Genomic DNA, 136970 nt, shown 5'->3' with positions numbered 1-136970 from the left:
TCCCAGGTGCCTTCTGTTGTTGTCAGTTCTGTTGGTCTTGGAGATGGGGATTCCACCATGCAGTCGCCTGGACTTTTAAGAAGACTCTTCCCGATTGGATCTTTCAAGATGCAGCTTCTCTTGTTTCCTCACTGTACAGGAGAGGGGGAGATTGAGTCAGAGCCCCCCCCAGATCTGTAATATCCACTTCCCTGCGGACCCTGGGGCTGGGGTCCACAGAGGCCCCACCCCTCCCCCTCCCCCCGTCAGCCCTCTTCCCTGCCCTCCCCGTGGCCCCCAAGGCCGCAGAGACCCCTGCAGGCCTCAAGGCCTGTCCACCCCCCCCATCCCCACCCCACCCACCCCAGCGTTAGCGCCAGCGCCCCCCCCACCACCTCCACATGCACACCCTGGCGGCCTGGTTGGTGCTGAACCACCCACTTCCCCCACTCAGAAGGAGGTGGGGGGGCACAGGTGCGTCATGAGATCGAATCCCCCTCTCACCCCCTGCGCCCGAGCAGGGTCGTTCAAGGCTCTGGAGTTCAAAACAAGCAAAAAAAAAAAAAGATACATTAAATTCACTTAAAAAAAGAAAAGCAAACCCAGCGGGGCGGCGACACCACGGACGCCACGAAGCCCGCACGTCCCACACGAGTCCAACGCGCCGCACGCCGGAAGCCGCCCGGAAGCGCGAAGCTCCGCCCGGTCCCGCCCCCTCTCCGCGCCCCAGCCAATCAGCGACCCGATTCGGGTTCCCCCTACCTGCCGCTCACAACCCCTCTGCGCATGCGCACTTCCCGCCCTCCGCGGGCCGCCCTCTGATTGGCTGAGGCCGGCGGTGGGCGGGGCCCGCAGAAGCCGGCCGGCGGTGACCCCGGGCGCCCAGTCTCCTTCGAGTCTCCGGTCGCTTTCGTGAGGTAAAGTCGGGGTTCCATGCGCTGAGGGCCTCCGAGGCGGAGCCGAGGTGGGATAGCCTCGTCGGACGGGGTGTGGGAAGTCACGGGGGGGGGCCCGGCCTCGGGGATTCGGGGGAGGGTGGGGGAGGGGGGATGGGGGGGGGCCCGGGCCTCGGGGTGCGATGCGAAGCAGAAGTGGTGGGTGACTCGACAGGATGGGGTGGTAAGGAGAATCGGGGGGGGGGGAGGCCGACCTCAAGGTGGGGAACCCCGAGTGTGGAGCCCCCACTCCAGAGCAGCGACCTGGAGGAGGAGGAGGAGGAGGAGGAGGAGGAGGAGGAGGAAGGGGGACGGGGGGGGGGGGTGGGGGGGAGAGCGGGGCCAGCTAGGCCTTATTCCATGACAAGGTCAGAGAGAGAGAGAGGAGAGGGAGAGCTGGGGGGAGAAAAAAGAAGGGAGAGAGACTGAGAGCTGGGAAGAGAATGGGAGGGGGGGAGAGAGGAGAGAGCTGAAGGGGGGGAGACAGATCTGGGGGGGTAGAGAGAGAAGGGAGAGAGAGCTGGGGGGCGGGGTGAGACTGTTGAAGGGCTGACCATTGCCTATGGCCACAGAAGTTCTCTGGATCTATCTGTATGACTTTTGTCTTCCTCCCTCCATCCCTCCCTCCCTCCTTCCCTTCATCCCTCCCTTTCTCCCCCATCTGTCTTTTGCCTCACCCTCTTTGCAACACTCAGCCTTTGGGAGAAACCCTAACCACCCCTATTCTGGCTTCTGCTGTCAACCTTTACATTTCTTCCTGACAAGGAGGCACAGACCCCATTACATAGAAAAGATGACAGAAAGCCAGAGTGGAGATTTCTAGAGTGACTGGGGAAAACACTCCAAAGGCTTCAGCATTCTTAAATCACTTTTCTCTTGATGGATTTGGTTGGTTGGTGTCAGTCTTGGCAGGGTGGGGTGGGGCTTGGACTTAGGGCCTAGAGACTGTCTTTTTAGCTTTCTTCACTCAAGGCTGTGTGCTCTACCATTGGAGCAAAGCTCACTTCTACTATTCCTCCTCCTCCTCCTCCTCCTCCTCCTCCTCTTGGTGGTTAACTGGAGATAAAGAGTCTCACAGACTTTCCTACCTAGGCTGGCTTTGAACTGTGACCCTCAAATCTCAGCTTCCTGAGTAGCTAGAATGACAGGTGTGAGGCCACAAGACTGGCCTTCTTCCTCCTGCTCCCCCCCCTTCTTTTTCCCCCCTGCTGGGTATGAGTGCAAATCCCCACCAAAGTAATCTGCTTCCAGAAATTCCAGTATGGCTGGTTTGGATGTGAGGTTTTGACAGGTTGAAATGGAGTGTCTGAGACCCTGAATGACACACACTTGTAATCTGGTCTGGTAGAGGGATTCTCTTGATTCTTTGTGTACTAAGGACCTGTTAACATATATGAAGTCCTGTCCCAGGCCACCTGGGTTAGAATCTCCAGGCTAGAGCTATGGTAGCCACTTTTAGACAAGCTGACAGGCGACTGGGGTTTGCATGCTTTATCCTAGAGTAGTCCTTACAACCAAAATGACGACCTCTGATATCACGCACTGACATCTTAGTCTCTGACATTAACGTGATGATCCGCTGGGCAAAGTCCTTTCCTCATTTCACATCTTGTTTCTCTGGTTTTGAACCACTGGTTATTTCATTATTTTGTCTTGTTTGGTTTTTCTGCAAGACAGCAGGCCTGGAGCTCGTGGTCTTCTTGTCTCAGCCTTCTAATTGCTGAGATTAAAGGCTGATGCCACTATGCCTGGCTCCTCAGTATGTGTTTTATCCATGTAAACATATGGTCTTAAACCAGGAGATTATTGAACTTTGTATTAAATTAAAGGTCAGGGCTGGGAGTGTGGCTTAGTGGTAGACTGCTTGCCTAGCATGCATGAAGCCCTGAGTTCCATTCCTCAGGACCACATAGACAGGAAAAAAAGAACTGGAAGTGATGCATTAGCCTTGAGCAAAAGCAGCTCAGGGACAGCGCCCAGGCCCTGAGTTCAAGCCCCAGGATTGACACCCCCCCCCAAAGAAAAAAAAGAATTAAAGGTCATTTGTGGGCAGGGATGGGAGGAGAAAACAGGAAAAGTGAATAAAGAGGTGATATTAAACCAAAAAGAATTGTACTCATTACCTGACTTATGAAATGGTAACCCTTCTGTATAATACCTTAATAATAACAATAATAATTAACGATCAATAAGCTTTTATTGAGTTAGAAAGTCATGGGAATATTTTAAAACCTTGGCTCTAGCCAGGCACCAGTGGTTTACACCTATAGTCTAAGCGTCTTCAGGAGGCTGGCATCTGAGGATCTCAGTTTGAAGCCATCTGGGCAGAAAAGTCCATGAGAGTCTTATCTCCTATGAACCAATAAAAAGCTAGAAAGAGCAGTGGCTCAAGTAGTAGGGCTGAGTGTGTTGTAACTGGCACTAATCAAGGATTTGCATGTTGTCTATTGTTTGACGCCCTTGTTTTACTTATGAGTAAAGTTTATAGTCATTCAGAATTGTCTGTTCAGGTATACATAGTTACTGTGAAAGAGGTGAACTTGGCTCTTCTATTGCCCTGTAACTTCCTGTATGAGAGGGCTCCTACCCCCATAAAAATATCTTCAGCTGGGGACCAGTGACTCACGCCTATCATCCTAGCTGCTAAGGAGCCTGAGATCTGGAGGATGGCAGTTCAAATCCAGTCTGAGAAGGAAAGTCACAGACCCAGAGTTTCAAGCCCCACGACCAAAAAAAAAGTTTTAATATTTGTTTTCAAGTTGAGGGCTAACATACACCATGACTCGTGGAAATCAGGAATGTTTTATGTTCATCGAGGTATTTAAGAACCTTTGAGATGTGTTTCGCATTATATGACCTCAAAGAAATTCTCTTTCCAGAAGATTCCTCAAGCAACCACAATGTCAACCAACACAGATGTATCTCTCTCTTCCTACGATGAAGGTCAAGGATCTAAGCTTGTCCGGAAAGCTAAAGAGGCACCATTTGTCCCTATTGGTAAGTTTGATTCTGACGTTCTAATAATCAGTCAACTACCAACATGAAATGATAGAAACAAGAGCCTAGCTGGGCGCCGGTGACTCACTCCTGTCATCCTTGCTATTCAGGAAGCTGAGATCTAAGGATTCACAGTGTGAAGCCAGCCTGGGCAGAAAAGTTTCCATGGGACTCTTATCTCCAATTAACCCCTCAAACACTGGAAGTAGCGCTGTGTCTCAAAGTGGGAGAGCATTACTCTTGAGCAAAAAAAAAAAATCTCAGAGACAGCACCCAGGTCCTGAGTTCAAGCCCTGTGACTACCAAAAAACAAAAAAGAGGAGGAGAGTGTTGTGATTTCTCCCCACACACACACACATGCCTGCAAAACTCTTCTGCTATGGTACTGATTTATTATCAAGAAAGGATACAAGTAAAAGTCACTAAGGCAGATAAAACAAAGTCCAAAAACAGGTTTGTTTACAGTTGTTCTCCAATAAAGATACATAGGATACATTAGGTCCCTCAGTCAGTGTGGGGTACACATAAGGACTCAGGCTGACTTCGAACTACAGTCCTCTAGAGCTCAGCTTCCTGAGTAGCTAGAATGACAGGCGTGAGCCACGGGGCCATTTAGAACCCGTATGGTCAATCTATGTTGGTGAACCAGGGTAGACTAGATTCTTATTGTTGGGCTCGAAACCAGGGCCTAGCACCCATCCCTGAGGTGCTTTCACTGTAGTCTAGCACTCTACCACTTGAACTACAGCCCCACTTCCGGTTTTCTGGTGGTTCATTGGAGATAAAAGTGTCCCGGGCTTTCCTGCCCAGGCTTAGCCTTGGAACTGCCATCCTGCAGAACTCAGCCTCCTGAGATTCAAGGTGCAGCTCTTCTGTTCCCCTGAGCCCCAGGGAACTTCTAAAGTACCGCTACTGTTTTGTAGGAATGGCAGGGTTTGCAGCCATTGTGGCGTATGGCCTGTACAAGCTGAAGAATCGAGGAGATAAAAAAATGTCCCTTCACCTCATCCACATGCGTGTGGCAGCCCAAGGCTTCGTCGTGGGAGCCATGACCCTCGGTAGGTACCAGTCCTGAGGCTGGCATAGGCACTAGCCCCTGAGCTGCTTTTTACTCCAGGCTAGCACTGTATCACTTTAGCCACAGCACCACTTTCTGGCTTCTATGTGGTACTAAGGAATCAAACCCAGGGCTTTGTGCATGCTAGACAAGCACTCTACCACTAGGCCACACTCCCAGCCCTAGCCTAGCCAGTATAATTCTTGTTGAACACTGTTACCTCCCTCCCACATTTTTCTCCCACTTTCCCTCCCTCAAGAAAGAACAACAACAACAAAAACTGTTAGTGGAACTGTGTCTCAAAGTGGTAAAGAGCTCGTCTTGAGCACAAGAGCTTAGGGACAGCGCCCAGGCCCTGAGTTTAAGCCCTACAACCAACAGCAACAAGAATAAAGACTTGGAAATGTTCATTGTTAAGCCAGATGTTACTGGCTCAGACTTGTAATCTGAGCTACTCCAGAGGCTGAGATTTGAGGATCTACATTGGAAGTCAACCAGGGCAAACAAATCTTAAAGACACTTTTATCTCCAATTAACCAGCAAAAGGCAAAACGTGGAGGTGTGGCTCAAGTGGTAGAGTGCTAGCCTTGAGTGAAACAACCAAGTAAAAGCACTAGGCCCTAAATTCAAGCCCCAGTGCACATACACACATAAATTATTTAGGAAATCAGAAGTGTAAACCTGCTAGGGTTTTTCCTGTTTGTCCATGTTCTATGCTAGCTAAATGTTGCCTTTAGCTGTTTCATTACCATTGAAGAAACAATTCCAGTGCCTCACAAGTGTTTTCTTTCTTTAGGTATGGGCTATTCCATGTACAAGGAATACTGGGCAAAACCTAAACCTTAGAAGAAGGGGTACTGTATGAGTCCTGTTGGAAGAGCTTGCTGTAATTAGACATCTCATATTGAGGTTTCTTGTTGGTGTTAGAAATAAATGATTTGAGTGTATTCTGGAGGTAACACGGTATTTTCAATAATGAGCTGCTTTTTTTTCAGGCTTGATTTTTCTGGTGATAAATAGTATCACCTAAATGTGTTCAGACATCCTCCTTTTTTTTTTTTTTTTTCCTTTGTGCAGGTACTGGGACTTGAACCCAGAGCCTCTTCCTGTATCCCTTATCTCTTAGCTTTTTTTTTTTTTTTTACATGGTTGGTATCCTCAAGCCACTCTTCTACTTCCAGCTTTTTTTTTTTTTTTTGGTTAATTAATTAGGAGATTAAAATTCTCCTGGATTTGTCTGCCCTGGCTGATTTTGAACGGTGATCCTCAGATCTCAGCTCCTGAGTGGCTGGGATTACAGGCTCGAGCCACTGCAGCATCCTCATTAATCCCCTTATGACAGAAGTGGCTTATAGATGACAGCTTCCGGTCAGAAGTGCTTCATTGTGAGGCAGACTATGCCCCATGTCTACATGTTACGTGTGAATCCAGTTAGCCCAAGTATTTTACTCTAATTCTGCCTGGACCAGTTTGAGAAGTCCAGTTTGTAGGGTTGGTTGACTCCTGACAAACTCTTTTTTCCACTGAGTGCATAAAATACAAACTTACACATCCTCACAATGAAGTTTTCTATTGTTTATGTTTTGTATATTTAAACCAAACCTGAAAAGGGAAATTTCATCTGCTGATTTAGAGGAGTAGTGATTTGGACTCACACGTGTAAATGTGACGAGAACTTTAATTATGGACCCTAGGTTTACTGTTATAGAATTGCACCATTCTATCTTTGCTGATGTTGTATGAGAATAATTTTTAAAGGTCTTTTTATGTGTGTGCCAGAAATGGAGCTTGAGCTCAGGGGTCCGGGCGCTGACCCTTAGCTTTTTTGAATGAGAAAGGCTGGTGTTCTACCACTTGAGCCACCGCTCCCCTTCTGGCTTTTTTTGCTGATTAATTAGAAATGTGAGTCTTCCAGATTGTCTGCCTGGGCTGGCTTTGAACCATGATCCTCAGTCTCTTGAATAGCCAGGATTATAGGTTTCAGCACCAGCACCTGGCTTCAATGTCACTTTGATTATTTTGATTGCTTGCGCTCTCTCTCTCTCCCTCTGTCCTTCCCTCCCCCTGTCCCCCCCTTCCCCTCTCCCCCATCTCTCTCCTCCCCCCCCTCACTTGTTTTCTCTCTCTGGTGCTGGGAATCAGTCTAGAGCCTCACACATACTAGGCAAGCAGTTTAGCACTGAGCTCCATCCTCTGCCCAGAAACAGGTATTTTTAAAGTGACTACAAAGATAAATGAACAGTTTTTCGATGTGGGGCAGTGTTCTTTAAATAGGCTACTGGAACTGGAAGCAGTGAATAGTTTGCCAAGACACTGTACTACAACAAATTTGATATGACACAGAATGTTCTAGAACACTTGTGAAATTCTCTGGTCTAACCTGAACTTAACATTCCATGGTAATAACATGGCAATATGTCTTGTTATTAAAGGAAATGAATGCATCAGATGTTGTGTATTTATTGCCGCTCAGGAAAAGCAGTCATCCTTGAGAGTAGTAGAAAAAGGCGATTCCAAGAAAATGACAGAATAGGTTTTATACCTCCCATCGAACTACAGTGAAATGATCATATATCAAAGAGAAACGACTGCTAACATTGACCAAAGGCCACACACTGCCGTCAGAACTTTGCGTGTGTCTTGTCGACCTCTGAAAAATCCCACATAGGGGTGGGCACCAGTGGCTCACGCTAGCTACAGAAGAGGAGGTGTGCATAGGTTCTAAGCAAATATGCCATGTATGTGGTGTGACCCCAGGAATATAACCTTAACCCAGGAGTGATCTAATCACTGCACTGCGGTGACACCTGGCCATGGGAACTAGAACTGCACCCCTCACATCTCCAGCGTTTCCTTCAGTTAACCCGTTCCTGCAGCCCATCAGAAAACTGGAATAGCAGGGTAGATGTCCTGAGGATAGGAGTCACAAAGGCCAGGACACTTTGCTTTCCAGATGAAAGCCAGGCGGGTTTTGCCCGGACACCCGTTGGCTGTCATGCCTAACCTCCTAGCTACTCAGGAGGCTGAGATCTGAGGACTGGGGTTCAAATCCATCCTTGGCAGGCAAGCCTATGAGACTCTTATCTCCAATGAGCCACCAAAAAAACTGGATGTAGAGCTGTGGCTCAGTGTGGTAGAGCGGTTACCACTGAGCAAAACAGCTTAGGGATAGCTTCCAGTGCCCTGAGTTCAAGCCCCACAACTGACACACACACCCCCAAAAAAAAGAAAACGGGAGAGGGGGGGCATAGGTTGGATGGAAAATGATTAAAAGGCATTGTACTCACAGACTCCCATGGTGAGGGGTCACCCCTTCTGTATAATTTTTTTTTTTTGAGGTGCTGGGGCTTGAAGTCGGGGCCTGGGCGCTGTCCCTGAGCTCTTTTGCTCAAGGTCAGTGCTCAGCCACTTGGAGACCCAGGTCTGAGCCACCAGTGCCCCGCCTGCACAACTCGTAAAGGTAATTAAAAAGAAAAATACAGTCAATGCATATAAAATATATAAGAATAAATATAAATAAAATGAAATTTAAAAAAAAATGACTCTGGATGGCTAACATTCAATGTCAGGGTGAAACAATCCACTTTTCCTACTCCTTTGGCGTCTACCGTAGAATGTGCATTTTTAAGTCTCCCAGAGCGTCCGTAATTTAAATTTAAAAAAAGAAATGTGTCAGGCCTCAAGGTCACGGTGTCCTTGTGGTCCCGCCGAGGTCTGGACTTTCTGGTCTTCGGCGGCGCATCCGCATTCCCCGCGCCTTTCTGGGCCTGCTCGGCCGCCGTCGCCGGGGCGCGCGCGCGGCCCGCGCCCCGTGCGTCGGCGCGCTGACGTCACGGTGGGCGTGGCGCGTTGTCCGGGAGACGGTTGCCGTGGCAGCGCGCGGCGGCGTCAGGAAGCCGGGAGGGAGAACGCCGACCTCGGGCCCCGCCCCCCAAGCCGCATCCCGCCAGAAAGAAAAACAACAACAACAATAATCATAATAAAATAGTAAACATAAAAAGCCAGACGTGGAGACACCGCTGTAAGTCCCGGAGAGGGTGGAAGGGGATGGGGTGGGGGAGGGGGACCAGAGAGGGCTGCCCCCTCCCCCCCACACCCTCACCCCGGCTTCCTTTGCCCGCTGCAAGACAGAAGTGAGGCCTGAGGGATGGACACACAGCCTGCCCGAAGTTGCTGTCGGCGGTAGGACTCGAACTCCCGTCCACTCCAGCTGTGACAGTGGAGAGGGGGTGGGCAGAGCCCCCACCCCCACAGGAGGGCTACCCCATGAGGGCCTCTCACCTGATGAGCCACACCCCCACCCATCCCCATCCCCACACGATCCTGTAGACCTTGTACAGCAGGGTAGAAATGAGGTGTGTTGGTATCTTGCTGGGGGGGGGGGCGGTCTGCTGTTATTGGGAATTGTCCCCCACCCAACCCCCTGGCTCACACCTGTCAGCCTAGCTACTCAGGGAGTGGTGCTGTGTGTGGCTCAGAGCGGTAGAGCGCTAGCTCTGAGCCAAAGGATGCTCAGGGACATTGCCCAGGCCCTGAGTTCAAGCCCCATGAACCACAAAAAGAAAAAGGAAAAAAAAAAACATAATTTTTGTGTGTGTGTGTGTGTGCACATGTACTCGCATCAGGTTGGGGGCTTGAACTCAGGACCTGAGCGGTGATGTCTCTGAGATTCTGTGTCCAAGGCTGGTGCTCTACCACTTGAGCCTCCGCTCCACTTCTGACCTTTCTTGATGGTGTATTAGAAATAAGAGTCTCACAGACTTCCCCATTTGCCTGGCTTTTCAGACTAGCTTCTCCACTTAGCAAACGAATATTAAGTTTCTTTGATGATTTTATTCCTTTGGGGGGGGACGTACACCTCCTCTGAGACTTGAACTCAGGGCCTCACAATCTTCCGTGGCTTTTTTTTGGTCAGTCATGGGGCTTGAATTCTGAACCTGGGCACTGTACCTGAGCTCTTCAGCTCAAAGCTGACACTCTACCACTTGAACCACAGCACCACTTCCAGTTTTTCGGGTGATTCCTTGGAGATAAGTCTCATGGAATTTCCTGCCTGGGCTGGCTTTGAACCATGATCCTCAGATTTCAGCTTCCTGAGTAGCTAGGCATGAGCCACTGGCGTCCAGCTCTTCCTTGGCACTCTAGTATGTGAGGCACACCTCCATATCGAGCTCTTTGCTGATAAGTAGAATTCAGGGTCTCTTGGACTTTCTTTCCCAAGCTGGCCTCGAAACTCCATCCTCAGATCTCAGCCTCAAGTAGCTAGCATTTTGGGCATGGTCCACCAGCACCCAGCTGCTTTGGCTTTTAGAGCATTTGAGTTGGGGTGCACCCCCTCCCGACACACACACATACCCCAGCATCTGCAAGAAACCCCAGGCAGATTGGATTTTTGTGCTAAGGCACTTGGTGTGGAGTTTTGCCACAGACTTATCTTTTGACTCTTAAGGGCAAAATGGCCACAGAGGAAAGCTCCCAGGATACTTTGCGACTGCAGTTCAAGGCAATGCAGGAGCTACAGCATCGGAGGTTACAGAAGCAGATGGAGAAAAAGAAGGAAAAGGAACTGAGCCTCCAAAGCCCGGCAGAGGACCCAAAGGAGATCCTGGAGATTCCTGATGGCCTCAGCTTTCTCCACACAGATGAGCAGAATCTCAAGAGCATCTTTGAACAGAGGTAAAACACAAACCTGACCGGGGCTGAGAAGGTGGCATGCGTGAAGCCCCAGGGTTCGAAATCAGCTAATAATCCGTGTTGCTGGGATCATCTTTCTCCTTTGACTGATGGGAAGGAAATATGCTTATTTCTGCTCTTGACTTTGTTCCTTTGGTTTGTTTTTAATTTTTAAATTTTTCATTCTTAGATTTCCACAGGTGTTTTCAACCAACCTTTTCTTGGTTGTTGCGATCTCTCCCTAGTGGCCAGCCTGAGCATCGCAAGCCTAGGCGTGGTGGCCACACACACACACACACACACACACACACACACACACCCTATCCATTGATGCCTGGGGCTTCTCTTTGCCCAGAGTGCTAGAAGATGAGATCCAACAACTTCGGGAAGAGCTCAGGGAAGCGGTGGACGAGAATGGACGGCTGTACAAGCTGCTGAAGGAGAGAGACTTTGAAATCCAGCACCTCAAAAAGAAAATGGAAGAGGACAGGTTGGCCTTCACAGGTAGCTCTGTGTGCCATGATGTTACCACCCTGTCCCCTGGCCCAGGCTGGGGTTTGTGGTTATGGGTTTGACTTTTTGTGAGCAGGAGCCTGGGCTTGATCCCAGTTGTGTTCAGTAATGTGTACAGACATGGAATGTTTCCCAGCGGGCCATAAAGAAAGAAAGGAGTGGGGAAAGATGTCTAAAAGCGTGACCCACCCCATGCCATGGTCTCTCCGTGCCTTGGAGAGTATGCACTTAGTGCAGAAGTCAAAAGGAGTAGGAAGAGCTGGGGGTGTGGCCTAGCGGTAGAGCGCTCACCTAGCATGCACATGGCCCTGGGTTCGATTCCTCCGGACCACATACACAGAAAAGCCGGAAAAAGTGGTCCTGTAGCTCAAGTGGTAGAGTGCTCAAGGAGGCTGAGATCTGGGGATCATGATTTCAAGCCAAGCAGGAAAGCAAGCCTCTTACCATCAATGAGATGGTGAGCCATGGGTAGGCTTGAACAAAGAAAGCTAAGAGACTACCCGAGGCCCTGAGCTCAGCATACACACACACACACACACACACACACACACACACACACTGAATTTCTCAAACTGAGAGGCGCCAGCATTTAGTAGAAACTGAGTTAAATAGTGGCTCAGTGAGCGCATGCGTTTACATTGGGTTCTCTTTTGTCTCACCCCAAAAGAGGGAAAGAAAAAAAACATCTGGAATAAACAAGCATAGCAACTTAGCCTCAAACATCCGGGGCTTAGCCAGGGTGAACCAGTTCCTGTACCAATGCTTCCTGTGACATGCCAGCTGGCCTGGAACCGTTCGGAGGTGGCATGGTGGAAAAACTCGAACCCACTTTCAACCAGCATCAACCAAGGCTAGCTCCTGGGCAAAGCTCAGGCCTAGAAAGTGGCAAGCAGGCCTAGAAAGTTCCAAGGAGGCCACCCTGCCTGTGGAAAGCTCCCTCTGTCTCCCACAGGACTCCCCACTCAGCTCCCTGAGGGTGTCATTTATCCTAGAACACTCCGGAGCTCTGGAGTGGCAGCATTTCCACTCATGCACACTGGTCCACAGTGTGGGGGAAGACTCAGTCCTGAGCCTCTGCACCTTCCAAACCTCGCTCGTGCGCTGGGCTCTGGGGGCTCACAGCCATCATTCTACCTATTTAGGAGGTTGAGATCTGAGGATCACAGTTCAAAGCCAACCCAGGCAGGAAAAGTCCATGAGACGCCAATCTACAGTGAACCAGGAGAAAACCAGAAGTGGAGCTGTGACTCAAAGTGGTAGAGTGCCAGCTTTGGGCACAAAGAGGCTCTGGGACAGAGCCCAGGCCCTAAGTTCAAGCCCCAGGATGAGATAATAATAATAATAATAATAATAATAATAATAATAATAATAATAATAATAATACAATGTAAACCCTTAGGCCTGAAGTTGACGAGCAGGCTGGATTTCCTGTTAACCTCATGGCCCCTCTGATGTTAGGGACTGCCGGTGTGGCTGGAGATATGGTTGCTACCAAAATCGTTGAGCTGTCCAAAAAGAACCGGGTACTGATGGCAGAGTCTGAGAAAGCCAAGACAAGAGTGAAGCAGCTGGCTGGTCGCATCCAGGAGCTGGAGCGGGAGGTGAGGGCCAGCTGGCCCTTTCTGAGAGGACTTGGGAGGAGTTCAAAGCCAACCTTTGCAGGAAAGTCCACGTAACTCTCATCTCCAGTGAACCAGCAAAAGGCCATTTAGTGGAAGTGTGGTTCAAGCAAAACTAGGAGGCCCCGAGTTCATTCCCAGGGACACAAAAAAGAGGCAGGGGGGAGGGGAGGAAAGGGGGAGGGAAAGAAGGAAGGGAGGGAGGAGAAGGGAACATAATTCCTGTATTCTGCACTTCCTGGGCTGAATTCTGGGAAGACGAGGAGACAGAGTATGGCTACGTGCATGCTTCTTTATCAAGCTATTAGTGAATCTCATGGCTTCATCTTACCATGAGACTGGGGAGTTGAGGCAGACAATCAATGAAAGCCCCTCTGCAGCCCCAGTGTGATTTGTAAAAAGGAAATTCTTCCATTAACCATCCCAAAGCAAGCGAAAAAGTCCAAAGCCCCAGACAAGCCAACCCCACACCCAGCCTCTAGACCCCAGCACCTGGGGAGGGGAAAGCCTGGATCCTTGCCAAACACCATTAAATATTAAAGGCCGGGTTTGCTCTTTCAGCTGCACTTGGCCCAAGCCAGGCTGTCAGCCAAGAAGGCCAGCGACGAAGCCAAGCCGCTGAAGGCCCAGACTGGAGACAGAATCTTGGTAAGAGTTCTCTTTTGTTCCAGAGCATCTGAAAGAGAGAGCACCTGGGCTCCCGCCCTCTCCAATCCCTCCATGTGCCAGCTAGAGCCCCTTCGGGGTCTACTGTACCCCTCTGATGAGCCAGAGGCTAAATGTCTGTCACTTTGGAATAGCAGGAAGCCATGCTCTTGCCTGAACGCCGTCCTTTAGCTTTTTCACTTAAGGCTCTACCACTTGAGCCACTTCTGGCTCTTTTTTTTTTTTTGCTGGTTCATTGGAGATCAGAGTCTCAAAGTCCCTCCTGCCTAGGCTGGTTTTGAGCCATGGACCTTCAGATCTCAGCCTCCTGAGTAGCTGGGGTGACAGACGTGAGCCACTGCTCCCAGCCGCATCTGCTTTCTTTGATCATTGGTTTTAAGCTGTCCGGAGCCTGAGAGGTTCCTGGAACTTTGTAGACCCAAGCTATTTGGCTCTGTCTTGCTGTGTGTGTCATGCTGGCAGACACAGATTTTTCCTCATGCCCACTGAAGAAAGAAAGATGTGGGCTGGGTATGTGGCCTAGTGGTAGAGTGCTTACCTAGCATGCATGAAGACCCGGGTTCAATTCCTTGATAGAAAAAGCCAGAAGTGGTGCTGTGGCTCAAGTGGTAGAGCTCTAGCCTTGAGAAAGTCCAACGACAGTGCTCAGGCCCTGAGTTCAAGCCCCAGGACTGGCAAAAAAAAAAAAAAGCTGAGAAGGTCACTCAACTCAGCCAGGTACCAGTGGCTCAAACCTGTCATCCTAGCTCCTCGGGAGGCTGAGACCTGAGGATCACAGTTCAAAGCCAGCCTGGGCACGAAAGTCACTGAAATACTTTCCTGAGCCACTAGGAAAACCAGAACTGGATCTGTAGTTCAAGGAAATGGGTCTGGGATTCAAGTGGTAAAGCGCAAGCCAGGCCTGAATGAAAATAAATCTCAGGGACAGCACGCTCGGGCCTTGAGTTCAAGCCTTGGAACCAGCCTGGATTCATTCGTGCTGGTTAGGGGTGGGGGTGAGGCGGATGGGGTTGGGGACAGGCAGGACACTTTGGTGATCATGACTGTCAGAAACCACGGGTGACCACACTTCCTTCCTGTCCACGCCCCTCCCCCACCCCCAGCTGGAGACGCCAGAAGTGAAGGCCCTGCAGGACAGACTGGCTGCCACCAACCTGAAGATGAGCGACCTGCGGAACCAGATCCAGACCGTGAAGCAGGAGCTGCGAATAGCCCAGAAGGTTCTTTTCCAAGGCAGGGTTTGGGATCTCTTGTCTGGCTACCACCAACCACCCCCCACCCCCACATACACACACTCCCACCCCCGCCTGATTTCCCCCACAACCCACATGAACTCAGCTGGTTTAAAAAAAAAAAAGCCTTCTGAGCCAGGTGACAGTGGCTCACGCCTGTCATCCTAACTACTCAGGAGGCTGAGAGCCTCACAGTTCAAAGCCAGCCTGGGCAGGAAAGGCTCTGAGACCCTTCATCTCCAGTGAACCACCAGAAAACAGGAAATGGCACTGTGGCTCAAGTGGTGGAACGCCAGAGTTCAGGGACAGTGCCAAGGCCATGAGGTCAAGCCCCACGACCTGCGTGTGCGCACACACACACACACACAAAACCAAAAAGAAACAAAGACTTCTTCCAAAGAAAAATGCTCAGACTTGGGGCACAGGCGGGACTCGGCCCAGCTGCGTGGTTGTTTATTTGTGTGGACCCAGAGAATTCTTTGGCATTTGTCTCCTCTGCTGGAACCACTCAGTCGTAACCTAGATTTCCCCAACAATGTTCTTTTATGGAAACAAGGGCCAGAGGCGTGGTATGCCAAACGGGGATTCAAAGCCAGGCTTCCAAGGGGCCAAAAGTCACAAATCCTGTTTTGGTTGGTCGTGGGGCTTGAACTCAGGGCCTTAAATCACAGTACCCACACCGAAAAGAGAGAGAGAAAGGAAAGGAGGGAGGGAGGGAGGGTGCGCCATGTGCATTGGTGACCACACCTGAGAAAGAACTGGGGGTTGATGGTGTGATGTTTTCCTAAGGGAGAGCTGGCCTGGGAGTGTGACAGCCCTGGGAGTGTGTGCTCTGCAACCAGACAGTGATGGGGTGAAGGGGGGCCCTTCCGGGAGCCCCACACCCAGCATAGACTCGTGGACGGGTCCCCTCTCTGCCTCCGTCTCTCCTTTCTGTGTCTGTTGGCCTCTCTTTCCCCTGTATCTTTCCTCTCCATCTGTCTGTCTGTCTCTCCTCTCTACCTGTGTCTCAGCCTCTGTCTCTCTGCCTCTCTGTCTTTTTCTCCTCCCTGTCTGTCTTTCCTCTCTGTCTCTGTCTATCTCTCCTTTCTCTCTGACCATCTTTCCTCTGTCTTTCTCCCTCTCCCTCTCTCCTGTCTCTGTCTGTGACTCTCTGCTTTGTCTTCCCTGTTTGTCGTCTGTGTCTGTCCCTCCGTCTTTCTCTTCTCTGTGTCTGTCTGCCCCTCTGTCCTCTGCCTCTGTCTGCTTTGGTCTTTGTCACTGTCTCCTCTCTGTCTCTATTTGTCTGCCTCCTGTTCATCTGTTGTTCTATCTCTGTCTGTTGCACTTCTCTAGCTCTGTCTCTCTCTCTCTGTTTCTCTTTGTGTCTCTGTCTCTGTCTCTCCATGTCTCTCGCTCTCTCTCCATGTCTGTCTGCTTCTCTCTGTCTGTCTGTCTGTTTCTCGCTCCATCTTACTCTCTCAGCCACACGAAGCCCCCTGCCTCCTCACAGGTTTTGGCCAGCGAAGTTGGAGAGGACATCAACATCCAGCAGTTGCTGTCGTCACCGGGGGCCTGGAGAGGAAGAGCTCAACAGATCCTCGTTCTGCAGAGCAAGGTGCAGGGCTCCCCCCTCCCCCCAAGGCCTTTTATTTGGTGGGGGGGAAGCATGCAGGCCATCCAGCGGGGTGGCAGTTCCACACCTCCTTCCCTCCCCCCTCCCCTCTGCTGTCTTCATTTGTTAACTTAAGGAACACTTACCCAGGCACTGGCAATGAATGTCCCCCACTCCAAGTTTATGTACATTTGTGTGACTCATCATTAGATTTTGCTCCCCAACCCTTCCCTGCCCCCCCCCCAAAGTTGGTCCAGGGCTTGGGCTCTTTTGCAAGTTTTCATGACTCAATAAAACCCATCCTCTCCTCCCCCCCTCCCTAAGGGAGGCTTACATTTGAGTGTGGCCTTTGTCTCTGCCCTACGAGCTTAGTCCCTCTGTGCCTCAGTTTCCTCATCTGTAAAGTGCAATTAGTACTGTCCTCCTTGTAAGCTGATTGTGAATTAAATTTTTCAAAAGAAGGGAGGGGGGAGTTTGGCCTAGTGCTAGAGGGCTTACCTAGCATGCACAAAGACCCAGGTTCGATTCCTCAGTACCACAGACATAGAAAAAGGCAGAAGTGGTGCTGTGGCTCGAGTGGTAGAGCTCTCACCTTGGGAAAGTCCAAGGACAGTGCTCAGACCCTGAGTTCAAGCCCCAGAACCAAGCCAAAAAAAAAAACAGAAAAACTTCTTGTGAAGTGCACCCCACAAGCGTGCCTGCTCATAATTAACACTGCCCCACGCACAGACCCCACACACAAATTAGGTATTATCGTGGTTGTAAAATTGTACATGGAATGATTTAAAGCTTTCAGGTCCTGCGTTCAAGTCCTGTTCTTAAGCCTTAAAAAAAAAAAAGGTAAAGAAGTTGCACTGCACGTGGTTTTTTTTTGTTGTTGTTTTTTTTTGGTGGTTGTGGGGCTTGAACTCAGGGCCTGAACGCTGTCCCAGGCTGAGCCTCTCAGTACTCAAGTCTAGCACTCTTCACTTGATCCACACCCAGCACCATTTCCAGTTTTCTGATGGTTCATTGAAGATCAGAGTGTCACAGACTTTCCTGCCCAGGCTGGCTTTGAACCGTGTTCCTCAGATCTCAGCCTCCTGAGTAGCTAGGATGATAGGCCAGAGACCCCAGACTCACACTACACTTTTTCAGGCTTACGTGGAAGTACCAGGCCTCTCCACACGGGGGCGCTGGTTTGTGGTTGTGCTCTCCTTTCTGCCTTTTCCCTTTTTCCTGAAAACAAACAAACAAACAAACAAACAAACCTTAACCATTGAGCCCCTCGCAATGGCAGCTCACTACTCAGGCTGAGATGTGGGAGATCATGGTTCAAAGCCAGCTCAGGCAGTTCATGAGACTTTTTTTGTGTGTATACCACTCCTAGGATTTGCACTCAGGGCCTAAGCTGCTTCCCCCCCACCCCTGCTCAAGGCTAGCACTCCACTACTTGAGCCATGGCTTTTTCTGTGTATGTGGTACCGAGGAATCGAACCCAGGGCTTCACGCATGCTAGGCGAGCACTCTACCACTAGGCCACACTCCCAGAAGACCAGGGAGTTTTGGCCACCACCCCTTAGGTCCGAGAGCTGGAGAAGCAGCTGGAACAGGCGCGGAACAGGTCTGCAGAAGCAGTGAGCGAAGAGCCATCCGTCTACCTAGACCCCAAAAAGCTGTCGGCACAGGAGAGAAACCTGCTGCGAATCCGCAGCCTGGAAAAGGAGAAGCAGGAGAACTGGGAGGTGAGGCAGGCCTGGGGGAGGGAGGGTGAGGAGAGGGGAACCCCTTAGATTGGGAGAGATCAGGACCCTATACATACACTTACGAGGGCCCAGAGGGCAGCTGAGGATCCCCAAACCCTCAGTGACCCCCCTTTTAGACAGGAGACACCAGCAATCCATCTCTTCTCTGTAGATCACTTATTTCTTGTCACCCCACCTTGAGCTGCAGGAGTGAGGTCTCCCCTGAGCCCCTTCAATTAGCTTTTGGGGGCCCCTGTCCACGCTGTTTTGGAGGTGGGAGATGCTATGCTGTAACCTGAAACACTTTTTAGAAAATGATTTCTTTTTTTTTTTTTTTTTTGCCAGTCCTGGGCTTGAGCTCAGGACCTGAGCACTGTCCTTGGACTTTCTCAAAGCTAGAGCTCTACCACTTGAGCCTCAGCACCATTTCCGGCTTTTTTCTATGTATGTGGTACCAAGGAATCGAACCCGGGTCTTCGTGCATGCTAGGCAAGCACTTTAACCACTAGGCCAAACTCCCGGCCAGAAAATGATTTCTTTTACCAGGCGCCCAGTGGCTCACACCTGTCATCTCAGCTACTGAGGAGGCTGAGATCTGGAGGATCGCAGTTCAAGGCCAGCCCCAGCAGACAAGTCCATGAGACAGACTCTCATCTCCAGGAAACTACTCAGAAAAAAAGCCAGAAGTGGTGCTGTGGCTCATGTGGTAGAGCTCTAGCCTGGAGTACAGAAAGGCTCAGGGACCGTGCCAGGCCCCGAGTTCAAGCCCCAGAAGTTACAAGTCCACCAATCCCATCATGAGTCCCTTTCTTTTTGAACCATGTGCCCCCGTCCCTAGCTCTCTCCCAGTTTTTCCCTCCCTCCCTTACCCACAAGTTGTATTCAGTGTCTGGTGAGGACAGTGGCTTCCTCTGTCCCTCCAATTCTGTGCCCCCTCTTTCACACCCAGTGACAAACAAGACAGAAAAGAAACATAAACAGGAATGAAGGGGACAAAAATCTCATTTCCTGGGGTTTATTTATTTAGATAGATTTGTCGTGTGCTGGTACATTTTAGATCTGGCTTCAGCATCAAAACTCTGTGTGTGTGTGTGTGTGTGTGTGTGTGTGTGTGTGTGTGTGTGTGTGCATGTGCCAGGTCCTGGGGCTTGAACTCAGGCCCCTGTGAGCACAAGGCTGCCACTGTACCACTTGAGCCACAGCTCCACTGCCCATTTTCTGGTGGTTCCTTGGAGATCAGAGTCTCACTGACTTTCCTGCCCAGGCTGGCTTTGAACCTGCGATCCTCTCGATCTCAGCCTCCTGAGTGGCCTTAGGCGTTGAATTCATTCTTTCCCTGTCAACATCACACAGAAGCTTGCTGGGGAACGGGATGCCCTCCAAACCGAGCTTGAAGAACTGAAGAAGAAGCTGGAGGCCATGAAATCTCGTAACAAGGTGCTGTCCAACGAAGTAAAGACCCTCAAGAGCCAGATGGGCACGCTGGTGCAGAAGGGCAGACATGATGACGAGCTCATCGACGCACTCATGGTACAGCAGCCATTCCCGCCAGGCCACCAGCTTGGATTGCAAGCATAACAGCAATGTGTGTGTGCGCGTGCACACGTGTGTATGCGTGTGTCCTACCTGGGACTTGAACTCAGAGCCTGGGCGCTGTCTCTGCGCTTCTTTGGCCCAATACTTACGCTCTACCACTTCAACCACAGCTCTCCACTTCTAGTTTTTTCTGGGTATGTGGTGTGCTGAGGAATCGAACCCAGGGCTTCATGCCTGCTAGGCAAGCACTCTACCATTAAGCCACACCCACAGCCCCCGAATTCTTTTTGTTATTCAGATCCCTGCCCTACCTGCTGATGGGAGGAGGGGAGGTTCTGTAGATAATCCTGTCCCGGAGAGGGAGGTTGAGGGCAGGAGAGGGAGACCTCCCTGCCTCTGCTGTCCTCCTCTGTCCAGCCCGACTTGACCCCTGCCTGCCATTCTTGCTGAGTCTTCCCACCCAGGAGCAGTTGAAGCAGTTACAAGAGGTCCTGGGAAGCCTGAGCCTCCAGGAGGAGAAACTGCGCATGTCCCAGCGTCACCAGGACCAGAAGGCCCACAGCAAGGCCCAGCGCAGCAGCAGTCTGGTGGCCCAGCTCCGAGCCATGGTGGCCGAGCGGGAGGAGAAAGTGCGACAGCTCGAACTAGAGATCGGGCAGCTCAGCAAGCAGGTAAAGAGATCTCAGCACCAGGACGCCAGGCACGAGTCACCCCCGGGCCCCACACAGGGTTTTGAACTCCCTTTGGGAGCTTCCTGGGCCCAGTCTCAAATCCTCACACCTCAGAGCTCTGACACCATTTTGTTTTCTTTTTGCCAGTCCTGGGGTTTGAACTCAGGGCCTGAGCACTGTCCTTGGGCTTTCTCAAAGTTAGAGCTCCATCCCTTGAGCCACAGCACCACTGCCAGCTTTTTCTAGGTATGTGGTACAGAGGACTCGAACCCGGGTCTTCGTGCATGCCAGGGAAGCGCTCTACCACTAGGCCAAACTCGGGCCCCTCTGACACCATTTTTCGGAAGGTCTTCAATCTGACAAATAACTAAAAGAACAGCTTGCTGGGCACCCGTGGCTCACGCCTGGCATCCCAGGAGGCCAAGATCTGAGGATCACGGTTCACAGCCGGCCTGGGCAGGGAAGCCAGTGAGGCTCTCATCTCCAGTGAGCCAACAAATGAGCCGGAAGCGGTGCCGTGGCTCAAGTGGTAGAGCCCCAGCCTTGAGCCAAAGAAGCTCAGGGACAGCGCCCAGCCCTGAGTTCAAGCCCCAGGACTGGCAAAAACAAACAAAAAGACACCAGGAGAAACTGAGGAAAAGCCTCTTAGCTATTGGTGGTTGAGTATAACCCCTCTCCCTGCACCAAACTCAGCCTTTTGAGTCGCCAAAGTCTCGCCATGTCAGACGTTCTTACCCTCATTTTCCCAGAAGGGGGGGTACATGCTCCATGGAGTTATCTCTGCCTTCCTGGGAGTCCCCAGGAAGAGAAGGGGGTGCCATCTTCACCAGATTTGCTGTCTCTTCCTGTCTCTCCCTTCCCCCAACTCCCTTCCTGAAAGTGAGGCATTTATCCAGTGTCACCGGTGCCCAGATGATGCCTCCCGCCCAGGCCAGCCTGATTTTTTTTTTTTTTGTCCTGAAAACAAATCCCCTTTATATCCCCTGAAAGGCGGAAATCCATCCAAGTTCCCCCCACACCCCCTCTTCATCCGGGCCTGAAAAGACCATCTATCTCCCTGTAGTATCTGCAGAATAAAGGAATGGGCGACGGATCCGGTGGGCCCGAGGTGAGCGCTGCCCGCACCAGGGCCTCGGAGGACCGGAGCGTCGCCAAGTCCCCAGCCTCCTCGGGCGATCACGCCAGCGGGCTGGGATCTTCCCGGTAAGAGGATGGAGGGGTGGATGGGATTTGGGGAGGGGGCGTCAATGACAAATGATTCCAAACAAAGGTGATGTGATTTCCTCCGGCCCCTGATAATGTGGTCGTTTCTTCTAATGCAAGGACCTCAGGCTACAAGGAGCTAGTGAGGCAAGCAACTGAGAACAGAAAGGCCTGGCTGCTCCCCTATTTATACCTAACCCAGCAGGCCCCGCCCCTCTGCTCTGATTGGCTGAGCTCTGGTTCGCAGTCTGCTTGCAATTGGCTGGAGTGAATAGGAGCATTTGCATAGGTGATCCCTCCTGCAGCAGGCCCCGCCCCTCTGCTCTGATTGGCTGAGCTCTGGTTCGCAGTCTGCTTGCAATTGGCTGGAGTGAATAGGAGCATTTGCATAGGTGATCCCTCCTGCAGCAGGCCCCGCCCCTCTGCTCCAGTTGGCTGAGCTCAGGTTCACAGTCTGCTGGCAGAATTGGCTGGTTTGAATAGGGGCAACTGTATTTCCATCAGGTGGTCTGGAAATAAGATGAACGGTTCACGTGTCATGCCACCATCAACTATTTCCTGTACAGACTGGTGGCCTGTTGTAATTCCATCTGGGAAACAAACCGGTGTGTGTGACAAAACCTTGCATTTTATAAATCCTTTCTTATCCCAAGCCAGCTCCTCTTTTTCCTTAACGGGAGAGCCAGGCCACCCGGCCAAAGCGGGCACACGGAAGCATTTTCTCACACGGTGCTTGGTGAGCAGTCACTTGTGTGGCAACCTCTCTGGGCTAGCCTCCGACCCTCAGAGAGACCCAGTGTTAGACTGCCCAGAGGTCGCCCTGGCACCCTGGCTCCGTGCCTTTTCAAACAACACAGAGTCAGCTAGCCCAGTGCTGGTGGTAAACTCATGCCTGGGATCCTGGGATCCTAGAAAACTGAGGCCCGAGGATTCGGGGTTCACAGCCAACAGAGGCAGGAAAAGTCAGGCAGAGTCTTTATCTCCAACAACCGCCCTCCCCGTGGCAAAAAAAAAAAAAAAGCCAAAAGTGGAGCTGTGGCTCAAGTAGTAGAGCACCAGCTTTCTTAAGAAAAGAATTGACTAAACACGCCGGGCCACCCAGCACCCCCCACCCCCATTCTGATGGACTCCCTGTCTCGTGACTCTGCCCAGCTCCGTGTCCAGCCTGGGCCACACGCTGGTGGAATCTGCCCTCACCAGGCCTTCCCTGCCCAGCCCTCATGGGACTTCACCCAGGTAGGCACCCCCCCTCCCTGGTCCACTGCCCCCCTTAACCATCCTCTCCACTAAAAAGGGCAAAGACCATCCGCTCCCTGGGGCTCATGCCTGTCCCCTAGCTCCTCAGGGGGCTGAGATCTGAGGATCCTGGTTCAAAGCCAACCCTAGGCAGGAAAGCCAAGTCCTGAGTTCAGATCCCAGGAGCAGCAGGGGGAGGGGTGGGAATGGCAAAGGTAAGGGACCAGGCTGTTACCAGAGAGGCAGCATGCGAACTTCCAGACTCTCCTGGCTTCCAGCACCTTCCCTGACCTAGAGAGGTAATGTTGGGGTGGGGGGGTGCTTTGACCTCATCCAGCTCCCCATTCTCAAACACTGATACCCCCTCAGCTCCCAAGCCCCTTTTGTTAGAGAATGAAGCCTCAGGGCTTCAATGGGTCCTGTGTTCTCAGTGCCAAACCGGTGACAAAGGGTGCCATTGTCCCGCCTGCTTCTGAGCCCCATCTTCTGTCACTGGAAGTCAGCTCCGGTCCAGGCATGCCTCTGAGCATGCCCCGTCCCACTTCCTTACCCCTCTTTTTTAATTTTGTGAGGGTCCCGGGGCTTGAACTCACAGCCTGGGCGCTGTCCCTGAGCCTCTTCTGCTCAAGTCTAGCGCTCTAGCACTTTGAGCCCCAACTCTCACTTGGGCTTTTTGGTGATCGTAAGAAATAAAAGTATTCCCAAGGCTGGCTTTGAACTCTGGTCCTCAGATCTCAGCCTCCCGAGGAGCTAGGACGACAGGTGTGAGCCACCATGGCCCAGCTAAAGGGTTGGGTGGGGGGCAGGGACTGTTTTGATCTTGAGGCTTCAACACCCTCCTCCCTCTGACCCTGCCCTTACACCCAGGTTCTCAGACTCCCCCGAACACAAAGGCTGCCAGGCAGAAGTGGCAGAGATCAAGGCCCTGTGGCAGGCTACCGAAGTGGAGCGTGATCGGCTCCACGAGTTTGTCACTGTCCTGCAGAAACGGTAACCACAAAGGGACACCATGCGAGCTCTCTTCCGGGACCAGAAGGTGGGGCGGGGGGGCGGGGGGGGGGAGAGTGGGGAGGCACCTGGCCTGGGAGCTCAGAATGTCATCACTCTGTCTCCCAAGCCCCCCCCAATCTGTGTTTTGTCACCTGGGCCAGAGGTGACACTTGCAGGAGAGTCCCACGTTGGGAATCACAGTGTGCGATCCACACAGTAGTCATTCAAACCTTGGGACGAGCTCACGTCTGTCATCCTAGCTACTCAGGAGGCTGAGATCTGAGGATCGTGGTTCAAAGCCAGCCCGGTACTAAAGTCCATGAGACTCTTATCTCCAGTGAACCACTAGAAAACCAGAAGTGGAGCTGTGGCTCAAGGGGTAGGGCGGTAGCCTGGAGCTGAAGAGCTCAGGGACAGCGCCCAGGCCCTGAGTTCAAGTCCCCCAACCAAAAAAAAAAAAAAAAAAAACCCCAAAGAACAGAAACCAAAGCAAGAAACCTGCAGGACAGGAAGCAGATCCTCTGTGAGTCACGTGGGAAACGGCCTGCATCTCAAGGCCACAGGATGTTGACAGACATCCACCAAAATAAATCAGTGACCCTCCACCCTGAACAACAGAAAAATGTTCCTGATGGATCCGCAGGGCCTCCACCCAGTGGCACGGGGCCCTAAACGCCAAGGGGAGGGTGCCAGTCATGGGGGAGGGTCACTCGAGGTGGTCACAGAAGGCATCAGACAGCTCAAAGAGTGGAGAGAGCCGGCCAGGAGACCCGGGCTGAAACAGGAGGATTGCAGACCATGCCAGCACAGAGCTGGGTTGTGCCAACACCTCAAGTGGGTTCAGATTCTCTTCCTCTCCCCCCACCCATCACCACCTGGGAACTCAGGCTGGCTCATGTTACCAGGGCCTGTGTGGGGACTCAGGGCCTGAGCACTGTCCTTGGGCTTTCTCAAGGCTGGCGCTCTACCACTTGAGCCACGGCACCACTTTTGATTTTTTCTGTGTATGTGCTACCAAGGAATCGAACCCAGGGCTCCCTGCCTGCTCGTGGCTCTAAATCCCAGCTCCCGGGGAGGCTGAGAGTGGAGGATGATGATTTGAGGCTGGCCATGAAGAAAAAAAAAAAAAAGTGTACCCTAAAAGGGGAAGAGTTATTTTTTTTTCTCTTTTTTTTCACACTTGGGGCTCCAGCGTGACTGACACAAAGGAGAGCCTGCCCTCTCCCGAGGCGGGGCAGGTGGCACTGCCCACCCCGCCTGGCAGCCCCTCTGTACCACAGGGTGGAGGAGAGCAGTGACCGGCTCCTGGAGGCAGAGCAGAGGCTGCAGGAGGAGAGGCAGCGCAGCGCCGTGCTGGAGCAGAGGCTGGAGAGGAGCCGCCTGGAGGCCAGCCAGGCCCCCGCCTCCCACAAAGCCTCCAGGAACAGAGCAGGTAGCCAGCCAGGGCCCTGGGGAGGGGAGTTGGGGGAAGATGCCAGCCTTGGGGCTTGAACTCAGGGCCTGGGCGCTGTCCCTGAGCTGCTTTGTGCTCAGGGCTGGCACTCTACTTCTTGAGCCACAGCTCCACTTCTGGCCTTTTCTGTGTATGTGGTACCGTGGAATCGAACCCGGGTCTTCGTGCATGTTAGGCGAGCACTCTACCACTAGGTCACGCTCTCAGCCATGCGGTTTTCTGCTTTGTTTTTTGCTGGTTAATTGGACTTTGGGCTGGTTTTGAACCAGGAGCCTCAGATCTCACAATTCTGGGCTTTATCCTCTTTGCCCGTTAAGGGTCCCCGTCTCCAGTTACCCTTAGCTTGCTGGCCTGAACGGGGCGAGGGGTGGCGGGGTTGGATTGGAAAGCCAGGTAGGGCTAGAAGTGTAGAACAAGAGTCAGAGGACTCTCAGGAAGACACAGCCAGCCCTGCACCACTGGCCCGGACAAGTAAAATAATAAAGAGCAGGGAAGGAGAAAAAAAATGCAGAGAAAGCCCTGAGGGATAGGCGGGGGGAGGGGGAGAGGACCTTTACCTCACAACACAAAGTGGCTGCCACTGCCCCACAACCCAGCTGGCGGTGAGAGAAGAGACCTGTCCTCTACCGGCGTCACCACTGAGCTATCAGATGTGCCCGCAGATTCCCAGATCGAGGAGCTGACGGCCAGGTACCCCCCTCCCCCGTTTTCCTGAAAGGGCAGAAGGGCTCTGGTGGGCAGGAGGGGCCTCCCTGGGACCAATTTGGAGTCCCCTTTGTGCTGAAGGCTGGCCATCCAGGCGGAGGAGAAGGAGATGCTGAAGGCCGCCCTGGGCAGTGCCCTGCGGGGTAAGGAGGAGGACTTCCGGCGCTACCATGAGACGCTGGCCCAGGTGAAGGGCGTCTTCCTTCAGGCCCTGCGGCAGCAGAAGGCGGAGAGGAGCTAGGCCGGGCCCAGCACCTGCGGAGAGGACTGGCCACCAAGAGGGACAGGACGCAGGGCGTGGGCCCCGGCCAGGACCCTGGGCCGGGACCACAGGACTGGACCCCGGCCCAGCCCTCAGCCGGCTTGTAATAATAATGGTGATTTTCCTAACCACGCGGCCGCCTCCTCCCTGTGGTATTGGGGCAGGGGGTGGCCAGGCCTCGAGGCGAGGGCAAAGCCTGGAAAGGATCCCGAGTCTGAAAATAAAAAAGCTGGAAGCATGGCGCCGTGGCTCAAGTGGTAGAGCGCCAGCCTTGAGCTGAAGAGCACAGGGACAATGCCCAGGCCACGAGTTCAAAGCCCTGTGGACTGACCAAAAGAAAAAAGAAATACAGGGTGGGGGGCTCTGGGGGACCCCAGGTGAAGGTGGAGGCTGTGTGGGCACACAGCTGTGTGCGCCTGCAGCCAGGACTGCACCTCCCAAGTCTGGAGGGCTTCCTGGAGGAGGCATCCTGGCTGACTGGCATCAAGACCGGGAAAGCCCCGCCCCCGACTGCCCCCCCCAGAGCCCTCTTACTCTGAGAGATAGGGGTGCCCCCCTCCCCAGGGTGTGGCCAGCCCTCCCCCCTCCCTGCAGCTCCCTGCAGAGCCAGCAGCTCTGGGCTCTGCTCCATTCTGTCTTCACTCCCGGCTGGAGAAGGACAGGCCTCCCTCCCTCCCTCCCTCCCTCCCTCCTCCCCCACCCCCAGCTTCTCCTGTGTCACCGCTACTCGCTGGATCTCGCCTCTGGGTGTGGGGGGGAACCCCCAGAGACTGGACACCCTGGAGGAGGAGGGGGGACTCCCCCAAACCGTGGCCCCAGGACCACAGCTGGGCCCCACAGCGTGCCCTGAGGTCCACTCAAGGTCAGTGCTGGGCCGTGGGTGGTAGGGAGGCCCTCCTGGATTCCCATCTGTCCCCCTTCCTTACCCCCCCCCCCAAAGTGGCCTTTCCCACGTTGGGGGGTAGGTGAGGCGGGTTCGGGGCCGGGGTCCTTAGACTGGGGTCCAGGCCTGGATGATGGTGGTGGAGGGCTGGGGGGGGAGAAGTTCCGGGCAGGGTGTGTGGGGGTGCAGGGCAGCGTGGGGGGACCGGCCCCCTCCCCCAGGACTCGGGGGGACTCCACGCCAGCCACCGGAGCTAAAATTGGACGGTGGAGTGTGGAGGCAGCTGACGGCGCTGCCCGCTCCCTGCCTGCTCCGGTTTCACCAGCCCGGCGCCATTAACCTGTCCCCGGCACGGCCTCCCTGCTGATAAGGGGGTGTCGGCCCCCCCACCCCTCACCCCCTGCCTGGGGCGGGGGCAGCCAGGGGTCTCTTTGATCTGAGGCTCCCGAGACAGAGCTGTGCCCTGCACACACACACACACACACACACACACACACACACACACACACACACACACACACCTTTTTAGTCCAGTCCTAGGCCTGGGCACCGTCCTTGAACTTTTCTAGGGCTCAGGGCTGGTGCTCTGCCACTTGAGCCACAGCTCCAGTCTGGCTTTTTGGTGGATCATCGGATATAAGAGTCCCACAGGGGACTTTCTGTCCCGACTGGCTTCGAACCTCCATCCTCAGATCTCAGCCCCAAAGAAGTGCCCATCCTGGGCCTTGAACTCGGGGCCTGAGCTCTGACCTTGGGTTTTCTCAAGGCTGGGGCTCTACTATTTGAGCCACGGCACCACTTCTGGCTTTTCCTATGTATGTGGCACCGAGGAATCGAACCTGGGTCTTGGTGCATGCTAGGCAAGCCCTCTACCACTAGGCCTCGCTCCCGGGCTACTTGAGGCATTAACCCAGCCATGGCGGGGAGCGGCCCGGCTCTTAACTGCTCAGCACCGAGGACAGCAGCCAGCGCCCTGGCAGTCCCCTGGGAGCATGGCCCACCTGCCAGCACCAAGCCCTGGGTTCGATTCCTCAGTACCACATACACAGAAAAAAGCCGGAAGTGGTGCTGTGGCTCAAGTGGCAGAGTGCTAGCCTTGAGAAAAGCCAAGGACAGTGCTCAGGCCCTGAGCTCAAGCCCAGGACTGATACACATATGTGCGTGTGCACACACACACACACACACACACACACGGGCACAGGCCGGGGGACACAGGCGCCCCATCACCGCGGTGGGGTGCAGGAGCTGCAGTCCTCACCCTGGCCTCCCCCCCCCACAGCCGCCCCCGGCCATGGGCGTCACCACGCCGCTGCCCGCCGCCGAGCTGGCCATCTACTCCCTCGTGCTGAGCGGGGCTCTGGCCTACGCCAGCCAGGGCCTCCTGGAGGCGTCACGAGGTAACGCCAGACAGGGGCGGGGGGCGACGGGGACACACATACACACACACACACACAGACCAGAATCACACACACACACACACACAGACCAGGACACACACACACAGACCAGGACACACACACACAGACCAGGACACACACAGACCAGGACACACACACAGACCAGGACACACACACACACACACAGACCAGAATCACACACACACAGACCAGGACACACACACACAGACCAGGACACACACACACAGACCAGGACACACACGCACAGACCAGGACACACACACACAGACCAGGACACACACAGACCAGGACACACACACAGACCAGGACACACACACACACACACAGACCAGAATCACACACACAGACCAGGACACACACACACAGACCAGGACACACACGCACAGACCAGGACACACACGCACAGACCAGGACACACACACACGCACAGACCAGGACACACACAGACCAGGACACACACACACAGACCAGAATCACACACACACACAGACCAGGACACACACACACAGACCAGGACACACACAGACCAGGACACACACACAGACCAGGACACACACACAGACCAGGACACACACACACACACACAGACCAGAATCACACACACACAGACCAGGACACACACACAGACCAGGACACACACACACACACAGACCAGAATCACACACACACAGACCAGGACACACACACACACACACAGACCAGAATCACACACACACAGACCAGGACACACACACAGACCAGGACACACACACACACACACAGACCAGAATCACACACACACAGACCAGGACACACACACACACACACAGACCAGAATCACACACACACAGACCAGGACACACACACAGACCAGGACACACACACACACACACAGACCAGAATCACACACACACAGACCAGGACACACACACAGACCAGGACACACACACACAGACCAGGACACACACACAGACCAGGACACACACACACACACACAGACCAGAATCACACACACACAGACCAGGACACACACACACACACACAGACCAGAATCACACACACACACACGCACAGACCAGGACACACACACACAGACCAGGACACACACACACAGACCAGGACACACACACACAGACCAGGATCACACACACACACAGACCAGAATCACACACACACACACACACACACACACAGACCAGGACACACACACACAGACCAGGACACACACACACAGACCAGGATCACACACACACACACAGACCAGGACACACACACACAGACCAGGATCACACACACACACACAGACCAGGATCACACACACACAGACCAGGACACACACACACACACAGACCAGGATCACACACACACACACGCACACAGACCAGGACACACACACGCACCCACACGCACACACACAGACCAGGACACACACGCACAGACCAGGACACACACACACAGACCAGGACACACACACACGCACAGACCAGGACACACACAGACCAGGACACACACACACACACAGACCAGGACACACACACACACACAGACCAGGACACACACACACAGACCAGAATCACACACACACACAGACCAGGACACACACACACACACAGACCAGGACACACACACACAGACCAGAATCACACACACACACAGACCAGGACACACACACACACACAGACCAGGACACACACACACAGACCAGGACACACACACACACACACAGACCAGGATCACACACACACACACGCACACAGACCAGGACACACACACGCACCCACACGCACACACACAGACCAGGACACACACGCACAGACCAGGACACACACACACAGACCAGGACACACACACACACACAGACCAGGATCACACACACACACACGCACACAGACCAGGACACACACACGCACCCACACGCACACACACAGACCAGGACACACACGCACAGACCAGGACACACACACACAGACCAGGACACACACACACGCACAGACCAGGACACACACAGACCAGGACACACACACACACACAGACCAGGACACACACACACACACAGACCAGGACACACACACACAGACCAGAATCACACACACACACAGACCAGGACACACACACACACACAGACCAGGACACACACACACAGACCAGAATCACACACACACACAGACCAGGACACACACACACGCACAGACCAGGACACACACAGACCAGGACACACACACACACACAGACCAGGACACACACACACACACAGACCAGGACACACACACACAGACCAGAATCACACACACACACAGACCAGGACACACACACACACACAGACCAGGACACACACACACAGACCAGAATCACACACACACACAGACCAGGACACACACACACACACAGACCAGGACACACACACACAGACCAGAATCACACACACACACAGACCAGGACACACACACACAGACCAGGACACACACACACAGACCAGGACACACACACACACACAGACCAGGACACACACACACAGACCAGAATCACACACACACACAGACCAGGACACACACACACACACAGACCAGGACACACACACACAGACCAGAATCACACACACACACAGACCAGGACACACACACACGCACAGACCAGGACACACACAGACCAGGACACACACACACAGACCAGAATCACACACACACACAGACCAGGACACACACACACGCACAGACCAGGACACACACAGACCAGGACACACACACACAGACCAGAATCACACACACACACAGACCAGGACACACACACACGCACAGACCAGGACACACACAGACCAGGACACACACACACACACACAGACCAGGACACACACACACAGACCAGAATCACACACACACACAGACCAGGACACACACACACACACAGACCAGAATCACACACACACACAGACCAGGACACACACACACACACACAGACCAGGACACACACACACAGACCAGAATCACACACACACACAGACCAGGACACACACACACAGACCAGAATCACACACACACACAGACCAGGACACACACACACACACAGACCAGGACACACACACACAGACCAGAATCACACACACACACAGACCAGGACACACACACACAGACCAGGACACACACAGACCAGGACACACACAGACCAGGACACACACACAGACCAGGACACACACACACACACACAGACCAGGACACACACAGACCAGGACACACACACACAGACCAGGACACACACAGACCAGGACACACACACAGACCAGGACACACACACACACACACAGACCAGGATCACACACACACACACGCACACAGACCAGGACACACACACGCACCCACACGCACACACACAGACCAGGACACACACGCACCCACACGCACACACACACCCGGGAAGCCCCAGAGGTGGTGCTCAGCGGCCGCCCGGCCTGCCCGCTCCCCTCGCAGATGGGCTTCACAGGAAGACATTCCGGGCGTCGGTGCAGCCGGGCTGGGCCTACCTCGGCCGGAAGATGGTAGGTCTCCCCATCACGCGGCCCCCAGGGGTGGCCGGGGTCCCCGCCTGGGCTCCAGCGGGCTGGGCTTCCCCCCCCCCAGCTCTGCTCGTGCAGGAAATGGAGCCCCTAAAACTGCACATCTCAAACGAGGGCCAGGAGCGTGGCCTCGTGGTAGAGAGCTCGCCTAGCATGCACCAAGCCCCGGGTTCGATTCCTCAGTACCACAGACACAGAAAAGGCTGGAAGTGGCTCAAGTGGTAGAGCTCTAGCCTTGAGAAAACCCAAGGACAGTGCTCAGGCCCTGAGTTCAAGCCCAGGACTGACAAGAAAGAAAGAAAATGAAGAGCGAGGAAGAAGGGAGTGGGGAGGGCGGGAGGGAGGGAGGAACGAGGGGCAGCCAGGCAGTCCTGCCCTCCCCCTGCCCCCCCTCGCCCCCCCCCTCAGGATGTGGCTGATTTTGAGTGGGTCATGTGGTTCACGTCCTTCCGAGACGTCATCGTGTTCGCGCTGTCGGGCCACGTGCTGTTTGCTAAGCTGTGCGCCATGCTGGCACCCCAGGTGAGCCAGGCCTCCCTGGGGCATGGTGGGAAATCCACACCCCCCCACCCCGGGGGTCTCGGGCCCATCAGCTCCCGCTCCACCTGCAGCTGCGCTCCTGGATGTACGCCCTGTACGGTGTCCTGGCCGTGGCCGGTACCATGGGCCCGTGGTACCTGTTGTTACTCTTGGGCCACTGCGTGGCTCTCTACGTGGTCTCCCTTGTGGGCCAACCCTGGCTCTGCCTGAGCTTTGGGCTCGCCAGCTTGGCCTCCTTCAAGATGGATCCGCTCATCTCCTGGCAGGTATGGACTTGGGGAGGGGTGGGTTGATGGTACAAGGATAGGCCAGGCTTGAACTCAGGGCCTGGGCGCTGCCCCTGAGCTCTTTTGTTCAAGGAGCCCCAGTGCCACTTCTTGGTGGATCCTGGTGGATCATTGGAGATCAGAGTCTCACGGGCTTTCCTGCCTTGGGCTGGCTTTGAACCGCGATCCTCCAGATCTCAGCCTCCCGAGGAGCTGGTGTGAGTCACCAGTGCCTGGCCCAAGTTCCGGACTTATTTCCAGCGGTCCTTGTCACCTTTCCTCAAGCCTTTGAGGATGTCCTAGTCCATAACCCAGCCGCTGGTGGCTCACGCTTATCATCCTAACTACTCAGGAGGCTGAGATCTCAAAGATGGTGGTTCGAATCCAACCCAGGCAGATCCCAGAATGGACGATATATATCCTGTCCCCGCTCGCTTCTCTGTGGGGTCCCCTGGTGAGCCGGCGGCCCCCTGGCTCTTCCCACTTCCTGCAGAGCGGGTTTGTCCCGGGCACGTTTGAGCTTCAAGATGTCCTGTTTCACGGGGGCAGCGGCTTTACGGTACTGCGCTGTACCAGCTTCGCGCTGGAGGCCTGCGCCCGCCCAGAACACCGCTACTCCCTATCCGACCTCATCAAGTATAACTTCTACCTGCCCTTCTTCTTCTTCGGGCCCATCATGACCTTTGACCGCTTCCACGCTCAGGTGAGCCAGATCTCTCTTAGCACCCAGGCCTGGTGCTCTCCCACCCGGACCACGCCTGCAGTGTCTCCAGCTTTTGGCTGCTTTCCTTCTGTGAGACTCTTTTATCCTGTGCCCAGGCTGGCTTTGAACCACCATCCTCTGGATCTCAGTCCTCTGAGCATCCAGGCTCTTCCTTCTCAGATGGGCTGTGTGTACCCCCATCCTCAGACAGGCCCCCAGCTCCTGGACTCTTGGCTTCCCTTCCCCCCCACCCCCCACGCCCCCTTCCCAGGTAAACCAGGTGGAGCCTGTGAGGGCCGAAGGTGAGCTGTGGCGGATTCGGGCCCAGGCGGGCCTCAGCGTGGCAGCCGTGGCGGCCGTGGATGTCTTCTTCCACTTCTTCTACATCCTCACCATTCCCAGTGACCTCAAGTTTGCCAACCGCCTCCCCGACAGCGCCCTCGGTGGGTGCCCACGGAGCGGGTGGGGGTGGGCGTAACTGCACCTCCAAACCTCACAGCACCCAAGAGTCAGTGAGGTCCTGCCTTCCCCCCTCCTGCCCTCCTGCCCTCCTTCCTCCCTCCCTTCCTTCCCTCCTTCCTTCTCTCTCAGTATGTGCTGAGGCTTGAACTCAGGGCCTGGGTTGTTGTTCCTTATTGTTATAACGGGTGCTCTGCCACTTGAATCATACCTCTCATTTGCCTGCCCAGGCTGGATTCGGACTGGGATCCTCACATCTCAGCCTCTGGAGTAGCTGGGGCGGGAGGCCAGCATGATGTATTCTGAAATGCACAGGGCTTTGTCCTGGGAGGCCTGGGGCGGGGCCTGGGAGTGGGCGTGTCCGCCGCAGGGAGTTCTCAGTGGCGGTGGGTGGGGCTAGAAGGGAGGGGCGGGGCCTGGGAGTGGGCGTGTCCGCCGCAGGGAGTTCTCAGCGGCGGTGGGTGGGGCTAGAAGGGAGGGGCGGGGCCTGGGAGTGGGCGTGTCCGCCGCAGGGAGTTCTCAGTGGCGGTGGGTGGGGCTAGACGGGAGGGGCGGGGCCTGGGAGTGGGCGTGTCCGACCAGGGCAGTTCTTAATGGAGGTGGGTGGGGCTGGTGAGGGGCGTGGCCTTGGAGTGGGCGTGTCGAATGCAACCTGGCTTTCCACAGAGCATAGAGGGAGGAAAGGAAAGAGAAGGAGGGAGGGAGGGAGGAGTTGTCCACAGGCTGGGCTCAGCACCTCCTCTCGGGCTCCGCCCCGCGGGAAGCCACGCCTGACCCCAGCCCCCCCCCACTCCGCCCCGTCCCCAGCCGGCCTGGCCTACGCGAACCTGGTGTACGACTGGGTGAAGGCGGCGGTGCTGTTCGGCGTGGTGAGCACCGTGGCCCGCCTGGACCACCTGGACCCCCCCCAGCCTCCGAAGTGCATCACGGCGCTCTACGTCTTCGGGGAGACGTGAGTGCACACCCACAGGAGGGGGCAGGGCGGCGCCCTGGGGTCCCCCCACACCCCCAACCCCGTCTCCCCCCTGTCTCCCCCACAGGCACTTCGACCGCGGCATCAACGATTGGCTTTGCAAGTGAGTGGCTCAGGATCACGGCGGGCAGAGGAGCTGCCAGTCACACCGTGAGGGGCTTACCCCCGCCCCACCCCCCTTCCACCTTCTCCCTCCCCCCCAGATACGTGTACGACCACCTCGGGGGCGATCACACCTCGGTGATCCCAGAGCTGGTGGCCTCCGTGGCCACATTCGCTGTCACCACGCTGTGGCTTGGCCCCTGCGACATTGTCTACCTCTGGTCTTTCCTTAACTGCTTTGGCCTCAACTTTGAACTCTGGGTACAGAAGCTGGCAGAGTGCGGGCCTCTGGCCCACGCTGAGGTGAGCCAGGTCTGGGGTTTGAGGGGGGCAGGCTAGGATGAACTGGAAGATATGACATGGGGGTGACACTATTGCTTTCTAGAATTATTATCCAGCTGCCGTGGTCCACAGTTGAGAACTTTCTCCTCCTGTCAAAGTAATCGAAGTCTAGCCAGGCATACCAGCTACTCAGGGGTCTGAGATCTGAGGATCAGGGTTCAAAACCAGCCTGGGCAGGGAAATCCTCATGAGACTCTGATCTCCCATAAACCACTCCAAAACCAAAAGTGGGCCTGTGGCTCAAGTGGTAGAGCTCTGGCCTTGAGCACAAAGAGGCTCAGGGAGAGCGCCCAGGCTTTGAGTTCAAGTCCCACAACTGACAAAAAGCAAGAGGGGGGGAAAATAAAACAACCCAGCCTCTTTCTACTTCCATGGATCAAGCTCAATACATCTAGGCCTGGCTGTGTTGCTCAAGTCTTTCACCTCTCCCTGGGCCTCAGTTTCCCCATGTTTAGCAGTGAGGAAGGACCTTAGTGGTTCTCTAGGCCCCAGGCTATTGGCTCAGCACACTCTCTTTCTCTTTTTCTCCTTTGGGCAATATTTTCCTTGACCAAGTAGGCCCGTCTGTCGGAGCAGATGTCTCGAAGGGTTCGAGGCTTCTGTGGAGCTGTGAACTTTTGGGCAATCATCATGTACAATCTGGTGAGCCTAAACAGTCTGGAGTTCACAGAGCTGGTTGCTCAACGCCTGTTACTTACAGGTAAGAAAAACTGTGCCTGTATATATATATATATATATTTTTTTTTTTTTTGCCAGTCCCAGGGCTTGAACCCAGGACCTGGGCAGTGTCCTTGGACCTTTTTGCTTAAGACCACTTGAGCTACAGAGCCTCTTTTTGGTTTTCTGGTGGTTCCTTGGAGATAAGAGTCTGGTGGACTTTTCCTGCCTGGGCTGGCTTTGAACCTGGATCCTCAGATCTCAGCTCTTAAGTAGCTAGGATGGCAGGCGGGAGCCACCAGTGTCCAGAAGGAAGGGCTTTCATGGCTGGGTGGGTGAAGATCCAGAAGCAGGAAGAAAGAAATCCTCAAGTATAGAGACATCCAGACATCAGCGGCTCCTGTCCCCAACAGGATTTCCTCAGACCACATTGGCCATCTTGTTTGTCACCTACTGTGGCGTCCAGCTGGTGAAGGAGCGAGAGCGAGCCCTGGCCCTGGCTGAGACGCAGAGGCGGGACAGGGAGAAAGCCGAGTAGAGGACTCGGTGATTGATTCCGTTCAGCCGTTTCTGGGCTCTAGGCCCAGACTCAGACACAAGAGGCTTAAGTGACAGAATAAAAAAATTTAAAAAAAGAAAAAAGGGCTTTTCTACCAACCATTGCCCCCCAGCATGGCCTCAAGATTTGGGTCCCCCCAACCCCCCAATAGGAGCCTAGAGGAGATGGCACGCAAAGCCAGACGCTACCCACTTTCTAATTTAATGACACAATTACTGAAGGCCCTAACCACCCAGCCACTTACGAACGGCCACTTCACCCTCTGGACTTCAGATTCTGAGTTCGTTTTGTTGTTGTTGCATTTATTGATTGATTCATTCATTCATTTTTTTTTGTTTGGACCTGGAGTTTGAACTCAAGGCCTGGGCGCTGTCCCCTGAACTTTTACCACTCAAGGCTGGCATTCTACCACTCTGAGCCAAGTTTTCTGGTGGCTCGTGGCAGTGAGACTCAATGGACTTTCCTACCCCAGCTGGCTTTGAACCACAATACTCTGGATTTCAGGCTCTTGAGGAGCTGGGGTGACAGGTGTTGAAGCCCCATGGCCCAGCAAGAGCCTTTTTTGTGGTTGGCAGCCACATTCCTCTACTCGATCGAATCAGGTTCTCAGGCCACAGAAGAAGATCTGTAGTGAGTTCCTGGCTCCCCCCACCCCCGCGGTCCTTCGTGGAGGGCCCCACGGCTATGTGGGAACCTTGCAAGCGACAGTCACATCTTGGTGAGACGGAGGACGTTGAGCCTCACAGGCAGAAAGGTGGCGCCAGCCGCGTAGGCAATTTCCCGCAAGATTCCCTCCCACTTCTTCTCCTCCTCATTGTACCTGGGATGGGGGGGTGTGGGGGGAGACAGAGATATCAGTGAGCTGAGGAGCTGGCTTCACTGGGAAGGTTTAGCCGTGGGGTCTGGGCTTGCCTGGTTTCTAGAAGTTTACCCCATCTCAGATCCCATCTTTGGAATAGAATTACTCTTTCGTGTGTGTGTGTGTGTGTGTGTGTGTGTGTGTGTGTGTGTGTGTGTGCGCTGCTTTTAGGACTCGAACTCAGGACCTGCATGCTGTCTCTGAGCTTCTTCTTCTCCTTATAATTATTATTTTGCCAGTCCTGGGGCTTGAACTCAGGGCCTGGGCACTGTCCTTGGACTTTCTCAAGGCTGGAACTCTACCACTTGAACCACAGCACCACTTTTGTCTTTTTTCTATGTATGTGGTCCTGAGGAATCTCGAACCCAGGTCTTCCTGTCTGCTAGGCAAACACTCCCAGCTCCTCTGAGATTTGTTTTTTTTTTTCCTCCTTCTTCTTGTTCAAGGCTAGCGCTCTACCACTTGAGCCATATCTCCACTTGTGGTTTTTGGGGGTGGTTTCAGTGGAGATAATGGGTCTCACGGACTTTCCTGCCATGAGCAGCCGGTACCCGGATGGATAGATCTACTCTCAGAAAATTCCCATCCTCTCAGAAAGGGGTCCTCTCTCTCCCCAAGAAAGCCCACCTCCCCCCCCCCATTCTGGGAAGAGCTATTCCTTGGAGGAAAGGCCTGGTTAAGGGTTCCCCATTCTTCAAGCTAGCTCACGCCTGTCATTCCAGCTTCTCAGGAGGCTGAGATCTGAGGCTCGTGAGTTCAAAGCCAGTCCCGACAGGAAAGTTTGTGAGATTCCTTCTCTCTAATGAACCATCAGAAAACCAAAAGTGGAGCAGTGGTTCAATCTGGTACTCAGAAGTTGGGGTTCCCACCCACTGATTCTCCACACCAAGTCCTCTCCCCCCACCCCAGAAGGCGAGAGGACACGGAGAAGGCCAGGTCTCACACGTCGGTGGCCCTCGGCTTGCACACTCAGACAGTGAACGAGAAGCCGGGACTAAGTGAGGTGTTTGTGGTCTCTTCCCTTAGCACTCCTGGAAAGCAGGGGCACCTTTACCAGCCTTGCTCAGGAGGCCCCCCCCACCCCACCCCCCCCAGTCACCTCCAGATGTCAGTGAGTTCCGTGGGGACCTGCTCCCCAGACTCGGTCTCCAGGGTGGCGAAGCCACCGATGGCATAGAGGGTCCCTGCCAGGCTGACCAGGCTCAGCGAGCTGCGCTCTTGGGGAAAGGCCTCGAGGAGGGACCACCTGGGAGGAGGAAGAGGAAGCAGGAGCCTCAGAGGCCATCCCTGCCCGCCAGCACCCAGAAACTCAGCTGCACCCCATCTGAAGTCTCAATGCCAGGTCTGCGTTCCTGGTGCCACCTCCTTTTGGCTGATTTTATCATTATGAATTTTCACCAGTCCCGGGGCTTGAACTCAGGGCCTGGGTGCCGTCCCTGAGCTTCTTTGGCTCAAGGCTGGCGCTCCACACCACTCGAGCCACAGCTCCACTTCCACTTTTTGCAAGTCCTGTGACTCTTGCCGCCCGAGGGTAGACAGGAGGAAGGACTGCCGGGGAGGGGGGGGGCAGGGGCGGAGCTACTCACTTGTTGTCTGCGATGCTGTACACCTCGGCCGAGCTGGTCAGCCCCGTGTCGGTGACCCCGGCCGCCACAAAGATGCGGCCGTCGTGGACGGTGGCCCCGAAGAGCGAGCGCGGGGTGCGCATGGGCGCCAGCTCCTTCCACTCGAATTTCTTGGGGTCGTAGACGCACACCTTGTTGAGACACTTCCTGGGACGCAGGACGAGGGGGAGGGGAGGCAGCTGGGGGAGGGGACCCCTGGCCCCCCTCCCCGCCCTGACCGGCCACCTCCACCCCCCCGCTCGCCGTCCGGGCCGGAGCCTCACCTGTCGCCGCCCTTGCCGCCCAGGACGTAGACCAGGTCCAGGTAGGACAGCACCGCGTGGCCGTACACGGGGTAGGGCAGCGGGTCCGACTCGCCCCACTTGAACGACCTGAACGGAGCGAGGGCACTGGCTCAGGGGGGGCCCCACCCAGGCCTCTGACGGCCACCCCTCCACCCAGCTCCCACTCGGGGTGCGCCCAGCCCCTCGCAGCCCCCCACGCCCTGGGTTCTCCCTGGCCTGCTGGCACACAGCGATCCCTGACCCTCGGCAGGCCCCGCCCAGCGGCAGCCCCGCCTCCCAGGAGGCCACGCCCCTACACGCTCTTATAGGCTCCGCCCTCAGGACCGCCCCCATCTCCGACCCGCATTCCAGACTCCGCCCCATATGAACAGACCACGCCCCGTGCCACGCCCCTTGGCATGCCACGCCCCTTGTCAGAGGCCTCACCAGGCCAGGCTCCTCCCCCATGACTGACAACCTCCCCAAGGCTGTCCCGCCCCCACTACATGACCACGCCCCAACCAGGCCCCACCCCAAGCAGTATTCACGCCTTTCCTGGCCTCGATCATGACCTAGTCCATTCTATTCCAGTCCTCGCCCAGCCCAACCAGGCCCCACCCCTAAGCCAGGCCACGCCCCATTCCAAGACACGCCCCCACACCATGCAAGTTTTACCGCCCCATCCGTTTCTCGGGTTCTGACCCCGCCCACAAGCAGGCCACGCCCCTTCAGACCACCTCCAGTCCTGGCCCGGCCCCCCCCGCGGGCCCCGCCCCCTTCCGGCAGGCCCCGCCCCGTGCGGCAGGCCCCACCCCTCCCGGGCCCCGCCCCCGGCCCGGCAGGCCCCGCCCCGTCCGGCAGGCCCCGCCCCGTCCGGCAGGCCCCGCCCCCGTCCGGCAGGCCCCGCCCCGGGCCCGCCCCCTCCCGGGCCCCGCCCCTCCCGGGCCCCGCCCCCGGCCCGGCCCGCACTCACAGCCGGTCGTAGCACAGGACCGAGTCCAGGCAGCCCTCGCCCTCCTGGAGCTCGCGGCCGCCCACCACGAAGATGGAGTTGAGGGCCTCGCCCAGCCCGAAGAGGCAGCGCGGCGACGGCAGCGGCGGCATCCCCAGCCACTCCGAGTCCAGGTGGTCGAACTGCGGCCCGAAGCCCCGTCAGCGGTCTGTGCGCCCCCAGATCCGGCCCCACCCAGCCCCTAGCTGGGAAACTGAGGCACCCTCAGAGATCACCGGGGCCAGTGCCCCCTCCCTGCTGTCCACCCCACCTCAAGGCCCTCCTCCAGCAGGAGGGGAAACTGAGGCACCCTCAGAGATCCCCAGGGCCAGTGCCCCCCCTCACTGCTGTCCACCCCATCCCAAGGCCCTCCTCCAGCACCAGGGGAAACTGAGGCACCCTCAGAGATCCCCAGGACCAGTGCCCCCCCTCACTGCTGTCCACCCCATCCCAAGGCCCTCCTCCAGCACCAGGGGAAGCTAAGGCACCCTCAGAGATCCCCAGGACCAGTGCCCCCCCTCACTGCTGTCCACCCCATCCCAAGGCCCTCCTCCAGCACCAGGGGAAGCTAAGGCACCCTCAGAGATCCCCAGGGCCAGTGCCCCCTCCCTGCTGTCCACCCCACCTCAAGGCCCTCCTCCAGCAGGAGGGGAACCTGAGGCACCCTCAGAGATCCCCAGGACCAGTGCCCCCCCTCACTGCTGTCCACCCCATCCCAAGGCCCTCCTCCAGCACCAGGGGAAACTGAGGCACCCTCAGAGATCCCCAGGACCAGTGCCCCCCCTCACTGCTGTCCACCCCATCCCAAGGCCCTCCTCCAGCACCAGGGGAAACTGAGGCACCCTCAGAGATCCCCAGGACCAGTGCCCCCCCTCACTGCTGTCCACCCCATCCCAAGGCCCTCCTCCAGCACCAGGGGAAACTGAGGCACCCTCAGAGATCCCCAGGACCAGTGCCCCCCCTCACTGCTGTCCACCCCATCCCAAGGCCCTCCTCCAGCACCAGGGGAAACTGAGGCACCCTCAGAGATCCCCAGGACCAGTGCTCCCCCTCACTGCTGTCCACCCCACCCCACCAGCCCAGAAACTTCCCCGATGGCCCTTAAAGTCCACCCTACAGCCGGGCACCGGGGCCTCAGGCCTGGTATCCGGGCTGCTCAGGAGGCTGAGATCTGGAGGCTCGTGGTTCCCAGCCAGCCTGGGGGCCAGGAGAGGCTGGGAGACTCTGAGCCACCCAGAAAACCTGTAGCGGAGCCGTGGCTCAAGTGGTCAAGCGCCAGCCTGGAGCCAAAGAAGCTCAGGGACCATGCCCAGGCCCTGAGATCAAACCCCAGGATTGCCTAATAATAATAATAACAATAATAATAGTAGTAATAGCTCAGGAATAGTGTCCAGGCGCGCGCGTGCGCACACACACACACGTCAACCTGGCCTACACCATTCCACTCTCCTGATCCTTCCAGAGCCTCAGTTTCCTCCTCTGTCTCCTAAAATGAATCCCAGTCCATTCCCTTCCTCCCACACCACCCAGATACCCCATCATTAACTCATTCCTCCCCCCCACCCCTCCCCCACCCCTCCCCCTCCCCCTCCCCAAAAGAACCTGCAGGAAGTAGGCGCTCATGGGATGCTCTTTGTCCTCTTCATTGAGGAACAGGCCCCCGGCCACGAACACCTGATTCTCCTTGGTGACGAGGCTGACGTGATTTTTGGGGACCTGGGTGGAGAGGGTGGCGCAGTAACACTCGTTGGCCGCGGGGTCGTAGGCCACGGTCCCCACTTCGCTGACCATGAAGATGAGATCCTGCAGGAACATGCCAAAGCGCAGGGTGTCGTTGAGGATGCCCGGCAGGAGCCGCTCGTCCTCCTCTCCATCTTCGTCTTCTTCGGCTTCTCCATCTCCTTCATCTCCTTCCCCGGCTTTGCTTTTCCCCAGGCCTTTGGCCTCCACGGCCGCCACCTTCGCCTTCCTGGTCTTCTTCTTCTTGCGCAGGGTGGTGATCCGTCCCTCGTGGGCATCTTTCACCATCTGAATCTTCCTCAGCAGCTCAGGCTGGCCCTTCACCAGTGGGTGACGCTCCACTCGACTCTCCAGAAACTCCCGTGGCAGCAGACGGCAACGTAAGCTCTCAAACACCGTGGGTAAAGCTGCCTGATGCTGGGCTCGAACCTCTGGATCTCCTCCAGCCTCGGCCCAACGCATCACGGCTTCGAAGACCACCTCTTCCTTCTCCACGTTGAGTCCATCGCTGGAGATGATGGTGATGAGTTCATCAGGGGACAGACTCAGAAAGTCCGTGTCACGGGCCACCAAGGTAAAACAGGAACAGATGAAATCCCGGGCGGCCACAGCCAGCCTGGCACAGTCGAGGAGGAGGCCCAGGCGGAAGACAGCGAGACAGTTGGCCAGACACAGGCGTTTGTGCAGGAAGGAGATGCAGATGGTGAAGATGGAGGGGATTTGGAAGCGGTGGGCTGCGGAGAACAGATCTTGCACGCTGGCCTCGTCCAGGGAGATCTCCGACGTGTACAGGTAGTGCAACACCTGAGCCACCACGTCGGGGGACACAGAGTCCAGACACAGCTCGGCTGGCTGCTTCGCACCTTCTGGTTGGGACAGGAAGTGAGCCCGGAAGTAAGGGCTACAGGCAGCCAATACCAACCGGTGGCAAGGAAACTCCCGGGTGTCCACTTTGACCACGCAGTCCACGAATTTGCCGTGGTCCAGCATGTCTTTCAGTCCATCCTGTAGCAGGGTCTGCTGGTACAGGCGCTGCTCTTCTGCCTGCTCCAAAGCCATGATAGACGCCCCTAAAACCGGTCCCCTCTCTGTCTGTCTGTCTGTCTGTCTGTCTGTCTCTCTCTCTGTGTCTCTGGAGGAGGCCGAGCAGCTGCTGGAGGCAGGGTTTTATATAGAGACGCCTTTGGCCAGGCTCCTGTAAGCTGATCTGTCCATCTGGCCTTCTGTGAGTGACACCTCGTGGGGTGCAGGGAGGGGCAGCCCGGCCCCCCCCCCCACAGCCTTGACCCAGTTCTGGGGGTGTCTGGGAGGGGTCTCCCCTCCCTTTTTGTTTTGTTTTGGCCAGGCCTGGTGCTGGAACTCCACCCCTCAAAGCAATCTTGTGCTCCAGGCTGGTGCTCTACCATTTGAACCACGGCACCATGTCTGGTTTTCTGGTGTTTTCCTGGGACAGGAGGAGGCTCAGGGACTTTGTTGCCCCTTCCCCCCCAGGCTGGCCTCGAACCATGATCCTCCAGGCCTCAACCTCCTGGGTGGCTGAGATGATGCTGGGGGGGGGGGGGACAGAGAACGACTGAGCTCTGCTTCCTCTCTGTTTTATTTTTAATCTTTGTTTTCTGGCCCTGGGTCTGGGAGTGTGGCTTAGTGGTAGAGTGCTTGCCTAGCATGCACAAAGCCCTGGGTTCGATTCCTCAGTACACCACATACACAGAGAAAAAAAAAACCGGAAGTGGTGTGGTGGCTCAAGCGCTTGGGTCCTGAGTTCAAGTCCCAGGATTGGTGAAGAAAACCAAACGAGCTTACTATGCCAGGAGCTGAGCCGGTGATGGACAATTAATCCAGGCTGTTCTTGCAGGGCGTCTTTGTGAGGCTCCCGGCTGTGCCAAGGCCCACAGCTGCGGGTTAAATTTAGCCCCTGGGACGCACAGGGGTGGAAGCTATCGTGGGGTTCCTCTGACTCATTTGTCTCAGCTGTTTCTAGCCAGGGGTGGGGCGGGGGGAGGGAGGGGATAGGAGAGAAGGGTCTCAGGCTAGCCCATCCACTGAGTCACCTTTCCTCTTTTGGGGGGATCCCCTCATCAGGTCATACCCTTGTCCTCCTGGGAAGGGCAGCTGGTCACACCCTGTCCACTCCACCCACAGGTTCTAGAAGGTTCTGTGGAAAACACAAGGAGATGTCAGCACGCCCGTCATTCTAGCTACTCAGGAGGGCTGAGATCGGAGGATGGAAGTTCAAAGCCAGCCCCGGGGCAGGTGAGTGTGTGAGACCCTGATCTCCAGTGAACCATCGAAAACCCAGACGTGGCACTGTGGTTCAAGTGGTAGAGCACCAAGCCTTGAGCTGGAGAGCTCAGGGACAGCGCCCAGGCCCTGAGTTCAAGTCCCAGGACACAATCTCGTCATCTGGTTTCCCGAGGCCAGCACGGTCATTTTCTCTTTTATACTGTGACTCCATGAGGTGTTTTTGGAACAACATGATTTCCACAATCAACTCAGCCCCTCAAGTTTCCTGCTAGGTTATGGGTGGCTCGCTCATTCATTCATTCATTCATTCATTCATCAGAACCTACGCAGTGCTGTAATCACATGAATCCCTTTCTTCATGGAATTTCCCTTTGAATTCATTTTTTCCCCTCTTCTCCGTGTCGGTCCTCCAGATCTCAGTCCCCTCCTGACTTCCTGGGAGGACAGGCGTGCGCCACCAATGCTGGATAAGCCCAGACTACGCTTCAAGGCCAGAGGTTCAAGGCCGACCCCAGGCCTGGCTCAAGGCCAGCCCCCCCCCTACACTCACAGCTGGGTTCAGACTCATGTCCTGGTGGGGGGATGAGGAGAGGGACTTACAGAACCTAGTTGAGCTGGGGGGACCTCAGGAATCTTGGGGCTCCCTCACTGTCCCCCTCTGATTGCCAATGAACCCCCAGAAAAAACCAGTTCAAGACCCACCACTGACCGCAGCCTCCCTTTCTCAGAGAAGAAGGGGTCCCCTCTCCTCACCCCACGGACACAGAGGGGGAATGGAAGGGTCCCTCTGCCTTCCAAACCCACGGGACCCCCCCCCAAATGCAATGCCTGGATCACATCACACTCCCCAAATCATTCTAGCCCCCCGTGTCCATTACAGAATAAAGTGCTTCGTTTATTGATGAATAAAACGTCCCCGCGCCGCCCCGGCCAGCTCTCCTTGCAGAGTCAGAATGTCTGGGCGTCCTGGGGGGCGGGTGTGGGGGTTCGGGGAGCCGGAGGGGGTGTAAGGTGCCAACGGAGGAGACACGAAGCTCACGTGGCTTCCTCCCTATGCCAGAGGCGGGGGTGGGGAAAAGAAAGAACAAAACTTTCTATGTGGCCGGCGCTGGCCACTCAGGAGGCTGAGATCTGGAGGATCGCGGTTCGAGGCCAGCCCCAGGCATGAAAGTCCATGTGACTCCCCCCCCCTTTTTAAAAGGAATCATCCAGAAGCCAGCAGGCAGGCGGTGGTGGGGCTGCGGGGGGCTCAGGCCTTGAGTGCCCAGGGTCCTGAGTTCGAATCCCAGGGCCGGCACATATAGAAGAAGAAAATCCACCCATGGCTGCGAGGGCGGACAGGGCCTGGTGCTGGCCTGGGGGGATCGCATGGACAGACGGACAGACGGACAGGTGCGTATGTCCCGGTGGGTGTGTGCAGGGCGGGGTAAAGCTGAGTGTCCCGTGGCCGCAGCCCCTGCCTCGGTGGCCATAGCACCTTGAAACCCGAACGTGGTCGCAGAGTCTCCAGAGACTTCTGGGGATGCCACTGCCAGGAGTTCGTGTATTTCTGGGGGGGCTGGGGCGGGGGTGTCCCGTGTGTGTGTGTGTGTGTGTGTGTGCGCGCGCATGCGCGGCCTGCCCGGCAGGGATGTAACGGAGGAGATTCTTGGGGACCAGCCCCCCTCCCTGTCCCCCCTCCTGCGTGTGTGGGGTGTGCACTGGGGTTCACAGTTTCCCACGACCCCCCCCTTGGGCGGGGGCACGGAATTCCTCCCGGAGCCGGGAGGAGGGGGCGCCGTGGGGAGGGTTTGGGGGAGGGGCACCCCGCCCCCCCCCCACCCGCTCCCTGCTCTCCCCCCAGAGTGTGACCCAGGCCCAGCCTGGACTGTCCAGGGCTCCGGGGCCTGTGACCCCCGCCCCCCCTCTCCTGGAGGAGGGAGCAGGGGGGGAGCAGGGGAGGGGGGACTCCACCCTCTTCCAGAAGATTGAAAAGTAAAAGAAAAAGAACAGGGTTTGGTGAAGGTGGGCCTGGGGGCCTCGTCACGGGCGGGGGGGGGAGGGGAAAGGGGGTGACGGAGGGGGAGGGGGAAGGAGGAGAGGAGGGGAAGGAGACAGCGGGCCTGGGCGGGGGCGGGGCCAGAGCGCTGGGCGGGGCAGGTCAGCAGGGGCGGGGTCATTGTGCCCGGGGGCGGGGCCGGGCCCCAGGCTGGGGCCAGTCAGCTGGGGGGGGGGGTGTTATTGGGTCCAGGGGCGGGGCCAGGCCGGGGGCGGGGCCATTCAGCGGGGGTCGTTGGGCCCGGGGGCGGGGCCAGGCCGGGGGCGGGGTCTGGGCCAGCCAGCGGGGTTCGTTAGGCCTGGGGGCGGGGCCCAGGCCAGGGGCGGGGCCAGTCAGTGGGGGTCGTTGGGCCGGGGGCGGGGCCAGGCCGGGGGCCGGGCCAGGCCAGGGGCGGGGCCCAGGCCAGGGGCGGGGCCAGTCAGTGGGGGGGTCGTTGGGCCCGGGGGCGGGGCCAGGCCGGGGGCGGGGCCAGTCAGCGGGGGTCGTCGGGCCCGGGGGCGGGGCCCAAGCCGGGGGCGGGGCCGGGCGGGAGCCAGTCAGCGGGGGTCTTCGGGCCCGGGCGCGGGGCCCAGGCCGTGGGCGGGGCCAGGCCGGAGGCGGGAGCCAGTCAGCGGGGGTCATGGGGCCCGGGGGCGGGGCCAGGCCGGGGGCGGGGCCAGTCAGCGGGGGTCGTCGGGCCCGGGGGCGGGGCCCAGGCCGTGGGCGGGGCCAGGCCGGAGTCGGGAGCCAGTCAGCGGGGGTCGTCGGGCCCGGGGGCGGGGCCCAGGCCGGGGGCGGGGCCAGGCCGGAGTCGGGACCCAGTCAGCGGGGGTCGTCGGGCCCGGGGACGGGGCCCAGGCCGGGGGCGGGGCCAGGCCGGAGGCGGGGCCGGGCGGGAGCCAGTCAGCGGGGGTCGTCGGGCCCGGGGGCGGGGCCCAGGCCGGGGGCGGGGCCGGGGGCGGGGCCGGGCCCCGCGGGGCGCAGGCACTTCTCGCGGTGGGCCTTGAGCATGTTGGAGAAGCGGAAGCGCTGGCCGCAGGCCTCGCACGGGTACGGCTTCTCCCCGGTGTGCGTGCGCCGGTGCCGCTTCATGTTGGGCCGGCTGGTGAAGCTCTTGCCGCAGATCTCGCAGATGTAGGGCTTCTCCCCTGGGGGGGGGGGGGTGGCGGCGCGGGGGTCAGCGGGGGCGGGGCTCCCTCCCGCGCCCCGCCCCCCCCTGCCCTCGCCCACCGGTGTGCGTCTTCATGTGCTCGTCGAAGTACTGCTTCATGTTGAAGTCCTTGCCGCACCACTGGCACATGAACTGCTTGTGGCCCAGGTGCAGGCTCATGTGCGAGCGCAGCTGGTACTTGTACTGGAAGCGCTCGCTGCAGTTCTGGGGGGAGACGGTGGGGGGGGGAGAGGAGGGGAGGGGCCCTCGCGCCCCGGAGCTCCGCCCCCCGCCCCGCCCACCCCCCAGGGGCCGGGATCCCCCCCCTCACCTCGCAGCGGAACGGCTTCTCCCCCGAGTGCTGCAGCGAGTGCACCTTGAGCGACATGCTGCGCTTGAAGGACTTCCCGCACGTCTCGCAGGTGAACGGCATGTCCTTGGTGTGAGCTGGGGGGGGGGGGACCCGGCCGGCTGCCCTCGCTTGGGGTTCCCCCTCCCCGCCAGCCAGCACCCAGCATGCGCCCGGCCGCGCCCCCGCTCACTCACCGACCATGTGCTTGCGCACGTGGGCCATGGTGTAGAACTTCTTCTCGCAGATCTCGCAGGAGAACTTCTTCTCCGCGTAGCCGTGGACCACCTTGTTGTGCTCGTGCAGCGACCACAGCTTCTTGAAGGCCTTGCCACAGGTCACACACTGGGGGTGGAGGGGGGACCTCAGGCTCTGGTGGAGGGGGGCAGAGCCACTCCCCAGCCCGGCCGCCGCCGCCTCCTCCGGGAAGCCCACCTTGACGTCGCGCTCGCAGTCGGTCTGGCGGTGCAGCAGCAGCTCGCTCTCCAGCAGGAAGCGCTTGCCGCACTGGGCGCAGATGTGCATGCGGCTGTGCGTGACGTTCACGTGCTTCTCCAGGTACCAGCGGGTGTTGAACACGCGTGGGCACTTCTGGCAGGCGTGCGGCGCCGGGGGCTTCTCCTCCAGCTTCGCCCCGGCCACCGTGGCCGCTGCGGGGCCACCATCGGGGGACCCCGTGGGGGGCCCGGGCTGTGTGGTTACCACTGCCCTCCTCCTCCTCCTCCTCCTGCGACAGCGCTGCTCCGCGTCCCCCCGGGGCCCTGGTGTCTCCCGGTGGCCTCGAGATCGCGTGGCCATGCGGCCGGGGGGCTCCGTCTGTGGACCCCCCGGGCCCGGGCTCCCCGGTGTCTCACCGTCCTCTGAGCTCTCCTGTGCGCTGAGGCCTTCCTCCTCCTCCTCCTCCTCCTCTTCCTCCTCCTCCTCTTGGCTGCCACCTTCGTCTTCTTCTTCCTCTTCTTCTCCACCTTCGCCACCTCCAGCCTCCTCCTCTTCTTCCTCCTCCTCCTCCTCCTCCTCTTCCTCCTCCCTGGTCCTCTGCAGCGAGTCCCGGCCCAGCATCACGGCCGTCAGGTTGGTGGCCTCGTCCGCCGTGGCCTCGGGCCCCGTGGACACGTGCAGCGTCTGGTTGTTGAGATTCACCTCCACGATGATCTGTGACTGTTCCTGGCGGCTGTAGGTCGTCCCCTGAACCCCGGCGTCTCCTGGGGGGCCCTCCAGCTTGCACAGGCCACCACCACCACCACCAGCAGCGGGCGGTCCTCCGGCCTCACCCGCCTCCTTCTCCTCCTTGAACGTGGCCGTGGCTTCCGTGGCCGCCGTGGCCACCGTGGCCGGCTCTCCCACACTGCCCGTGCCATCTTCTACACGGACTGAGTAGCGATCGGGCCCCTCTCGGGCGTAGATCTTGGGCAGGCCCGGGGGATCCGACTCCTGTTTGATGTCGCAGTAATAAGGGGGTGAAGACGGGGCACAGGGGGGCGCAGGGGACGCCAGGGAGCGGGCGTCCAGAAGCTCCTGGCACGAGGCGGCGATGTCGGCCATCTGTAGCAGGGAGGCGGCGCTGAGGACCTCGTGGACGTTGGTGGCGTTGACCAGCAGCTTGGAGGTGTAGATGAAGTTGAGAATCTGCTGCAGGCCGCCGGGTGCCAGCGCGGCCAGCGACAGCTCCACGCGCTGCAGCTGCTTGTTCTCGGTGAAGAGCGCGTGGAAGAACTGGCTGTAGGCGGCCAGCACCCCCTTGTGGGCGGGAAAGACGCTGCGCTGGGGCACCAGGACCAGGTCCACGTCGCACAGGTCCGGCTGAAACAGGCGCTGCTCGTTCAGGCGGCCCATCAGACGGGCAAAGTGGAAGGCCACGTCCTCCACCAGCGAGAACTCGGCCGCCGGAGAGTCCGTGGTCTTCTCAACCAGCAACTGTGAAGGGAGGTGGGGGAGATCAGAGACATGCACACACACACACACACACACACGCATGCACACACATCAACCCGTGGCATCCTGGCTAACTTGGCTGAAATCAGGAGGATCGCAGTTCAAACATCATCGCTCGGGATGTGAGTTCGAATCCCGCAAACCACCCTCCCTCCTCCTTACCTGGGGTTCTACAGGGGATACAGCTCAGTGTTTGTGTACCCCCTTTCTAGGCCAAAGACTCCCCCCCCACACACACACACAAAGTAAGTGCATGCAGCACAGTCCAGGGTGATGTGTTAGTATCTGCCTGGTGAGAATCTGACGCCATGTAAGCAAGCAAGCAAGCGGTGGGGTAGACTCCAGAAAGGACTGGTGAGTGCGAGAATCTAGCCGACTGTCACTGTTCTCTTGCTTTATGTGCATTTTGTCCTGCACGAGCCAGCAACCTAGCACAGCACCCCGCTCTGGGCCCTAGCCAGAACTCAGTACTGCTGAACTCAAAGCCTGGCCAAGTCCCAAATCATCCCGGCCCGGCCAAGCTAACGTGGCAGTCAGCTGTGGTGCTGTCCCTCCTCTGATTCCTGATTCATCCTCTGGATCAGATCCCTAGCGCACCAGTGGGGGAAACTGAGGCTCAGAAAGAGGATTCCCCTCACCCCACTGCCAGTGGCTTTAGAATCTCCTAAAGCAGGAGATCCAAGGATTGTAGTTCAAAGCCAACCCAGGCAGGAGAGTCCATGAGACTCACCGGCAAAGAGCCACCAAAAAGCCCAAAGCTGTGGTACGACATGGCTCAGGTGGTAGAGCGCCAAACCTAGAGTGGCAAAAAGCTCAGGACTGGCAAACAATAGCAACAAAAAGCTCAGGGATGGCATCCAGGCCCTGAGTTCAAGGCCCACAACTGGAACATAAACACACACACACACATAGCTCTAAATCCCGTGCCCTTCTCTACTGGACTCCGATTTTCTATTTTCCCTTTGTTGGTGGTGGGGCTTGAACTCTGGCCTGGGCGCTGTCCCTGAGCTCTTTGTGTTCAAGGCTGGTGCTCTACCCCTTGAGCCACAGCTCCACTTCTGGTTTTCTTGGTGGTTCACTGGAGATGAGAGTCTCCCAGACTTTCCTGCCCTGGGCTGGCTTTGAACCGCGATCCTCAGATCTCGGCTTCCTGAGCAGCTGGGGTGACAGGCGTGAGCCAAGGCGCCCTGTTTCACGAGGCTGCCCTTCTGCCCTTCTTGCACTTCTAATGACTTGGAGGCAGGGGGGGGGGCGCTGTCCCCCCTCTTCCTTCAGTCTCTGTGCCTCACAGATTGGGGTACGGGGGTTGTCTGTCCTAGGGGCGTCACTGGGGCCTGGAGATGTGGTTTATAGAAGGACTTGCCAGAGCAGGCATTTCATGGGGGGGGAGGTGGGGGGGATACCCAAGATCTTCTCAGGGTTTGGGGAGTCTCGGTGGCTCAGGCCTGTAAATAGTTGTTCTAGGAGGCTGAGAAGGGAGGATCGGGGATCCGAGCCAGTGCCTGGGGGTGGGGGTGACGAATCCCTAGAGACTGTGACCTCCAATGAACCAGCAAAAAAAAAAAAAAACTACCCCCAAACCCCCCAAAAGGTGGAAATGGAGCCTTGAGGCTCAAGTGGGGTGGGGGGATAAAAGCTAAGGGACAGCACCCCGGCTCTGGGTTCAAGCCCAGGACACTGCAAGACCACAGGGCCCCGGCAGCCCTCCAGCCCCGGGTCCTGTCACCCCACCACGCAGCCCCCCAGCCCCCCAAGGCCAGCTAGATGGCCGGGGCGGCCTCCTCTCCTGCCCGCATGCCCGGGGCGCAGGCCTGGTATTGGGGAGACCCCCGCCCCCCCCCACATCCACACCCACTCCCGGAGTCCGGGATGAGGGGGGCAGGCCGGGGACCTCTAGGCCGCCTGGTCTGGGGGGGCGGGGGCGGCCCAAGGTCACACGGGGGGACCCCGGCCAGGGCGCGCGCCCCCCCCACGACCCTCGCCAGCGCCCACGTGGCCCCGACCCCAGCGCGTCCCCCCTCCACGGCCGAGGGCGGGCCTCCCCCTCCCCAGGAATGCGGCCCTCCCTCCGGGCCCGCCCGCCCGCGGGGAGGGTGGGGGCAGCTGCGCCCGGGGCGCCCCGGGGCGGGGTCCCCGGCGTACCATGGCGCGGGGCGGCGCGGGCCTCACCGGGCCCCGCGGGCGGGCTCCGTCCCCGGCGGCCGGGCCGGGGCGGCTCCGTGCAGCGCGGCGCTGGGGGCCGGGGCGGCGGCGCAGGGCGCGGGGACCATGGCTGCGCGGGCCGGGCCGGGGCCGGGGCGGGCGGCGGGGCCGGGCCGGGCCGCGGTGGAGGCGGCGGCGGCGGGCGGCGGCGGCGGCGGCGGCGGCGGGCGGGGGGCGCGGCCGGCGATTGGAGCCCGCGCGTCAGCTGGGCCGCGCCGCGCCGCGCTTAAAGGGCCAGGCCGCGCGGGAGGGGGGGCCGAGGGCGGGGAGGGGAGGGGGGACGCGGGGGGGGGGGGGCGGAGGGCCGCGGCCGGGCGGCCGGGCTCGGCGGGGAGCCCGGCGGTGTGGAATGCGGCTCTGGCTCGGCCCCGGGTGGAGGGCCGCCCCGCAGACCCCGCCCACCACAGACCCCGCCCCTCCGCGGACCCCAGCCGCCCACCAAACCACGCCCACAACGCTCCCCTGCAGCCCGTCACCCACCAAGCCACGCCCCCGCAGACCTGTCACCCGCCGAGCCACGCCCACACCACCCCGCCTGCTCGCCAAACCACGCCCCCGCAGCCCTGTCACTCACCGAGACACGCCCACACCACCACGCCCCCGCAACCCCAAGCCACGCCCATACCGCTCCCCCGCCCACTCACCAAGCCACACCCCCTAAGACCCCAGTCACCCTCCAAACCACGCCCACAATGGCTCCAAGACCACCCTGGACCCCATCCACCAAACCCCCTGACAGGGCCACGCCCACGCGAGGCCCCGCCCCCTCCCTGGGGATGGCCGGGGCTCTTCAGGCTGGCTGAGGCCATGGCAGCAGTAGGCCCTGAAATAGCCTGATCTTCTGTCCAGGAAGGCGAAATGGGGAGAACCCCCAGATGGGTCAGGGCTGGGGGGGGGGGCCCAGCTCATCCCTGTCCTCCCAGCCGCTCAGGATCGGGGTCAAAGTCCGTCCTGGCTGACATCCCTTTCTCCTCTCCCTTCTGGGGCTTGAACTCTGGGCCCGGGCGCTGCCTCTGAGCCACTCTGGTACTCAGGGTTGGTGCTCTACGGCTTGAGCCACAGCGGCGCTCCTGGTTCTCTGGTGGTTCATGGGAGATGGGAGTCTCATGGACGCTCCTGCCCAGGTTGGCTTTGAGATCTTCAGATCGCAGCCTCCGGAGTCTGGCGTGCCCGGCCAGGCCTCCGTGAGGGACACAGCATGGGGGGGTCTCATCTAATCCAGCAGGCTGCCCCATTGTCCCTACAGCGGAAGCACTATGGGCCCGGGCATTCAAGCTTGCTTGGCAGCCTCTGGGGGTCACCTCCTGCCCCACTGGTTCCAGAGCCCAGCCTGCCAACACGAACCCCACTTTTTCTAGAGACAAGGCCCTGGAAGGTGGTGGGGGGTGCAGCCAGCCCGGAACCATCTTCCTGTAGATCAAAGCAGTCCACAGTTGCAGTGGGAGGAGATTCTCAAGCCATTTTCCAGGGGGAGGGGCTGAAGTGCACTGGTCACGGGTGGGCTTTGAACCCCGCTCCACTGGCCATGGAGATCTTCCTTCACCATGCCAGCCAGGCCTTCAGGCTTTCTGGGTCGGTCACTATTCACTGGTGAATGCTGGGGCCACCGGGAGGCTGCCGGCGGTGGACAGTCCAGAGAGGGGATGGGGGGGATCCCCCAAGTCTCTTGGTGGTACCTGTGTGCAGGCTCCTCAGCATGTCGGCTTCAGAGCTGCTTTGTGCGTGGCTGTTCCACTCCAGCTGGGGGGAAAAACGGAACTTTTCACACAGCAGGGAAGACTCCGTGTTTTTGTTCTGTTGCTGTTTCTCATGTTACAAAGACCTAGTTAAAAACCCAAACAAATAAACAAACCCCAAACAGGAAGAGTGGGCCCACACTTGAGGAAGCATTATCTTTTAATTTCTACAAGGCCTCCGGGCCCTCTCCCCTTTCAGGGCTCGGGGAAGGAGGAGTTGGTACAAAGAGAGAATTTGCCAGTAAGCACAAGAAAAGATTTTCTCCACGTTTGGAACAAAATCATCTTAAGTAAAACAGGATGTTATAAAATAGGTCCCCCCACCCCCCAATTCACTTTGTGTATAAAGAAGCACAGGACAGCATCTTTCTTTTATTTAAAAAAGAAGTTCAGAGTAAGAGAGCCTCTTGAAGAGCAACCATTCCTGTGGCTGGCCTCAGAAAACGCGAAGGGAAAGCTGCAGGACGGGTCCCGAGTGTCCAGAAGCACACAGGCAGTTTCGTGGGCTTCTTCGCTGGTTTAGGGCAAAGCACTGCCTGGGGTGCAGAATTCCACAGCACTGCTGCAGCCCCCCCTCACTCCCCAATCCCCTCCCCATGTGCGGGGGCCTTTTCAGTGGAGACGTGACCACTGGAGCCGATCACGTCATGCAAGCCCTGGGAGGAGGCCGAGATGTGAGGCTTGAGATTGAAGGCCAGCCGGGGCAGAGGAAGTCCTGGAGCCTCTTGTCTTCAATAAAGAGTAGGACATGGACTCGAGTGAAAAATAAAGTGAAGTGGCAAAGTGCCTAGGCCCTGAGTTCAAGCCACAGTTGTAGAATCAAAACCAAAACCCACCCAGAGCAAACCAAAAGGCAGATGGCAGAGTTGAGACCATCCAGGGTCGCTGCATGCCCCTTTGTGGAGGGCACGGGCTGGAGGAGGGGCACTGTTCTGCGAGGTGGGCTGGGTTGGCACTGAGGCGATTAAGTACACTTGGGGAAGAACTCAAAAGACGCAAAGACTTGAGAAAGGAGAAGTGCCACGAGTGTTTCTGACAGGTCGGAGGATGGATGGAGCTGGCGCCACACACCCCGGTCTCAGTCCTGGGCCGACTCATCAGGCAGGGCATCAGTGTGTCACGGCACGGCGGGGACGCAGTGCCCGGTGGTTGTGAGTCATCAGAAGCACGAGTGGAGGAAGTTGTGGAGTCAGTGCAGGTGCACTAAGAGGGGAGGAGAGGGTGGATGGGTGGTGTGGGGATCCCTCTGCTACCCCATCCTCAGGCGCAGAAGAAGGGAAAGGTACGGGTTACACGGCCAGAACCCCAAACAGTGAACAGGCGAGATTTCTTTCCTTCCCAATTGCAAGGACTCTGTGCAACGAGCCACGGTCTTCTCTGCATGGTTACCAAGGAATACTTCAAAGACTCAACTTCCATTGTTGCCTGTTGAAGAATGTGGCATTAAAAAAAAAAAAAGAAAAACAAAAACAAAGTGTTCCGGGACAGCTGTTTGTGTGTTCGGTTCTTCTAGGCCAAGGATAAAGGAACGCGTGACACCCAGCCACCAATCCGCCTTCTGAAACTCTCAAGATTTAAACACAACAACAGACGGCGGTGGCGGCTCTGAAATTTTAAAGTTACCAGATATTTACAATGAAGGGTAAAGGTGTTTTCTGGGTGTGTGTGTGTAAAGCCATTTTCAACTATATCGGCTGCTTTTGCTGGCACTCCGGTGACGTGAGTAGCTGCGGTCGCTTCTGCTGTCAGAACCGTAGGATCGGTGACTCCTGTGCCACAGGAAGGAAAAGCATGAGTGAAAACCTCCCTGCCACCAGCCCTGGAGTTTCAGTGCACTCTTCAAGCCTCATTCATTCATTGCCAGGACTGGGGCTTGAACTCAGGGCCCTGGGTACTGTCCCTGAGCTTTTTTTTTGGCTCTGCTTCTGGTTTTCTGGTGGTCACTGGAGTCTCATGTCTGGAAGCCTGGCGACTCAGGAGGCTGAGATGTGAGGATTCAAAACCAATCTGGGCAGGAAAGTCTGTGAGATTCTTACAGTCAATTAACCAACAGGAAACCAGAAGTGGAGCACTAGCCTTGAGCAAAAAGTGCTTAGGGTCAATGACCAGGCCTTGAGTTCAAGCCTCACAACAGAGAAAGAAAGAAGAAAGAAGAAAGAGAGAGAGAGAGAGAGAGAGAGAGAGAGAGAGAGAGAGAGAGAGAGAGAGAGAGAGAGAGAAAGAAAGAAAGAAAAAAAGAAAGAAAGAGAAAAAGCAGAAAGAAAGAAAGAAAGAAAGAAAGAAAGAAAGAAAGAAAGAAAGAAAGAAAAAAAGAAAGAAAGAGAAAAAGCAAGCCAGCCAGCCTCCTGGGCTTTTCTGCCTGGGCTAGCTTTGAACCTCTAATCTTCAGATCTCTGAGTAGCTAGGATGATAGGATGATGTTGGTTTTAGGGCTTCAGCTCAAGGCCAGCTCTCTACCACTTTGAGCCACAGTGCCACTTCTGGGTTTGGGGTGGTTCACTGGAGAGAACAGCCTCAGACTTTCCTGCCCCAGGCAGCCTTGAACCATGATCCTCAGATCTCAGCCTCCGGAGTGGCTAGGATGACGGGGGTGAGCCACCTCGCCCAGCTGACATTTTTACATGAACAAAACAAAACACCTCCTTCAGCCGGGTGCAGTGGCTCACGCCTGTCATCCTAGCTACTCAGGAGGCTGAGATCTGAGGATCGAGGTTCAAAGCCAGCCCCAACGCTCAAGTCCCTGAGACTCTTACCTCCAATGAACCACTAGGAAACCAGAAACGGGGCTGGGGTGGTAGCCTGGTGCTGACGAGCTCAGGGACAGCGCCCAGGCCCTGACTTCAAGCCCCATGACAGACAAAAACAGAACAAAACAAAACCTCCTTTAGACTCAAACACGGGAGCCACCGCTTTCGGCCGGCGGTGCTACACGCCAGCATTTGAACTTCCCGCGAGGGGGGTTGGCGGGGACCTACCTAGACCTCCAGTGGCGCCTGCCTCTGCGGTAATGGCGGCGGCTATGGCGGCGGCTGGGGCTGCGGCTGCGGCTGCGGCTGTAGTAGCTGTCGTATGAGTAAGACCTGTTCAACGGCAACAGATTCCGAGGCTCAAAGCCCTCCTTCTTCCAGACCCCAAGAGCCACCGAGCAACGCCGGGACCCCACAGCACATTGAAGGGAGAATGATCCATTCCTCACCACTGACTCAGTCTGCTGGCTCTGATTTGGCCATTATAATTTGACATGATCGCTAACGTGGAGCATAATGGGCCGGCAGATTCAACAAAAATGGTCAGCCTTCATTTTTTTTTTGCCAGTCCTGGGTCTTGAACTCAGGGCCTGAGCACTGTCCTTGGACTTTCTCAAGACCAGAGCTCTACCACTTCAGCCACAGCACCACTTCTGGCTTTTTTTTTCTATGTATGTGGTACAGAGGAATCGAACCCGGGTCTTTGTGCATGCTAGACAGCGGTGGCTCTCAGCTGTTATCCTGGAGAGCGCTAACCTAGAGCAAAAAGAGCTCAGGGACAGGGCCCAGGCTCCAAGTTCAAGCCCCAGGACCCTGGCCTCCCCTCCTCCTGAGTGCAAGCCCTAGTAAAGAAAACAACACAAAGCCAACATCACCAACATGTCACACACACAAAAAACCCTAAACGACTTAGGGTGGGGATGGAGCTCAGTAGTTAGAGGTGAGGATCTGGGTTCAATTCTTGGCTCCCAAAAGTAAACCACTACAGGAACCCCCTACATCACAAGACTGACAAGACAATGCTTCCCCCCCCCACCCCTCCGCCCCCCAAGCCCTTGCCTACCTGGAGCGGCTGCGGGCACTGGAAGAGCTGCTCTCAGACAGGCTCCTGCTGGATGTCCTAGTGGGAATGTGTCATTTTGTGGGTCCGGCATCGGCCTATGTGCAGAAGCTGCCCCCCCTTTTTATTTGGCCCATCTAAGTGAACATACAGTGAAATCTTGTAACTCTGCATAGGGAAAGTACCGTGGATTTTGTTTTTAAAGGCCACTGGACTTGAATCAAACATTGTTAAGAAAGACACAGAGTCCATCGGGGAGGGGACCCATAAGTGTATGCAGTGCCCCCGTCTCTCAGCACACGCATACTTCTCTTGACCGCCTCTCTGCAACCCTTTGTCCCCGTCTCTGTCCTGTCGAGGTGGAAGGTTGAGGAGGGGAGCCGCGTGGTCGGGGCCTCTGGGTTCTCTTGCCTCACTGCCAGTGGCTGGCAGGGGTGGGGTGAGAGCCGGGCTGGCTCAGGGCCGCCGTCCCCGGCGGCAGCCACAGTGGAGACACACGGGTGGCGGGCCCGGCTCACCTGTGACTCTTGTAACTGCAGTAGGAGCTGCTCCGGCTGCGGGTTCGACCTCTGCCGTACCGGCCCCGGCTCCGGCTTCTTGAGTAGCTCCTCGACCTACAATTATTATTGTTTTCACTGTGGCCGGGCACTGTCCCTGAGCTCCTCTGCCACTCGAGCCCCAGAGCCACCTGCGGTCACCCGGAGGACAGAAGCGTCTCACAGACTCCCCTGCCCGGGTGGCACTGAGCTGCGATCCTCAGGCCTCAGCCTTCCGAGCCGCGGGGGTGACGGGCGGGCGCCACGGCGATCACGACCGGAAACAACACAGCTGCGGCGCTCGAGGCTCCTGCACCGCCTCGGGAGCGGGGAGGCTGAGGCCTGAGGACGGCGGCCGGAGCCCCGCGAGCCACGGCACCGCCTCGGGCTTTCTCTGCGCGGTGCTGAGCGCCTCCCCTAGGCCACCCGGCCCGGCCCGCGGCCCGTACCGGTAGGAGGACGTGGAGCTCCTGGAGGGGCTCCTGGAGCGGCTGTAGGAGGCGGAGCGCGCCCTGCGCCGGGCCTTCGGGGCGGACTCGCTGCGGGAGCGGCTGGGGCTCGGGGACGGGCGCGCGCCGTCGCGGCCGGGCGTCGGCTCCTCGCTCGAGCTCTCCCGGTTCCGGGGCCGCCGGTTCAGCCGCGCCGTCTTGCGGACCTCGTCGAAGAGCGAGCCGGGCCGGACCTTGTTCTTGCTCTTGATCTCGATGCGCAGGCCCGGCGGCTTGGCGGCCGGCGGCGGGGCCGGGGCGGCGGGCGCCGTCGAGGCTCTCGCGTCCGCGGGCGGGGCGGGTGCGGCGGTGGCGGCGGCCGCCAGGCTCTCCACGCCGCGCAGGGGCTTCCACTTCCTGTCCAGCAGGCGGACCGGGCTCTCCTCGGCCGCTTCCTTCCTCCCAGCGCTCGGCTCGGCGCCGGCGGCCCCGCGCTCCGGCCCGGCTCCCTCTGCGCCGGGGCAGGGGGCGCGGGGCGGTGGCTCCGGGGTCCCCGACTCGGGGGCGCCGGGCTCCGGGACGCCGGGCGCGGGCTCGGCCGGGGAGGCGCCCGTGTCCGGGGTGCAGATCTCCATGCTGTCGTCGGCGGGCGTCGGGGCGCGCGCGGCGGCTTCGGGGGGCGAGCGGGGCGTCGGCTCCGCGGGCCCGGGGGGCAGGGCCCGGGGCTCGGGGGCCGTCTCCTGGGGGGGCGTCCGGGCGTGGCGTCCGGGGTCCCGGGGGCCCTCGGGCTGGGGCGCCCGGGCCGCGTGGCCGCGGAGGCCGCCGTGTCCGGCCGCGTCCGGCTCCCGCGCGGCGGCCGCCGGCTGCTCGCCCGCCTCCTCCTCGTCCTCCTCGCCGAACTCGAGCGGCGGCTGCCAGCGGAAGGCCTGGCCGCGCTCCGGGGTGCCGCGCCTCCTGTCCTTGCGGGGCTTCTTGGGGCGCTCCCGGGCGGCGCCGCGGCCGGGCTCCGAGCGGGCCGGGGAGGCCCTGCGCGCCCCGGCGGCGGCGGCGGCGGCGTCGGACTCCGAGTCGGACGAGGCCTCGCCTTCCTCCTTGTCCGACCGGGACCGGGACGGGGTCGGGGACCGGCGGCGGGGGCCGGCGCGGCGCGGCGTGGCGTCGGGCTCGGGCCCGGCCTGGCCGCCGTCGTCCCAGCGGCTCCGGGAGCGGCTCCTCGTCGCGGGGCGGGCGCGCTCCGCCGGCGCCCCCCAGCCCGGCCGCGGCGTCCGCCCGGCCCCCGGCGGCGGCCCGTCCGAGGAGGCGTCCGAGGAGGAGCGGCTGCGGGCCCGGGGCGGGGCCGGGCGGCCTCCCCCGCCGCCCGCCCTCCTCCGCAGGCTCTTCCCGGGGCCGCCGCCCTGCGCTCGGCCCGCTCTGCGCCGCCGCTTGGCTCGCCACCCGTCGTCCTCGTCGCTGCTGGCCGAGGAGGAGGAGCGGGAGGAGGAGGAGGAGGAGGAGCGGCCGTGCCGGCGGGCCGCGCTGCAGGACCGCGAGCGGGTGGAGGACCGCGAGGACGAGCGGCTGCCGGAGGAGCTGCGGCGGCTGCGGCCGCTGTCCGAGTCCGGGGCGGCGGGGCGCGGCGGGGCGGCGGGGCCGGGCGGCGGGGGCGCGGCCCGGGCCCTCATCTCCTGCACGCGCTCGTACGACGGCTTCCAGGGCTTCTGGCCGGGCTTCCAGCGGGACGGCGGCGGGCTGTCGCTCAGCGGGAGCACGGGGACGCGCTCGGCCGGGGCCGGGGCGGGGGCCGGGGCCGGGGCCGGGGCGGCGACGGGCTGGGCGGGCTCGGGCCGGGCGGGCGGGCACGGCGCCCTCCGCGGGGAGGCGGACGCGGTCCTGCGGGGGCCCGAGCGGGAGCTGGCGCTGGACCGGGAGGCCGCCCTGGGCCGGGCGCTGCCGCCCCGCGAGGCGGACGGCGACCTGGACGAGGCGCGCTCCTCCCTGTCCGACTTGGACCAGGCTCTGGGGGAGGAGGGCGGCGAGGAGGAGGACGAGGTGGAGGACGACGCGGAGGAGGAGGCGGAGGAGGACGAGCGCGGCCCCCGGGCCCGGCGGCGGGGCGGCTGGCCGCCGTGCGCGGAGGAGCGGGCGGACTCGGGGTCGGACGGCGGCGCCCTCCGCCTCCGGGCCGGCCGGTGTCGGCGGCAGCGCTTCTGCTTCTTGGCCTTGCGCCGGCGCCGGCCCTTCTTCTCCTTCCGCCGCCTCCTGCGGGCCGCGCCGGCCGCCGCGCGTCTCCCGGCGCTGAGGTCCGAATGGTAGCCGGGGTGCGACCAGGACCTGGATCGCTGCGACGCGCTCCTGTCGTCCCACCGGCTGGAGCAGGGGTCGCTCAGCCTGCGGACACGCGCGACACGCGGGCGGTGAGCTGGGGCGCGCGCCCGCCGAGCACCCGGCACCCCACGACTCGGCACCCGGCCGGGACAGGGGGGTGGAGGCCCGAGGCCGGCACCGCAGTCTCGTCCCGCACCCACGCAGGACACGAGCCCCAAGCTCAACCACCATCGTGGGCCCGAAAAGACCCCCGCGCCTGGCTCAGCGGCAGTGGGGGGGGGGGAAGCAGGGGTCAGAGTGACCTTGACCTTGACCTAGCCTCGGAGAGGGACCAGACAGGGCGAGGCGGCTCTGCCGTGTGTGGACTTGAACACCTACTCGGGGAGCTGGCGGCTGCCGCCATCTGCCAACACAGCACAGCTCCTGAGCCCCCCTTTTTTTTTTGCATTGCTGGTGGCTGGGTGGAGATACGTCTCAAGACCAGGCCTGCCTGGCCTGGCTTTGAACGGTGCCCCAGATCCTCCCCGGCAGCCTTGAGCCTGGCTGAAATGAACTGGTTTTGCTGTCCACCCACTAATTTGTCAGGGACTGGGACAACTGGGGAAAGGAGGGAAGGTTCTACGAAGTCTCCACACCCGCGGCTTCTCCCCAGGACACTCTCCTTGGTGACAGCTGTCTTCCAGCTGTCCACATTTAACACGGAGCTATGAACTAGGCCAACAGGCCCATAACGCTTGAACTGCAGCGCCCACACACACACACACGTCTTACTTGTCGCCTTTACTCCATTTCTCCCCGCTTGGTGGCCTGTAGGCTCGGAGTCTCTGCATCTCCTCCTTCCAATGGGGCGGCGTCTCACTGCTGCCATTATCCTCCGACTCGGAACACGACCGTGGCCGTGGAGGCGTGTGATAGCGCTTGAGACACAGAGAAGGAAAGGGCTGTTTTAAAAATGCCTCTTGCCAGGGGCGGTGGCTCACGCCTGTCATCCTGGCTATTCAGGAGGCTGAGGTCTGAGGATTGTGGTTCAAAACCAGCCCTGGCATTAGAGTCTGTGAGCCTCTTATCTCCAATGAACCACTAGAAAATTGGAAGGGGCTCTGTGGCTGAAGGGGTAGGGCGGCAGCCTTGAGCTGAAGAGCTCAGGGACAGCGCCCAGGCCCCGAGTTCAAGTCCCACAACTGACCAAAAAAAAACAAAAACAAAGAAAAGCCTCCTCTCAGTCTGTGACGAGCCAGTGAGGCAGATCTGACCTCCCCTCCCTTCCTTCAGAGGCAAGGAGTCTATGGACCCCCAAGGCCGGGATGGAGAGAGATGGGGACATTCCCTTAAACCCTTTAATCTAAGGGCTATTGTGCCCAACAGCCGGCATTCCCCAGGACCCTAAAAAAATTCCAGTACATCTGCTGATTATTTCATATGTAGTTCATTTCCCACCCAAACAAGCCCTCTCCAGCACACAGCTGTGGATTCCGCTCCACAGCCCTCCCTGCCTTCCTAAAAACCACAGGAAACAACCAATTCCCTGCACAGAAAACATCCCAGGATTTTACTGACAGGTTATTTAAAAAAAAAAAAAAAGTTGTTTTTTAAGTAATTTGAAAAGAGAACAGGTCTTTAAACACATACAATTGTGCCTCTTCCTTTAATCTTCCGGCCAGACTTGGATACAGACGGTTTCTGATCCCTCAGGACAGGTGTAGCATCTAGAATCTTCCTAGAAGAAGGAGACATGATGAAAATGAACAACGAGCCTGTGTAAGCTGGGTGTCCAGGGCTCACATCTGGAATCGCAGCTTCTGAGGGGACTGAGGCAGGAGGACTGCATGCGAAGGCAGCGAGGGGCAGGAAATTCCCTGAGATTCTGTCGTCACCACTAAACTACCAAAAACACACACACACACAAAAACTGAAGTGGACTTGTGGCTCAAGTGTGGAGTGATAGCCTTGAGTAAAAGATGCTCACAGATAGAAAAACAGATCCCACCCTCCAGTGGCTCACGCCTGCCATCCTAGCTGCTCAGGAGGCTGAGATCTGAGGACTGCGGTTCAAAGCCAGCTAGGGCATTAAAAGACTGTGAGACTCTTATCTCCAATGAACCACTAGAAAATTGGAAGTGGGGCTGTGGCTCACTTGAGCTGAAGAGCTCAGGGACAGCGCCCAGGCCCAGAGTTCAAGCCCCATGACCGACCAGGGGTGGGAGGGAAGCAAAACGTTTTAATTACTTAGTTGTATTCAGAGTTCAACTCTTCTGCTAACCAAAACCTCCCTTTATTGTGAGGTCAGGGCAATACGGGGGTCATACACTCTTTCCACATCTCCTGAGTACTCTTTCCAGCTGGCTGGTATAACGGAATTCCCTGGAGCTCAGGGAGGAGGATCACAAGTTTGAGGCCAGCCTGGGCAACAGAGCAAATCCCAGTCTCTCCCCTCACCAAACTGCACCCCTCTCCTTTTCCCTGTGCTTGGGTGGAATGTGAGTTCTGACAGGTGAGTCTGGTACCACTCATTAACCTGGCATCTCCAGCTCAGGCTGCGCTCCACGCATGCGCTGAGGGACTGGTTCGGCCGGGAAAGGCGATGGCGGAGGATGAGGGAAGAGGCCGCAAAGCACTTACGGCTCAGGCTCCGCAGCCACCACGGGCATGTCTCTTCTCAATAAAAACCGGTTCTCGGGCACTGGGGGAATCTCTTCCGGGCGGACGACGGGCTTCTCCCTTTTAGCACAGGACTCCACCGACCTTTTCTCGTTGGCATAGCTTCTCTCAGAGTGACTTTGAAACAACAAACCCAGTCGCCTGTTAACCCCCGCCCACCTGCATTCCACCACAATAAATACAAGCACGACAAGCGTGAGGCCGTAGCTTCTATCAACTCTCACACACACACACACACACACACACACACACACACCACTTACCAGAAACCCTACAAATCCTGGATAGAATATGTCTATAATACTCCTAGATTTCCCAGATTTCAGTTCAGTTGAAGTTCACAATTGCCAGCGTTTGTAATACTAAGTAAGAAAACTGAATTTGCTGAGCCATGTGTTTCCTGTGCTGGTACATGTGTACACGCGTGTGCACGCATGTGCACGCGCACTAGTTTAGAGAAGCCTGGGTGCTTCACACCTACCATTTTGGACTCACTGCATGTGTGTTTCTCGGCTCCTCTGAACTACTGGCTTCCTTTCGCCGCTTCTTTGAATGTTTAGCTTTGGGCCTCCTCTTCCGCTTCCTTCTCCTGCTTCTCCCTCGTTCCGTCTCACTGTCTGAGGACTCCGAAGAGGACGAGGAACTGGAAGAAGCTGAGTCTTCAGAATGGGTTGGTTTCTTCCTTTTTTTCTCAAAAGCTTTTAATGAAATTTTTGACCAAATAAATAAATAAATAAAAACTAGTACTAGATGGCAGCACCTTATAATCTCAGCCCCCTGAATAGCTAGGATTACAGGCGTAGTCAGGGTTGGAAGGGTTACAAGAGTCCAGGGGTCAGGGCTGGAGCATGGTCTAGTGGTAGAGTGAGTGCTTGCCTAGCATGCATGAAGCCCTGGGTTCGATTCCTCAGTATACCACGTGGACAAAAAACAAAAGCCAGAAGTGGCGCTGTGGCTCAAGTGGTAGAGCACTAACCTGGAGAAAAAAGCAGCTCAGGGACAGTGTTTAGACTCTGAGTTCAAGCCCCAGTACTGGCAAAAATAAATAAATAAATGAAGATGAACAAGGAGACAGAGGCAAAGCAGAGAGTTATTGAGTTACTGTTAGGATACTGTTCTAGGCCAGGCCTTAGGTGGCTTGGACCTGGCTGGCAGCCTGGGAAAGTAACAGGAGGTTGTATTTGACAAGACATAGAATATACAAGCATCAGTGCTACTGTCCTACCACTCAGGCTTGGTTTGTTTTTTTTTGTCTTACTTCCTGCGATCTAGGAGGTATGCCTAAACGAGAGGCGCCCACAATTGCTTTACACCTGTATCTTAGCTGCCTTTGCCACCCCAAAAGTTCTTACCATCTTTCGCCGATTTGGCGGCGAGCACCCCGCAGTCAATAACTCGCACGTCTGCATATGGTCGGCTTGCCGCGTCCGTTTTAAGATTTTCAATCTGTTCAATAACCTCAAAACCGGAGATCACCAGGCCAAAGACAACGTGAACCCTGTCACAACACAAATTCAAGGGAAGCAACTGTTCTGAGGGCAACAGAGACAACTGCACAGACCTAAAAGGGAAGCCAAGTGTTTGGTTTATGAAGTAGCAAGAACAGGACTGGGATTTTGAATGGAAAGAAGCCACAATCGAAGGAAATCGTAACACTTTGGGTCCCATCTTGGGCCTTGTTTTTTTGACTTTAGGGTAAAGATTCTCATTAACAACAAGTTAGAGCACGCTTGATATGGAGAAACCTTTTTTTTTTTTTTGAACTCGGGGCCTGGGCACTGTCCCTGAGCTCTTTTGCTCAAGGCAAGTGCTCTACCACTTTGAGCCACAGCTCCACTTCTGGTTTTCTGGTGGTTTATGGGAAAGTCTTTCTGGCTACCCAAATCACTGGCCATGACAATAAAGAAGGGGTGCTTACCCATCCAGGTGTGGGGCAGGCTTCGTGGTACTGTGTGACAAACATCAACAGAAGGATGACATCGAAAACGACACGTTCAGATGAAGAGAGCAGAGTGTTTAAACGGCATGGAGAGAACAAAGTAAAGATAAAAAAAAAAAATACAGGGGAGAATGTTAAGCATAATATCCATCTACCCTTGAAGATCCCCAAAACAGCAATAAAAAAAACAAAACAAAAAAGAAAACCAAGATCATAATAAATTAGTCATCTTTGCTAGATCATATGCACAATGGAACACAAAATACATTTCATTGGAGCTATAGCCATAAATGGAGAGCATAAATACGCATTAAAATGGAAATGCCTCTTGAGTCCAAAACAAAGTAACAAATAGCAAATAAAAAACCCTCAAAAACTGTCGGCATCATTAAATAAAGCTCCGCTGCCCTGTAGGCCTGAGTTCACTGAACTGCATCTTCTCTTTGCTAGTTCTCACGCTGAGTGGGTCTGTTATCTGTAACCGCCTCCCCGTCCCCCCAACCCCCCCCCCCCGCCACCCCCCCCCCAGCTGCCCTCAGCCTTCACACCCCTCTCTGCTTCACAGCTTTGAATATTCCAGGTAGAAAAGATCCAATCTGCCTGCTCTGCTGATGTCAGTCAGTAAAGCTGAGAAACATGGTATCTTAAGATTCCCAGGGTAACCTCCCCCCACCCTAACACCCTAACACCCGACCAACCTCCTCCACCAATGGTCTGTGAGTTATTCTTAGGAAGCTGGGGGGGGGGCCAGGTACAGGTAGCTAAGGTGTTGTGAATCCATGCTGGCTTTACTACAGCTTGATTACCCACTTTCCTGCTACATCCATTGGATATAACTAGACTTGAACAGCTACTTGAGAGGTAGGAGAGACTGTTCCTATCAGGCCAGATCGAAGCAGTCAACTATACAAAAAAGACCCCACCTAAATCATTTTGTTCCTGTTTAAGGCAATTCTAAGACACATACAGCAACAGAACACAATTGAAACCTTCACAACAATCCAGACACTTCACCGCAGCAGCAGAAAAGAGGACGCTTATACTTACATTAAGAGTATTCAGCTCTGTAAGAGGACTATAGTATTTAACTTAAAAATCAGATAAAATCAAATGGCAACTTAAAAGTTCCAGAACTTTACAGAAACCTTAAGTTTGAAAAGCCCAAGTCACCTAAATTCCTTAGGAGAAGACTAAGCAAGCCCAGTCAGTGGAATTGTTAAAATAAAAATTAAAAAAAACCCCAAGCAACAAGAAAGAAAATGAAAGAAGAGGAAAAGAAAAGCTAGCCAATTGGTGAGCACCAATGCTTGAGATGGTAATATTAGAAACCAACTTGGCCAGGAACTTTTAAAACTGTTACCAACTTTTTTTTTTTTTTTTTTTTAAACCAAAGCTCTGGGAAAAGAAGAACAAACAGGCAAATAAGCTAGACAGTGATTCCCTTAGCTAAATGATGCGGGGAGGACAAAGTGCAAGGTACTGAGCCTGGTACGACTCTGAGTGCTGACATAGCCTAGCACTGGGCAAACTCTACAGATTGTTCTAGAACCACAAAGCCCAAGTCAACTTGCCATCTTAGCTAATAGCAACCCTGGAAACAGAGAAACAAAACCACTTTCGGACAAACCTCTGGAGAAAATGAGACAAAACATCCTGTCTAGCTAGCTCCCTGATAGAGCGAATGCTAGCTGGGTGTGAGCCCATCATCTTTATGAGTCCGGGTTTTGTTTGTTGTTGTTTTATTTCAGTGCTGGACTCGAATCGAGGTCCTCACTTATGCTAATGAGATACACAAGCTGGTGTGTGTTAATCCAAACAATAACTGAAGAATAAACAAACTCGGTTCTTCGTTGTAATGGACAACTTTCACGCTAGCCACATGGACGAGAATAATTACATTTGCTTGTCTCAGCAGTTCAGGGTGCAGGAATGTAAATGTGTGCTTTAATTGGGTTTGATGACGTATTACGAATATTGAAAGTATTATTTTTTTTTCAAAAGCCTACAATCTAGAGGGAGAAATCCCAGCCTCGGCGGGCTTTTCCCAGCACTGGGCTGAGAGTCTGTCTTCACAGGCAGAGAGCATAAGCTGAGTGCCGTCACTCAGGGGGAAAAAATGAGCAGAGACCTGAACTGCATTCATTGTAAAACCTTCTCAAGATTTACAAATATGTCAATTAGAGATAACTGATCATCTCAGTTTCCTACACCCCTCTTCATTTACACTTATATAAATTTTAGAAATGAAAACCATCTCTGTTATTTGAAAGTAGCACCTTCATTTTGATCAAACATTTGGCCTTCAGCATCCATGACTAGTTACCCACAGAAACGTGAGCCGTGACTGTCAATGGTAATAGAAAATGGTGTGGATAACTTGGATGTAAACAAACTGCTGAAAGAAAAATCTATTTCCCAGAAGCAATATCAAACACACTTTGTCTTACTTGTATTGTTGCTATATAGAACAAGCAGAAAGTTTTAAATTATTTTTTTAACGTTTCAATGCACATAACAACAGGATTACAGAGATAAAAGCAAAGAAAGAAAAGAGAGAGAAAGAGAAAGAAAGAAAGAGAGAGAGAGAGAGAGCCTTAAGAGTAATGAGACATTACCTTTGGAGCGCACGATGTAACAGTTTCTGTAAATTTTACACAAAAATGGCAAGAAATAAATTGTAATACACTTTTAAGACAAGACTGAATCTATGTTTTAATATCAATATAACTTTGAAATTAAATACTTTTAGGATTTGTATGCAAAGCATGAAAGCTGTTTAAAATGGAGGGCTCTGAATTTTCTTTCACATGGGGGTGTTTGTAGAGAGAGGTTCAAGGAAAGAACGGGGACAGGTGGTTGACGCGAATGCTCTAATCTACACGTGTCAATAACAGCTATTAGCAACATAGTTCATTTGTTTTTCCCCTCCCAAATCCCAGAAACTAGCTAAGACCACTGACCATCTTCCTCGAAAAAGAAAAAAAAAGAGTAAAATATCTTGATTATAAGCATAAATGGAAAATGAAAATCAAAGTGCCTGGAGGTTATAGTTGGTTGAAAATGAACATTTTCTTTAGAGAAAAAAATGTAAGCATATATTCAAAACAGAATTTCAAGTCTTTTGTTTGTTGGTTTTAAACTAATTCACTTCATTAGTGAAGGAAGCTTTTACGCCTTACATTTTTAAACTTTCTTAGATTACACACCATGGTAGAGTTCACAGTAGAGTTTTTTTTACAAGAGAGCCAGTGAGTCACTGTACTTGAAGCTGTCAAATCACTCAATGTAATATGAAAATGACAAAATTGCCTAGTGGAATTACTTGGGGTTTCCTCAGATTAAAAGGCAAAAGAGGTGACTAAGAGTTTGTTATCTAATCTTGATCCCAGCATTTTTTCCCACAGCTAATCTCTTCTAATTTTTTTCAAAACATACACACTATGATCAATTTTAAATGAGTAAACTTTAAATATATTATTACTCAGACCTTTCTCCCCTAACACACCAGAGGGGGGGAAAAAAAAAAAAAACCCAATCCCAATACCCAGTGAACAAAATACTTCAGAGGAATTTTGGAAATAATGAAGTCTGAAATATTTAAAAATAGAAACTTTAATTTCTTGCGAAAGTAATGATATATGGACTAGTGCAAAAAACGTTTGAAATAATGTGTGGTTATCAATAAATATAGTAAAAATAAAAATGTAGTTCTAAGTATAAGAGAGCATGGAATAGGAAAACAAAGGTTCTTTGTTTTTGCCCAGTCCCAGGGCTTGAGCTCAGGGCCTGAGCACTGTCCTTGGACTTTCTCAAGGCTAGAGCTCTACCACTTGAGCCTCAGCACCACTTCCAGCCTTTTTTATGTATGTGGTACCGAGGAATCGAATCCCGGGCTTCATGCACGCTAGGCAAGCACTCTACCACTAAGCCACAGGCCTAGCCCACTACAGGCTTTTATGAGCAGTTTATGGGAATCTCATGGGGACTTTTCTGCTCTGCCTGGCCTTGAATCTCGATCTTCAGATCTCAGCCTCCTGCGTAGTCAGGATTTACATTTGTTTTTGCTCCCCACAATTTCAACAGCCTCCTGAACCCTCTAAAACCACCCTTCACATCCCTGTGACCTTTTCTATGAAACAAGGGACCCTCAGGGCATGCCTGACTTTTCCAGGACATAAAAGAATTCTACAAACTTCTACGCAGTCCCCACACGGCTCCCTGCGGTCACGATGGCGAGCGGGACCCAGCTATGACTACTGCAGGGTCACCAATCCCTGGATTCTGTGTGGTGGCACAGCCTGAGCTGCCCGCTGGTGTGCACGTGTACGCTGCTGGGCAAGGAAGGGAAGCCCGTCCGTCTAGTGAGAACCAGACGGCTCCAAGCCATTCAATGTCTGCACATAAAACATGAGCTTGTATGACTCTATTTTCACAGCAAAACGTGCATCTGCTTATCTTTAAGAGCAGGGAGCATTAAAGGTATCAAAACCTAACTCACAGGAGATGAAATACTTAGGAAATAAAACAAATATCAACTGATAGCCAGTGTAATGTTCAAGCCTAGAAGAGTTATTTAATAACAAAAGATAACAAGTTCTACCTCATCATCTTTTTTTGGGGGGGTCCTGGGGCTTGAACTCAGGGCCTGAGCACTATCCCTGAGCTTTTTGGGTTGTTGTTCAAGGCTACTGCTTTTACCAGCTGAGCCACAGAACCACTTCCAGCTCTTCCTGTATATGCGATACCAAGGAATCGAACCCAGAGCTTTGTGCAAGCTAGGCAAGCAGTCTACCACTGGGCTGCGCTCCTGGCCCTCTACCTCATCTTCTGAATCACTACTTTCCTTTCCCCTGCAAGGTCTTCATCTTTTTTTTTTTTTTTTTTGGGGGGGGGAAGGTGTTCTGGGGCTTGAACTCAAGGCCTGATCGCTGTCCCTGAGCTTCTTTTTTTGCTCAAGGCTAGGGCTCTACCACTTGAGCCACAGCACCACTTCCTGCTTTTTCTGTGTATGTGCTGAGGAACTGAACCCAGGGCATCATGTATGCTAGGCAAGCACTCTACCACTAACTCTGAAGACAAAATTACGGGCGGAGGGCTAGAGGCAGAGCTCAGCAATGAAGCATCTGTTCAAGGCCATGAGGTCAAACACACAGCCCTATGCACATACTCACTCTATTACAACCAGAGTTATTAGTAATAGGAGGGAAAAAAGTTCCCAAAATATGACTTAACTGCCTAGCAAAATGTTGATTGCTTCTAACACTCAGCTTAAATAAACGCATAGCATAATGGTTAATAGAATCATAGGTTATATTTATATTATAAATAAAAACACGGCCTAGAGTCTACAGCATTGTTTTCCTAAAGTTTCTACAACCTGGACGTCACAGGATTTCCCCATTCTCATTCACAATTATCTACCCAATGAAAAGTATAGCGTAATGATCACTAAAATTCCTTTCCAGTCGGATACTATTATTCTATTGTCTGTCACTTTAGATCCTACAATTTTATTATTTTATTGCTCTATTTCTGCAAGGCTGGTGAACACACATTCTAGGCAAGCTATCACCAGTGAGCCACACAGCAATGAGAGCTGTTCTTGGGCTATTTTAGGGATGAGGATGGTGATACCATACAATGAGAAACCCCCGACTTAAGGTGGTAACTAACTCTGCTCCCAGGTCTCTGAATTCACTCCAAATTGCTTTCAAGGTGAACCACAGACTTCTTAGTGATTCAGAGATAGTGCCACATGCCACTTTTTTTAACTTTTCTTTTTTGTCAGTCATGGGACTTGAACTCTGGGCCTGGGCGCTGTCCCTGAGCTCTTTAGCTCAAGGCTAGTACTCTACTACTTGAGCCTCTTATATTTTTTTGAGCAGCACAATTCCACGAAGAATCAGTTTTCTTCTATAGAAGCTCAAGAGAAAAAAAAGTCAAAACCATTGTGAATAATACAACAGTTGTTGTAAGGATTACAAACAGCTTTATAGAAGAAAATCCGATTTCCAACCTCCCAGTTAGTTGTTCAGTTAAAGCAAGGAATACATACACAATTGTGTTTCACAGTGCCTGCTTTAGGTAGGGGCTCTGCTAGGTTTGTCAGAAATAAAAATAGTGAAGGTAAACACTACAAGGATCTTTGTGAAGGGCCCTTGGTAAATGCCTATACGCCCAGCACTACATTTACCCATCCTTTCCTTTTTTGGGGGGGGAATGGGGGTGGGTGGAAGGCTGGTCCTGGATCTTGAACTCAGGGCGAGGGTGCTGTCCCTGTGCTGCTTTTTTTGCTAGAGGCTAGCACTCTACCCCTTGAGCTACAGGTCCACTTCCAGGTTGGGTTTTTTGATAGTTTAGTAGAGATAATGGTCTCACAGACTTTCTTGCCTGAGCTGACTTTGAACCACAATCCTCAGATCTCAGCCTCCTGAGTAGCTAGGATGCTAGGTGTAAGTCACTGATGCCTGGCTGCAAATTGTCTCATTGGCAATTGCAGAGATGCTGGCAGAAACTCCAAGTACAATTTTACACAAATGTAGTAGGAGTCCTTATGAAGCTTACAATCAGTGTTTCTGTTGCTGTTTTTGTTTTTGTCAGTCATGGGACTTGAACTCTGAGCTCGTCAGCTCAAGGTTAGCACTTTAGTGCTTTGAGCGCCACTTCTGGTTTTCTGGTGGATCACTGGAAAGAAGAGTTTCAGGGACTTTTATGCCCAGGCTGTCTTTGAACCACAATCCTCCAGATCTCAGCCTCTCGAATAGCTAGGATCACAGGTATGAGCCACTGGCGCCCGGCTCATGGTCTTTCTTGCCTGAGCTGGCTTCAAACCCTGGTCTTGAGTTCTCAGCCTTCTGAGTAGCTAGGATGACAAGCTCACATGAGCCACTAGCACCTGGCCAAAAAAAAACCTTTTTTTCTGATAAACCCGTAAATAAAATCTTTTCCCTATACGACATAGTATGAGACTCACTTCTGCTCAAAAACATTAAACCTCATGCTCAACAATGACCTTTCAGATCTTGTATGAAGAGATTATAATCTATAAAAGTTAGGTTTGGAGGCTGGAAGTTTGGCCTAGTGGTAGAGTGCTTGCCTTGCATGCACGAAGACCCAGGTTCAATTCCTCGGTACCACATACATAAGAAAAAAAGCCAGAAGTAGTACTGAGGCTTAAGTGGTAGAGTTGTAGCCTACCACTAGAACAAGTCCAAGGACAGTGCTCAGGCCCCGAGTTCAAGCCCAAGACTAGCAAAAAATAAAATAAAAGTTTTGGAGTTTAGATAAAAATGTAACTAAAAGTAGCTCAGTGGTAACATGCTTGCTTAGCAAGTACAAGGCTCTGAGTTCAAAGCCCAATACTACCAAAACAAACAAACAGACAAAACAATGAAAGGATATAATCAGAAGTGGGCCTGAGGCCCTATTTAGAATTTTAGCACGAGAAATAAGATTTGGGTCATGCTTGCATGTACAATCAGGTACTTTTATATATGTGCATGAGTGTATGTGTATATGTGCATATATTTTGAAGTATAGGGTTTGAACTCGGGGCCTTGAGCCATTTTTCTAGTCCAGGATGTATATATGTATTTGTGTGTATATGTAGCTAACTTCCGCAATCTCAAGTTTGCAGAATAAAAATCGCATTATACATTTTTGGCAGAAGGTACTCCCTCTTTGGGTTAACTCAATTATGCAGAGACTTTACAAACTTGAGGTTTAATGTTGACCCAGCACAAGATCAATTATTTTGTGTGTGTGTGTGTCTGTCTGTCTGTCCCATCCCCCCCCCCAGCTGTATCTCATCAGAAAAGAATGATACTTCTCTCCAAAGTGGCTCAAAAAGGGGGAAAAAAGCCACTTCATGACAGCTCACTCAAAGCAACTGCTTTTATGCTTAGGCCATATATTACCAACAATTTTTAAATGTTAGTAAGTTTATACACCAATATAGTTTTAATAAACTGAGACTAAGCCATTTTCTTCTCTCATGATGACAGCTTATACTGCAAATAATCTACACCTTCAGGTTATCTTTTTTTTTTTGGGGGGGGGGGGGGGGTGCCAATCCTGGTGTTTGAACTCAGGGCATGGGTGCTATCCCTGAACACTGTACCGCTCTACCACTTGAACCGTATCTCCACTTCTGACTTTTCTGGGTCATTAACTGAAGATAAAAGAGTCTCATCAACTTTTCTGCCCTGGCTGGCTTCGAACCCCCATCTTCAGAACTCAGCCTCCTGAGTGGTTGGGACTGCCTGCTGGCTTCATGTTTCCTTTGTATTTCCTACCCTTCCATGTTAAGACTCTGTGACAATGTGCGTGGATGCTGAGGTAGTAGATGATGACTGGTTACCACATTCATAATGAAACCCAAGCATTTAACGGCCGCGTTAGTTTAACTCCGCCACCTCCCTGATGAGCAGGGCTTCTGGGATTAGGAAAGGGCTCCATTCTGAATCATGCCTACTCACATGAAAAACTGGGAACCATTGGTATGTTTCCCTCGATTTGCCATTGACAAAAGGAACGCTCTGTCATGTTTGAGAATAAAGTTTTCATCTGTTTGAAGAAAACACAAATTCGTGAGCCTCCCAATTACAGCCACTTTCAAAGGAATCATGTTCAAGTCATAAACAGGATGAAATTCCTCTTCTGGTCAGTATAGTTATTTGACATTTAGGGAAAAAAAAAAGTTTTTTGTTGTTTTTTTTTTAAACTAATCAAGTCATAAAAGGCCCAAAGATACTAATTAAAGCCTTGAGAGAAAAAAAAAAAAAAGAACATGTATTTTAAAACTTTATACAAACAGCCTTAGAATAGTCATTTTTAGTAGCAACGGACTGTGGATAAAGAGCTATAAAATGTTAACTTTCAGAGAAACCTAGGAATAAGCTTTTAGGAAAACTCTCTAAAATAAAGCTCATTTCCTTCAAATTCCCAATTATCATGCCAAGTAAACTACACATGGGTGAAGCTTAATAATCCTCTTATAGATCTAATTTTCATAGGTAGGTAAATCTGTTAGTGCATGGAAGCAAAGCTAGTCTATGAGAGAAAAAAGAAAAACATTAGAGGAAGTTTTAGGGACATGTGTAAATAAATAAAATATATGGATAATCCATAGGATCACAAAATTATCTAAGGAAGTTTTGTAAATATAAACGTTTAAATGGCAAAACACAATTTTAAGGTATAAAAGCACCTGCTGTTTGGGACAACTACATTAGAATGGACATTAAGTTGAAATTGCTACATGCTAATAGAAGCAATTTTAGATGAGGGAAAATTTTGCCATCCAAGTCACTGAGAGAAGATTTTCATTCCAGCAGAAACATCCTTAAAATTAACTCCAACTTCCTTTTCTAAAACAATACTAAGACAAACCAATCTTTCTTTAGAACAAATAGAAAAAACAAAACAAAAAAACTTGAAAAGGAATTACCTTGGGAACAGGGCTTCTGAAAAAGAGTAATAATCCATTTTCTCCCAAAGGAAATATAAGAGACTATTATAACACTGCAGATTTTATGGCATTAAACCTAATGGATTTTTTTTTTTTCAAAAATAAATCTCTGCAACTGACTTTTCTAAGGCTTTTTGGGGCAAATTCAATAGTTCAGATTTATGCAAATGCAACTATTGTAGGAATAAAACACAAATCACATAGTAGTTTTTTGTTTTGTTTTTTAGTATATAAAAGAAAACATACAAACCTTTGAGAAAGGAGGAAATATCATTGTATTTAGAGAAATTGCTAGGTTTGGGGGAGGGGGGGAGGGGGATCCACAACCAGAATCTTTTTCCTGATGTAGCAGTAACAACTCATTGGGAAAAGAAAACAAGATACAGAGGCATGTATGAAATAACACAGAGAAGTTTCCACATCTTCAAACAAAATAAGAAATCCTACAACAGCCCTGACCTGGACTGTCCAGCAATGTATTAGGAAGGGTGCGAGGGAACAGAATTGGAGTTTGTGTTACTGAGCTTCGTTCTCTTACCTTTTCATTTTGCAAAAGACCACAATTCTCTATAAACAAAAGAATATGTTGACAGTTTTAGGCAGGAAGATAGGAGTTTTCATGTATATAGTTGCCTAATCTCCATGCTGAGAGTCATGTTTAACCATAAAGTTAGCCTTAATTCATCTCGGCAATTAAGTTATAGATTACCATAAAAAAAAAATCTATCCCCAAATTCATGCAAATACAAGTATTGTCATGCAGCATTAGTTTCATGCAAAAAGTGAACTACAAGTAAGCCTCTCCTCATTAAAGGTATATGACCAAACTTAACTTGCTTTAACATCAGAACTGCAAAGACCACAAGATATGAAGCCTTACCTTTAAAATAGCCTCCGTAAATGGATTCTCCACCTTTTCCATTACCTACAAATAGTGCCACAGTGAGCAAAGTGAAAATGTAAACAACAAAAACATCCACATGCCTCGTACATATAATTAATGCACGTAAAAATTTTTTTTACATGTGCTGGAATTACAGGTGTATGCCACTACGCCCAGCCATAAGTTATCTTTGATGGAAAGATATCTGTTGAAACCTCTTGTAATTCTTGCCACAGCCAGAGTTTTAAGGATCCTCACTTAACTTTACAGTAGTCAGACTTACTAAGTTCTACAATAAATACAACCGGATAGTACCCTGGGATTTGTTTGAAAGGAATTTACCTAAGTGATTACATTTCTGGAATAAATGACATGAGAGTACAATTAAAATGCCAGAGCATTCATTTCATTTCTTTTCAGACATTCTGGAGCTACAAGATTTAAAAATTGTAACTAACCAATAATAGCAAGATATGGAAACCATCGGCAGTGATAACATTAACAATAACAATAAGCTATTTTAAAACCCGATGGATGTAATGGTTGGAAACAGAAGCATCCCGTTACCTTCGCTGAAGTCTCCACCCTGAATCATAAAGTTTTTAACCACACGGTGGAACGTGGAGCCTTTATAACATAATTTCTTTCCTGTGGTTTTCCCACGGCCCTTCTCCCCTGGGAGGAAAAGGAAACAAAGTTGTAGCTACACAAAGCCATCCTTCTCTGAAAAAGAACCCAACAAATCAACTCTGTCAAATCCCTGGGCTATGAAGTGGCTCCAGCAGTAGAGTTGCTTGCCTAGCAAGCAAGAGGCCCGGAATTCAGCCACCCAAACCTTTCCTATGTGCTAGATACCACAAAAGATGTAAGAAACATACAATGGGAAAAAAAAATACAAAATAGCATATGGATGTTAAATCATTTAGAATGAAATGGAAGGTGTTCAAAGTACTGAAATTTGTAAATTTCGACTAAGGCAAATTAATTGTGAAGGTCAAAATTAATTTTTTTTTTTTTGGCCTATTCTGGGGCTTGAACTCAGGGCCTGGGTGCTGTCCCTGAGCCCCTCTGTACTCAAGGCTAGCACTTAGCACTCTGAGCCACAGCACTACTTCCAGTTTTTTGAGTATTTTATTTGGCGATAGAGAGTCTCACAGGGATTTTTTTCTGCCCAGGATGGCTTTGAACCCCAATCCTCAGATCTCAGCCTCCTGAGTAGCTAGGATGACAGGTGTGAGCCACCAGTGTCCCTTTCTATTTCTTTCTCCTGTTTTCATTTGCAGAACTATTATCTTAACTCATAGAGAAAGCAGTGCAAAGTATTTTTAAGCTGTAAAACTCAATCACATGAAAGTTTACATTTTATTTCATGAATCCCTATGTTTTTTTTGTGAAAATAGCTACTATACTAGAAAAAGGTAAGTAATTGGGAAAAAAAAAATCCCCTTACCTGAGCATAGGCAAAGGAAATTTTTGCATGTTTTCGGACATATGTCTGAGAAGAGCTGAAACATAATGCGACCAACTGAAATTAAAAAAAAAAAAAGGTTGGGGGAAAAAGAAAGAACAGCAAGTTGATTAGATACATTTTATAAAACGCAAACATACACAGAAAAAGGTTTTATAGCTAGGTGCTACTGACTCACAACTGTCATCCTTGCTAGTCAGGAGGCTAAGATGTAGGGATCACAGTCTGAGGCCAACCTGGGCAGGAAGTCCACAAGACTCTCCCCTCTTAGAACACGGCATTAAGACTGGGTGCCATCTACGGCATTTGTAAGTAGGGGATTCATTTTGTTTATTTCTTCCCTGTTGGCTCATCACCTGCTAGGAAGATGCTCCACCATTGAGCTACCTCCCCTGACCACAATTAGATGTTTCCCTGTGCAATTTTTGAGAAAACTTTTTGAAAAGCTCTTTCCTCACTTCTAGACAGCTTTGTCAGTAACTCAAGCCTTGCCTCTACTGTCTAATTAAAAACAACTTTTTTAGCTCAAACCTGCTTATTCCAGTTAACTTGTTTTGGGGGGAGGGGCTAAAGAACTGACCATCTGAGTCAGAATTATGTCCCACCAATAATTCAAGGCTAGACTGTAGGGTCTGGAAAGTTCTGCCCTTACTTGACCCAATACATACGCAATAAAAGCAGTTGTTTTGCAAAGATAAAATGAACATGTGTATTGTGTATGTCAGATATTATACAAGCTACTTTACAAGCATAGACTATTCTGCAAGTAAATGGTTTCAGATTTTTAAGAAACAGTGCACTGTCATGAGGAATGAGGATAGAGAAAACAAGGAAATTTCAAATTAAAGATTTTTTTTTTTTTTTTTTGCCAGTCCTGGGCTTGAGCTCAGGGCCTGAGCACTGTCCTTGGACTTTCTCAAGGCTAGAGCTCTACCACTTGAGCCTCAGCACCACTTCCAGCTTTTTTCTATGTATGTGGTACTGAGGAATCGAACCCGGGTCTTTGTGCATGCTAGGCAAGCACGCTACCACTAGGCCAAACTCCTGGCCCGATTTTTGTTTTTTATGTTATAAATGCACACTAAAAATTTCTTACATTCTCTCTCTCTCTCTCTCTCTCTCTCTCTCTCTCTCCATATATATATATATATTTTTTTTTTTTTTTTTTAAATTTTGTGTGTGTTTTGCTTTGTTTGGTCATGGGGCTTGTTGAACTCAGGGTTTGGATGCTGTCCTTGTGCTCTTCAGCTCAAGGCTAGCACTCCACCACGACACAGCACCACTTCCAGTTTTCTGATGATTCACTGGAAATAAGTGTCTCATAGACTTTTGTGCCTTGGCTGGCTTTGAACTGACATCCTCAGATCTCAGCCTTCTGAGTAGCTAGGATTACAGGTGTGAGCCACTGGTACCTGGCTAAAATCAACTATAGCCTTTAAGACTATCAATACTGAAAACAAGCATTTAGCTATAAAATCTAAATGACACTGAGGAAATCTGACAACTAATCATTTAGCACTTTTGGCTCCTCTGTCAAGAAGCATGGTGGCTTTCCAATCATGCTGGGGACAAGAAAGACTCACCAATCATGCTGGGGACAAGAAAGAGTCACAGAACTGGTGATCTAACTGCTTCTCCCTGCTACTCCACCACTTCTGCAGTACTAATTGTAATTAGCAGTCTGCCTAATTAAAATCATGTTCTTTAATTAACCCATCCCATTTAAATTTGTGCTACAAAAACACAATGCAGAGGACAGGTGGGCTGGACTGCTTAGTAACTCCTGTCAACAACCTTTATTAGACAGGCATTAAGTGTCCTGTTGTAACTCACGAGCAATTTTTTTTAATTATTATTTATTTTTTTTTGCCAGTCCTGGGCTTGAACTCAGGGCCTGAGCACTGTCCTTGGACTTTCTAAAGGCCAGAGCTCTACCACTTGAGCCACAGTACCATTTCCAGCTTTTTTTCTATGCATGTGGTACTGAGGAACTGAACTCGGGTCTTCGTGCATGCTTGGCAAGCACTCTACCACAAGCCAAACTCCTGACCTCAGGAGCAATTTTTCTTAAATGGAGGTCACTTAAATTTAATAGTGAAGGCCACTGAAATCACTTTCCACTCACAAGTTTATAGCTCCGGGGAGTTTAAGATGGGAAGTACGCTCGCCCTCTCTTTCAGTGCCAATCCCATCTCCCAAAAGGCATCTGTCTTGAGTTTGAGCTTCAAGTGTGAAGGGAAATTATGAACTATGACTATAACTAGCTTGTTATTTTATATTCTAGAACCATATTAAAGCAAAAAACACAGGACTTCCATTATACAAAAAGGTTAACTTACTTGAACAGGGTCACAAGTACTACTCAAATATTTGCTGAATATTACTTTATCTCAGATAAACTAGGACATGTCACTTTTCAATACTTTAATGAGTGTATTTACTAAGGACACACTTTCAAGTCTTTCTGTATTTCTTAGAAAGAAAGTAAATACAACTGTTTCAACCACAATCTCAATGCTATCTATATGGATAAGCTGCCAAGAACTTACAATATTGTTATCAGATCCATATAAAGGAAAGACATTCCTTTATATGCCTTTAAAGAGATCACCCTGGCGGGGCTGGGAGTTTGGCCTAGTGGTAGAGTGCTTGCCTAGCATGCACGAAGACCCAGGTTCGATTCCTCGGTACCGCATACATAGAAAAAAAGCTGGAAGTGGTGCTGAGGCTCAAGTGGTAGAGCTCTAGCCTTGAGAAAGTCCAAGGACAGTGCTCAGGCCCTGAGCTCAAGCCCAGGACTGGCAAAAAAAAAAAAAAAAGAAAGAAAGAAAGAAAGAAATCACCCTGGCTATCACCTTTTAAAATCAAGTTTAAGCCACTGACAATACAAAACGCTTAATATTATATCTAAAAGGGGAAGAGGGAGTTACATTTTAGGATGTTATCATCAGAAAAGACTGTACTGTAAAAACAAAAGAGAATGGGGGCTGGGAGTTTGGCATAGTGGTAGAGTGCTTGCCTAGCATGCACGAAGACCCGGGTTTGATTCCTCAGTACCACATACATAGAAAAAAAGCTGGAAGTGGTGCTGAGGCTCAAGTGGTAGAGCTGTAGCCTTGAACAGGGCTCAGGCCCTAAGCTCAAGCCCAGGACTGGCCAAAAAAACTAAATAAATAAAAATAAAAAAATAAAAGAGAATGGTACATGTGAGCTAATGCTAGAATGGAATTACATTACAAGTGACTTTCAAGGTTCAAAGTCAGCCTGGTCATAAAAGGACCTGAGACTCTTATCTCCAATTTACTCTAGAAAATGGGAAGCGGGCTTGGCTCCAGGGTAGGGTGGTAGCCTTGAGCTGAAGAGCGCCCAGACCAAGTTCAAGCCCAATGACCCACAAATAAATAAATATATAAAATAACAACTTCAAAGGCCCGAAGTCACACAAAGTATGTCCTCTGATCATAAAGGAACTGGAAATCATTCACACGCGCACGCGTGCGCGCGCGCGCGCACACACGCACACACACACACACACACACACACACGAAACCTAGAAAATATCCCAGAAAAGGTTGAACATAATCTTTCCAAAAAGCCAAAAGGTTCTAATCTAAAACTTCTTGAGTGCCAATAGTTTACCACAAATGGAATATTCCACGATCAGCTAAATGTGACACATGCTAGTCAAAATTCAGGTCCACTAACAGGTTATCTTGTGAACTGGAGGCCTGGCTTTGAATGACAGACAACCTGCCTAAGTGAGAATACAAATTTAATCCTGAGTACCAAACACACACACACAAATCAGTATGTATGATGCAAATATGAAACACATGCACCGTATTTAGATGTGGGAATTATCCTCGAGATATCTTATTATGTATATGTCAATATTCCAAAATCCTAAATCCAAAAACCTTCCCAGTCCTCTGCATTCTGATAAAGGATACTCAATCTCTACACTTAGAAATTAAAACACAGGGCCGGAGTTTAGCCTAGTGGTAGAGTGCTTGCCTAGCACGCACAAAGACCAGGGTTCAATTCCTTGGTACCACATACATAGAAAAGCTCAAGTGGCAAGGCCCTAGCCTTGAAAAAGCCCAAGGAGAGTGCTCAGGTCCTGAGTTCAAGCCCCAGGGACTGACAAAAAAAAAAAGAAAGAAAAAGTAAAGGGGGGAAAAAAAAAAAGAAATTAAAACACTTCTAGCAGGCAGGGTGGTTCATGACTGTCATTCTAGCTACTCAGAAGGCTCAGATCTGAGGATGGAGGTTCAAAGCCAACCCAGGCACTAAAAAAGTCCATGAGGGGTCCAGGAGTTTGGCCTAGTGGTTAAAGTGCTTGCCCAGCATGCATGAAGGCCTGGGTTCGATTCCTCGGTACCACATACATAGAAAAAAGCTGGAAGTGGTGCTGAGGCTCAAGTGGTAGAGCTCTAGCCTTGAGAAAGTCCAAGGACAGTGCTCAGGCCCTGTGCTCAAGCCCAGGACTGGCCAAAAAAAAAAAAAAAAAAGTCCATGAGACTCTTATCTCCAATGAACCACCAGAAAACTGGAAGTGGGGCTGTGGCTCAAGGGCTAGAAGAGTTCAAGGCCTACGACTGGCCAAAATAAATAAATAAAAACACTTCTAGGTTTTTGTATGTTAAAAAGTCTCAGAGAATTATTAGAAGTAGCCTTAAAAAAATGACAAATCAAATTTTGTGGAATACCTATAAATCTCCCTCTGTATTTATGAAATTAAACACTTACGTTAGAAAAGGAATCAAGTCAATGAGCTAAGCTTCCATTATAAGAAACTAAAACAGGAGCAAAGCACTAGAAATGGTAAAAATAGATATTTGAAACAGAAAAAGAGCAGGGGAAAATTCAATGAGACTAAAATCTGTTTCTTTTGTGATAAAAATGACAAATCTCTAAATAGAAAAAAAAAAAGAAGACATCTTACCAGTATCTGGAATGAAAGATAACACATCTCTAGATTATGAGATACAACTTGCAACAATGTCTTAAAAGCCACCAAACTTGGGCCGGGAGTTTGGCCTAGTGGTTAAAGTGCTTGCCTAGCATGCATGAAGACCCGGGTTCGATTCCTCGGTACCACATACATAGAAAAAAGCCGGAAGTGGTGCTGAGGCTCAAGTGGTAGAGCTCTAGCCTTGAGAAAGTCCAAGGACAGTGCTCAGGCCCTGAGCTCAAGCCCAGGACTGGCAAAAAAAAAGAAAAGAGAAAAACAAACAAAAAAAGCCGGTCCTGTGCAGTTCACCATTGTCCACCTAGGAGAGGAGGTGCACTCCCCCTCCCCGCCTTTTCTCTGGCCGCCAAGCTGGGTGGGATGGCCTGTCGGGTGGGTGGGTGGGTGGGTGGGGGACTCAAGAGGCAGACGAGGGACGGAGCAAGGCCAGAATTTCGACTGGCGTGCGCGTGCGCGTGTTCATACGCTCGGAGCACATTTTCTCTTCCCGCCCCCTGGGGCCCCCCCAAAACGCGCAGAGGGCGGGGACCTGCCCTCCCCAGGCCCTCTCCCCACCCCCCACCCCCCCTCCGCAGCTCACCCGGCTCCCGGTTGATCTCGATATCGAAGTGGCACTGGGGTCGGTCCTGCGCCCCCATGACGGCCGAGGGGGCAGCTGGAGCTGGGGGTGGGGGAGGAGGGGGAGGGCGGCGGTCAGGGCCGGGGGTGGGGCGGGGCTGGGCCCGAGCGGGGTCCCGGGGTCGGGGAGGGGCCGGGCGTGGCCCGGGCCACCCCGCGAGGTCACTCCGGGCGCCTCCGGCCCGGCCTCGCCCCCCAACCCCACCCCACCCCACCCCGAGGCCCGGACTGAGGGGAGGGGAGGACCCGGGGCGGGGGTGGGGGGGAGGGAAACAGAGCGTTCCTCTCCAGCCCCGGATTTCGGGGTTCCCCACCAGCTCTTCACCTGGCTGACCACCCCTTCCTCACGGAATGCTTGGCCACCGCCGCCCGGACCCAACGTCGGTAACGGAACGCCAACGCCGCCGCCGCCTCTCCCCCTCCTTCTTCCCCCTCGGCCGACTTCCCAGTGCCACGCCAGATCCCGCGAGAGCAGAGGCAAACCACGCGAGAGCACGACCTCCCCGGGGGGGGGGGTGCGCGCGCGGGCACGAGTACGTGCGTGTGTGTGTGTGTGTGTGCGTGTGCCCGTACAGGTCAGTCAGGAGCGCGTCCGGCTGCCTCGGGGTATAAATAACCTGGTGCCCTAGGCCCCGCCCCCGACCGCTACCATCCAATCAGAGGCCTGGACACGCCCACGGAGCCCGAGGGCTTCTCCTGCTGGTGTCGCTGCCGCCGCCGCCGCCGCCGCCTAGCTTCCCCAAGTATCGCGAGATGTCCTGACGTTCCTAAGCCCCCTTGGCTTAGGTCCCCTTGGCTTTTGGTCCCATTTTAAACCCAGGTCGGCACGACTTAGCATCGAGTGTGCGTCCCGGGCACCTGGCCGTGCCATCATCTCCGGCTACGCTGCACAGTCTTTCTGGTGTCTTGAGGCCTGTAAGGGTCATGCGCAGCGCGGCCAGCTTCACCTTAGGTAAGGAGCAAGTTTGTTTTTGGACAGTGTCACTCCCTCCCCGTCTTGGACCTGATGATTCATTGCTGTGTCTTCTTGGGTTCTGGCCAGTCCTGGGACTTGAACTCAGGGCCTGAGCACTGTCCTTGTCCACTGGCTCTTTCCTCAACGCTGGCGCTCTACCACTGGAGTCACAGCACCACTCCTGGCTTTTCTATGAATACGGCACTGAGGAGTCCAACCCACCAGGTCTTGGCGCGTACTAGGCGAGCACTCTACCACTAGGCCGGACTCCCAGCCCGAAATAATTGTTTTTATTTTTTGTTGGTTGGCAGGACTTGAACTCTGGGCCTGGACACTGTTCCTGAGCTCTTCAGCTCAAGGCTACCGCCTGACAGGTTGAGCCTCGGTGCCACTTCCGATTTTCTGGTGGTCCACTGGAGACAAGAGTCTCTTGGACTTTAGTGCCCAGGCTGGCTTTGAACCATAATCCTCAGATCTCAGCCTCCTGAGTAGCTGGGATGACAGACGTGCACCACTGCACCCAGCTTGCCCTCAATAATATATCTTTTTAGAATTTATTAGCATTGATTTTTACGTATTTCAAATGATGTATTTAACAAACAAGTATTCAAGAAGGGAATCTCTATGCCCTAAATAATTTTTAAGTGTCAAAAACCATGCACTAAATAGCTTACCGTTTGAACCATTTAAAAGGGTAACTGAGTTGGGCACGGTGGCTGACACCTGTAAGGGGGGGCGTAATTAAGGCAGCCAGATCCCACGACAAGAAACAAGCTGGGCATGCCTGTATGCAGAGGGGCTCTGACGCAATAGACTATAGTCTCAGGCCAGCCCAGTCAAACATGAGACATCCTAGTTGAGAAATAACTCAAAAGCAAAAAGGGCCTGGAGGAGTGGCTCAAAGACAAGCACTTGCTCAGCTAGCACAATGAACCAAGTTCAGATCCCAGTACCACCCTCGTTATGAAAGAAAATCCGCACTATGTACTGACTAGAGAAATATAAAATTAGATGGATGTGATGCAAAGTTAAGTATCATCGGATATACCCTTAACCCAAGTAACAGAATCTTCTGTTTGAATGAGCTCCTACACCTAGTGGGTGATAATTGGGACAAAATTAATAGTATGATAGGGACACAAATGGATCAATCTAGAATGGGAGAGATTCTGTGAGAAATAACCAAGCTTTTTTAACCAGTGGCAAAGAATATAGATAGGGACTTAGGTATTTTTGAAGATAACACGTTTGTCTTGCCTGGCTCCCAGTTCAAACAACCTAGCAAAGACATTGTAGATAAATCGACACAAATGTACCTCATTTATTATAAGACGATTTCAGATGATAATGAAGAACCATAGGTTGGGTGCTGGTGGCTAAAGCCTGTAATCCTAGCTACTCAGGAGGTTGAGATGTGAGGATTTCGGTTCAAAGCCAGCCTGGGCATTAAAGTCCATAAGATTCATTATTTTTAATGAACCATCAGAAAAACAGAAGCAGTGCTGTGGCTCAAAGTGGTAGAGCACTAGCCTTGAGCTGAAGAGCTCAGGGACAGCGTCCATGCCCAGAATTCAAGTCCCATGACTGACAAGACAAAAAAAAGGAAAAAAATCATTAATATTACTAAAAACGATAGTGATGGAGTTGTCATATGCCATAAGTCCTTACAATTTATTGAAAGGTTTACTTGTCAAAATAAATAATGGCATGGAGAATATGGTTGTTAGCTTTCTTCACAGCTTAAAAAACAAAAAACCACAGAGGTTTCATATGTGTTTTCAACAGCAGAGTGTGGTGAAGAAGTTGTCTGTCTTTGATAGGAAATGCATTATACTGGAGTTACTCTACCCACCTATTAGCCAGTCAGAGAGGGGATTATTCTGTTGCTTTTGGAGTGCCATTTGGGCTGGCGTCGGCGATGGTAGCTAAGTAAATGAGATTTCTATGTAATACATGCTGGTACCTATGGGAGGGGGGAAAAAAAAGAAAGAGAGAGGTAAAAATTAGGGGCCTTGATTTTGCGGACCACAAATAAGAGCTGGGAGAGAGAATTTAGATTGGGATGGCCCAATCTTTGTTTACATGAGTCGATGTTACTGACTTCCTATTTTAACATATTCCAAGAGAATCTCACTTGATCACACTTTGCACTCGTGTCACCACAGCGACCTTTCCTACAGCCCACCATCATTTCTTGCTCTTAAGACTACAGCCATGATGGTGCCATCTCCTTAATCTACTTTCTGCAAGCGCTACTTTAATTCTTTAGAGTGTCAAAGCTCACTGTACAATTTAAATCAAGATCACTTCATAAGTATTCAAAAGCCTTCAAGTGGGCTGGGAAGGTGGCTTCATGGTAGAGTGTTTGCCTAGCATGCGTCAGCCCTGGGTTTGATTCCTCAGAGCCACATACACAGAAAAAGCTGAAAGTGGCACTGGCGCTCAAATGGTAGAGTGCTAGCCTTGAGCAAAAAGCCCAGGGACAGTGCCCAGGCCTTGAGTTCAAGCCCCAAGACTGACAAACAACAACAAAACAAAACAAAAACTGCATAAAGCAGCCCTTCTACTTATCTATCCATCCTCCCATCTCTATCTAACTATACATAGATAGATATAAACAAAGATATATATGCGTTGATCTGTCTATCTCCATCCATCTATTTGTAGCACTTGGGAACACATCACACAGGCTAGGCAAGTGCTCTACCACTGAGTTACATCCCCACCTCTGTCTTATTTTTATTATTTCCTTCGACACCCAATTATATGTCCTCCCTCCAGTGTCTAGTTAAATGAGTGCTGTTATCTATTTGTGTGTATGTATGTGCTGAAACTGGGGCTTGAACTCAGGGCCAGAGCACTTGACTGCTCTACCGTATCAGGCACACCTCCCATTTCTGGCGCGCTTGTGTGTGCGTGTGTGTGTTTGTGTGTGTGTGTGGTGGCTAATTGGAGATAACAGCCTCACTGACTTTCCTGCCTGGGCTGGATTTGAACTTCCAATTCTTCGATGTCACTTCTTGAGTATCTAGCACTCATCCTTAAGCCGGAAGTCTTTCATTGATCTTCCTATGTGTCATTCAGAAGGTGATGGAGACAAATGGGAGGGAGTTTGGTAATCAAAAGGACCCACTCTCTTACTCCAGGGGGCAAGGAGAAGGAAGAAGAGACCCAGAACAATTAAAAGGTCATGGATCCCATCACCTGAGCCTTAGTTCTGTGTGCTTTTGGCCAAGGCACCTTTGCAATGAGAATAATCAAGTCTTGAAGTGGGAGTCCCATTTATTCAACTCGAGTCGACAATGTACAGGGCCATATAGTGTCCGGTATGTAAATAACATCTTTAAAGCCGACTTTTTTTTCCTTGACTGTAAAACAAGGTTCAACTTGATCCATCACCCAAGCCTCCAACTTTGAGACAGACCCACCCACCCAACCTACTTCTCGTTCTATGTCAGGGGAAAGAGGACAGGGGGGAAGAAGGGTCAGGGGGATGGTGGTTACTTACTGAACGCACTCGTTCGCCCGGCCCTTGTTCTGATACTCCACAATACAACGGACCAGCTGGTCATTCTCCTCCAAGAGCTGCAAAGATCAGAGAAAGGGCTCACTTCAGTGAGACTTTAAGATGGCACCTCTCGATCTCCCCACCCCACCGACCACCACCCCATGCTCAGCTGTGCTGTTCCGGCCTCTTTTTCATTCTATTTTATTTTCTGCCAGTCCTGGGGCTTGAACTCAAGGCCTGGGCACTGTCCTTGGGCTTTCTTAAGGCTAGCGCTCTACGACTTGAGCCACAACGCCTCTTCTGCCTTTTTCTGTGTATGTGATGCTGAGGAGTCGAACCCAGGGCTTGAGGCATGCCAGGCGAGCACTCTACCACTAGTTCCACCTTCCCGGCCCCCTCTTAAATGTTTTTTTATTTGTTTATTTGCTAGTCCTGGGGCTTGAAATCAGCCCCAGCGATCCACACTTCCAGCTCCTGGATGATTAAATTGGAGATACAGAGACTCGAGGACCTTCTCCCGTCCCGGCTGGCTTCGAACCTCGGATCTACAGAGCGCCGGACCCTGGTGCGCGCATGCGCGTGAAGGGGGTGGCGGAGCGCACCGGGACGACGAGCTCGGCCGAGCTGCATCTCCACCCGCTCCCAGGAAGTTTCGAGAGCCTCCCAGGGCCCGTCTGTCCGCCAGCACGGACGCTCACCCTCTGGACCGTCTCTTGGTTGACCTTGGCTTTGCCTCGCAGCCAGTCCGGCGCGAAGATGACCGACATCCCCACGAACCTCCAGTCAGAAGCCCACCGACCTCGGCTGGGCCCGCAGCGGCGGCGGCGGAGGTGCGCCGAGATGCACGTCACGGCGGCGGCGCGTCCAGATGACGTATCCCGGTAGCGCTAAGCTGTAGCGTTGGGTGTGTGTGTATAAGTGTGTCGTAAAAGGGGCGGGGATACCGTCTTAAACGTTGATTGGGCGTTGCTGCCTGTGGGCGGGGCTTCATCTGCGGATTGGATGCGTGAAATCCGTCTGGCCTCCTCGGGTTCCTGCCCCTTTGGCGCGATGTGCGCTTGCGCAATCCTTGGGGGCGGGGCTATGCCAGTGATTGACTTGCCTTAGATGCATAGCATCTACCCAGTCCGAGTCTCTACGAATGGAAGTTTCAGGGCCAAGAAAAAACAAAATCTTTCCTGAGGTGAATCCCTGGTTAGGTGGATGACTTTAGCTTTGGGCTTATTACGTTTGCAACCCTACACAGCTCTAAGATTGTCTCTATGAATACAGATTAGGAAATAAAAGAATTCACCTTCTTAGCTCTGGCTTCATTCAACTCCAGTCTGGTTACTGGATGATGAAGTGATAGAATCAGACTTATTTTATTTTCTAGCTGAGAGTCAGGATCTTCAATTAGCAGTTTCCCTAGAACTAGGATGACAGGCATCTGTGTGTGGCTTGAAGCTATTTAGTTTGGTGAAATCACACCTGCCAATTCTCCTTATTTCAGGACCTTATCTATGTCCTTTTTTGTTTTACAGTTTTATTTTTATTAGCTTATAATCATCATACTAAGGAGCTGTCATAGTTCCATACATGCATATTACTTAATTTGATTAGATTTTATTCCCTCTGTGACTCTCCAACCCCCTTTTGAAGTTATTCGGAAAACTCTTGCCCATCTCTGTACCTTCAAGTGTTTTACTGTAGTAGTTTCAGTTTCAGGGTTGTTTTTTTTTTTTTTTCTGTGGGTGTCTGTACCAGTACTGGGGCTTGACTCAGGGCCTAGATACTGTGTCTTAGCTTATTTACCTAAGGCTAGGGAGGGCTCTATTACTTGAGCCACAGCTCCACTCCTGGCGTTTTGTTGGTTGATTGGCTATGAGAGTCTCTGGAACACTTTCTACCTAGACTGGTTTCCAGTCACGATCCTCAGATCTCAGCCTCCCGAGTAGCTAGGGTGACAGGTGTGACCAGCAACTGGCCCACCTCCAGAGCTCTCTATACCTTTTCCAACTTAAGTTCTGCACTCATGAAACACTAACTCTCCCTGTCCCCTACTGTGCTGTAAATTCCTCCTCCTCCTCTTCCTCCTCCTCTTCTCACTGGTCTTCCTCCTCTTCTTCCTCTTCTTCCTCCTCCTCTTCCCCCTTCCTCCTCCTCCTCATGCTGATTGGCCGCTCCGTCTAAAACACATTTCTCCCTGCCCAATCCTCTGCAAGCCCAGGGATGCTTTTCCTGCTCCCCAAATCCACAACAAGCCTCCCTCCGGTTCTCTCTGCAGTAATTTGTGTTCACATGTCTTCCTTGGGGCTCTCACGGTGACACCTCCCTCTCCCTCTCCTTCTCCCTCTCCATCCCCCTCCCCCTCTCCCTCCCTCTCCCCTTCCCCCCCCCTCCTTTTCCCTTTCCCTCTCTGTACTAAAGCCACAGAAAATTCTTCCCTTCCATTCCTGGTGTTTGACAACCTGCCAGGTGCCCATAACTGCAAGGCCCACAATCACTTGTTGAGGGGGGGAAAAAAAAAGAAAAAAAACAAGAGAAAAAAGTTTGAAAAGAAAATCCCTGTGCCGCTGCAGCTTCCCGCCAGACATCCAATGAAGGGCGTGTCGCGGCCAGCCGGACTTTGGCACCCCCCGCACCCCACTTCCAGGCTGGCAGTGGGCTGTGCTCTTTGTGTCTGCCTATCTCAAGGCCACCCCACACCCCCAAGTCCCGGCCTGGCAGAGCGAGGAGAAGCCACGTCCTGGCAGGTGCGGGGGATCCTGTCGCCCGGCGTCCACTGACCTCCGGGGAGGACAGGCAGCCAGCTCCGGGCATCCGCAGGAGGTGAGCGCGGACAGGCTTGCATTTCCAACTGAGGCCGCGGAGGGGAGGCAGGGGGAGCAGGGTGGGGAAGTGGGGCTCGACAGGGCCGCGGAGCACCCCAGCTCGCACACGCACCCCGCTTCTGACTGAAGAATTACTCGATTTGCTGGGGATGGGGTGGGGAAAAGAGGAGGAGGAAACAGGGCCGGTGGCAGCGGCACGCCGTGATTGGTCCGTTCCGGCATGGGAGTTGCTTAGCAACAGCCAATGGGAAGCGACAGAGCCGAGGCATGCGCACGACGGCCCCAGCACGTCCGGCGGTGACCTACGGCGCTCCGTGATTGGTCCGTTCCGCAGGGGCGTTGCTTAGCGACAGCGAAGGAGAGGCGCTGGAGTCGGCGCTCACGCATGCGCACGACAGCCCCGCTCCCTCGCAGCGTCTCTCTCCCGGGGTTGGAGGTGCCCTGAGCACCCAGTCGGCGGTGATCCGAATCGCGCCGTGATTGGTTCATTCCGGCACGGCCGTTGCTTAGCGACAGCAAATGAGAGGCGCCGGGGCCCGGCGCTGGCGCACTCGCGCGTGCGCACGGCGCACGACCCCGCCCCGGGCCTGCGTGCGTCCGCGGCAGGCCGGAGGTGGAGGGACCAGCCGGCCAGCGGGCGCGCTGCGGGGCCGGGCCTTCCCCCGGGCGGGCGGGCGGGGCGGAGGAGCCGGCCGACCGCCGACCCCGCCGACCTCCGGAGCCCGCCGCCGCCGACAGGGCCAGGTGGGCGCCCTCCGGGGAGCTGTGGAGAACCGTGAGGCCGTGAGCGGGCCTGGCGTGGGGGGCTGTGGGGAGGGGGGGGGTGGGCCGGGCCTGGGAGGGGGGGGCGTGGGGATCCCACGCTCCACCCCCGACGGACCCGGGGGCTCCATGAGTCCGCGGCTCCCCACGGGGGACCCCAGACACCCCCTGCTCCCCGCTACACTGGACCCCCCCCCCACACACACACACACCTCTCCTCCTCCTCGTCCTCCCCCATCACCACCACCCGTCCTGGGGCTTGAACTCAGGGCCTGGGCGCTGTCCCTGAGCCTCTTTTGCTCAAGGCTAGCACTCTTACCACTTGAGCCACTGCACCACTTCTGGCTTTTTCTGTTGAGGTGTTGCTGAGGAATCGAACCCAGAGCCTCCATGCGTGTTAGGCAAACACTGTACCCCTAAGCCACATTCTCAGCCCCCCTAATATTTCTGAATTAGTTTGCTGGTTGACATATGCATATACCTATTTATCCATCCATCCATCCATCCATCTATCTGTCCATCTGTTCAACCATCCACATGAGCATATACATCAGCAGTTTACCATTTCAGAGAAAATGTTGCTTCCACGTGTAAGCCTAGTTACTCAGGAGGCTGAGTTCTTAAGGATTATGGTTTGTGGCCAGCCCAGGCAGAAAAGTCAGTGAAACAGTTACCTCCAGTTAACCACCAAAAGGCCATAAATTGAGCGACATGCCAGTGCTCTGATTAATTTGGAGATAAGAGTTGCTTTTTTGCACACATTGACCTTTAACCCTTCCACGTCGAGTTACTGGACCTTGGCTTAAAGTATTAAAGTGTTTTGGTTTTGGTCAGATAATTAAAACAAAGCAGAAAGCCTTTCATTTGCCTTAGGTGTTGCAGAAAAGCAGGCTTGGTCACCTGGAGGTAAGATGAGCGAGGTAGCACGCCTACTGGAGATTTAGGGATTTTTCCAAGTGATAAAGTGGTTTCTTCTTGTTGGTTTGTCATAGAACCTGCCATGTGACAGTTGGGCCATAAAGATAGCCGTGGGTGCAAACACTAGTGGTTAACACCAGTCATCCTAGCTACTCAAGGGACTGAGATCTGACAGTTCAAAGCCAGCCTAGACAGGAAAATCCCTGAGACTGATCTCCACTGCACCCCCGAAAACTGGAAGTGGCTCCATAGCTCAAGTGGTGGAGCTAAACCTTGAACAAAAGAGCTCAGAGACAACACCCAGGCCCAGAGTTCAATCCCCAGTACAAACCCTCCCCAAGTCCAGTAGTAGAGGTGGTATTTGGGGTACACAGCTGGAATCAATGTCTACTACTTTCCTTGAAAAGATCCCCCAAAACACCTCACTTATTTTGCTTTGGAGGTGATTTCTCTCCTGACTGGACTCTTCTGAGATCTCATTGATTCATTGTTTTTCTTTTTCCTTTGTGTCTCAGATTTAAGGCTCTTCTTCAGTTACTGTGTATTCCTAAAGTCCTGGTTGCAAATGGATAAATTGATCTTGTAGTGTATCTCTGTGGGGCTTTTTGTCCTGTAACATTATGTTTATATGTGTGTGTGTGTGTGTGTGTGTGTGTGCGCACGCACACGCATACGCATGTGGGTACCTGTGTGCCTGTAGTGAGTCTTAAACTCAGGTCCTGAGCTCTCACTTAGCTCTTCCACTCAAAGCTAGTGCTCTGTCACCTCCACTTGTGGCTTCTTTTTTTTTTTTTTTTTCCTTTTTCTGCAGGTTCATTGGAGATAAGAATCTCTAGGATTTGTTGTTGCTGTTGTTCTGCCTCAGGCTGGCTTTGAACAGTGATCCTCAGATCTCAGCCTCCTTATCAGCTGGGATTCCCTGCTCCTAGCCACTCAGTGCCTTCTGAAACATTTTCCAAACAAAAGATTTCTGAGATTAACAAAAGTCACGTGACTGCCAACTTCCTCCTCCCTTACCCTCCCTCCCTACCTCTCCCCCTCCCCCAATTCCCTTTGGTGCCAAACATCTCAGCGTTGGTGTGGGACTTGAACTCGAGGCCTGGATACTGTCCTTTAGATTTCACCACCCCTTCTTAAGGCTGACCCTTTTACAGCTCCATTTGTGGCTTTTTGCTGGTTCATTGGAGATAAGAGTCCCAAAGGCTTCCCCCAGGGGCTGCCTTCGAACCACTATCCTCGAGATCTCAGCCTTCTCTGTAGCCAGGAGGATGAGTGTGAGGCACCAGTGCCCGGCCTGCCTTGTATCTTGCTCTCTGCTGACATTATGGATGCTTCTAGAACCTGTGGAAGGTCTGACTGCTAGCTGATCTACCTTTTTTTTTGCCAGTCCCAGACTGGTGCAAACCTACATATTACACACACACACACACACGGGTGTGAAGCCATTGTCTGACCTTACTAACCAGATGGCCTCGCCTCTTCCTCCTGCTCCCCCAGGTGTCCTCATGGTTTCTCCCGTGGACCATGACCTCAATCCTGTTCGCCAGTGTGGTACGGGTGAGGGATGGGCTACCACTCTCGGAGAGCACTGACTTCTACCAGGCCCCGGATTTCCTGGCATGCAGGAGACAGCTGAGGACACTGGCCAGTCGCCTTTCCCAGCACCCCGGGGGCCGGGGTTCCGCAGAAAGTCACCACTTCAGCATCTAGTAAGGGAGTTGTGTCGTGTATTGTTCAAGGAAATCTGGCCAGTGGCGCATGATATCTGTAATCCCGGCCTGCGCTCTGAGGGTTTGTAACTGGCAGGGTACAGGATCAGACTCCTGTCACCAATTAACCAGGAAAACAAAATGAAGTCCAAATATCCAGAAGTGCAGGCGTGTGGCTCAAGCTGTAGAACGCCAGCCTAGAGAAAAACCTAAGGGACAGCACCATTTTTTTTTCTTGTTTCTTTTCCAGTCCCCAGGCTTTGAACTCAGAACCTGGGCGCTGTCCCTTCCTCTTTAGCCACAGCGCCACTTCCAGTTTCTAGTGGTTCACTGGAGATAAGAGTCTCACAGTCTGGGCCGGGAGTTTGGCCTAGTGGTTAAGGTGCTTGCCTAGCATGCATGAAGACCCGGGTTTGATTCCTTGGTACCACATACATAGAAAAAAGCCGGAAGTGGTGCTGAGGCTCAAGTGGTAGAGCTCTAGCCTTGAGAAAGTCCAAGGACAGTGCTCAGGCCCTGAGCTCAAGCCCAGGACTGGCAAAAAAAAAAAAAAAAAAAAAAAAAGAGTCTCACAGTCTGGGGCCGGGAGTTTGGCCTAGTGGTAGAGTGCTTGCCTAGCATGCACAAAGACCCAGGTTCGATTCCTCAGTACCACATACATAGCAAAAAGTCAGAAGTGGTGCTGTGGCTCAAGTGGTAGAGCCCTAGCTTTGAGAAAATCCAGGGACAGTGCTCAAGCCCTGAGCCCAAGCCCAGGACTGGCAAAAAAAAAAAGAGTCTCACAATCTTTAGTGCCCTGGTTGGTTTTGAACCTTGATCCTCAGATCTCAGCCTCCTGAGTAGCTAGGATGACAGGCGTGAGCCACCACGCCCTAAGACCTTCTTTTTTTTCTTTCTTTTTATTCAAAGCTAGTGCTCTACCACTTGAGCCACAGCACCACTTCTGGCTTTGTATCTGTACGTGGCACTGAGAAATCGAACACAGGGCTCCCCCCCCCCCCCAGACAAATGCTGACAGAGCTGAGCCAGGCTGGGTCTGGGTGGGGGAGGGGGGAGGGAGGTCTGGGCTCCCACCTGCCCCACGATCACAGCCAATGCCTTGCATTTCAGCATCTCCTGTGCCGGGGGCGTGGCATGCCTGGGCATCTGCTCGCTGCAGTGTTCAGCCGCCAGGGCCTTCTGCTTTCTGGAGACCCTGTGGTGGGAATTCACCACCGCCTACGACGCCACCAGAGTGGGCCTTGCCTCCAGGCCCTACACCTTCCTAGAGTTTGGTTCGTACCCCCGTTTTATGATTTCTCTTTTCCCTGTGTTGTAGAACCTACAGGGTAGGTTTGGGAAGGGAATCTGATCATAATGGTGGGAGGTGAGGGAAGCATGCCATGTGTCCCTGAAATGATTGCAGTGGTCTGGAAAGTTCTACCATGGCTTTTGGGGTTTAATTATTTTTGTCAGGCAGGGTCTGGGCACTGTCCCTGAGCTTTTAGGCAAGGCTAGAGCTCTACCACTTGAGCCACAGGGCCACTTCTGGTTTTTTCTGTGTATGTGGTACCGAGAAATCGAATCCGGGTCTTCATGCATGCTAGGCAAGCACTCTACCACTAGGCTAAACTCCCGGTCCCTGCCTGAGCTGTCCCAGGAGACTTCACCATAGGCCCTGTTCTCCTTGGCAGACAGCATCATTCAGAAGACAAAGTGGCACTTTAACTGTGTCAGCTCCCCCCAGCTGAGGAGCAGCGTGGACAAGATCCACGAGGAACTCCAGATCCAGCCTCCGGCCATCCTTACCCTACAAGACACAGACTCTGCCAATAGCACACTGGCCAATGGCCAGCCACCCGTGTACTCGGAGCCTGGTAAGTGGCCCTTGAGGGCGTGCGTGCGTGCGTGCATGCGTGCGTGCGTGCTCCTTCTGGTCTTGGCCTCCTGGGTGATCCAGATGACGGGTGGGAGCCACTGACCCCTGTATTTGTTTCCTAACTACTTAAACATGAACTCATATAGAAGTGGCATGGTTTTTTATAGTCTGAATTTGGTAGCAGTGTATGAGTTGAATCTATTGAAAGATCTGTCTACATTATCATCATGGTTATTTTTTTTTAATTGTTTGCCAGTCCTGGGGCTTGAACTCAGGACCTGAACATCATCGGCTACCACTCTACTACTTGAGCCACAGCACCACTACCGGCTTTTTCTGTGTATGTGGTACCAAGGAATCGAACCCAGGGCTTCGTGCATGCTAGGCAAGCACTCTACCACGAGGCTATGCTCCCGACTAATACTTTTTCTTTTTCCCCTTTCATACTGTGATATATTCAAAATGTTTAAGTCTAGCCAGACATGGATGGCTCACACCTGTCATCCTAGCTACTCAGGAGACTGAGATCTGAGGATCCCAGTTCAAAGCCAGAGCAGGCAGATAAATCTGCAGGACTCTTATGTGCAGTTATCACTAGCAAATATCCAGAAGTGAAGCTGTGGCGAACAAGGTAAAGCACCAGCCTTAAGCAGAAAAGGCTAAGCTAGGAACATGGGACCCTGAGGTCAAGCCCTAGTACTGACACAAAAATAAACCTGTCTATATTTTTTTGAAACTTCATTTTGTGTTTTGGCTTTGTATAAACCAGGAAATTAAGACAAGTGGCTCTGATGTCAATAAGTAAGTCAACCTTGATATTTGGAAAAGCAGTACCTTGTAAAAAGGGAAGAAGACATGATGGAGCCTCAAGTATCTCTCCTTGGCCTGTGACAGAGAATACAGGGATCATTTTGTGATCTGAGTTTTTGTTTTGTTTTGCTTTGTCCACTTCCTGATCTTTCTAGAACATTTTACTGCGGTGTGACTCACTTTATTATCCGGGGACTAGTCAAGGTTAGGATGTTGAGTTCTTACAGGAACCTTTGAACTGTTCTGTGGGAAAGTGAACGCGTTTAACAGTAGGCCTTGGCTAGGTGTGTGGGTGCTGACACGTCTGTGGGAAACGGAAGGATTTTCTAAAAAATCATGGTGGGAAACTGGGTGGATGCCATGGAACCACATAAAACCCAGAATCAATTTCAGCCTCCTCCCTCCCCCGCCTCTCTCTCTCTCTCTCTCTCTCTCTCTCTTTTTGGGAGTTGCCAGTCCTAGGGCTTGAGCTCAGGGCTTCAGCTATGGCCTGAGCTTTTTTTTTTGGCCAGTTGTGGGGCTTGAACTCAGGGCCTGAGCACTGTCCTTGGACATTTCTCAAGGCTAAAGCTCTACCACTTGAGCCACAGCACCACTTTCAGTCTTTTTTCTATGTATGTGGTACCAAGGAATCGAACCCAGGTCTTCGTGCATGCTAGGCAAGCACTCTACCACTAGGCCAAACTCCTGGCCCATTTTTTTTAGCTGAGTGGCCCACGCCTGTCATCCCAGTTACTCAGGAGGCTGAGATCTGAGGATCAGAGTTCAGAGGTGACTCTTTTCTTCAGTCAATCAGCAAAAAGCCTGAGACATGGCTCAAGTGGTAGAGTGTCATCCTTGAGCAAAAGAAACCCAGGGACAGCGCCTAGATGCTGAGTTCAAGCCCTAGGACTGGCAATAAAATAAAATAAATGAGTGATTGTGTGATTTTGTGTTTTACCTGTGTGAGCTTCCCCGGGGAGAAGCAGCATGCCCTGCCCAGCTTTCTTCTCTGTGTATTTTGTTTTCATCCTACTTTCTTTTCATTGTGAAGCTCCTAATTTCCGGATGGAGCCAGTGTCAGCTCTGGGCATTCTCTCCCTGGTCCTCAACATCATGTGCGCTGCTTTGAACCTCATCCGAGGAGTGCACCTTGCTGAGCATGCCCTGCAGGTAAACCCTCCTCCAGAAGGATTTTACATTATTATTATTATTATTGTGTGTGTTGGTAGCAGGGCTTAAACTCAGGACTGTGATATTGGCTGGTGTACTACCACCTGACTCACACCTCCTGCCCTGCTTTTTGCTGGTTAATTGGTGATTGATTCTCAGACTTTTTTGGGGGGAGGGTGGGGCGGGATCAGGCCCAGCTGGCTGTGAACTCAGCTCCTCAAATCTCAACCTCCTGAGTAGTTAGGGTTATGGACTTAAAGCCACCAGCACCTGGCTCAAGAGAAAGTTTTTAATTGGCTGGCAATTAGCTTTTTAGAATTATAATTTACAGGCCAAGACTTTGGTATATACATATATATCTGAATATTTCAGGCCAGTGGGTCAAAAATAGTTTTTGATGTACATATTAATATATTAATTATATATAACTAATATATGTTAAATATAGTAAGCATGTGTTTAACATATGAATGTGTGTATATATATATATATATATATATGTAGTTATTTGGTGGTTTTTTGGGTTTGTTTTTATTTTCTCACCAGTCCTAGGTCTTGAACTCAGGGCCTGGGCCTTGTCTACCTTAATGTTTTCTCTCAAGGTTGATGCTCTGGCATTTAAGCCACCGCTCCACGTCCAGCTTTTTCTTGGTGGTCCATTGGAGATCAGTCTCTCACAGCCTCTCCTCTCTGGGCTGGCTTTGAACCACAGTCCTCCAGCTCTCAGCCTCCCTGAGCAGCTGGGGCCAAGCCCATCCCATCCCCTCATCTATCCTGATCTTGCTTGTTCTGGTTCTAGGTCACCCTGGAGGAGATTGGACATATCCTAGCTTTCCTCATTCCTTTCGCAGCCTGCGCTTTCCAGGTGGGTAAAGCCACTCCATGCCAGGGGGTTCTGCTTTAGTGACCCACGGAGCCTTATCCAGGCGGGCTCCCCTAGCACCTGATTTGCACGCATGTCTCTTGCTTTTTGTTTGTTTGTTTTGCTTTCTCTTCCCCTTTCAGTGTTACTTGTACCTGGTCTACAGCCCTGCCAGGAGGGCGAAGGCTGCCCTGTTGCTTCTCTCCATCTGCCTGGGCAACGCGTACCTGCACGGGCTGCGGAACCTGTGGCAGATTCTGTTCCACGTGGGGGTGGCTGTTCTGTCCTCCCACCAAATCCTCAGCCGGCGGCCACGGAGCGCAAGGGCTGACTGTGGGGTGTGAGAGTGGCCAGAGGGCTCCCTTCCCATGCACCCCCCCCAAAAAATAAGAAAATTGGGGGGTGATGGATTGGTTACAGGTTCAAGAAGGAAATGCCAACATGGCAGGCTCTGGTTCTGTGACGAAATCTGGGGCCTCCAGCAGGAGGCTGCAACCATGGCTCAGTGGTGGAGTGCTTGCCTAGCATGCACGGAGCCCTGGGTTCGAGTCCTCAGTACCACATACACAGAAAAAGCCAGAAGTGGCTCTGTGGTTCAAGTGGTAGAGCGCCAGCCTTGAGCACAAAGAAAGCTCAGGTCCTGAGTTCATGTCCCAGGTCTGGGACACACGCACACACACACACACGTAACAGGGTGAATCAGAAACTTAACGACGAATAATAGGATCCATGCATAGAAGCAAGATCAATTTTGTTTACGTTGTCGTTTCGATAACTCAGCTTCCATATACCCTTAAGAACATTTTACTGTGTTTTGGCTCCACGTTGGACTCATTGGAGAAAGAAGATGAAAGAATCAAGATCGGATCCCGGCCACAACTTCCTGACGGTGGCAAAAGAGAGATTGTGCACTGACCAGAAAACACCTGTACTTATGGTAGGGCTTGTAGAAGAATGTTGCATTCGTTCTGATTGGGTCGATTTTCAATTTTCATTTTGTTTTGTAAACCGACTGGGTAACCAAGTCCTCACTGCATCCTACAGTTTGCAAGCAGGCGTAGAAAGGAGAGTTCCATGGGACGCCACAGAATGGGGGCTCAGAGGGTGGCTTTCAGGAATATTTCCAGAAATGCAGGGAGAGGATTTGAAAGGACATTCCAGACTCAGCCACACGAGGGCGCTGTCGCAGCAGCTGTCACCTGCTGTTAACTCCAGCCGTAATGTTCAAGAGCTTCTAATGAGTTTAATCAATCACACCAAGGAACTCCTTTAAAAAAAAAGAAGAAGAAAGAAAAGAACAGACTTATATAAGTAACTTTCTAAAGCTTTATAAAGACCTAATTGACACGTGCTCTGAGAAGGGACTTGCTTTCATTTTATATAATCTATTAAAAGGCTCCCGCCTTGTCAATCTAGCTACTCAGGAGGCTGAGATCTGGAGGCTCACAGTTCAAAGCCAGCCTATGTAGGAAAGTCCATGAGGCTCTGATCTCCAGTGAACCACCAGAAAACCAGAAATGGTGCTGTGTCTTGAATGAGAGAGTTTAGGGAGAGCATCCAGGCCCTGAGTTTGAGCCCTTGAACGGGCAACAAAATAACCTAGGCACAATTATACGGGATATTTTGGGTTAAATGATAGGGTTTGATAAGTAACAAGAGATCCTGTTTTGATGGGGTGTGTGTGTGTGTGTGTGTGTTGGGTTGGCCTGTTGTAGGACTTGAACTCAAGGCTTGAGCACTGTCCTTGAGCTTTTATTTTTTTTTTCCTCAACACTGGCACTTCACCTCTTGAGCCACAAATCCACTTCCATATTTTTGGTGATTTCTTAGAGATAAAAAGTCTCACAGAGGGCCAGAAGTGTGGCTTAGTGGTAGAGTGCTTGCCTAGCATGCCCTGAGTTCGATTCCCTGGTACCACATACACAGAAAAATCAAAAGTGGTGCTGAGGCTCAAGTGGTAGAGCTCTAGCCTTGAGAAAGTCCAAGGACAGTGCTCAGGCCCTGAGCTCAAAACCAGAACTGGCAAAAAAAAAAAAAAAGTCTTAGGGACTTAACTGCCCCGGCTGGCTTTGAACCTGGACCCTCCAGATCTCAGCCTCCTGAGTAGCCAGAATGACAGGCGTGAGCCACCGGCACCCTGCTCCATGTTAGTTTAAGAGAATTGCTTGATATTTGATTATCGGATCCAGTTACCTACATTATCATCTTGGAGGGGGCGGGGTGGGGGAATCCAGTTTCTGTGACTCAAAACTGTGCTGGGAAAACGTTGCCATAGTAACTCGATTTCCCTAGAATAGAATTTTCTATTTTGAACCAAATATAAACAATCTGGAGGGAAAAGTCAACCAGCAGCTCCAATGTAAACGTCAGTGTCGTCCCTGCGCTGATTTCACACCCGCTCATTTTCTGCCCATCCATCAAGGTCAGTCTTCCTCACAGCATTCTGAAAGACATAGAAAAAGGAAAGAAGAAAAAAGAAAGAGAAAGGGCCGGGAGTTTGGCCTAGGGGTTAAAGTGCTTGCCTAGCATGCATGAAGACCCGGGTTCGATTCCTCTGTACCACATACATAGAAAAAAGCCAGAAGTGGTGCTGAGGCTCAAGTGGTAGAGCTCTAGCCTTGAGAAAGTCCAAGGACAGTGCTCAGGCCCTGAGCTCAAGCCCAGGACTGGCAAAAAAAAAGAAAGAGAAACTAGCTGCGGCGGGAAGGATCATGGGAAGGATTATAGCAGCTCACACCTGTCAGAGGCTGGGGCCGGAGGATCGAGGTTCGAGGCCAGCTCAGACAGGAAGATCCATGAGACTTTTTTTTTTTAAATCTCCAAGGAACCACCCAAAAGTCAAAGTGGAGCTGTGGTTCAAGTGGTCGAGCACCAGCCTTGAGTGAAAAAGCTAAGGGACAGTACCTAGGCCCTGAGTTCAAGTCCTAGGACCAGCACAAAGAAAATAAGTTGGAGGCTGAAGTTAGCCAGGGCAAAACTTTTTTAACATGTTCACCTGGAAGCTCGGCCTGCCCTATGTCATGTGCTTTTTAATTTCTTCTCCCAACCTGGGAAGTGGGATTCTCACAAACCCCATGTGTAATAGGCCTCGCATTGTACAGCTAATTTATATACTGTGTATATTACATAAATTAAACGGAACCTCCCCAGAAGCAGGAGGGGAATAAATCGCAAGGGGATTTGTTAATGTGCGGCGTGTTTTCTGTGTCTGTGTCTGTGTGTGTGTGTGTGTGTGTGTGTGTGTGTGTGTGTGTGTGCCAATAATTCCGGGTTTGTGGGGGGCATACTGGGGTGCCTGGTGGCTCATGCCTGTCATCAGCAACTCAGGAGGCTGAGATCTGGAGGATCGAGGTCCAAGGCCAGGCCCCCCTCAATGGTGAACTACCCAAAAGCCGGACGTGAGTTGTGGTTCAAGTGGTGGAGTGTAAGAAAACGCTCAGTGGACAGTGCACAGGCCTTTTCACCCCCAAATATAGCCGGATCCCTGAGTCTGAATCTAGGAGACCCTAAAGATGGTTTGAAGTTGGAATGACTGGGCCCCATCTTCTGAGATTTCTCCTCCTCCCCCCCCCCCCCCCCCCCCGCAGCTCCTCCATCCCCAGAGATGGGAGCCCGGGTCAGAGGTGGTAACATGACATTCCAGTGACCTCGCTCACAGTCAAGGTAGTGAGTCCACCAGCCGCAGAGGTGTGCGAGCCCAGGACCAGGTGAGTGGGAGAGGTGAGGGGGGCTGAGCTGCTGTCCCCCTTGAAGACATCACCTTGTCACCATAACTGGTAGCCCAGGGGGACATTTTTATTCTAATGTCTCAGGGTGACAGGCCAGCCCAGCCACAGGAAACAAACAGTGCCAGCTCCCGGTTTATAGTGTAAATATTAGTCTTTGGTCCAAAGCTGCCTGTTCTTTGTCACTTGGCACCGAGGACATTGAATTTGAGGGGTTGGGGGTGGTCAATAACTTATTTATTTTTTTTTAATTTTAATGCCTGTCACTTGAACTCAACTGTCCCCTTTAGCTTTATTATTATCCATTTGGTCATTTTCAAAGCTGGTGCTTTCCCACTTGAGCCACACACCTGTCTACCTTTTTTTTTTTCTGGTTCCTTGGAGATTTTTTGTGTCTCCATGGAATTTTTTTTTTTCCCCTGCCTCCTCCCCTCCTTCACCCTGGCCCAGGCTGGCTTTGAACCCTTGTCCTCAGGGTTCACCCAAAGAAGGTGGACAAAAAAACAAACAGCTCCATCAGCAGGGTTAATACGTTTTAATGAGATAATTCGTTTAAAAAATAAAAGTTCTAAAATAACATGGATTTACCCATGGATGGAAGGTCAGCCAGGGGATTGGATGGTCGGGGTGTTCATCTCTTCAGCGCGCTCAGCCATTGGTCAGTTTACGGCTGGAAGGCGGGGCTTAGAGGATGTGGTTCATTTAATAACCTGTCTGGAAGAGTTGCCTGGCCCAGGGTCCCTTCTGCGTCCCCTCCCCCTCCCTCCTTTCCTTTTCTGTTCTTCCTCCCTCCCTTCTTTCTTTTCCTTTCTCTTTGCCTGTGTGTGCTCCCTTCCTTTCCTCCCATCGTCTCAGTGATCCTCTTTCCCTTTTTCTTCTCTCCCTTTCTCTTCTTTCCCTCCTTTTCTTCCTTCCTTTTTTCCCCCTTGCTTGCTTTCCTTCTTCCTTTTCTCTCTTCCTTTCCTTCCTGATTTCTTTCCTCCTTCCTTTTCCTGCATTTATTTCTTCCCTCTTTCCATCCCTTTTTTTTTCCCCTCTGAAAACTTACTCTTTCCATGTATCCCTTTCTTCCTTTTCTGCTTTCTCTTTCCTTTCGAACCTCCCTCCCTGTTCTCTCTCCTGCCTGGAGGCCACCAACTTTCTTGCCCCCCCCCTTTTCCCATCCCTGATCCCCAAAACTCCTCACCACAGGCCCCGCATGAGGCATCAGAGCCCACGGCCCCTGGAATCCATCCACGAACCTGACTTTCCCACTTACACTGTTTCCCCCCAACCCTGACATTTTATCACAGCAATGCTGGGGGAGCCAAAACAGAACCCCAATAACAAGGCTGACCTCTCTGAATCCTCTGGCTTTGGGTGACCTGTGTGACACTGAGTTATTACCAACCTGGCCTCTTGCCCTTTCTCTTCCTCTCCATGGCCTGCTGGGGCCACCATTCCTCTGGCTGAGAGGCCCCTGTGTGTCCAAGGCCAGTGACTCCTGGCTATAAATAATCCACTGTCCCTGTCCCTAAGCTGGGTGCTTAACTGTCACCAGCTGTGTCGCCCTCCCCATCTCCCCAGGGAAATGGGACTAGTTCCCGTTCCCACGTGGGAGATAACCCCCCCCTCCTTGGCTGAGCAGTGGAAAGGACTCCTGCTCTCTGCTCCATCCAGACCCCTCTCTCCCCTTCCCCCTCCCTCCTGGGGCATCTGCTTGGATTCCATCACTCTTAAGTCCTCTCTCTCTCTCCCCCCGCCATGGCTTACCACCTGTCTGCCCAGCTCTCCTAAGGAGGCTGAGATCTGGAGGGTCTTGGTTCTAAGGCCAGCCTGCCCCAGGGGGTGGGGAGGTAGGAGACATCCCTGAGCCTCTTCATCTGCCAGGAAACCGGAAGTGGCGCCATCTTGTAGGACTCCAGGTGGTAGAGCTTTTGAGTGGAATCACAAAGCTAAGGGATGGCATACAGGTGGCGCTGCTTCTGTTGGCTGGGTATTTTTTTTGGGGGGGGGGCTGGAGTTTCAGGATCTATGCCCTGAGCTTTATCTTGGGGTTACAGTGGGGTTTGGAGGCTCCCCTCCAGGCCTCACCTCCCCACCCCACCACTGGATCTCATTCTGAAAGCCCTTCAGGAGAAAGACCCTACCTGCTGGCTTCTTCCTATGGGTGGCGTTGAACCCTCCCTTAAAACCAGCCCGATTACTGTTCTGGAAGCATCCACAAAGAGGAGGTGGAGATGAGCTGGGAGAAAAGCCCCGTTTCTGGACATGGCCTAAGCTCATGGCCGTTCTGAGCCTGGGGTGTCCTGTCTTGGGTTCATTCTTGCTCAAGAACCCCAGCTTTTCCCCATGGCTGAATTGCATTGTCTCCGCCTTTACCTCCTGTCACTTAGCTGAGCAAAACCCCTCCATCTCTGATCTCTACCTTTATTTTTATTATTATTTTTTTCTTTTTGGTCCATCGTGGGACTTGAACTCACTGTCTCTGAGCTCTTCTATTTTAGTTTGCTCAAGGCTGGCGTTCTACCATGTTGAGCCACAGTTCTGCTTGCAGTTCTCTGGGTGGGGTGAGGGGTTTATTGGAGATGAGAGTCTCATGGACTTTCCTGCCCAGGATGGCTTCAATCCATGAGCCTCCAGATCTCAACCTCCCTGAGTAGCTGGGATGACAGGCGTGAGCCACCAGTGCCCAGTCTCTCTGCCTTACCCCAAAGCCATGACACATGACCCATAGGACGGGGGGAACTGGATGCTTAGACACAGGGGGCTTCTCTTGGCGTTCGCATTCACTTAGAACACAGGACCCCTTGTTGTTTGTTGATTGACTCTAGGACGGTAGGACACACCCGAGCTGGTAGGGCACAGCTTTGGAGAAGAATGGCAGGCAGATGAGAACTATTGTGAGTCCCTTTCTGCTCTCTTTGGGCTAGCCTCGTATCCACCTGTCCTCTGCCAAACCAGACAAGATAACAAGTTTGTTAAATTGGATTCCACCCCCCCAAAAAAAAAAAAACCCTGTCACCCTAGCTGCTCAGGAGGCTGAGATCTGAGGATGGCGGTTCGAGGCCAGCCCCAGGCAGGGAAAATCGGGGCGGCTCTTTCTTCTTGGGTGAACCCAGAAGTGGAGCTGTGGTTCAAAGTGGGAGGGCATTGGGCCTCGCATAACGACAGCAGCAGCTCCGGGACAGCGCCCAGGCCGGTGAGTTCGAGCCCCAGGACCGGGCAGAACAAAATAAAAGGAGATATAGCTGGAGATGGTGGTTGGCAGGGTCGAGGTCCTGGTTCCAAGCCGAAGGGGGAGGCGTTGGTGGGCCTTCAGCAGTGCGCGGGACTCCCTGGAAGCAGGGAGCTGGGAGGGGGGGCCTGGGGGGCTCGGTGGATGCAAAATAATAATACTATAATAATAATAGTAATAATAAAAAGTTATTGCTATGTCTATTGCAGTCCTGAGGGGGAAGCAGCCACCCACCAGGGTGAACGGAAGGTCCGAGAACATTCCCACCACCAGCTACCTGGATGCGAAACCATCCCGAAACAACAGACATCACCTTCTCGGCAAGGATACCGAAAGATAAAAAATAAAATAAAATGATAGCACAACAAGTAATCCAAGAGTTCCAGTCTCGAGTCCGATCCTTCGTAAGGCCGCGCGGAGGAGGAAGGCACCGGGCGAGGAGGCGATGGCGGCGGGCCGGGCCGAGGCCTCTGAGTCCTGGGCTTGTAATATTCCACCCGCACAGCCAGGCTTCGCGCCGGCGGCCGGAGGTAGCGGAGGAGCCCGGGCCTGGCGGGGCCTGGCGGGGCCTGGCGGGGCCCGGCGGGCGAAGGAGCAGCTGGGATCTGCAGTGATGATGTCTAGGCGTTCCGCCAGTCCAGGAGACTGCTTTCCTCTGATTGGTCGGAAGTTACTGGGAGGTGGGCGGAGTCAGTGGTGGGATGCAGATTCCACGCTCATGATTGGCCATGGGGGCCCTTTGGAGGCGGGGTCTGAAGACACTTCCAAGCTGCAGTCCTGAGTCTAGGTGATTGCTTTCCTCTGATTGGTCGGAAGTTATAGAGGTGGGGGGAAGTGGGCGGAGTCAACGGCGGTATGCAGATTTCGCACTTGTGATTGGCCGAGGGTCCTCCGGAGGCGGGGCATGAGGAGAGGCGCAAGGTGCAGCCCTCTGAGTCTAGGCACTGCCTTCCTCCGATTGGTCGGAAGTCACTGGGAGATGGGCGGAGTCCAGAGGGGGGGGGGGGTGGCGTATGCAGATTCCACGCTTGTGATTGGCCGAGGGGCTCTTCGGGGGCGGGGTCTGAGCAGTCCAGCTTGCATAGGAGAGTTCCGGACGGGAGGGCGGCTCAGACCAGGGAGGCCTCGGCCTGGAAGCTGGAGCAGCGCCGCGCGCTGGGGCTGACCCGGGTCAGCATGGACACCTGCGTGCTGCTCGTGGCGCCGCTGCCGCCGCCCCAGGGCGGCTGGTGCTTGGGGTGCCACCCCAGCAGGCCCCGCAGGCGCCAGCGCCTCCACTTCCGCCGCAGCTCCGCCTGCACCTGGGGGGTGTGTGGGGGGGGGCGACCGAGATCCGCTGCTCCGGGGCTCCCTTTGGGGAGGCCTGAGTCCGGAGACCCCCCCACCCCACCCCACGCTGCCATGCGGGGTGCGTGTGGAGGGGAGTCCCAGGGTCTGGGGGTGGGGGGGATGAACTTACCTCACCATTGAGGAAGCAGTAGAGAATGGCGACCACAAAACCCTGTGGGGGGGAACAGACAGGAGAGGTTGCACACACAGACCCCCCCACCCCGCACCCTGACTTTCCCCTCCCCCCCATCTCTTCTTCACACACTCCCTGTCTGACTCTAGTTAAGGAAAGGGCTGAGCACCGATGCCTATAACTTCCTTTTTTTTTAATTTTTGCCAGTCCCGGGGCTTGAACTCAGGGCCTGGGCACTGCCCTTGAGCTTCTTTTTCTCTACCCCTGGAGCCACAGCACCACTTCCAGCTTTGTCTGTGTCTGTGGTACCAAGGACTCGAACCCAGAGCTTCGTGCATGCTAGGCGAGCACTCTACCACTAGGCCACGCTCTCAGCCCTAGATGCTTAAAACTTGCAACGGTGGGAAAGGCTGGGAATTAGCAACGACAGACTGGAGGTTCGAGGTCAAGGCTGGCTGCTACAGGGCCCTCACGACAGCAGCATCAGTCCGTCCACGGCCTGTACCTGGAAAGACCCCACGACCAGCTCGAAGACCATCTTCACTTCTGCTTTGAAGTTGTCGGGGAAGAAAGCAAACATGATGTAATGGGCTCCAAACAGGGGAATCAGTAAGAGAGTGGATTTTGCCAGTCTCCTAAGAAGGAAGGAGTGAACAGTGAGTATGGGGGTCCCCTGATGGGGACCCCGGGGCGGGGTCGGAGGAGAAGACAAGGGGGTAGCTGGGGGAGGGAGAAGTCATTCAAAATGCCTGAAAGGATCAACACAAACACACACACACACACACACCCCAAGACCACCTGCCACCAGTGGCTCTCGCCTGTTATTCCAACTACTCAGGAGGCTGAGATCTGAGGATCATGATTTGAAACCAGTCTAGGGCAGGAAAGTCCCTGAGACTCTTGTCTCCAATGAACCGTCACAAAGCTAGGATGGAGGTGCAGCTTAAGTGGTAGAGTACCAGCCTTGAGAAAAAAAAAAGCTAAGGAAGCTGGGAAGGTGGCTGAGTGGGAGAGTGCTTGCCTAGCATGCAGGAAGGCCTGGGTTCGATTCCTCAGCACTACAGACACAGAAAAAAGCAGAAGTGCAGCACTGTGGCTCAAGTGGTAGAGTGTTAGCCTTGAGCAAAAAGAACAGTGCCCAGGCCTTGAGTTCAAACCCCAAGACTGGCCAAAACACTAAGGAACAGCAAGCACTGAGGAGTCAAACTCCAGGACTGGGACACACACACACACAATGGTCAGAATGTATATGAGGAGATAACCTAAAGCAAAAATGACTAGAAGTATGGCTCAAATGGTAGAGCACCTGACTAATATACAGTCCTGAATTCAAGCTCCAATACTGTTTCTAATTATTATTATTATTATTTAATCAAATATTTTTCTTCCAGTCCTGAGGCTTGAACTCAGGGACTTGGCACCACCTCATTTTTTTTTTCTCTCAAGGCTCAAAGCTAACACAGTACCACTTGTGATGTTTCTCTTTCTCAGTGCTTCATTGGAGATGAGAGTCTGCCTTGGGCTGGCTTTGAACCTCGATCCTCCCTATCTCAGCCTGAGCAGCTTGGGATAACAGGTATGAGCCATCAGTGTCCAGCTGCCGTAGCTTCTTTCTTAGACACGCTGAGATCGGTGGCCCAACTAGAGTTGGATTGGAATTTCTGGTTGATTCCGTGGCCTTCTTTGGGGGAGAGGTTGATTTGGGGGAGTGAGGAGAGGTTCCCCCCCCCAAAATCTCTGCCTTTGAGAATCCAGAGTTTCAGACAGATGCCCTGGCTGGGAATAACCCATCCCTTCCCCAGCATGGCTCTCCCGTAACATTCTCAGCTCTCCCTGGCCCTCAAAACCCATCCCACGTCCCCCCCCCCGCCCCGCCCCAAGTTCCCCAAAGGACAGGCTGGCAGATGGAGGCTTTTTTTTTTTTTAAGACAAAGACAAGAAAAAAATGTGTGTGGGGGGGGGAAATGGAGTGGACAGATCATCTTTAGCTCCTGCCACCTCTGCTGGATCAAACCAGGACCTGGCTGTGACTGGGTTTCACTGAGCCATGGGTGATTTGGAGGAGGGGGCGGGGCCCACAAAGCCCCACCCAGGAACAAGAAAAAGTTGGTGAGCTGTCTACCTTGTCCTGTTGCCCCCCCCCCCACACTGCTTTTTCTCCATCTTTACAGGAAAGAGAGAGTCCTGCCTACACACACAGCAGGCAGGCAGGCTGGTGGAAGAGGGGAACAACAACCAACAAACCCCCAAACCTGTCACACCACAAATGGGAATCTGAAATCTCATCAGGAAGACTCACACCACTCCAAAATAGAACCCGAGATCCGGCAGCTCGTGACATCGTGGAGGGAAATCTTGGATCCCTCACCTAGACTTTCCTTCCCCCCCCCTCCACCCACCCACCCACAAAGAGAAAGGCAGCAGGGAGAACTGTTCGAGAAAACATTCCACCCAGCAGAAGAGTCCCTGGTAAGATTGCTGAATTGTAGCCTGTCCTCCCCCCCCCTTACACCCCGTGTTTAGAGGTTCATGGGCAGGTTCCCATTTGTGGACACCTTCTAGAATCTTCATTCCTGTTTCTATATTATTATTATTAGCATTAGCATCATTTCCAGTTCTGGGACTTGAACTGAGGGCCTGGGCCCGAGCTCTTCAGCTCAAAGCTGGTACTCTACCACGTTGAGCCACAGTGCCATTTCTGGTTTTCTGGTGGTTTATTGGCGATAAGAGTCTCAGGGATTTGTGTGCCTAGGCTGGCTTCGAACCGTGATCCTCAGATCTCAGCCTCCCGAGTAGCTGAGAGGACAGCTGGTTCCCACAGATCATTTCTGACCCCTTTTAAGTTCCCTGGCCATGGCCCTGAGAGGATGATGGGTGAGTGGAGGACTAGGGGGTGGGGATGGAGTTTTGGGGGGGCCCTGGGGGAGGAAGGAACAAGACATGGGGTGATGCTCACGAATACGGGTTGCTGTCGTTCTTTCCGATATCGGGGGGCCGCAGCTTCTGAACCAGGATGCGTATGATGCAGACAAACAGGATAAAATTCACCTAGTGGGTGGATGAGGAGGAGGAGTCCCCCCCAAAAAAATGGGCACTCAGAGGAGGGGATATTGGGGTGTCTAGTCCCCCGCTGCTAATGGCATTACTTTTTTTTTTTCTGGTCAGCCCTGGGACTCGAACTCAGGACCTGGGTGCTGTTCTTTCTTTGTGTTCAAGGCTGGCACTCTATCACTTGAGCCACAACGCCATTTCCAGTTGTTGAGTGGCTCATTGGAGATAAGAGTCTCAGTGACTTCCGTGCCCGGGGGCTGGCTTTGAACCATGATCCTCAGACCTCAGCCTCTTGAGTTTCTGGGAGAACAGATGTGAGCCACTGGCATTCCAAGATGAAGCCCCCTTGTCCTCCCCGGAGGCCTGTGGGAACTCTGTGGACGCTGAGCTTAGCTGCTGACCTATAGTCCAGGCCTCAGTTTCCCTCCCCTCACTCCCTCCATGTCCAAATGGCTGGAGGAGGAAAAAAAAACGTACCAAGATAGACGTGAGGATGGGTGCTTTGATAATCCACCAGAGGGAGGAATTAATAGTGTCCCAGCACCTGCACGGAGTGGGGGTACAGAGCCAGTGAGGGGACCCTCAGTCCTCCCCCACCCCCAATCTCACAGCTTGGTCCCCAACTGGTAAAATTGGGTTTTCAAATACGACCATCCGGTCCAGTATGTTGTCTGTATGGGGGGGGGGGGCATTATTTCCTTATCCCGGGATGGTATGGGGGGGACAGGAAGTGGTGTGACACACACCCATAGATGGTGGACGTGGGGACAGGAAGCAGGGTGACACTCACCCATGGTCCTCAAAGTGGATTCTGACGATGGTCCAGATTAAGATGAAAGTACTGGGGGCTCCTGTCAGGGCCAAATGGAGGAGGGTGGGGGGGGGGGACAGGAAAACAGGGGAAAGAAAAGGGAGGGACAGAAGAGAGAGAAGGAAGGGGAGGGGAAGGAGGAGGCTTAGCCAGGCCTGACATCCTAGCTGCTCAGAAGGCTGAGATCTGAGCATGGAGGTTCAAGGGGTAGAGCACCAGCCCTGAGCACAAGAAGAGACTCAGGGACAGCGCCCGGGTCCTGAGTTCGAATCCCACAACGGACGAACCAAGAGAAAGGAGAAAGAAAGAAAAAAGATGGCGGGCTGAACCATTCCCCCCTCCCCTGGGGGGGATGGGAAGGGGGTCCCCCTCACCCTGCCGTACCCCAGCCGATGACTATGTACCCCCAGAAGTACTTCCGCTCGGAGAAGAATGACACGGCAAGCAGGGTGTGCAGATAGAGGCCTTCCACCAACAGCCAGAAGAAGTTGGCCATGACACAGTACTGGAAGAAGACCACAGCCGCCTTGCATCCCACCTGGGGGAAGAAGAGTCTTCCTGAGGGGTGGAACTCAGGGCTCCCTGGCTGGCGCTCTCCCACTTGAGCCACACCTCCGCTTCTGATTTTTTTTTTTTGAGATGAAAAGAGCCTCACAGGCTTTTCTGCCGCTGGTCGGCTTTGAAAGTGGATCCTCTGGATCTCAGCTTTCTGAGTAGCAAGAGGGAAAGGCCTTGCGCCACCTGGGGCTTTCTTTGAAGCCCTTTTAGACCCCTCTGCCCCCTTCTAGAATAAAGCATCTGATGTGTCAGATCCAAGCTATGTGCCTCTCTGAGTCAGGGCTCTGTGCCACCTCCACCAGGAAGCCGTCTGGCTCCTTTCACCCCGCTCTCCCCCACACCCCTTCCTTCCTGTGTCCCAACACTAAAGCCAGAAGTGAAATCGTGACTCAAGTAAGTCGGAGCACTAAGCCTTGAGCTCAGGAGACAGAAGGCCTAGGTCCTGAGTTCAAGTCCTAGGACTGTCACCAACCTCCCTCCCCACCCCAGGCCAAACAAATGCAGATAATGAGAGAGGAAATACAGGAGGTGACCAAGGGGGGGGGCGTGGATTCTCACCGAGCCCTGAGAACAATGCTCGACCTCCCCACTGTGGAAGAGAGCCAGGTCTTTGATGAACACAGCGGTGGCTCTCAGGATGAAGGACATAAAGAGGTGCATGTGAATATAATTGCGGGTGCAGTGGAGTTTCCTGTGTTGGGGTGATGGGGTGGGGGGGGGAGAGGGAGGAGGTGGATTTGAAGACATCTGAAAGCAGCTTAAGTCCCACCCCCCTCACCCACCCAGCCAGTCAGGACTCAGGACAGGGAGGCGTGGTGGCCCCTCCCTCTGGATCTCCTAACCTGGCTTCCTTTGGGGGGAGGGGACCAAGGAGGGGGGGCTGAGGGGTGATGATACTCACCTGAACAATGTCAAAATTGCCATGGCCACCAGAAGGGTGGCCAGGGACAGGCTGTAGCCAATAGTGTAGCCAGTTTTCACCGAGTTGTAGAACATAGTTTGTTGCTGCTGGAGAGAGGGGAGGTGAAGGTGGGTGAGTGGGTGGGTGTTGGGTGGGTTGGGTTCTGGGGGATATAGTATGGCTGTCTCTACCGCCATCGAACGCCTGCTCAGATAAAACAGGAATGTGGGGCCACAGCTCTGTCCCTGAGCTTTTTCTCTCGCTCCAGGCTGGTGTTCTACCAGTTGAACCACGGCTCCACTTGGGGCTTTTTGCTGGTCCCCTTGGAGATCAGAGTCTCCTGGGCTTCCCTTTTATCCCGGCTGGCTTCCCACTGTGATCCGCAGATCTCAGCCTCCTGAGTAGCTAGGATGAGCCACTGGTGTCTGGCTTAAAAAAAGGAAAAATCACCTATGCTTGATTCCTGGTGTGAGTTTGAGAGCATGGGGTCTCTGCTGGTCTTTGTTTGCAGTGTGTCCTTGGGTACCTGAGGCTGAGTCCTTAGGAAAATCTGGACCCTTGGCTCCTCTTAACAGGGGGAGTGGGTTGGGCTGGGAGATGTGGCCTAGTGGTAGAGTGCTCGCCTCGCATGCAGGAAGACCTGGGTTCGACTCCCTCAGCATCACATACACAGAGAAGAGCTGGAAATGGTGCTGAGGCTCCAGTGGTAGAGTGTTAGCCTTGAGAAAGCCCAAGGACAGTGCTCAGGCCCTGAGTTCAAGGCCCAGGACTGGGAAAAAGAACAACAACTCGTGGGCAGTGGGGTGATGAGCGCTTCCTGTGTCTACTGTGAGGAACTGGGGGTGCGGCTGTGGCGTCCAGCTGCTCTGGGTGGTGGGTGAACCCCTCTGTGAAGGGCCCGGCCTCCAGGGGGAATGGGGCCTGTTAGCCCAGCTACACTGGAGGCTGCGATCCTGAGGATGGCGGTTCGAGGCCAGCCTGGGGCAATGGAATCACCAGGAAATCAGAAGTGGGGCCATATCTCCAGGGCTGTCAGGGGGCCCAGGCCCACCCCCCTGACCACAGCACGACTCCTCCATGGCGGAGGGGGGGCCCCCCCACCCCACCTCCTCCAGACTGGCTGCTTTGTCGTCTAAGCCGCAGGCCAGCGGGTAAGGGCCGGGCTCCAGCTGCGTCCAGCCTCCGTCCGTGCAGCTGCGGCTCACGTTGCGACCTGAGTGGAGGCAGGGAGGACAGAAAGACGAGGCTGAGGTGGAGGCCGGAAGTAGGCCTCCGATGGCGTCCTGCGCATGCGCCAGGCAGGGGCCCGGGCCCCCCCCCCCAGCTCTGTACTGCGCCTGCGCCAGGCAGGTGCCCAGCTCTATACCACGCATGCGCATGCGTCAGGCAGCGGTAATCCTGGCTTTCGGTGGTACCAGCTCTGTGCTGCGCATGCGCTCTGCATGGGCACCATGGCTTTGGGTGTTCCTAGTTCTGTACCGCGCATGCGCCAGGCAGGTGCAGGGTGCGGGGGAAGCCGTGGCTTTGGATGATCTTAGCTCTGTACAGCGCATGTGCAGCTCAGATGACCCTTGGCTTTGGGTGTTACCGCGCATGCGCCAGGCAGACACCCCCATGGATGGGCCTCGCTCGGTACTGCGCATGTGCAGAGCAGGTGCCCCATGGCTCTGGGGGTTTCTATGGTGTCTGGACAGACCCAGTCTCCCCAGTGGGGCAGGAAGAGGCCCCTCTAGGGATGAACAGGTCCTGTCCCAGCTGGGGATGATATAAACTCCAATTCTTTTTTTTTTTTTAATTTTGTTTTTGGTTGTCATGGGGCTTGAACTCTGTCCCTGAGCTCTGCAGCTCAAGGCCACCGCCCTACCCTTGAGCCAAGCCCCACTTCCCATTTTCTAGAGGTACATTGGAGATCAGAGTCTCAGGTCCTTTTGTGCCCAGGTTGGCTTTGAACCTTGATCCTCAGATCTCGGCCTCCTGAGTAGCTGGGATGACAGGCGTGAGCCACCACGCCCAATTCTTTTTTTAATTTCTTTTTTCTTTTTTTTTTTTTTTGCCAGTCCTGGGCTTGAGCTCAGGGCCTGAGCACTGTCCTTGGACTTTCTCAAGGCCAGAGCTCTACCACTTGAGCCTTAGCACCACTTCTGGCTTTTTTCTATATGTAGTATCGAGGAATCGAACCCGGGTCTTCATGCATGCTAGGCAAGCACTTTAACCACTAGGCCAAACTCCCGGCCCTATTCTTTCTATTTTTTTAAAAGTCTTTTGTTACTGGTCCTAAGGCTTGAACTCAGGGCCTGGACGCCATCATCAGAAGAGTCTCATGGCTGGGTGCTGGTGGCTCATGCCTGTATTCCTAGATAACTCAGGAGAGGCTGAGATCTGGAGGATGGCGGTTCAAAGCCAGCCCAGGGCAGAAAAGTCCATGAGCCTCTCGTCTCCAGTGAACCACCAAGAAAACAGAAAATGGCGCTGTGGCTCAGCATGGTAGAGCGCTAGCTTTGAGTGCAGAGTTGAGGGACAGCACTCAGGCCCTGAGTTCAAGTCCCAGGACCAACACACAGGAGAGAGAGAGAGAGAGAGAGAGAGAGAGAGAGACCCTTACAGGGAATGGAGGTGAAGGGAAGATAGCCACACACTGGCTTTATGGCATGATTTCTTCTGGGGTGACCTGTGTGTTTGACATGCCTCAGTGGGTGTGGGGTGCAGGGAGGGGGGCAGTTATGTAAAGGTGAAAGGTCACGTGTTTTCATGAGTCCTGCTCTCCCCCCGCAAAAATAGTGGGGGAACACAAAGACAAAGGTGACACGCGGGTGGAAAGCTGTAGGATGTAAAGTCTAGTGTATCCCAGAATTTCCAGGAGGGGGTGGTAGGGAGGGGAGAGGAAAGGGGGGAGGGGGAGGGGGAGGGGGGGAGGATCAAGGCCGCCTTTTCCTGTGTCATTTATAGACACAGAATAGAACAAGATGGGCCAAGGTTCCTTGCTCTGTCTCCATTTTCTCTCTTTCTCTCTGCCTCTAGGTCTCTGTGTGTCTCTGTCTCTCTCTGAGTCTGTCTGTCCCTCTATGAGTCTGACTCTCTGTCTGTCTGTCTCTCTGGGTCTCTCTGGCCCTCTGTGTGTCTCTCTCTGTGTCTGTCTCTCTCTTTCTCTGACTCTCTGTGCCTCCGTCTCTCTGTCCCCGTGTGTGTCTGTCTCTGTGTGTCTCTCTCTGTTTCTGTCTGTCTGTCTGGCTCTCTCTTTCACAGGGCCCCAAAGGTCACGTGGCCCAGATAGGGAAAGATGAAGCCAGCAGCATTCAAAGCAGGTGTGCGGGCTGAGGTTTAATCAAGTGCTCGTCCCTCAGTCATTTTATCAATGGCTGAGCAAATATTTAGTGACGCCTTTCCCACAGGGAAAGAGAATCAAAACCCTGGGTGCCCATCAAAGGCTTGTTACAGCCACCGCCTCCTCCTCCAGGCAGCCCTTCCCAGCACTCCACAATCTTCTCTCTCTATATAAATGTTTGGTTATTCCTGGGGCTTGAACTCCCGGCCCTGGGCGCTGTCCCTGAGCTTTTTTGTGCTCAAGGCTGGCGTTCTACCACTTGAGCCACAGCCCCACTGCTGATGGTTTATTGGTGGATCAGAGTTTCGGGGAAACTTTCCTGCTCGAGCTGGCCTCGAACCACGATCCTCCAGATCTCAGCCTCCAGTGCCTTCTCATTAGGCCGAGGCTCTTACCTTGAATTGGAGAGAAGAGTTTAAAGATGAGGGGGCAAGCCAAAACCACCGACTGCCCCCGAGGGGTGGCCGGCCAGCAGGTGAGGTTGTCCCACATCTTGCCACAGCCTGTGGATCGGAGGTAGAGAGACAGACAGACAGACACATGAGTCCCTCAAGTCAGTTCTGGGGTCTGCATCCCATTTTCTTCCTTCTCCTTCCAAGGTCCCGCCCTCCTTCCAAAGCCCCAGGCATTTGATAGGCAGGCACTGGGAATGACGGACAGTTGACTTGGATGGTCCTGTCCAATGACAAACAAGCTTCCATTCTACATACAAGAACTCAGAGTCCTGAGGACTTTCCGTCCCCAGGCTGGACTCCAACTGTGATCCTCTAGATCTCAGCCTCCTGAGTAGCTAGGATGACAGGCAAAAGTCCCTGGCACCCAGCTAGAAACACCTTTCTATTTTAATTTAATTATTTTTTTAAAAACAACCACGATCAAAGCCTAGGCTATGGTGATATACGAATCCCACACAGAGCCTTGGTTGTGTTCTGAACTTTCAGGAAGAGCTGTTCAAAGTTTGGGAAAAATTAAGTCGCCTACTGGTAGGCATGTGAGATCTGACTCAGGCATTCAGCCACCTGTCTGTGTGTGTGTGTGTGCGTGTGTGATTCAACGTTTACACCTCTCCCATTCCCAGCGTTTATATTTATAGATACAACCTTCAGACTCTAACTTCTTATCATGGAGTGCAATCACACCTGAACTTGTACCCAGCATTTTATTATCAATCACTTCCCATTTGTTTCTCCTTTACCTTACAAACACACCTAGTAAACACACCACATGAGGCCTTTGTATTTTGCCATTTGTGAGGGGGAAAAAAAAGACATTTGCAGGGCTGGGAGTCTGGCCTACTGGTAGAGTGCTTGCTTAGCATGCATGATGACCCGGGTTCGAGTCCTCTGTACCACGTACATAGAAAAAGCTGGAAGTGGTGCTGTGGCTCAAATGGTAGAGCTCTAGTCTTGAGAAAGTCCAAGGACAGCGCTCAGGCCCTGAGTTCAAGACCAGGAATAGCAAAAACAACAACAACAACAAAAAAGACATTTCCGTATTCAAATTTCACATTACAGAATTATTAGCAAGTAGGACTTTGTTTTTCCTCTGTGCCAGTCCTGAGTCTTGAACTCAGAACCTGGGCATGTGAGCTCAAATCTAATGCTCTACCACTTCAGCCACAGCACCACTTCCAGCTTTCTGCGGTGTGGTTCACTGGAAATAAGAGTCCCAAGGGTAATCCTCTTTGGGCTGGCTTCGAACCGCGATTCTCAGGTCTCAGCCTGAGATGACAGGCGTCAGATGTTATAGTTCTGAATAATCCTTCTTTCCTAAATGTGGCTTTTACGCCATGTTCAAAGGTCGAGGTTTTTCCCCACAACAGAACCCCTAAAAGCAGATGGATGGCAGCGTGGGTTGGGGTGGGGAATGAGAGAATTGGGGGGAAAGAAGAAAAAAACTCTATCCTAAAAACTACCAGTGAAACCGAGCACCAGAGCTCACGCCTCTCATCCCAGCTACTCAGGAGCCTGAGATCGGAAAGATCACGGTTCAAAGCCAGCCTGAGCAGGAAAGTCTGAGACTCATCTCCATTGAACCACCAGGAAAACCAGAAGTGCAGCCATGGTTCAAAATGATAGAGCACTAACTTTGAGTAGAAAAGCTCAAGGACAGAGCCCAGGCCCTAGAACGGACACACACTTAAGCAGTGGAAAAACAGGGCTGGAGGCATGGCTCAGCCTAACAAAATAACAAGTGCAAGGCTGTGTGAGTTCAAATCTCAGTACTACAATACGTTTTTTTTTTTTTTTTTTTTTTTTGCCAGTCCTGGGCTTGAGCTCAGGGCCTAAGCACTGTCCTTGGGTTTTTTCTCAAGGCTAGAGCTCTACCACTTGAGCCTCAGCACCACTTCCGGCTTTTTTCTATGTATGTGGTACCAAGGAATCGAACCCGGGTCTCCATGCATGCTAGGCAAGCACTTTAACCACTAGGCCAAACTCCCGGCCCCTACAATACATTTTTTTTTTAAAAAAGAAATAAATAAAAGATTTTTTTAAGAGCTGGTTCTAAAGAGATGTGCTCAGGTTTGGCACCAGCACTGGCATACCAGAACCACGTAGGCACTGTGTTTGCAACGGGCCGTGTGCAAAGCTGGCAGACAATCAGGGAAGTTCCTAGCTGTGTTTCCCTGAGGGTGGATAGTGATGGAATGTGGAATAAAGCCTGTGAGCTCAGCTGGTGCCCCCACCCTGAAGACAGCTCAGCCTGGAGGGCCTGACATGTACCCTTCAGAACTGGTGTTCTAGAACCTTCCCCTGAGGAGATGGGTGTCATTGCATGCCATAGATTGGTTCAGGGAAGACCTGATTCCCAGGCCAAGGTTAATGCCAGCCTTGGGCTAAGACCAGTCCAGCCCAGGTCCAAAGGTTGCCAAGAGAAAAAAAAATGGCACCCCCCCCACCTCCCCGACCCATGCCCACACACAACTGGGGAATAGTTTTGTGACTCTCAGGGCAGACGTGGGGTGGCAGGAATAGAAATCATCCGGGAGTGAGTAAGATACTTGGGTTCTGGCCAGGCACTGGTGGCTCACACCTGCCATTCCACTTATTTCAAGGAGGCTGAGATCCCGAAGATCCTGGTTCGAAGCCAGCCGTGGGCAGGAAAGTCTGTGAGACTCTGATCTCTAAGGAATCAGCAAAAAGCTGGAAGTGGAGCTGTGGCTCAAAGTGGTAGGGCATCAGCCTTGAGTAAAAATAAGCCCAGGGACAGTAGCGTCTAGGCCCTGAGTTCAAGCCCAATGACTGACTAAAAATAAAAACAGAACCAATGGAATGGTGAGAACCCGTATGGTTCTGTAGCCTGAGAATGATCTAGAAGGATACGCTGGGGCCTGTGACACCCCCTACCTCCAGGATCAAACACAACCAACACTCTCCATCCACATCTATTGTGTTCTTTTACAGGCGTGTGTGTGTGTGTGTGTGTGTGTGTGTGTGTGTGTAGTTCCTGGGGCTTGAACTCGGAACCTGGGCCACATTAAGCCACAGCTCTACTTTTGGTTTTCTGGAGGTTCCCTGGAGATGAGAGTCTCACGGACTTTCCTGCCCAGGCCTGGCTTTGAACCACGATCCTCAGATCTCAGTCTCCTGAGTAGCTGGGGTGACAGGCGTGAGCCACTGGCGCCTGGCTCAACCTCTACTTTTTAATGGATTCCCCCCAAAGACAGAATCGGCTCCCACACAGTTTTATTTTTCAGAACCCTAGTGAAGCATATTGTTTCCATCCATCCACCCCCAAAAGGCCCTGGGGTGGAGTGATGAGAATTTGGGGTGTATGTGTGAAGGAGGGGTGTCTGTTAACCTCTGTCTCTTTCCCCAAACCTTTCCCAGTTCCTGGCAATGTGGATTCTATTGAAGCTGGGTCGCCACGGAGCGAGGGGTGCATATGGGGGGGGGGTGTCACCCTCTAATCACCCTGGTTCCATCGAGTCTGAGGGGTTTTCTTGTCCCACCTGGAGTCTCACCTGTTGTCTCGTTCTCCAGCTGGGCTTCCTCCAAGCACTGCCTCTGTTCATCTTCAATCATCTGTAAGTAGTCACATTCCTGATGCAGCCTGGCTGCCCAGCTGCCCTGGGGGAGTGGGGAGGAGGGAGGCGGGACACAAATAATGAGAAACCCATCAGCTAGGTGGGGTACCATGTCTCACACCTGTCACTCTAACAACTCAGGAGGCTGAGATCTGGAGGATCACAGTTCAATGCTAGCCCTGGGTAAGAAAGTCTGTGAGACTCTTCATTTCCAAGGAATCACAAAAAGCCGGAAGTGGCGCCATTATGGTTCTGTGTGGTAGAGCCCTACCTCTGAACAATAACAAAAGCTTAGAGACAGTGCCTAAGAGGAAGCCCCAGAACCAGCACCCCACCCCTCCAAAAAAAAAAAAAAAACAAAAACCAAGGGGGAGGGAGCTGAGGTCACATAGGGAATGCACATTCCAAGACAGGACAGAGTCTTTCTGGTCATCAATCCCAACCATTATCTATCCATTTCCGTTTCCGTAGATCTGTCTCTCCAGACATCTGGTCAACCTCAAAGCTAGGGGGTCAGGTCAGCCTGCATTGGTTGTCTTTATCATGGCAAAACTTTTTATCAGGCAAAACTTTGGACTTGCTACTCATTTCCTCCTTTTAAACATCCTCATTGTCCCTCTGGATTCCAGAGGCACATGGGGGGGAGCGAAGGGGGGGAAAGGGGGAGAGAGAGAGAGAGAGAGAAATATATCTCCTGGTCAGTACAGGCATGGCTTATCAAGCCAGAAAAAAAGAATTCAATGATGGGGTCGTAAAGAAGAATGGACAATATACAGAAGGAAGTTTTAAAAGATGAATAAGAGTTAGACGAAGCCAGGCACCAATACGCCTGTCATCCCAGCTATTCAGGAAGCTGAGATCTGAAGATCGTGGTTCAAAACTAGCCTGGGAACAAAAGTCCATGAGACTCTGATCTCCTGATCTCCAATGAACCACCAGAAAACCTGAAGTGGAGCCGTGGCTCAAAGTGGTGGAGCACTGGCCTTGAGCTGAAGAGCTCAGGGACAGTGCCCAAGCCCCCCTCCCACCCCAGCAAAAATAAATAAACAAATAAAAATAAAAATAAAAAAAAGGACCTTAAGGCCCTGAGTTTAAGTCTCAGAACTGGCACATTTTTTTTAAAAGTGGGGTTTACAGGACCCCCTGTTTCTAAACACAAGGTCTGTGGTTCTGGCCAGTTACTGGGGCAATGAATGGAGGGTTAGAAGCCAATAAAGACAGGCAGATGGCAGCTAGGCCTTGGTGAATTCTTTCTTTGCTTGGTGAACGGCTGAGCAGGAAGAACTTGTTTTGAAGTTAAGTAAGAGGAGAGTGACTTCCTTGAAAACAGAAAGCCTGTATCTTCAGTAGCCTAAGAAAGGTCACAGGAGTGGGACGCCACTGGGCGCCCCCCCGTCCCCCATCATCCCAGCTACTCAGGAGGCTGAGACTGAGAATCGTGGTTCAAAGCCAGCCCTGGGCAGGAAAGTCTATGAGACTCTTATCTCCATGAAACCACCAGAAAACTGGACATAGAGCTGTGGCACAACAGATAGAGCACCAGGACTAAAAGCTCATGGACAGTGCCCAGGTCCTGAGTTCAAGCCCCAGGGTGGTCACAAAATAAAATAAAAGTTTACCCGAAAAACAAATCATAGTCCATGGAGTCCAGCCTGATTCACTGCCAAGAGCTTTTTTTTTTTTTTTTGCTCCAGGTGGTGCTCTACCACTTTGAGCCATATATATATATGGCGCCACTTCCGGTTTTCTGGTGGTTCATGGGAAATAAGTCTCATGGACTTTCCTTTCCAAGCTGGCTTCGAACCACAATCCTCCAGATCTCAACTTCATGAGTAGCTGGGATGACAGACGTAAGCCACTGGCACACCCAGCTTTCCATTTTTATTTTGATTCTTAGATCTGATGATACTATTGTTTATATACGAAACCATCCTTTGGTTTCTAGACTGCATCTAGAAAGAATTGGCGGGGGGGAGGAAGGGCAGGATGTTTATAAATCAGCTAACAGACCTGAGCCAACCGAGAGAAAAAACGGAAATTATGCCAAAGATCCATTGTGAAATGTTGACAAATGGCAAGTTGGAGGGGGGGGGGATATTTACGTTTATTGGCTTTTGCTGCTTCATCCAGTCTCTTCTCCCACGCGTGGAAGTGAGATGTACATTATAACCTAGGTGAACAGGTGTGGATTCTCTATGGATGGGCTCCTTTGAACGAGCAAACTCGAACAAAATGGATGCCAGGCAGTTCTGATCCAGCTACGTTCCACTCACAAACTGCCCTGGTGAGTGGAAACCACTTTGGACAACGACTTAAAGACCTCTCATAACAAGGTATGGTGGCTCACAGCCTGTCCTAGCTAACCCAGGAGGCTGAGATCTGAGGATCACGGTTCAAAGCCAGCCCAGGCAAGAGAGTCCCTGTAAGACTATCTCCAATGAACCAGCAAAAAGCTGGAAATGGAAGAGTGGTTCAATTGGTAGAGCACCACTTGAGGGGTGTGTGTTGGAGGGGAATCTAAAGGACTAAAGTTTCCTTCCCTCTTCAGCTCAAGGCTGGGCGCTCTACCACTTGAGCCACAGCACCATGTCTGGTTTTCTGCTGGTTCACTGGACATGAGAGGCTCATGAACTTTCCTGCTTGTGCTGGCTTTGAACCGCGTTCCTCAGATCTCAGCCTCCTGAGTAGCCAGGATGGCAGGCGTGAGCCACTGGCAGCCGACCTTTCTTTTGAGAGAAGGAATCCAGGAGCCCCGCAAAAGAGAACAGAGCTATACCCTGGGACCAACTGGGTACCCCCAACCCCGAGTTCCCAAGAAGAGACTCCCCCAGATTTCAGTGAAAGGCCTCGGGATGGGAGGGTACAATGTAATAGAGGAAGCTTGCTAGAAGTTTCTAAAGCCACACTGCTTGGCTTGCTGAGATCAAGGAGGCCTGGGTTGGGGGGGGGGGGGGTCGGGAAGGTAGGGAAGGAGTGAATTCCTGTCCAGAGCAGCTAGAAGCAGATGAACAGAGTCGAGGAGGGGGGAGTTTAATGCCTCAAAACTCCCCTTCTAAGGCCAAGCCAACAGGGAAGCCTGATGGGAAATGGAAGATTGGAGAATGCCTCCTCCTCCAGGAAGCCTTCCTGGAATGTAACCCCTCCTTCTGTCTTTTTCCGTCTCCTCCCTCCTTCTCCAGAAGTGGAGAGATGGGTTATGGGGGGAACTCTTTCTGGGTGTAAAGTGCTCCCCAGCTTGAGATTCTTTTCCAGTTCTTTTGTGGTTTCAGGGGGGAAGGGGGAGGGAGAGGAGGAGATGGGGGGCAGAAGGAAGCATGGCAGGTGGCTCTTGGGACAAACTTCCTTCTGGGACACACATTGAAGTTTTTCTTACCTTTTTTTAAATTTTATTTCTCTCTCTCTCTCTCTCTGAAAGATTTCCCCCTTGCCAGGCCAAAGGCAGGGCGTCATAAATACGAGTGATAAGGACTCTGGGGCCTGCAACTTGAACTTTGCAGTTTGCTGCTTTATGGCTTTGATTACGTCGGCTCCCTCTTCCCTCTCCCCTGCCACCCCACACCCCACAACCCCTATCCCTGAATGCCCCTAGGTCTGTTCCACCAGACAAAGGAAATACCAGCCAGGAAGGCTGAAAGGTGTGTGAGTGGGTGAGAGTAATCCTGGAAGACTACCTGGAGGAGGAGCGGGTGCTGAGTGAATAAAGGTGTGGGAAAGATGAGAGGACAGGCGTGGGGGACACCAGGCTCTTTTTTTTGGGGGGGGGGAAGGGGGAGGGAGGGAGAGGTGCTAGGAGAGGAGACAAGGCTGCTTTTGTGGGTTCGAGAGCCTCCATGGAGGGAGAAAAATGGGCAGTGCATGCTAGGTGCTAAGCTCCTTGGCTGGTCTCCACGGAGTTTATTATTTTATTTTATTTGTGGGTGTCAGTCCTAGGACTTGAGCACCCCAGCCTTAGCTTTTCTTTCTTTCTTTTTCTTTTTCTTCCACTTAACGTTGGGGCTCTAGCACTTGTGCCTCCCACGGCTCCACTGCCAGCTTTCCATTTTATTCTCGGTGGTTCATTGACATTAAGAGTCTTCCTCCAGGGTGGTGGGGCTGGATTTGAACCAGGGACCCTCAGGTCTCTGGGAATGGCTGGGATGACAGGCATGAGCCCCCCCCCACTCACCCCCACATACACCCTGCACCCCTCAGAACTGAGCCTGTGTGGCTCAGACCTGGAAATCCTCCTCCGGGTACCCCAGCTATTCAGGTGGAGGCTGGGGAGCTCGGAGGGTGGCAGAATGAAACCAGCCCCCCCATTCCTGGAGGGCTGGGAAGGGAAGTCCTTGAGGCTCTGATTTCCAATGAACCCCACAGTCCCCCCCCAAAAAAAGGAGGGCTTGTGAGTTCAAGCCCCAGGACACACACACACACACCCCAGCCCCCACCTCCCTGCACCCCACTCATGCACCCCCTCTTCCTTTCCACGCACCCCCATGCAGTCAAGAAGGTAAGTCAGGGTACCCCCTCTTCCCTGCACCCCCCAAACCCATGCAAGTGGGCTCTGGGCTGCACCGGGGAGAGGCTGGGGGTACAGCTGAGGGCACCCCCTCATTTTTGGGGGGGTGGGAGGCTCTAGATCTGATCGCAGGTGGAGGAGGGAAGAGGTGAAACAGGGGGTGCAGGGGGGCCCAGCACCCCCACATTCCCCATGAAGACTCCCTCTCCCCGCACGCAGATGGCACGGCTTACCCTCCCTCGTCCCCCCCTCCCGGCTCCCCTCCACCCCCACTCCCGCCCCCCCAAGCTGCTGGGGGAATGTGGGGTGCTGGGGTGGATGTGGCGGACACTCACCGCGGGGCCCAGGGCGCCGGCGAGGAGCCCCGCCAGCACCCACAGGCAGCGGGCGCGCATGGTCGTCCTGGAGCCCGCCGAGGGCCGGCGTCGGGGCGCGGGCGGGAGCGCACCCCACAACCGACACGGCGTCCCGGGGCCGCGGGCGCCGAGTGGCGGCGGTGGCGCTCGCGGAGGGAGGGGCGGGGCCGGGGCGGGGCGGGGCCTGCCAGCCGACGCTGGGGATAGGTGGAGAGCGCGGGGGGCGTGGCCAGAGGGGTGGGGCTTGCCCGACCGCTGCCGGAGATGGGCGGGGCGCGGAGGGGCGTGGCCTGGGAGGGCGGGGCTGACTTGATGGACATGGGGGGAGGATAGGTGTGTGTGGAGAGGCACGGGGGGAGTTTGTCTATGGAGGGGCGGGGCTTGCTCGACAGACAGCCGGTTCCTCCAATAGGGCGGTGGAAGGCGGGGCCTTCAGTGCAGGTATGGGGGGTGGAGCTCATTACCTTGAAAAGTGGGGTGTCCCCGCTATCCTGGGGGGGGGGGGCAGGCATTGGAAACCTTTCTCCTCCCTGTGTCTCTAGAAGTGGAAATCTTTATGCATTGGTTTTAATTGCTATTATCAAGGTGATGATGTAGCGAGGGTACATAAGTCAGGTGCATGCCTTCATTACACGTGCGTGCGTCCATCCATCCACGCATGCAGGCATGCAGGCATACACAGTGCATGCCTAGTGGCAGAGTGCTTGCCTAGCTTGCACGAAGCCCTGGGGTCGATTCCTCGGTACCACATACGTAGAAAAAGAGCCAGAAGTGGTGCTGAGGCTCAAGTGGTAGAGCTCTAGCCTTGAGAAAGTCCAAGGACAGTGCTCAGGCCCTGAGCTCAAGCCCAGGACTGGCCAAAAAAAAAAAAAGGAAGAAAGAAAAAGAAAAAAAATACATGCATTCATGCATGCACACATGTACACAATGCATATATACATGCACACACATGCATACACCATGCAAGCTTATGTGCATGCATGCAAACATGCATGCATATATATACACCCCAAAACTTGGATCGGGGGGGTCACCCATGCTCCCAAGCCTCATCCTTGGTTGTTCCCTCTCCCATTCCCTGCTTGTTAGACTCCTGAACCCCAAATTTCCAGGAGGCTTATCCTCCGAGACACTTTCTCCAGGAAGGCCCCCCCCTCTGCAAATCTCCATCCGAAATCTGTTGGCACAGACCAGAACGTGCCAACTTCTGTTCCCAGTCTGCCCAGCCCTCCTACTACCCCACTCCGGGGTCCTCAGGCCTCCAGCGCCCTCACGTGGGCACAGAGGGTTTGAGGGGATCTGACTGCAAGCTGACTCCCGTCCTCATTTACTTTGGCTGCTTTACAATCTGGGGAAACTGAGGTTTCTCCCCCCCACCGCCTCCCCCTCCCTCCCCATATCCCCCTCCCTCACTTCCCCCCCAGCTCACCGTTCTGGCTTGGCGAGGTGAGTGACTGTGGGGAGGAGAGGAGATGGAGAGGGTTGGGGTACCCCCTGCCCCGATGGCAGAGCAGGCCTTGTGTCTGTGTGTATGTATGTATGTATGTGTGGGACGTATCTAATGCTGCACCCCCAAATTCCAGGCACAGGTACCTTGGAGTTCCCTGGAGGGGGGAATGGGGGGGACATCTCTCTAGCTCGTTCTTGTTGGGGTGAGCTCTCCAGGGGGGTCAGAGAAAAGCCCAGTGAAGGGGTGAACCGTACGCTGATCTGGGTCTGAAGGTTCTCACTTCTTCCCCTTTCTCATCCCTCCCTCCCTCCCTTCTTCCTTCCTTCCCTCCCTCCTTTTTCCCTTCCCTCCCTCCCTCCCTCCCTCCTTCTTCCTACTGCTGATTTAGTATCTGCTCCACAACTGATGCTGGAAACTGAGTCACACCCCAAATACTCAGGAGACTGAGATCAGGTCAGCCTAGTTGGGGAATGTCTGTGAGGCTCCTTTATCTCCCCCTGAATCACCAAAAAGCAGGAGTGGTGCTGTGGCTCAAGTGGTAGAGCACCAGCCTTGAGCAAAACAAGCTCAGGGACAGCGCCCAGGCCCTGAGTTCAAGTTCCAGGACTGACAACACACACACACACACACACACACACATTCAAATCTGAGGTGACCCCTGCACAATCTGATGATAGCCCCCCCTTATTTATACCCATTCAAGTGATGTGAGGTTTCAGGCATGAGGCTTGATCCCACACTCCGTTCCTGGCTCTGCCTCCACCATTTTTATTTTATTTTGCCAGTCCTGGGCTTGAGCTCAGGGCCTGAGCACTGTCCTTGGACTTTCTCAAGGTTAGAGCTCTACCACTGGAGCCTCAGCACCACTTCTGGCTTTTTGCTATGTATGTGGTACCAAGGAATTGAACCTGGGTCTTTGTGCATGTTAGGCAAGCACTTTAACCACTAGGCCAAACTCCCAGCCCACCATTTTAATTTTCCTTTCTTGTTTAATTTTTGGTCAGTCCAGGGGCTTGAACTCAGGGCCTGGCACCACTTCTGGTTTTGTTGTTGAGGAATTGAACCCAGGGTTTCATGCATGGCAAGCACTCTACCACTAGGCCAAGCTCCTGGCTCCTTCCTTCTTCTCCTTTCTCTTCCTCCTCCTCCCCCTCCTCCCCCTCCCCCTCCTCCTCCCCCTCCTCCTCCTCCTCCTCCTCCCTCTGACCCACACCAGGACTCTTAGGCGGGCCAGGTGACCCGGACACTGACAGGCCAGGCTGGAGCTGTCTGCCTGGGCTGGCAAGCCAGGGTTCTCTGGAGAGAGGGCAGTGATCCACCCGTGCTTTCTCTCTCCCCACCCAGGGCGGCCTGGCCTACCTGAGAAAGGCTTCCAGGCCAGGTGCCAAAAGAAGGAAACTGGCTGGACCAGCCCACACCTCTATTGACACAGGTCTGGGTAAAAATAGCCTGGATCCTGTCCTCCCAGCCCTGCCTCCCAGTCTTTCGCTGGCTTCTCTCTTCTTCCTCCAGGACTGGGGAGAATGCCCATAGCCAGCCACGATGCATCCTTGACTCACGGAGCAAAACTAAACCAACTCACAAAGCCAATACAGCAGCAAGGATGGGGAAGGAGGAAGACGGGGGTGGGAGGGTCTTTCTGCCCTCACCCTGGTTCAGGGGGGTCTCACTTTCTGGGGGCTTGCAGCAGGGCTGGGTGGTGCTTGCCTTTAACCCCAGCTTGTGTTGGAGAGGTGGAAGGAGGAGAATCTGCCCTCAGAGACCTTCCCGAGGCCAAAAGCACGAGACCCTGTTGGACAAAAGGAAAAAAAATATATATATAAATCAATAAATCAATAAAAGGACCTGGGAGAGAGTTTGCTCAAGGTGGAGGTAGGGCTTGAGATGATAAATTCTATCCCCAGTGCTTGGGGCGGGGGGAAAGAGCAGAGACAGACAGACAGACAGACAGACATTGTATGTAGGTACCACTTTTTGTTGTTGTTGTTTCAGATCCACATCTGCATTTATCACGGGACATGTGGGTTGTGTTCATATCTTGGGCTCTTGTGAGTGTGGCAGTAGGTGTGTGTGTGTGTGTGTGTGGGTTTTGCTGGTGTCAGGAAGCCACCGAAAGCCCCTGGATTCTGCCTGTAGCTCGACTACCAGGGCTTCAGAGGAACTGCCAGGGGCTGGGGTGGTTGTGTTTGGCTGCTCCAGAGGAAATTATTACAACCGTTAATTATATTTCCTCTCTCCCCCCACCCCAACCCCACCATCTCTTGTTTAAACCACCATTTCTTTTCTTTAAAATTTTCTTTTCCTGGCCCTTTGTCTAAAGGGAAATTGGTTTTTCTTGGCGCTCCTGAGTCGGTTGCCTATGTGTGGTTCTGGGTTAAAAGCATAAGGAAGGACCCAGGCTAGAAAATCTAGAAGAAGAAGAAGAAGAAGAAGAAGAAGAAGGAGGAGGAGGAGGAGGAGGAGGAGGAGGATAAGGAGGAGGAGGAAGAGGAGGAGGAGGAGGAGGAGGATAAGGAAGAGGAGGAGGAGGAGGAGGAGGAGGAGGAGGAGGAGGAGGAGGAGGAGAAGGAATTACGGTGGATTGGTCCTTAAGTTCAGAAGTCTTTAGAAGGCCTTCATCATCTGAGCTTGTTTTTCCTTTTTTTTCCCTCCCCCCTGCACCCCCTCCTTGTGGTATTGTGCAAGTAAAGGTATTTTCGTTTCAGCAAGAACATTCTTTGGAGAAATAACACGTATGTTTGATCTTTATAAATTGTCGTTTTTTTCCCCCCTTCCACTTATCTGATCCATCTTAACTGGATGTAACTTGCAACAAGAATGCATTCTAGATAACGACATGCGATAAAGGGAATCTTACACAAACTCTTTTTACATTCACCGTAACTAACTTGCAAAAGGAATTTTTTTTTTTTTTGGCCAGGCCTGGGGCTTGAACTCAAGGACTAGACACTGTCCTTGGGCTTTCTCAAGGCTAGAGCACTCTACCACTTGAACCAGAGCACCACTGCCAGCTTTTCCTGTGTATGTGGTACTGAGGATTCGAACCCAGGGCTTCATGCATGCTAGGCAAGCACAGATACTATGGCGACTTTTTTAGATTTCATCTTAGAATAACATTAGAAAAACATTCAGAAGTGGCACCATATATGGCTCAAAGTGGTAGAGCACGAGTTCTGAGCTGAAGAGCTCAGGGACAGCACCCAGGCCCAGCGTTCAAGCCCCAGGACTGACATAATAAAATAGAAAATAAAGAAAGAGAGACGTCTGTATCCATCAATCTCAGATCTTGCTTTTTCTTTTAGATCCAAATTCCATTTCTAACATCCTGAAGGTTGAGCCTTGATCCAGTATCCTGATGAATGGCCACTGGTTCCGTGTAAATTCTAGGCCTCGGTGACACTTCTAATGATCTTGCCGTGTGTGTGTGTGTGTGTGTGTGTGTGTGTGTGCACGCGCGCGTGCATGCTGCTACTAGTACCTCATTTTTTCACTCAAAGTTGGTGCTCAGCCTCTTGAATCACAACTCCACTGTGGCTTTGGGCTGGCCTCGAACTTCGATCCTCTGGATCTCAGCCTCCAGAGCAGCTAGGATGATGGGAAGGAGCGTGGATAGGATTGTACTGGCTGCTGGCTTTTGCATGGAACCCCTCAGAGGGCGTGCTGTGTCTTCCCATCAAGCTCATGGCTAATGGCGGGCACGCAGTGGCTCTTGGGACACTGGGTGACCAAAGCTGACCTGAGACAGAGTTAGGAGCCTCAGAGGCCACCGCCTGCCCTGCCTGCGCTAGCTAGAGGCAAAAGTCTAGATTCTTCTGCGGATTAGATGAATCTTTTATTTCCCAACTTGCTTATATGTGTCTCCCCAAATGGAATCTGTTCCCTCCCCCCGAATCAAATGAACCCCAGACTCAGCCAGATCTCCATAGAAGCATAATCACACTTGGCATGTCAGCCACTCAGGAAGCTGAGATCTGGAGGGTCAGGGTTCAAAGCCAGCCGGGGGCAACCAAAAAAAAAAACCCCACAAAACAATAAACAGACTTTCTAATGGCAATGTACTAGCAAAAGACAGGAAGTAAAGGTGTGGCTACGTGGTAGAGCCACAGCCTTGAATGAAGCAAAGCTAAGGGACAGAGAGACCTAGACCCTAAGTTCAAGCCCTAGGGCTGGCATTAAGGTAGGGCGGGGGAGGCAGCAAATAAAGTGAATTATGATATCTAGGCTGTGATTTCAACCTCCAGTATTGGCATGAATTAAAAACAGAAACAGCAAAGACAGATAGGATGTTGGTGGAGATATATATATATATATATATATATATTTTTTTTTTCCATCCTGGGGCTTGAATTCGAGGCCTGGGTGCTATTCTTAAGCCTCTTTGTGCTACAAGGCTAGTGCTTTACAATTTGAATCACAGCACCAGTTCTGGCTTTTTTGGTGTTGTTTACTGGAGATCAGAGTCTCGTGGACTTTCCTGCCCTGGGTTGTCTTTGAACCACCATCCTCAGATCTCAACCTCCTGAGTAGCTGGGATGACAGATGTGTGCCATGCAGCCACGTTGCCACCAGAGGGCAGTGTGACAACACTCTGAGGACCCTTAGGAATTAAAACAAAACCCACTGTTGGGGAAGTTTTGTGGGGAGGTTCTCCTGGGAGGCTGTGTGAGGAGGGGTCACCAGGTGGGAGAAGGGGGAGGAGATATTTCTAAGGCCTAGTCTGTGCCTTGGCTTCCCACCTCATCAGTTCTTTCTTTTTCATGTTTCAACCCTGTTATTATAAGCTAGACTCTGGTGGCTCACGCCTGTCATCCTAGCTACTCAGACAGCTGAGATCTAGAGAATCATGGTTCAAAGCCAGCCTGGGCAGGAAAGTCTCTTAGACTCTGTTCACCAATAAACAACTCTGGGGGAAAAAAAAAGCCAGAAGTGGTTCCATGGTTCAAGTGGTAGAGTGTTAGCCTTGTGCACAGAGAGGCTCAGAGAAAGCACCCAGGCCCTGAGTTCAAGTCCCAGGACCAGAAAAGAAAATGTTATTATAAAGCTGATGATATACAGAAGGATGACAGTTTCGTAAGTCAGGTAATAAGTACATTTCTTTTTGAACAGTGCCCCTCCCTTCCCCCACCGTCTCTCCCAGTTTTTCCCTTCCATCCCCACCCACAAGTTATATAGTTTATTTTCCATACTGTGAGGACCACCACTGCCTTTGTTTACCCTTTATCCCTCCATTTCTGTGCCTGGCTTTACCCTCCCAAAGACACATAAACAAATAGGACAAAAAGGAACACTAAAGGAAAACCACAACAAAGGTGTGTGTGTGTGTGTGTGTGTGTGTGTGTGTGTGTGTGTGTGTTCTGGTGGTCCTGAGGCTTGAACTCAGGGACTGGTTGAGTCCCTTAGATTTTATTTCTCTCTCTCTCAAGGTTAGCATTCTACTTGAGCCACAGCCCCACTTCCAACTTTTTGGTGCTCCACTGGAGATAAAAGAGTCTCAGAGACTTTCCTGTCCAAGCCGGCTTCGAACCTCGATCCTCCAGATCTCAGCCTCCTGAGTAGCTTGGATGAGAGGTGTGTGGCACCAGTGCCTGTCCAGAGTATGGGTACATTGTCATGTTTCAGCGTAGTCACCCAGGGGTTACATGAGATCCTCCATTTGTCTTTTCTTTAGTACACTTGCATCCTCTTTTCCCAGCTGTACTATTATGCTACAACGCCATGTTTGAAGTTGACTTCTTGAAATTCCAACCTCCAGCCCAAACGTTGCATGCCTTCTGTTATCCCTGCCGTGTCCCTGCTTCTTCTGGCACCGGAAGTGGGTGGGAGGGGTTCCCCAGATGTTAGAACTGAAGAAGTCTGGGTACCCAGGAGGAAATTCAGCCCACGTCTGGAAGCTCTTCCTCCCTTAGCAAGGCTCCTGTGAGTCCCCACAGGCCGTCCTCATGTCTGTCTCTACCTTGTGCCCTGGGTAAGGATGTCCAGCTGTCAGCTCACAGAAGGCCATATCTTCTTCCCTCAGTACCTGCCAGGAAACTCAGTCTCCCACTCTCAGCTGAGTCCCACTAGTGATAGTGGGGTAGGGAGGCGGGGAGGGGGGGAGAAGCCTGTCTGTCATTGCTTCTGTTGCAACCGTGGATATCAAATATGTCAGCTCTGAGCCAGGAGCCAACATGCCCATCTGCTAGGGGGACTGAGATGGAAAGAGGCAGGAAGTTTGCAGAGATTTCTGCAAACCAAAGCTGAGCAACCGGCTCAATCTAGCTTCTCAGGAGGCTGAGATTCAGAAGACTGCAATTTAAAGCCAGCCTGGGCAGGAATGTCTATGAGACTCTTATCTCCAAGGAACCACCAGAAAACCGGAAGTGGTGCCATATATGTGTGTGTGTGTGTGTGTATAGTAAAGTGGTAGAGTACTAGCCTTGAGCACAAAATGTCCAGGGACAGTGCCTAGGCCCAGAACCAACACACACACACACACACACACACACACACACACACACACACACTCCACATCTTTCCCACATGCTCAGTCATCGGATGTCTGTGAACCAGGCTAAATCTTAAGTATGTCCGAAATTGTGACCAACAGAAGCAGCAGATTCCATGCAGTGTTGGATGATAAATGTACAAAGCCACAGGAGTCAGACTTTTTATAAATAATTCTAGCACCCCATCAGTGATTTGCCACCAGCCAGAGACAGGCAAGGAGTTTCTTTTTCTTATTTTTTTTTTGTGCCAGTCCTGAGCTTGAGCTCAGGGCCTGAGCACTGTCCTTGGACTTTCTCAAAGCTAGAGCTCTACCACTTGAGCCTCAGCACCACTTCCAGCTTTTTTCTATATATGTGGTACCAAGGAATCGAACCCGGGTCTTCATGCATGCTAGGCAAGCACTTTAACCACTAGGCAAAACTCCCGGCCCCCAGGCAAGGAGTTTCTACCAATGGAGAAACTTCCTGTCTCATTGCTCAGCCCTCATCTGTCTCTCTCCTTCCTTCCATCCTTCCATCCTTCCTTCCTTCCTTCCTTCCTTCCTTCCTTCCTTCCTTCCTTCCTTCCTTCCGTGCCCAAAGTGGTCCTGGTGTCAATTCTTGTGTGTCCACCAGGGGGCAGACAGCGCTCATTGGTCCAGTGAGAAAGAGAAGACTTTTCCAGTTTTCCACCTTGTAAGATAAAACCGGGGATCTGGTGGCTGACACCTTGTCATCGTAGCTTGGGTGGTAATGTTCCTGAGACTCTAATCTTTAATAAACTACTCAGGGTCTTTAGTGCCCAGGCTGGCTTTGAACCTCGATCCTCAAATCTCAGCTTCCTGAGCAGCTAGGATGACAGGCGTGAGCCACCAAGCCCAGCAGACATGGTGTGATGTCTTCTATACATCCCAAACCCAACGATATCTCCAACAGCACAGAGCAGAAAAACCACTCGGCCTTGGTACCTAGGAGAGACTGCCAATTCCCGTGTTACAGTGTATGAGCAAAGAAATGGTTGTGATTTGGTTTCTATGCAATGTTGCAATGAGACCTTCTGGTAAATAGCAAAAGAGGCCAAGTTTGCATTCTTAGTTCAGTGTTGGTGCTTGTCGTTCATGGATTAAAACAGGAGAAGCCCAGAGGCAAGAGGTACTGTTTTCAGGTTTCATCAGAAAGGGGTAACTGGAGAATAAGGGTCACCAGAAACCCCAGATTCCTCAGGCAACCAGGATACCATAGCTGCCTCCCCCCCCCCCAAAAAAAACCCTAAAGTGCTCATCCGTTGCTGATTGAAAAGCTGTCGTCGCATCTAGTGAGTTTTGTCATTGTAGAAATCTGGCAAGCATGGTGACCCTTGACAAATGACGAGTAAACCCGATTTTTTTTTTTTTTTTTTTTTTTGCCAGTCCTGGGCTTGAGCTCAGGGCCTGAGCACTGTCCTTGGACTTTCTCAAGGCTAGAGCTCTACCACTTGAGCCTCAGCACCACTTCTGGCTTTTTTCTATGTATGTGGTACCGAGGAATTGAACCCGGGTCTTCATGCATGCTAGGCAAGCACTTTAACCACTAGGCCAAACTCCCGGCCCCTAAACCCTATTTTTAATCTGTCTCCTTGTCGCTTTCGTTGGAAATAAAAAGGGGCTTTGGTGACAAAGATGCCTTTGATTGCAGTTCAAAGCCAGCCTGGGCAGAGAAAAAACAACAACCACCTTCGAACACTCCATCTCCCAACCAACCAGCAAAAAGCCAGGCCGGAAGCATGGCTCAAGAGACAAATATTCCAAGTGGCCTTCTGCCTCAAAATGGTATGTTCAGGGTCAGGGACAGTGTCTAGGCCGTGAGTTCAAGCCCCAGAACCAACACCACACACACACACACACACACACACACACACACACACCCCACATCTTTCCCTATGCATGCTCAGTCATCGACGTCTGTGAACCAGGCTCCAGGCAGAATCTTGAGTATGTCTGAAATTATGATTGACAGCGGGGTCCAGCTGGGCTCCTGTATTTCTGTGCAGTGTTTTATGATAAATGTACAAAGCCACAGGAGCCAGAATTTTATTAAAAATCTGCCATCAGCCAGCGGCAGGCAATGAGTTTCTACCAAACAGAGAAACTTCCTGTCTCATTGCTCTCCTTCCTTCCTTCCCTCCCTCCTTCCTTCCTTCCTTCCTTCCTTCCTTCCTTCCTTCCTTCCTTTCATCCTTCCTTCCTTCCTTCCTTCCCTCTACCTCTTGAGTTCACATCAGTCATCCTAGCTGCTCAGGAGGCTGAGATGTGAGGCTCACAGTTGAAGGCCCACTCGGGCTATAAAACCCATGAGATTCTCATCTCCGATCAACTACCAAAAAGTCCAGAAGTCGAGCTGTGCCTCAAGTGATACAGCATCAGACTTGAGTAGGAAAGCTCAGGGACAGGGCCCAGGTCCTGAGTTCAAGTCCCAGGACAGGCATACAAAAAAAATAAAATAAAATAACATGTTTAAAGGAGCTGTATTTGCTTTTGGTTTTGTTTCTGTGTTTTAAATTGATGCCAAATAGTGGGGCTTGACGTGAGGGCCCAGTCATCATAATGTAAATCCTCCCTCCAGTATTCCTGGCTAATAAATATCCACCAAAAATGACGCCATTTCTTCTGGAAATGGCAGATTCCTCTCCCCTCCTTTATTTTTTATTTGTTTATGCATTTCTTTTTTTTTTGCCAGTCCTGGGCTTGGGCTCAGGGCCTGAGCACTGTCCCTGGATTTCTCAAGGCTAGAACTCTACCACTTGAGCCACAGCACCATTCTGGCTTTTTGCTACGTATGTGGTACCGAGGAATCGAACCTGGTCTTTGTGCATGCTAGGCAAGCACTTTAACCACTAGGCCACACTCTCGGCCTAGATGGGCCATTGTGTCACGGGCCTTGTTACTGGATCTCCAGATGGGCCATTCTGTTACAAGCCTTGTGATTGGATCTCAGTGTAGTCTGTACCGGGCCTTGTCCTGGATCTCTAGATGGTCTGTTCTGTAACACTGGAGCTCTAGATTGGGAGTCAGCTCTGCAAGGGAGGCTTTTAACCAGCTGGGTTTCAACACGACTTACAGCTAATCCAGATGGGTTTGCCATTTTAAGAACCGCTCTTCTGAGCGTCCACCAAGTGTGGAACGAAAGCCTCTTCTGGTCATTTTTTTTTTCATCTTTTGCTTTGTCAACAGAGGACAACTGGGGAACTAGCTGCCTACTTGCCTGGACATAGAGAACTTGTATTTTGGGGTCCCCTTTGGGGATCATTTCCTTGTAAATAATTCCAACACTTCAATTCAGGCTGCCATCTTCCTGCCAATCCCAAGCGTAGGGATTGTTGCCCAACAAGCAAACTGTGGACACCAGCTAATATTATAGTCTTCTGGCGGATATAGTAGCGGATAAGTAAACACTAGGGTCATCTTACTTCCTGGACATTTACAACCATCGCATGCATTTGAAGTTTAAATACACAGAGGTCTCTCGCCTTTGCCTTTTAGGTTGGCCAGGAGATGAGCTTATCGGTTAGCGGTTGTTATAAAAATCACCATCCTCTCATTTCCCCTCCAACCTGAACTTTGGAGTGTAAATGAATCTCACAATCAGTCCAGCATTTTGCTTCCTGCTTCCTGTAACCATCCATTGTCCCGGGCTTAGAGTTCAATGTAGCCAGCAATTGGCAGGGATCTGGGGGGGGGGGGAAGGGGGGAGAAAAATAAAATACAGATACAGATTCATGCCGGGGGCCAGTTGCTCATGTACGTCTGTCATCCCAGCTACTCAGGAGGCTGAGATCTGGAGGGTCGTGGTTCAAAGCCAGCCTGGGTAGGGAGAAGTGTGAGACTCTGCTCAGAAAACTGGACATGGCACTGGGGCTGGAAGTGGTAGAGGGCTAACCTGGAGCAAGAGAAGCTCAGGGATGGTGCCCTAGGCCCCGAGTTCAAGTCCCAGGACTGGCAAAAATGAAATAAAAATAAAGATGATGGGAATGAATGCTGTAGCATCCGTTCAAAGGATGGCAGCCCTTTCCCCACCCTCCTGGTGGCTTTCTGCGCCCCTGACAATGCATTGTGGGTCACCGTGGAGGCTTTGTCCCCGAGAAAGGCAACAAGACTGGGGTTCGTCAAAGCACCTGCACGCCTCCCATGGCCTCATAGAAGGCTGTGAAGAAGAACAACTTAAATAAAGATAATTATCTATACATCTGCTGTTATTATCATTACCGAAATTGCAGCTAAAGCGACACAGAGCTCCCGGGACAGCTGCCCTTCCTCACCGGGGACGTGTAAAGAAGCTCAGGGAAGAGGCGGGCCGGGTATTTTTAAGTCCAGGCAAGCAACACCCCCGGCTAAGAATGCTCAGCTCTGAAAATAAACCCTGTGACAGCTTGGCGTCCCCCTGCCCGGCTTCCGGGCAGCTGGGGAAGGCTGGCTGGGGGTGGGGGAGGGCCTGGGGGGGCAGGGCGAGGAGGGGGGCCAGGCCGGCCTCACTACACCCCCCCCCAAAGACCAGGACACCAGGGAGCAGGACCTGGGTCTCAGCCTGTTCCTGTCCCTCGGGAGCCACGGCCCACCCGCAAGCCACGCCCAGCCCAACAGAAGCCACGCCCAGTCCCAGACGCCGAGCCCATCCGCAAGCCACGCCCACACCAGAAGCCACGCCCACCCTGTTTGCGTCGCTCTCCTCTTCCCTTTGAGCCACGCCCACTTCGTGTCGGCCACGCCCACTGCTCTTAAGTCCCACCCTCCCACTTGAGCCTTGCCAATCCCACGCGAGCCACGCCCATCGAGCGGAGTCCCTCCAGCTCGACCACGCCCCCTCCCACCCGAGCCCTGCTCCTTGGTGTGTCACCCACCACCTCTAGGCCTTGCCTCCCCCGCATCTCTGAATCCCGGGGTGCGGGGCCCCCCGAGGCCTTACGCAGACTTGTGGGTTTTCTAAATGAGTGCAGCAGTGAGAGAACATGACGCCTAGACAGCAAACCAGCTAACTAGTCATCCACCCATCCATCCGTTCACCCAGCCACCCAACTATCCATCCACCTACCTACTTATCCACCCACCCATCCATCCTCCTACCCACTTATCTATCTACCCATCC

The 136970-nt window shown here is 53.1% G+C and overlaps 9 protein-coding genes and 1 long non-coding RNA gene across 14 annotated transcripts; 5 read left to right on the top strand and 5 right to left on the bottom strand.

The window, feature by feature from the left end:
• The first annotated feature begins 819 nt into the window (after positions 1-819).
• On the top strand, positions 820-5915 carry Higd1a (HIG1 hypoxia inducible domain family member 1A). 2 transcript variants are annotated; one of them, XM_090323225.1, is made up of 4 exons: positions 820-896; positions 3797-3911; positions 4835-4969; positions 5765-5915. In XM_090323225.1, exons 2-4 carry the CDS (start codon positions 3815-3817, stop codon positions 5812-5814), a joined length of 282 nt encoding a protein of 93 aa, XP_090179351.1. In that variant the 5' UTR covers positions 820-896; positions 3797-3814; the 3' UTR covers positions 5815-5915. The 2 variants fall into 2 exon arrangements, with proteins under 2 accessions (XP_090179351.1, XP_090179350.1); XM_090323224.1 differs by having other exon boundaries at positions 3794-3911.
• Positions 5916-8840: 2925 nt separating this feature from the next.
• Positions 8841-26509, top strand: Ccdc13 (coiled-coil domain containing 13). 2 transcript variants are annotated; one of them, XM_090323356.1, is made up of 17 exons: positions 8841-8989; positions 10418-10644; positions 10997-11145; positions 12613-12755; positions 13335-13421; positions 14543-14659; positions 16164-16268; positions 17828-17989; positions 19343-19519; positions 19990-20196; positions 21260-21399; positions 22552-22635; positions 23503-23625; positions 24906-25057; positions 25675-25768; positions 25865-26101; positions 26139-26508. In XM_090323356.1, exons 2-16 carry the CDS (start codon positions 10424-10426, stop codon positions 26022-26024), a joined length of 2121 nt encoding a protein of 706 aa, XP_090179482.1. In that variant the 5' UTR covers positions 8841-8989; positions 10418-10423; the 3' UTR covers positions 26025-26101; positions 26139-26508. The 2 variants fall into 2 exon arrangements, with proteins under 2 accessions (XP_090179482.1, XP_090179483.1); XM_090323357.1 differs by lacking the exon at positions 8841-8989 and having other exon boundaries at positions 10424-10644; positions 26139-26509.
• A 226-nt stretch (positions 26510-26735) lies between these two features.
• Hhatl (hedgehog acyltransferase like) lies at positions 26736-36989 on the top strand. Its single transcript, XM_090323100.1, has 12 exons — positions 26736-26907; positions 28208-28325; positions 31787-31854; positions 32281-32394; positions 32484-32678; positions 33172-33381; positions 33653-33824; positions 34648-34792; positions 34881-34916; positions 35017-35218; positions 35816-35957; positions 36328-36989. Exons 2-12 carry the CDS (start codon positions 28220-28222, stop codon positions 36450-36452), a joined length of 1515 nt encoding a protein of 504 aa, XP_090179226.1. The 5' UTR covers positions 26736-26907; positions 28208-28219; the 3' UTR covers positions 36453-36989.
• Positions 36990-37181: 192 nt separating this feature from the next.
• Positions 37182-43010, bottom strand: Klhl40 (kelch like family member 40). Its single transcript, XM_090323193.1, has 6 exons — positions 41814-43010; positions 40194-40354; positions 39221-39328; positions 38919-39104; positions 38432-38578; positions 37182-37293 (listed from the first exon to the last, which is right to left on the bottom strand). Exons 1-6 carry the CDS (start codon positions 43008-43010, stop codon positions 37182-37184), a joined length of 1911 nt encoding a protein of 636 aa, XP_090179319.1.
• A 4099-nt stretch (positions 43011-47109) lies between these two features.
• Positions 47110-51856, bottom strand: Zbtb47 (zinc finger and BTB domain containing 47). The gene is made up of 6 exons (XM_090323358.1): positions 51786-51856; positions 48147-49625; positions 47909-48056; positions 47694-47809; positions 47443-47587; positions 47110-47360 (listed from the first exon to the last, which is right to left on the bottom strand). The coding sequence occupies exons 1-6, from the start codon at positions 51786-51788 to the stop codon at positions 47116-47118; spliced, it is 2136 nt and encodes a 711-aa protein (XP_090179484.1). The 5' UTR covers positions 51789-51856; the 3' UTR covers positions 47110-47115.
• A 3376-nt stretch (positions 51857-55232) lies between these two features.
• On the bottom strand, positions 55233-83069 carry Nktr (natural killer cell triggering receptor). The gene is made up of 17 exons (XM_090323192.1): positions 82989-83069; positions 82626-82706; positions 77056-77130; positions 76173-76280; positions 75603-75647; positions 73731-73818; positions 65233-65262; positions 64667-64812; positions 63796-64012; positions 63276-63431; positions 62286-62373; positions 61428-61573; positions 58374-60719; positions 57907-58002; positions 57392-57448; positions 56557-56661; positions 55233-55350 (listed from the first exon to the last, which is right to left on the bottom strand). The coding sequence occupies exons 2-17, from the start codon at positions 82681-82683 to the stop codon at positions 55263-55265; spliced, it is 3849 nt and encodes a 1282-aa protein (XP_090179318.1). The 5' UTR covers positions 82684-82706; positions 82989-83069; the 3' UTR covers positions 55233-55262.
• Positions 83070-84915: 1846 nt separating this feature from the next.
• On the bottom strand, positions 84916-87908 carry Ss18l2 (SS18 like 2). The gene is made up of 4 exons (XM_090323342.1): positions 87825-87908; positions 87127-87203; positions 85471-85581; positions 84916-85202 (listed from the first exon to the last, which is right to left on the bottom strand). Exons 1-3 carry the CDS (start codon positions 87891-87893, stop codon positions 85494-85496), a joined length of 234 nt encoding a protein of 77 aa, XP_090179468.1. The 5' UTR covers positions 87894-87908; the 3' UTR covers positions 84916-85202; positions 85471-85493.
• Positions 87909-90540: 2632 nt separating this feature from the next.
• Sec22c (SEC22 homolog C, vesicle trafficking protein) lies at positions 90541-98822 on the top strand. 2 transcript variants are annotated; one of them, XM_090323221.1, is made up of 7 exons: positions 90541-90683; positions 93117-93328; positions 94439-94602; positions 95002-95184; positions 97030-97148; positions 97948-98013; positions 98154-98822. In XM_090323221.1, exons 2-7 carry the CDS (start codon positions 93144-93146, stop codon positions 98352-98354), a joined length of 918 nt encoding a protein of 305 aa, XP_090179347.1. In that variant the 5' UTR covers positions 90541-90683; positions 93117-93143; the 3' UTR covers positions 98355-98822. The 2 variants fall into 2 exon arrangements, with proteins under 2 accessions (XP_090179347.1, XP_090179348.1); XM_090323222.1 differs by lacking the exon at positions 90541-90683 and having other exon boundaries at positions 93162-93328; positions 95006-95184.
• Positions 98823-104130: 5308 nt separating this feature from the next.
• On the bottom strand, positions 104131-124023 carry Vipr1 (vasoactive intestinal peptide receptor 1). 2 transcript variants are annotated; one of them, XM_090323507.1, is made up of 13 exons: positions 123918-124023; positions 119022-119127; positions 115453-115560; positions 112842-112948; positions 111736-111842; positions 111393-111525; positions 110661-110814; positions 110256-110316; positions 109943-110009; positions 109371-109462; positions 106920-107049; positions 106412-106453; positions 104131-106253 (listed from the first exon to the last, which is right to left on the bottom strand). In XM_090323507.1, the coding sequence occupies exons 1-13, from the start codon at positions 123975-123977 to the stop codon at positions 106062-106064; spliced, it is 1359 nt and encodes a 452-aa protein (XP_090179633.1). In that variant the 5' UTR covers positions 123978-124023; the 3' UTR covers positions 104131-106061. The 2 variants fall into 2 exon arrangements, with proteins under 2 accessions (XP_090179633.1, XP_090179634.1); XM_090323508.1 differs by having other exon boundaries at positions 111736-111839.
• LOC150043258 (uncharacterized) lies at positions 107920-110967 on the top strand. The gene is made up of 3 exons (XR_016533485.1): positions 107920-107990; positions 108586-108883; positions 110687-110967. It is a non-coding gene; the product is annotated as an uncharacterized LOC150043258 (long non-coding RNA).
• Positions 124024-136970: the final 12947 nt, after the last annotated feature.

The sequence above is a fragment of the Megascapheus bottae genome, chromosome 32, assembly GCF_031878675.1.
Source record: "Megascapheus bottae isolate mThoBot1 chromosome 32, mThoBot2.hap1, whole genome shotgun sequence".
Lineage (NCBI taxonomy): Eukaryota > Metazoa > Chordata > Mammalia > Rodentia > Geomyidae > Megascapheus > Megascapheus bottae.
The sequence above is the reverse complement of the archived record's forward strand: the minus strand, read 5'-3'. Positions and strand labels throughout refer to the sequence as shown.

Excerpts from the sequence above, each read along its gene's own strand:
- Higd1a (XM_090323225.1), top strand. The coding sequence starts at position 3,815 with ATGTCAACCAACACAGATGTATCTCTCTCTTCCTACGATGAAGGTCAA. Across the intron at positions 3,912-4,834 it reads GGCACCATTTGTCCCTATTG|GAATGGCAGGGTTTGCAGCC; the intron begins GTAAGTTTGATT and ends ACTGTTTTGTAG. Across the intron at positions 4,970-5,764 it reads CGTGGGAGCCATGACCCTCG|GTATGGGCTATTCCATGTAC; the intron begins GTAGGTACCAGT and ends TTCTTTCTTTAG.
- Ccdc13 (XM_090323357.1), top strand. The coding sequence starts at position 10,424 with ATGGCCACAGAGGAAAGCTCCCAGGATACTTTGCGACTGCAGTTCAAG. Across the intron at positions 10,645-10,996 it reads AAGAGCATCTTTGAACAGAG|AGTGCTAGAAGATGAGATCC; the intron begins GTAAAACACAAA and ends CTCTTTGCCCAG. Across the intron at positions 23,626-24,905 it reads GTCACTGTCCTGCAGAAACG|GGTGGAGGAGAGCAGTGACC; the intron begins GTAACCACAAAG and ends TCTGTACCACAG.
- Hhatl (XM_090323100.1), top strand. The coding sequence starts at position 28,220 with ATGGGCGTCACCACGCCGCTGCCCGCCGCCGAGCTGGCCATCTACTCC. Across the intron at positions 31,855-32,280 it reads CCTACCTCGGCCGGAAGATG|GATGTGGCTGATTTTGAGTG; the intron begins GTAGGTCTCCCC and ends CCCCCCCCTCAG. Across the intron at positions 35,219-35,815 it reads GGCCTCTGGCCCACGCTGAG|GCCCGTCTGTCGGAGCAGAT; the intron begins GTGAGCCAGGTC and ends TTGACCAAGTAG.
- Klhl40 (XM_090323193.1), bottom strand. The coding sequence starts at position 43,010 with ATGGCTTTGGAGCAGGCAGAAGAGCAGCGCCTGTACCAGCAGACCCTG. Across the intron at positions 40,355-41,813 it reads TGAGCGCCTACTTCCTGCAG|TTCGACCACCTGGACTCGGA; the intron begins GTTCTTTTGGGG and ends TTCGGGCCGCAG. Across the intron at positions 39,105-39,220 it reads GGCGGCAAGGGCGGCGACAG|GAAGTGTCTCAACAAGGTGT; the intron begins GTGAGGCTCCGG and ends CCTGCGTCCCAG.
- Zbtb47 (XM_090323358.1), bottom strand. Across the intron at positions 47,810-47,908 it reads CGTGCGCAAGCACATGGTCG|CTCACACCAAGGACATGCCG; the intron begins GTGAGTGAGCGG and ends CCCCCCCCCCAG. Across the intron at positions 47,361-47,442 it reads GCACATGAAGACGCACACCG|GGGAGAAGCCCTACATCTGC; the intron begins GTGGGCGAGGGC and ends CCCCCCCCCCAG.
- Nktr (XM_090323192.1), bottom strand. The coding sequence starts at position 82,683 with ATGGGGGCGCAGGACCGACCCCAGTGCCACTTCGATATCGAGATCAAC. Across the intron at positions 77,131-82,625 it reads CGAGATCAACCGGGAGCCGG|TTGGTCGCATTATGTTTCAG; the intron begins GTGAGCTGCGGA and ends TTTTAATTTCAG. Across the intron at positions 58,003-58,373 it reads AGCTCCACGTCCTCCTACCG|GTCGAGGAGCTACTCAAGAA; the intron begins GTACGGGCCGCG and ends TAATAATTGTAG.
- Ss18l2 (XM_090323342.1), bottom strand. The coding sequence starts at position 87,893 with ATGTCGGTCATCTTCGCGCCGGACTGGCTGCGAGGCAAAGCCAAGGTC. Across the intron at positions 87,204-87,824 it reads ACCAAGAGACGGTCCAGAGG|CTCTTGGAGGAGAATGACCA; the intron begins GTGAGCGTCCGT and ends TGATCTTTGCAG. Across the intron at positions 85,582-87,126 it reads CGGGCGAACGAGTGCGTTCA|GTACCAGCATGTATTACATA; the intron begins GTAAGTAACCAC and ends CCCCTCCCATAG.
- Sec22c (XM_090323221.1), top strand. The coding sequence starts at position 93,144 with ATGACCTCAATCCTGTTCGCCAGTGTGGTACGGGTGAGGGATGGGCTA. Across the intron at positions 94,603-95,001 it reads CTACACCTTCCTAGAGTTTG|ACAGCATCATTCAGAAGACA; the intron begins GTTCGTACCCCC and ends TCTCCTTGGCAG. Across the intron at positions 97,149-97,947 it reads TTGCTGAGCATGCCCTGCAG|GTCACCCTGGAGGAGATTGG; the intron begins GTAAACCCTCCT and ends TTCTGGTTCTAG.
- Vipr1 (XM_090323507.1), bottom strand. The coding sequence starts at position 123,977 with ATGCGCGCCCGCTGCCTGTGGGTGCTGGCGGGGCTCCTCGCCGGCGCC. Across the intron at positions 119,128-123,917 it reads CCGGCGCCCTGGGCCCCGCG|GGCAGCTGGGCAGCCAGGCT; the intron begins GTGAGTGTCCGC and ends CCACTCCCCCAG. Across the intron at positions 110,010-110,255 it reads ATCCACTTTGAGGACCATGG|GTGCTGGGACACTATTAATT; the intron begins GTGAGTGTCACC and ends CACTCCGTGCAG.